The sequence below is a fragment of the Antedon mediterranea genome, chromosome 1 (assembly GCF_964355755.1).
Source record: "Antedon mediterranea chromosome 1, ecAntMedi1.1, whole genome shotgun sequence".
NCBI lineage: Eukaryota > Metazoa > Echinodermata > Crinoidea > Comatulida > Antedonidae > Antedon > Antedon mediterranea.
In genome coordinates this window covers 2,303,632-2,447,810 of record NC_092670.1, presented here as the reverse complement: position 1 = coordinate 2,447,810, position 144,179 = coordinate 2,303,632, and the positions used below count along the sequence as shown (strand labels likewise).

The following is a 144,179-nucleotide window of genomic DNA, read 5'->3' as shown; positions in this document are numbered from 1 at the left end:
GTATAGTGTTTATTGTTTGGTAGGGCCCTTATAGTGTGGATGTGGGGAGGCGGAGTTAATTTGAGGGAGGTGCTTATTTGAGGGATATGTTAAATTTTTAAAGTTTTAATAATATGGTACATTTACAAATGTTCCTCTAGTAGATATGAAAAGTGGTAAAAAAGAATAACAAATGCTTGGTAAATTGTAGATAACAGTCCAATGAAATCTACCAAAAATAGTATAATTGTGTTATTAAAATATAATACAATATTGTGTGTATAAATGTGGATGTTTCGCGGTACACCTGAGATAGATAAGGTAGGTATCCAAGGCGGAGATTTGTCCCGAAGTTTTTCCATTGTGCTCACCTATGTCAGAATCTATATATAAATTTACGTAAGGGCAAAATTCGGTAAATCGCATGTTATTTCTAGAATGTTTACTCGATGGTATATAAAGTTGGTTCGTACTTTCGGTACTGATTTTAACCACCAGATGTAACCCTGTTTACTAATTAAATTGAGTTCGATAATTAGTTATTGACGATTAAAACGAATTTAGGTTAACGATTTGCCCCAAATAGGGGTGTTTTTCGATCGTGGTATACACTGTCTAATGGATGTCCGTCTTGAAAAATACCCGCAGACAATAATACGAGGATGCTTCGCATTTTCCTATCTCCTCCTACGATAATTGTTTATAATGGCTGAAAACCGGTTGAACAGCTCGAGTACAGTATCATAATGTTGAAGACAGGCCGATTTTCTTAAAAAAATACTATTTTGATAGATTTAATATACGTTTATGCAAATGTATTGTTTTGAAATGAATGGAACATTCCAATCTCTGTTCCACAAGTGTCTATTCCCTCAGGCATCGTAAAGGCAAGTACTGTATACTCATAACAGAAATTCGATCCATTTTTTTTCAATCTGTGCTGCAGAGGTTGGATATAGATTTTTTTAAACGGATAATGAGCTAGCGTTTTCATTCGCCGTATATTATGTACAAATCTTTATTATTGCAGTTAAACCACCCACGTGACATCATCACCCTTCCCTCACTGGCATGAGTAGCGTTGTAAAGCCAGTAGAGAATAGGCATACGGTGCATCACATGCCCTAAACGCAGAACAACTTTGGTGGGTAGGGTTAGGAACCAACTTAAGTATGAATTGGCTCTAAGAAACAATTGAAAACCATTAGGCCTACTAATTAAGTTGAGTTAGATAATTTAATATTTATTGACGATTAAATCGAATTTATGATTTGCCACGAATAGGGGTGGTTTTCACAAATTGTTTTACATTATATAAACATATTATACACGTCGTAGTGATGTATCGTTACATGTACTATACTATTTCAATCGACTAGGACGGTGATAGTTTCAACAAAGTGTTACATCGCAATGTTTTACTGTGTTTAGTGGTATATTATATGAAAACAATTAATATTTCGTTACTACATGGATAAAGAATATATTTAAAAATTGTTCCTCTTTGCACCCATCCTCTTTCCCATCCCTCAACCCTAATGTTGCATACAAAACACAAATTAAGTTTGTTTAAATTTGACTTAAACAATTGGTCTCATTTTGTGACAAGTTTCTCTTTCGGAAATAATTCCCAGGGTGCTAATTTTAGTTCAGTACATAAATCACAGTGTCTATTTATTCGTTCCTGTAAACGACATGTATTATTGTCCTGCGGTACGTGCATTTGAAATCGCCAATTTTTTAACGCTGAAATTATTATGTATTCGAGAACCATCTGTGGGCACGACCTAGATGGTACGCGAGCGAAGCGAGCGTACCATCTAGTCTATATAAATTTACGTAAGGGCAAAATTCGGTAAATCGCGCCTTACTTCTAGAATTTTTACTCGATGGTATATAAAGTTGGTTCGTACTTTCGGTACTGATTTTAACCACCTGATGTAACCCTGTTTACTAATTAAATTAAGTTAGATAATTAGTTATTGACGATTAAAACGAATTTAGGTTCAACGATTTGCCCCAAATAGGGGTGTTTTCTGATCGTGGTATACACTCTAATGGATGTCCGTCTTGAAAAATACCCGCCACAAAAATGCGAGGAGGCTTCGCATTTTCCTATCTCCTCCTACGATAATTGTTTTTAATAGCTGAAAACTGGTTGAACAGCTAGAGTACAGCATCATAATGTTGAAGACAGGCGGATTTTCTTTAAAAAAAATACTATTTTGATAGATAACAGGCCCGTATGCAGCATTTATAATGGGGGGGGTGCGAGCGAAGCGAGCAACAATGGCTGGGGGCCAGGGGGCCGCCAAGGGCCCCCGGTCAGGGTCCAGGGGCCGAAGGCCCTGGAAAAATTTGCGTTATTTGACGTTCTAAAGACTGATGTAAGACTCTCTGTTGTGGTTTGGGCTAGTTGAACGATGGACACCAGAACTTAACGCTTTCATGATGAGGCCAACTCAGCAGGGGTGGCGCCAGGATCTTCCCGACGCGGGGGCTACATTCCCCGACGAGGGGGCTATGCGAGCGAAGCGAGCATCACTAGGCTGAGGGCCAGGGGCCGCCAAGGGCCCCCGGTGGGGGTCCAGGGGGCGAAGCCCCCGGAAGCAACGCGTTCTAGCGTCATTTGAGGTCTTTTTAATCAGATTTAGGGTAGCCATTTTTTCCATTTTTTATAATGCATAAATAAAATACTGCGTGCAAAAAAACGATGCGCGATGACGGTTTCAATCCATATTTTTCAATTTAAAAAATAAAAGTTCAAAGAAAATTTTGAAAAATAGAGTTGGAGGTCCCGGAAATTGGACTTATTATACTTCAAAACATGAAAAAAAATATATAAGTCCCTATCATGGGTTGTGACTGAGCTAAGAAATGTTTGAAAAATAGAGATGTTAGGTCCCGGAAAATGTACTTCTTGTTCTTCGAAATATGACCAGCTTTATTGTTGGGGCTGAGCTAAGAAAATGTTTAAAACTAGAGCTGCAGGTCTTCAAAAAATTGCATTTTATACTTTGGAAACATCAGGCCTAGAGGCTTAAAAAACGCAAGCGTAGACCTTTTTCAGTCGGGGAAAAAAGTTTATTCCTCCCAGGTGTATGCATGCGTACCATCTGGACTTCCGAGTGGTGAGAAATTCATGACATACAGGATATTGAAAATGTAATAACTATAGCTATAATGTTGGCTAAGCGAAAATGGCATGTTTTTTTGTTTAGTAATGGATGAAAAATTTATTTTAGGTGCCCCACGGTACAGAAGGTTACTTGTAAATTAAAAAATTGGTGAACAAACGAACAATTAACATAATTCGTTTTTGCTGTAGTGTAGCGTACGTCAACGCAGTACACGACGTAACCGTCGGTAAACTTCGCCTGGAAAATAACACATTACACATTTTGGTCCCTGGATGAAACTTGATATCACGCGTCTCGACCCAACGTTGAACGATTCGTACAAAGGGATACTGCCAGACAAGTGCGTACCTAGCTATTGTTTGGTAGTAAGTTAGATCGCTGGCAATAATGAATGCATATAAAGTGCATAATATCACTCTGACGTACTCTCACGGTCAATGAAACGTCGCGGTTTTCTAGGCGCTGAAGCTAGCTACGAAGTGAACGCGAACGCTTTTACTGTATATTATATTCCCCGACAAAAAGTACACGTGTTCCCTGACGTTAAATTGTCTGTATTTCTCCAGCAAACACTTTACCGCGTACCGCGTACATGAAGCGCTAAGCTATTGCTTGTCGTCACATGATCGACTGCGCATGTTTTACATCGAGTTTGTAGTCAGTTCAGATTCCGTAATTTAATTACCGGTATTTTTTCATTTTATATTAGCATATTTTTGTTTGTATACCATTGATAATGTAAATTTTGTGTATATATAATGATATTGTCTTTAGTTAAACAAGACAAGAAAAAATACCAACCGAGGAAATAGTGGACCTTTTGGGACTTGGGGGGGGGGGGGGTGCGTCTGCACCCAACGCACCCCCCCCCCCCCCCCTGGATACGGGCCTGGATAATATACGATTATACAAATGTATTGATTTGCGATGAATGGAACATCCCAGAGTTTTGTTTAACACAAGTAGGTAAATTTATGAGCCCTTGGTTTAACACATACGGTAGGTAATTATATGGTCCCTTTGAGAATAAACTTGCAATACTTTGACAATACTGTAAATACCTATTAACTATTTTTGGTCCTCATTTGAATCAAACATTTCTTACTGTGAATGTTCGTAATGTTAGATGTAATATAAAAATATATACAAATAAACTTTATTACTGATATTGTGGTTAGGCTCTACTGTTAGATATATAAACACATTATTATATACAAATAAACTTTATACTGACAGTTCCTTCTCAACGTTTGTATTAATTAATAATTACCAATAATATAAACGTCGTAGGGGTGTATCGTGACATGTACTTTAATATTTCAATCGATTATGACCGTGACAGTTTTAACAAAGTATTAAATCGCAAATGTTTTACTGTATTTAGAGGTATATTATTTATAGGCCTATAAAACATGAACAAAATATTTCGTTACAGACTGGATAAAGAATATATTTAAAAATTGTTCCTCTTTGTACCTATCCGCTTTCCCATCCCTCAACCCTAATGTTACATACAAAACACAAATTGGGTTTCTTTAAATGAGTCCAAATCAAAAACTTGGACTCATTTTGTGATAAGTTTCTCCTTCGGAAGTAATTCCCAGTGTGCTAATTTTAGTTGACCACATAAATCATCGTGTCTATTTATTCGTTTCTGTAAACGACAATGTATTATAAGTCCTGCGCCGGGTACGTACATTTGAAATCGCCAGTTTTGTTACGCACCCTGAAATTACTGTGTATTCGAGAACCATCTGTGGGCACGACCTAGATGGTACGCGAGCGAAGCGAGCGTACCATCTAGTTAACCATAATTTATATATAGATACAACAAAGAACTGGACTTATTCTGCAGTAAGTACCATGAATATGTTAATTATTCAAATGAGTGTTTCTTCCTTTTTAGCATTTTTTATTAATGCAGTCTATGTATAATACTATACATAACCATTATATTTTAAGCTGAAGATTCTGAAATGTATGAGAAAACAGTTGCTAGAGAAGTGGTGAAACTAATGAAAAAAAAACAAACTGCAACAGCGGCATTCACAGAAAGTGGTTCTGATGATAAAGATGATGTGAAAGAAGACAAACTTGAAACAGCATCAACAGCTTCTAAGAATAGTATGCTACAAGAGGAAGTTGCAACAACAGCACAACAGGCTTCTGATAATAATGAAAATACTCACCGAGAAACACCGGTGGAACATGTGGAAGAAGAAAAAATAGAAGAACCGTCAACAGAAAATCCAGCTAAAACCAAAAAAAGCAAGATGGACGAGGGTAAGCAAAACTGTTCGTATGTTTTATCTATATATAAATTTACGTAAGGGCAAAATTCGGTAAATCGCGCCTTACTTCTAGAATTTTCACTCGATGGTATGTAAAGTTGGTTCGTACTTTCGGTACTGATTTTAACCGCCTGATGTAACCCTGTTTACTAATTAAATTGAGTTAGATAATTAGTTATTGACGATTAAAACGAATTTAGGTTCAAAGATTTGCCCCAAATAGGGGTGTTTTCCGATCGTGGTATACACTGTCTAATGGATGTCCATCTTGAAAAATACCCGCCAAAAAAATGCGAGGAGGCTTCGCATTTTTCTATCTCCTCCTACGATAATTGTTTTTAATAGCTGAAAACCGGTTGAACAGCTAGAGTACACCATCATAATGTTGAAGACAGGCCGATTTTCTTTAAAAAATACTATTTTGATAGATTTAATATACGATTATACAAATGTATTGATTTGCGATGAATGGAACATCCCAATCTCTCAGTCTGCCAGAGTTTGTTTTAACACAAGTACTGTAGGTAAATTTATGAGCCCTTGGTTTAACACATATGGTAGGTAAATATATGGGCCCTTTGAGAATAAACTTGCAATACTTTGACAATACTGTAAATACCTATTAACTATTTTTCATTTGAATCGAACATTTCTTACTGTGAATGTTCGTACTGTTAGATGTAATATAAAAATATATACAAATAAACTTTATTACTGAGACTGTGGATAGGCTCTACTGTTAGATATACAAATAAACTTTATACTGACAGTTCCTTCTCAACCTTTGTATTAATTAATAATTACCAAAAATATAAACGTCGTAGTGGTGTATCGTGACATGTACTTTAATATTTCAATCGATTATGACAGTGACAGTTTTAACAAAGTATTAAATCGCAAATGTTTTAGGCCTACTGTATTTAGAGGTATATTATTTATAGGCCTATAAAACATGAACAAAATATTTCGTTACTCAGTGGATAAAGAATATATTTAAAAATTGTTCCTCTTTGTACCTATCCGCTTTCCCATCCCTCAACCCTAATGTTACATAGCGAGGAGGCCTCGCATTTTCCTATCTCCTCCTACGATAATTGTTTTTAATAGCTGAAAACCGGTTGAACAGCTAGAGTACACCATCATAATGTTGAAGACAGGCCGATTTTCTTTAAAAAATACTATTTTGATAGATTGCTAGAGTACACCATCATAATGTTGAAGACAGGCCGATTTTCTTTAAAAAATACTATTTTGATAGATTTAATATACGATTATACAAATGTATTGATTTGCGATGAATGGAACATCCAGTTTGGTTTAATACAAGTACTGTAGGTAAATTTATGAGCCCTTGGTTTAACACATACGGTAGGTAAATATATGGGCCCTTTGAGAATAAACTTGCAATAGGTTCGGAAAATGTTAAAAACCAATTTCTATTATTTGAATCGGTAAACAGTTTCCATTTATTATACATTGATAATGAAACATGAAATATTCCTATTTATGTCCCTCGAGGTTCATTACAATTTATATTTAGTAGTCCCACGGACTTCATCTTAGCCACTCCCCCGAGTGCTAAGGCCAAATTTATGATACCCTACTTTCTATGTAAGTTTAGTTACAGTTAGTTCTTGACGATAATACAACGAATTTAGGTTACACCCTTCGGCCGCGAAAACGTTTCTGTACAAATATGATACCGATTGGCTTTATTTCATTCAACAGCGACCATAATCTCGCCAATTACAGGATAGATAAACTATTTTATTATTGATGTGCTTATAAATTAAGACTCATGTAAACAGCTTGATTACATCATTTTACAGACAAACGAAACTTTTTTAAACCTACTGTTTCAATAACTGAGTATGTTATACGTTTTCATAAGTAAGTGCATATACATTTTCGTGTTTTCATTGACGAGATTGTAATAGTAACTTCAGTAACTATTACAGTACTTATTTATTATACGACATAAGACAATTGTATCTGACAGGTACGTACATTATTCTAAAAAATAAGTCTAGATAGATCCCTTAGGCGTCATAAATCACAGGCCAACAAATCAGTACTCATGACAGAAATTCGACCCAGTTTGGTTCACACAAATGTTTACAGGAAGTTCAACACCACAACCGATGATTTGCCCTAAATATTTAGGTAGACTACAGTTTAATTTTTCACTGAATAGGAGCTTGAATTTCCGATTTCCATTTCGCAGAATGTCTAGGTCTATTTATTTAGTTTGGTTCTTATAATATATAAATACAATCAACTTTATTACTGCGGTTCCATCACCACCACAACGTGCCGCCGCCCAATTCCCGTACATACATTTCCATTTCTCCCTAATTTCTTTAATCCACATAAATTAATTGTCCTTTATGGAATCCAGTATTGGTTTTGTTGTCTCTATTTCTGAATACCCCAATTAGGGGGACACTTCCGTTTTTGTTTAGTGTCCCAACAAAGTCCCCGTCCGTGGATTCTACTGTATTCGAGAACCATCTGTGAGCACCCCTAGATGGTACGCGAGCGAAGCGAGCGTGCCATCTAGTTATTACAATTCACATCTAATATGAATTCCATATTCGATTTAAGATGTTAGTGGTGGATAAATTGAACACAAGTTTACTTTAGGACAAGAGGTGTCTTTAAATGTTTGATCCATAATACAAATTTCAAATTTCTCATTAAAACTATGGACCTGCTATTTTTAGGCACCTCTGCTCATAATTTTAACAAAAAAATTTAATTTGTATATTATTATCAAAGAAAAATAAATATTATACAAAGGTCCTCAAAACAAACTCAATGAAAAAGAGGAACGTCTAAAACACCATGTACTAAATTCTCCTCTGACTAATTGATGAGCATTATCACCAATTGTTTTTGTCGTAAGCTATAGAATCATTAGAGAAGCAAATTCGGGACTTTAAGTCATCAGACACTGTGTCCTTTGTACTTTTCACATCTAAAAATTAAATTGCCTAACAAAGTACTTTTCTATAAAACTTAATTAATTTTCCTAAAATAATTAGAATCCTATAATAGATTATCTTAATAAAAGGCCTATATATATTGAATACTTTATTTGTCAACTAATACAATATTTTAACATTTTTAATTTATTTAAATTACAAAGATGGAAGTGATGACCAGGCAAAGATTCCTTTAAAAATTGAAGAATTTATAGAGATTGAGTTTCAGAAACAAGGAAGTGAAGACAATGCGATTAGCGAAAAGTTTGTGATGAACATCTGGGATTTCGGAGGACAACCAATTTATCATGTGATGCAGCGGGTAAGGGTTAACTTTTATTACACAAAGCCCTTTTCTCACAGACGTGGAAGCAAAATGCCAGTGTTGATGCCTGCATCCAGTGGCATAACGGCTATGAGCGCTCACTGGCTAAACCCAGGGGCCCCGGAGCATATGGGGCCCTGTCCAGAGGAAAATACAGGCATTAAAATATGTTGAAAATGGCTAAAAACCTTCAGCGTTGTTGGGCCTAGCGTTCCTAAACCAGGGGCATCAGGCCTCTTCATTATGCCACTACCTGGATCGTTACCAGCATAACCGGGAGCATAACTATCTACAGCAGGGAATATTCAGTATATACCAACTTTCAGCTGGTATATACTGGATATTTTACCTCATGCCGGCATGGTGCCTGCATGACTCAGTATGGTAATATAACTATATTCCCCACAATGAGTTACTGTATGTACAGGTCTTCCTCTAATAAGACAACACTAATATAGTAAAAAAATAAACAAGTAAAATATTATTCTTAATTCTAGCAACAAATATCTATATGGCAAATCTGTAATAAATTTAGTAGTAGTCTAGACTCGGCTTTTTTTCTAATCTAAAAATTAAAACACTATGAAAACCAAAAACTACATTTCCAAATTTAAATTTCATTGATAATCAAGCATTTTTTAAAATATTCACCATTTTTTTAATACACTGTTTAATTGATCTCATAGATCTTCATGGTATCTTTTGCTGTTGTATGTGTAGTATTCAACCTTTGTGATGATCTTGATGCCCCAGCTAAGGTTTTGGATCCAACTACTGTAAGTAGTAACTTGCTTTTTTTTTTAATTGATTTTGTTTTCAATTATACTGTACAAATATAATATTTTCTTTTATAAAATTAATAATCTGTCTATTATCATTCATAAAAACACAGATAATTATTGAAATTAGAGCAGCCATTTTTCATCTAATACAAGACATTCATTATTTTTTTTATAACACAGCTCCTATCCTTTTATTCATGTTAGGCCGGAAAGCTATGCCATTCAAAAAGGAAGTGCTCCAACTACGAACGCTATAAACATGTTGCGTGGCAACAATTCTGAAAATGTCTACAAAAATGAGAACAGTATTTTACACAAACAAAATGAAATATAATCGAGTGTTAACGTGTTACAATATACTCGTATATTTTATTCTGAATATTTTTTTTTAAAATTTAGGGTAAAATGTATGAACATCGTATGACAAATCTGGAGTTCATTCTTCATTGGATTCAGTCCGTATACACAAACAGTAGACCTAACGCAAAGGCAAAAGATGGTCAGCCTTGTCCTCCTGTGTTACTGATAGGTACACACTTAAATGGCCTTAAAGGAAATAAAGAAGAAAAGGTAAAACATTATTAAGAAACTTTTTCATAATACGTCTAAAATAAATTCATAATTCAAAAACAGTTTTCAGGTAAAATTGCAGGTATTTACATGAGAACAGTACTTTATATTTGATTGGATTCATTGGCATACCATGTACACAAAACAGACTGATGCAATAGATGGCTAGCTTCTAATATTTAAAGCTCGGTCTAGACTGTCCAAAGTTATGTTACAACAAAATGTGACGTGCCCATATATGGATAGGATGATGTTATTCACTACCATATTTGGGCACATCACACTTTTTTTGTCGAACTAGTTTGATAGTGTAGACAGAGCTTTAGTGAATGTATTCATTAATGTAATATAATTTAATTAATGTAATTAACCAAGAATATTGCATTTAAACAAACACTCAGATATAAAAATGAAACCTTCATTTCACTTCAGGTTAAAAAAATTGGGGACAAAATTAGGAACGCCCTGGGAGACAAACCATATATGAGTATGGTGTGTTTCAAAATCTTTACCATTGAAAATAATCCAGAATTGGAAAGGAGCAACGTTTCTGATATTATAAAGGAAATAATGAAATTGTCTCAGACAATGATCCGTACTTATCCAATAAAATGGCTGCAAGTCCAGGAGAAAATCCAAAGCTTAAGAAAGAAGCACATCTATCAAACAACTTTAGAGGTAAGCATAACATAATAATAACAATAGATAACGAAACTTTATCCTGCACACAGTATTTTCAGAACGAATAGTGAAACGCAATCCAGAAATCCATTTAAAAATTGATTACAAAAACTGCTTAATTATGAAACTGCATAACATCTTCAGAATTATTTTAGATTGTCATTAAGGTTGTAATTTTTGTTTAGATACACAGTTTACTAAAAGAATGTAAAGTAAAAAAAGATCATAGAGTTCTGCTTGAGTATTTACATGACATCGGCGAGATTCTCTACTACCCAGATGATGAGGCACTAAAAGATATAATAATTATAGATTTGATGCAACTAGTTGACATGTCGAAAACATTCATCACTGCTATAGAGCCTGGAAATATGGTAAGCAAACAAGTTTGTTTAAACAAATGTTGTGCACACCAACTGCACTGGCCCATCTCTGGCTACATATACTTCAGAATTTGTTACTATATTTATACTGGTTATGTCAGACCTATATGGAATATTCTACCCTGTTCTGGTCTCAAAGCCTAAATCTAATATGTTAGAATGTATCCAAAAATAGCTTCTTGAATGCGAGTTAAAGTTATTTAGGCCTAAACGCAGATACATTTTATGCAGTTTACTATCTCATGAATTGAAAGCTGCTTCTAACCATTGTATACTTTCACCCTAAAATTCACATGCTCGGAGATAAGCCGAATAGCTTGTTTTTATCAGCAATCAAATTTACAATACAGTTGAACTACTGTAAGCGGCCACCTTCCTTAACGGCCACACTTACAAAAGCCTTTTGTTCTTCCTATCTGATTAGGGCATTTGGTACCTCCCGTAAGCGGCCACCTCCCGTAAACGGCCACGGCCACTTTTTTTTTACTAACAAGGCCATATATACGGCTGCAGTCGCGTGCTCAAGTTAGTGTTTACCGACCAACCGACCGACATAGTGAACTGTAAAGTCGCGTTGCACGCGACTAAAATTTACATTTTGTGTATGCTAAGCAGCCACCCGAAAAATTTGCATTGACTTTTGACAAAAATACAATTTTTAAACTTTTGTGCTTTATATATTAGCTGTGAAGAAAATTCCTGTGTTTTTTAGAAAACTACACAGATTTTGACCGAACATTTTCATATGATAAAAGCATGTGGTAGATTAACTGTGATCAGAGCTCAAGTCTAACTACACTTTCATATCTAGTGTGTGTTCTCTATTCCTAAAAATTGACAAATTTATTTTGTATTTATTTTGTGAAATAATAGGAGCGCAAATGGAACCTAGCTTGGAAGACACTGAACGATGATAGTATTTTACAAGGGGCATTGTTAAGACATCTGTGGGAGAATTTCTATGATTCTGAAGAAACTTTTAAATTTCTTGCCTCTCTTATGGAAAAGTTTGGTTTAATGTGCAAAAAAAAGAGTACAAATGTATTGCTATTGAAATCAAAGATGCCCAGTTAAAATTCATATTTTTAATTGCTTTCTTCTTTACAAATCTGTTTACATACACTATTTCTTTTTATTTTATAGACAGATGAACAGACAGATGAACAGACGCATGAACAGACGGATTTCTATGTTCTTTCACGTTTAAAACCTGAAGCCTCTCCACCACCTAAATATAAAAGAGAGCGTGCAATTTTCCTCTTTCATGATTTTGATAGCTATCTTCCAGATGATCTCTTTCAACGAGCTGCAACTAAATTCATTGATAAATTCCAAATGGAACATTATCAACCCACCCTAAACTACGAGCATGTAGAATTGAATATTGATGCAGATCATCTAGTCATTCTATATGTGGCTACCATTAAAGATTGTCGTATGTTACAGGTAAATTTTATAATTGGTACTTGATAGACAGTTTTATTGGAAGATTGGACTTTATTTAAAATTTAAAGTGAAGAATTGAAATTGAAAGGCTCAAATACCATTTCATCAATTTATGAGAAAAGTGTTGAATAAAATGGTATCATAAGATTGCAAAACTATAATAATTATGTATTGCAACACAAAACATTTTTGTAAAGATTGTGAAACAATGGATTGAAAATTATTGCAATGTACAATCAATTTTGATTGATTGATAACAAACAAAAATGTTATGGGTTTTCAGGGGCTAAGGCTGGGCCACTTCCTCTAGGCCTAACATTTTCAAAGTATAAGTGCAATTTATGAAGACCTGCAGCTAGTTTTTAAAATGTTCATAGCTCAGCTCCAACCATAGAGATAATCCAAGATACTTATAAATTTTGTTTCATATTTCGAATAATAAGTGCATTTTCAGAGGACCTAACCATGGTAGGGCTGGTTCTGGAGACTTATATATTTTGTTTCATATTTTGAAGTATAAGTGGGGTAGGGAGGTAGTGTTAGTCCCGCATTTACAATTGTCGCATTACACAAACCGCCACCATCATCATAATAAGAGCTTGTACAATGGTTTACTGTATACTTCCCACAAGTTAAATAAATAGCTGTTATATAAAATAAATTTCAAACAAAATATAGTGTGCCAAATTATCATTCAAAAAGGTACTTTTTTTATTGTAGACAATAATAGTCAGAACAGAGAGTGAAAATGTTTCAAAACATTCAGAAGACAATAAGCCACTACCCACTGCGTGTAAGAAGGTAGGCTAGTAGATATGAACGTGATTTACATAACATTACCTATGATACTGATTGGTATTCCATTTTTTATACAATAATTAGAAAATGAAAATAATAGCATAATTAATTGAGGCACTAACAATTTTTTTAAATTTGATTATTTCTCATCAGCTGATTGACTCGAGAATGCTGTATTAATGTGACTGTTACTTTAATACTGTATACTTTTATTTTAGGTGCTTAGTTTCCTTCAAACAGAATTAAAAGTGTTCAGTCAGAGTGGAGCACGGGGTCTTAAAGTAAGGATGTGCATTCCTTGTCAAAATGATCATATGCATCCTATTAGCAAGTTTGACAAAGATTTACCTTGTGGAAGAAAGAAAATGGATGTGACACTTTACCGTAAATTGTTTGGAGAAGATGAACAAACAAAAGGTAAACATATTTGTTGGTTTTGTATTAATCGTTTCTAACAGTAACAAGATGTGAAAAAAATAATATATAATTTAGCTGCAAATGCATTTTGGGTTTGACTTTGGGTTGAAATGTAGACATTCAAATTGAGATTCAAATTGTAATAATGAGGAAGCCCTTCAGATAAAGAAATTGGTAGTACACTTTAAATGTTAAACAATGTACTTTAATCAGCTAATTACTGTTTAACTGCAGTAGCCTACCTGTAGTTATCATATTTATTATCTATTTATTTTTATAGCTGATAATACCTCACAGGCTGAAATTAGTGTTTTATAGGGATTTCATGTTATTTTAAACATCACGGCTCCAGGGAAGCACAATTGTGGATATATAAATTTTAACTTAAACTATTGACTTGAAATAGATACTAATGCATGCTCAGTGGAGGAGGAAGGGAGTTGTTAAAAAGATTTGTGTGAAAACATCAATATTGTTAATAAAAGCGATGGGGATAATTGATAATAAAGATTTGGGGATGTAACAATAATTATACTATGTTTTCTACCAGTTTTATTAGGACTTGCTTTTTGTTTTGAATATCAATAATTATAGTGCTTAAATGTCCTAAGTTTATACTTCAGAACACAATAAATAAAGTATAAAAATAAAATGGCAATCCACTTAAAATTATATAGTTTGAGAAGAAATCACCCTTGAGATAAGTCTGAATGATCTGGGAAAACAATTTTAATGCTATTTATATGATAAACTAACTACTGTATAAACCACTCTCTTTACATGTAGATAATCAAAAATTAAACCTGAACCGTCAATTCTCTATTTTTTAATACCTCACTGTCAAGATAATTTTTATTTGTTTGTTTGTCTTTTTTAAGAGGGTAGCCCAGATCAGTGATCTTGTGACAAAACAAAAAGTCCAACAATGATAATTTAACAAAAGAAACATCCTACATCTACAGCTAAACATAAACAAGTTGAACTTAATTCTGATATAAAGATAAAATCTAATAAAGTTTCCTAGTGGAACCGATTATTCATGAGTTTTTTTGGATTATAATTGTATGTATATAACATTCACAAACAAGCTATCATTAATTATCAAAGTACTTAGCTATGGTAAGACATTATTATAATTATTATTATTTAAATTAATATACTGTAGTTGCTTCTGATACTGACATGGCGCCTGATGTTACTCCAGCTACACCAAATGAACCAACCTCAATACCTGATTTAACCACACCGTTAATTGATACAGTTACTACACATCCTAACAGGTAAGTGTTTATGAGCAACCACACCCACACTGTTAATTGATACAGTTACTACACATCCTAACCATAGAGTTAGGACAACACCAAAACTTTATTTCATTTTACTCAGTGAGTTAATTTTAATGTGATTATCCTTGGCAATTTGCCTATAGAAAAAAAAAATTGATTGCTTCATTTAAAAGTACTACTGTACTAAATTATTACTTTATTAAGTTTAATTTTTGTTTAAACTATTTATATACCAATATGATTGGTCAATACAAAAGATTACTTTTTAATTCTCATAACAACATGTAATAATTGCTAAACATTCTAATTTTGATCAAACTTTATTTGATTCAGTAAATGTGCTAGCAAGAAACTTAATATAAATATTAATAATTGATGCATTAATTATTATATAATTATTATATACTTCTATTTAAATCTTTATTTCTAGCCCAAAAGAATGCAAGCCGATATTTACCAAAGGTATTTAACCTTTTCATTTTGTTTGTCTCATAAACTTGTAGAATATATATATTACACATATATACAGTACTATTTACTATTACATATATTATATTTCAATTTAAAGGCTAAATGTGATTTTTAGGAATTATATTTATTTCTCCTTTTAACTATATGATTGTGACAATTGTTTGCAGTCCTTAAAAATATGAAATTATAGAAATGTTTTTATTTTAAGTTTCAACAACCACCAACAAATCAGACAACAACATTTAAATCTTAAAACATTTTTTTTTTCAGAGAATGTTTGGTTGGCAATTTGTTGTATTTTAGGAGTAGTCTTGATAATCTTGATGATCAAATATGAGGGACTTGTACGATATTTAAGTATCGGAGGAGTGGCCATAGCTCTAGCTAAATTCATCTATGAACTGAGGAAGAAAAAAAAATCTCCTCAGCCACAAAACAGACCATCAGCTGTCTGAGCTGCAGAGAGTGAAAATTGACGTCCCCAAATAATGATAATACATTAATAGGCCTACATTATTTCAAAACAGAATTCATTGATTCATTTCTTTTTATTTTGGATAGTAAATCCATATAACAATAATGAAAACATTTCTTCTGGTTTCGATTCATATAATGATATAAGTAGTTCTTTGATAGTAAACCAATAAAACTTACGTTGGCAAGACAGTTTCGTCTAGCTGTCAGGCAGCTTGACTTCTTCAGTTGCTATGATGCGTTATGACGCCGACTGGTCTCCTTTCCAGCCACTAGATGTTTTGGTTGTGTAGCCCGTGTAGCCTGGGGATCAGTCGTCGTCAGAAGCTGATCGTAAAATGTGAGATAGTTGGTGCGCGCCTTCGTCTCTATTCATCTTTGTATTTTTATTTTGCTTTCTTATGCTCATGCTTTCTTTAATTTTACGTTTAAGCCAAACTTGTTCTTTGTGTAGTACCTCTATCTTATCCCAGTTAGGTAGGCCTATGTGGTTGTGTGTGGTCATATGGTCCTGTCACGATAAATATGGTCCGGGGCCAAAATCGGTCCGGCCGGACCAGTTTTGGCTCTAAAATTGTGGCCAAAAGCAGTCCGCCACTGCCAAAATCGGTCCGGGCTTTTCTTCTGTCGATTTTAATTGAATTACTAGGCCTATGATGCTGTTTTAAATTGTTTATGGCTATAAAAATATCCCATGATATATATTAGTAAGTTATCTTGTCGGATAAATACTATAAATAAATGTATTTTATCTAAAAACATGACTTAGGTGTTCACTCATATTTCGGCCTGCCACACACTCACATGAACGGGTATGAGACGCTGATATTGCCAGCTAGATTTGATTTATGATTGAGGCCTTTTTCCTTTTCCTCAGCCTAATCAATATTGGATAATTTTTTTCTAATAATTGTATTGAATTGATATATTGATTGATTAACCATAAATAATTAATAAATTAAATTGTTTTTAACATCATGGGGAAACGAAGATGTTAAAAAAGAACAAAATGGATTAAAAACAGGCAGAGATACATATTGTATACAAAAAGCCTAACAATTAGTACTTATTATTGATGAGTTACTACTAATAATGATAATAAAAAAACAGGCTTAATTTATAATATTAAAATAACAAATAAAACCCCATAGTTTTCAATATAATGACTAATCATGGCCTTTTTTTTTTAATGATATATACATTATGACTCATATTGCGCACCATATATTTGTAAGACCGGACCATATTTGGCGGCCAAAAACAGTCCTACTGCCCGGACCAATTTTATCCAGGCCGGACCAGTTTTGGCGGCCAAAATTGGTCCGGCCGGACAGGTTTTGGCAGCCATAAATGGTCCCCCGGACTGATTTTGGCAGCCAAAACTGGTCCGCCGGACCGATTTTGGCCCGGACTGATTTTGGCGTGACAGTTCGTGATCGCTGATTTGTGTAAAATGGAGGACGAAACTTTCCGTGATGCACGCGTCTGTATGTTCTGTGTGTTTTCCTCAACATCTTTCTTGTGTTCTTTAATTCTGGTTTTGAGTGCCCTACCCGTTTCCCCAATGTACACCACCTCACAGTTGGTGCAACCCACTTTGTATACAACACCACAGGAATCCTCTTTACATGCTTTATCTTTCGGTCGAACGATTAAGTTTTTTATTTTGTTAGATGGTTTAAAGTATGTTCGTATGTTATATTTTTTTAATGTTCTCTTGATTTTCTCTGACAGGCCTTGAATATATGGGATGGATATCGACCCTCTTATGTCTTCTGTTTCGGGTTGTGTGTCCGTTTTTTGTTTATCTAAGTTACATTGTACCTTTCTAACCGTCCATGTAACTACCCTACATGGACGATTAGAAAGGTACAACGTAACTTAGATAAACAAAAAACGGACACACAACCCGAAACAGAAGACATAAGAGGGTCGATATCCATCCCATATATTCAAGGCCTGTCAGAGAAAATCAAGAGAACATTTAAAAAATATAACATACGAACATACTTTAAACCATCTAACAAAATAAAAAACTTAATCGTTCGACCTAAAGATAAAGCATGCAAAGAGGATTCCTGTGGTGTTGTATACAAAGTGGGTTGCACCAACTGTGAGATGGTGTACATTGGGGAAACGGGTAGGGCACTCAAAATCAGAATTAAAGAACACAACAAGAAAGATGTTGAGGAAAACACACAGAACATACAGTACAGACGCGTGCATCACGGAAAGTTTCGTCCTCCATTTTACACAAATCAGCAATCACGGACCATATGACCACACACAACCACATACCTAACTGGGATAAGATAGAGGTACTACACAAAGAACAAGTTTGGCTTAAACGTAAAATTAAAGAAAGCATCAGCATAAGAAAGCAAAATAAAAATACAAAGATGAATAGAGACGAAGGCGCGCACCAGCTATCTCACATTTACGATCAGCTTCTGACGACGACTGATCCCCTAGGCTACACAACCAAAACATCTAGTGGCTGGAAAGGAGACCAGTCGGCGTCATAACGCATCGTAGCAACTGAAGAAGTCAAGCTGACAGCTAGACGAAACTGTCTTGCCAACGTAAGTTTTATTGGTTTACTATCAAAGAACTACTTATATCATCATATAACAATAACATACAAAACAAAGGAAAAAAATCAACCATAAAATTAATATTAAACTTCAATCATGCAAAGGTATTTTTTTATCAAGGGTATGCAAAGAAATTCATTGGATGTAACAACTAAAGTAATGCGATAACAGTAAGAAAATATTATATAAATGATAAATGATGATATTTAGATTTGAGGCACTTTTAAGGGAGGTTAAAGAAAAAGCTTAGATTATAAGAAATGGGTATACAAACAACTAAATGATAATATGATGTTGCTTTGGAACAAATACAGATATATTACCAGTAGATTCATTTATGAGAGAATAATTGTATATTTGCTGAAGTAGAATTGTTAGTGAATTAGCGCAGGCTTTGCTATCAGTGATTTGTTGAAAATCGATATTTTAGGGTGTTCCCTAAAATAGAAATTAAGAGATACGTTTCAAGCCGTTATTCTAGGCTACAAAAAGACTAACTAGAATAAAAACCGATATGTTCTTAGAATTCCTGAGTTGAACTACTAAGAAGCAAAGATAACAACGCTAAGTGTCGTACTCTATTTATCACTACGTGAATTAGTACAGGCTTTGCTATCAGTGATTCGTTGAAAATCGATATTTTAGGGTATTCCCTAAAATAGAAAATAAAAGATACGTTTTAAACCGTTATTCTAGGGTGTTCCCTAAAATAGAAATTAGTAGATACGTTTCAAGTCGTTATTCTAGGCTAGAAAAAGACTAACTAGAATAGAAACAATACGTTCTTAGAATTCATCAATGGAACTACTAAGAAACAAAGATAACGAAGCTAAGTTTCGTAATCTGTTATCACGCTAGTGAAATATGTGAATTAGTACAGGCTTTGTTATCAGTGATTCGTTGAAAATCGATATTTTAGAGTGTTTCCTAAAATAGAAAATAACATATGTTTCAAGCCGTTATTTTAGGGTGTTCCCTAAAATAGAAAATAAACGTTTCAAGCCGTAGAAAAAGATTAACTAGAATATAAACCGATACGTTGAGATATGTTATCCTCGTGTCACACTAGGATAGAAATATGTGTGTTAGGGTCCGTAGGATGCTATAGTATCATCACCAGTCTGAATGTGTTAAATGTAGGGGTCTGACCTCAGTGACCCAAGTTAGATCTTATCTTATGTTCTAGTACCCACCTAGTCTGAATGTGTTAAATGTAGGGGTCCCACCTCAGTGACCCAAGTTAGATCTTATTTTATGTTCTAGTACCCACCTAGTCTGAATGTGTTAAATGTAGGGGTCTGACCTCATTGACCTAAGTTAGACCTTATCTTATGTTCTAGTACCCACCTAGTCTGAATGTGTTAAATGTAGGGGTCCCACCTCAGTGACCCAAGTTAGATCATATCTTATGTTCTAGTAGCCACCTAGTCTGAATGTGTTAAATGTAGGGGTCCTACCTCAGTGACCAAAGTTAGATCTTATCTTATGTTAGTACCCACCTAGTCTGAATGTGTTAAATGTAGGGGTCCGACCTCAGTGACCCAAGTTAGACCTTATCTTATGTTCTAATCCTTCTGCAAGACATAAGTAATTTATTTTAGACTTTCTTGATTTACAACAATAATAATAGTAGGCATAGCACTCGGAGGATTTTATAGGATTTTGATAAACCATTCACATTGGACATTCCATAATAGGAGCTAAATCTGCTTAACCATTGAAATAGGATAATTTTGGTGGTTTCGTGAATATGCTGGATCAACTTCAGTAATGAATTATCTTATGGCGGGATCTGTCCACTTATTTGTATAAAGTTATTTATAAGGGAAGTTGGCTCTGTTTTTTTTTTATAAAGAGAGTCATGATGAAATATAATGCCCCACCATTTTTGGAGAATTGGTTCAACCATTGGTATGTGATTATTTTGTGAGAAAACATGTATATATATATATATATTTTTGTAAATAAAAGTGAAAAAAATTATGTATTGTGAATACATTTCGCTTACGTTTTATCATGGTATGACATATCATTATATAACAAAAACACAATAATTGTATGGAGAATATGGAAGCCAAGAAATTAATTGATAGTTTTACAGTTATAAAAAATTAATTATTAATTAAATACAGTTGAACCTCCATAAACGGCCACGGCCACTTACTTTTACTAAAAATAAGATTTTTTTTGTATGGTAAATTACCTCCCGTAAGCGGCCATCTGAAAAATTCATATTGACTTTTGACAACCAAAATACAATTTTGATACTGAGGCCCTGTTTCTGCTGCCAACTAAATACCGTATATTATACGGTATTTTTTGAATACCGTATATATACGGTATATTTTTGGCAGCAGAAACTGCGCTCATAAAAAATATACCGTATTTTGTATACCGTATTTTCCCCACAAAATTTGTGGATAAAATACGGTATTTACAAATTTATACCGTATTTTTTGTACCCGTTTCTGTTGCCAATAAAAAATACCGTTTTTTTTTTTTACATGACAAAAGGTCAACATTCGTGTTTTTATTTTCTGTCGCTGTCAGCTCTTTTACACACGTGTATATATATATTCGGCAAAAATGTGGAGCGAAGACGTCACAGTTTTACTAAATAAATTTGTGTGGGGAAGCTAAAATGTCTGGCCAACTAAAAGGTAATAAAAAGGGACAACCACGTTTATAAAGACATTTCTAAAAAAATAAAGCAGGAGTATGGAATAGACTTGTCTCCAAACCAAGTAAACTCAAAGCTGAAGAGCCTGCGAAAGCAGTACAATATTGCAAAATACAATAACTCGGGGAGGGAACGAATTAATTGTCCCCATTACGATGTTTTCTGTGCTCTCACAACATCTCTATCACTAGGGCTAGGCTGTTGAAAGTGAGACGTAAAACTTCCTTTATTGCGACTTTTAATTATCGATCAAATAAATGAATGGCAATTTGGGTAAAGAAGATGAAATTTAACACGACCACCCAAGAAGTATTGTTAGCAGAAACGGGGTACTAAAAAATACGGTATAAAAAATACCGTATTTTATACCGTATTTTTATACCGTATTTTGAGCAGTTGCAGCAGAAACAGGCCCTTACTGTGCTTTATATATTAGCTTTATTACGAAACGGTTGTAAAAACATTTCTGAAGAACATTCCTGTGGTGTTTAGATGAGATGAGAAAACTACACCGATTGTATATATATATTATATCGAGGGTGTCACGAAACCTCAGACCACGAAAGCTCAGACCCCCTAAGACCTAAGATCACGAAAGCTAAGACCCAACACCAAGATTACAAATACTAAGATATACTACAGCTTAAAAACAATACTTGTTTATCCATACATAATTTTAAACACAGTAGGTTTCATTTATTACCATAAATATAATTTAATACTACCGCAAAACATAGATAAACTCACATTATTTTCGCCCGTTGAGTAAATGTATATTTTTTCTTTACAACAAACAAACTTGACGGGTTGTTTGTTGGTATATATTTACTCCATTGTGTTGCTTCAGAGGATGTTTTTCTTACGCACCTGCCTTTCTTGTATTTTGACTCCAAATTTGTTGACTAACTTTATCCTGAACACCACACTTTAAAATTAGGACTTATAAGTACTTTCAGAAGGAGAAACACATAATAACAAATAAATAAATCCTTTAAATTGATGATTTTACAGATGTGTTTCTTTGTATACTGTAATGACAATGTAACTCCTCGAGCTCCCCATGCTCAATGTTTTTGTTTCTATGGAGCGCCAAAAGAGCAACAATAATAGTACAAGTATAAAAACAGAAAGAAAACGAAACAAAAAAACTTATCATGATTTTTAAATTAAAATTTATTTGCCAGTATTTATTTCTTCGTACTTGCATGATTATACTATTATCATTACAATTTTAATTTTACATTGTTCCATCCACACTGTAGATGGACTCCACATAGTTTTCAGCCCTCTATATAATTTTTGCTCTTTTGACGTTCCATAGAAACAAAAACATTGAACATGGCCCATCCATGGGGTAGGCCTACTGTACTGTAGGCTAGTCATTTTGTGTGCGAGAAAAACGTCTGTAAAATCATCAATTTAAAAATGTATTTGTTACTTTTTATGTGATTCTTTTTCATGAAAGTGCCAATTCTAAGGTGTGGTATTCAGAATAAATGTTGGGAGTTAAAATACAAGGCAGGTGCGAAAGATAAATATTTGTAATCTTAGGTGTTGGGTCTTAGCTTTCGTGATCTTACTTAGGTCTTAGGGGGTCTGAGCTTTCGTGGTCTGAGCTTTCGTGACACCCATTATATCGATTGTACATTTACAAGATATATTATTCAAATATTGAGGCCACTTGCTATCACAAGAAAAGTCACACATAATGATGACTTATAACAATATTGATAACGATTGGTCGAAATAATGTGTATTTAACAGTGATGTTTTTACTTCATTAAGTCTTATCTTTACCTCAATATATTTCATAATTTAACAGATGCTTAAATTCTTGTTTTGCTCATCAACTTTATGCCTATTTATGAGATTAATGACATTTATTTATCTATGAATAGAAGGATGTAAAATACAAATAAACAAACATTGAAAGGGAACATAACTAGAAGATACATCACAAAGTTACTATATATTACAAATCATTGGTGGCGCTGTTGAAAATAACTTTACGTAAATACTTGATGAAGGCAGAAGGTGTATAAATAGCATTTGTTGCAATTAATCTACTAATCATTGACACATTCACTCTCCTGACACTAAAGACAAACTGTTACATGCACACTCTTAAACCATTGCACGTACAATGATAATTGTGCACACAGAAGCTAGCTTTACACATACAGAAAATTTGCATATCTAGACGCATTGACCTAATTAACAGCAAAAAAAAAAAGGCAGAACCCTGGTCTATCAGTGCTAAAAAGTGTGTAAATTTGAATAAATAGCTAGATGCCCGGAAATTGCCATCAGACACTAGAACGTTTTGTGTACAATGTTTTTTTTAAAACCTACATCCATCTCAGCCCCAATCACGTTTGGGGCTGGCTGACTGAACACAGATTGATGCCGTTTAAAAGAATTTTCATACAATAATCATTTTTAATCTTGTAAGGGTGACCTCAATTCCTCCCACTATACTTTACCCCTGTGTATTACTAAAGTTTTTTTGACTCTTAGTGGGCTAGAGAACCCCGTCTCGCCTATCAAATCCCACCCCCAAACTCTTTCTGTTAGCTTTTTTATTCTTTTCTTTTTTCACTCTTCAAAATAAAATAGATAGAGGAAGCTGGATATTTCCTTAATCAGCTATTGGTGGTTTATTATGCTCAATTATTTCCTGCCTTTATTTTCTCTCTGTGTAATAACGTCGCATACATCTGATAAAGAAACATAATATTACAAACCATAAAGTAAACATAAAAACCCACAAAATTGATTTAAACAATGATTTGAACAAACAAACACTATATCATTTAAAATAGTTAATAATTAAGTGATTAAATTAAGAATTTAAATTAGCCTATTTTATAAATCTCTTTTATATATTAAACTCTTTTATGTAGATCCTTGAATTGTAGGATACCATGTCAATCTATAATGTCACTCTGCATCTCACATACAAATGGGTTATCATGTCAATCTCAAATGTCACTATTGCATCTCACATACAAATGGGTTATCATGTCAATCTCTAATCTCACTCTGCATCTCTCATACAAATGGGTTATCATGTCAATCTCTAATGTCACTATTGTATCTCACATACAAATGGGTTATCATGTCAATCTCTAATCTCACTCTGCATCTCTCATACAAATGGGTTATCATGTCAATCTCTAATCTCACTCTGCATCTCTCATACAAATGGGTTATCATGTCAATCTCTAATCTCACTCTGCATCTCTCATACAAATGGGATACCATGTCAATCTCTAATGTCACTATTGCATCTCACATACAAATGGGTTATCATGTCAATCTCTAATGTCACTATTGCATCTCACATACAAATGGGTTATCATGTCAATCTCTAATGTCACTATTGCATCTCACATACAAATGGGTTATCATGTCAATCTATAATGTCACTATTGCATCTCACATACAAATGGGTTATCATGTCAATCTCTAATGTCACTATTGAATCTCACATACAAATGGGTTATCATGTCAATCTATAATGTCACTATTGCATCTCACATACAATGGGTTATCATGTCAATCTATAATGTCACTATTGCATCTCACATACAAATGGGTTATCATGTCAATCTATAATGTCACTATTGCATCTCACATACAAATGGGTTATCATGTCAATCTATAATGTCACTATTGCATCTCACATACAAATGGGTTATCATGTCAATCTATAATGTCACTATTGCATCTCACATACAAATGGGTTATCATGTCAATCTATAATGTCACTATTGCATCTCACATACAAATGGGTTATCATGTCAATCTATAATGTCACTATTGCATCTCACATACAAATGGGTTATCATGTCAATCTATAATGCCACTATTGCATCTCACATACAAATGGGTTATCTATTACATTATACTTTCAATTCTATAGTACCAAAACTCAATTGTTTTTTTTTTATCAATGATAAAATAGAGAATAAATTTACTGAAAATAAAAGGTTTCTATTCAAAATAATTAAACAAATATAACTTTATTAAAAAACAGATCTCTATGATATAAAACTGGGTTTTGACTCCACAAAAAAACAATATTTTTAGGATAGTTCTACAATACAGTTCTGTGGCGTTTCATACAAGTTATTTGCTTTCATAGTTGAGTTGAAAGAAAGAAATTAGGAAAACCCACTATAACCATAGTGGATTTCAAGCATAATACGATTTTACACACTTTTGTTAACTGGTTGAAAGAACACAATATCACCAACTATGCATGTCTCCTGTACCACAATACCAATTCTAAACAGTATACTGTAATCAAACAGTATTAAACAAATATATGGTACAACAAAAGGAAAAAAGCTGAGTACAAGCATGGAAGAAATATATATTTCCTCCATGATACAAGAAAGCGTGTTCAAGGAAATTTGATTGGTGCTATTTCTCTACTAATAATTAGGAAAACTAGCCATTGACATAACATTTCAAAGTCCCAAACAAAGGCACCTGTTTTACATTTTACACAAATAAGCCTTATAGAGTTTTTAAAAAACCGAAGAACATTATACAAAAAACATCTCAACACCAAAAAATGCACAAATTGAAAAAATGGCCATTCTTTGAAAAAAAATCCGATTGATTAGTCAAACCTAATTAAGTACAACTCAATAAAATCAGTACATTTTTATTGCACATTTGAGATGTGAGGAAGAATAAATAGAAAAATAAAAAACACGATTAGTGCTGTTTTCAAAACAAGAATTCTGAATAAACTAAACTTGTACTAAAAAAAATAATGTTCTATATCAAACTGTATAGCCTATAATTAAAATTATCATTCAGCTTTTAACAATTCAGATAGTTTGGGAAAATTGTGTATGGATTGGAAGAAAAAATGATTTAACTTTGTTAAACAAGAGCAGCCTGATTAATAAATACTGATCATACCAAGGTTTATAAGAACTAAATCATAAATGAACAAATGAGCAAGCTTTTGGGAACATTTTATTACTCCTCATAAAAACTTGATTTTAGTACACAGTTAAACTGGGTGCTTGTAAATGAATTCTGTTAATATTTTTGCTGTTTCATACTTGTTGTTCATATAACATTGCTAGAATCATTCTATTATTTACAATACAATTAATATCAATAGATAGAACGCATCATTCATATGCATTTGTTGTACCTCGATACCATAACTCTTAATCTCCTAATTTAGAATGATAGCATAAAGCATACTGTTCATACTACTGAGTTTTTATCAAGAGCTAAATCAAAAAATAAACAAATAATAGCAAACTTTTGGGAACCATACTTTTACTCCTCATAAAAAACATACTTTGATTTTTAGTACACAGTTAAACCATGGACATATAATTTATAGGTCCATGGTTTAACAGTGTGTTTGTAATCAATTCTTTTTAATTCTTTGGCATTTCATACTAATTGTTATTTGTTCATATAACCATGGTCCATGATATTGCTTGGATGGTTCTATTTAACAATACAATATCAAATGCTTGTAACCATTGACTACGTTATTTGTACAGTTATAAAGTTTGCATTGTAAAGAACCTCATTCAGGGATACCATAACTTGTTCTTTCCAATTTAGACATGATAGGTTGATAATATAACATAAACTAAGGAAACATTTAAAAACCAAAACTGCTTCTTTTGATGAAATTGGAATTTATTAGTTCAGCAGTAAATTTATTATAAATCAATTCTTCTCTGGCGATTTCATAATTGCAGGGTCCAATAAAAATTGTATAAACAGCAATTGCATTGTTATTATAACTAAGTTCATGGCTGAGTGATTTTAGGCATCATAAAATTGAATAAAATCAATATTCATTGTCTGCAGCCACACCCTTATATCGCCTGTAGGCCTACTGTATACGACTGACCTGTGTTAGTGTAAGATTTACATTAGGATGAAACAAATCGAAACTAATTTCTCTGTAATACCACAAAGAAATTAAGGTTAGTTACTATAATTTTAAAATGATTTTTTAGTAGTTATTTTATGTTAGATGACGTGATGTAACTAGTTCCACTATTTGGTAAAATGTAGGCCTATACAAAGTCTATTTCGTTTTTATTCAAATCACATGATAGGCCTATCACAAGAATGGGATATGACCGGTTGGACCGCCGACAAGTTGAGCCGCCGGTGATTTCTATGAAACGCCCAGTGCATGCGTCTTTTACTACATTTCGCGTAGTGATTAGGATGGTGTCCTAGTACATAAGTTCATGGTCTTGGTTTATTGGTCATGAAAATAAATAATATATAATTACATATTACAATTAACAACACAGCAAAGGAAAGTAGTAATATTTAATAATTTAATTGTTTTTAATCTAGTTCGAGGAAAAAATTCAGTGCACTCTATAATTTTTCTCGCGTGTAGGCCTACCACGTAAAGTCACGTTGTCTCTCAGGACTAATTAATAGAGTATTAACATTCTTCGAATGAGGTTAAATAAATATTATTTTTTATTTACTAATCTTTTAATGTCATATTTTATTGAATTTTACAATGTTAATACACAAAATATTTTACTAAAAACGTGATGTTATGTAATTATTTTACCGAAAAATGGAGCAGGCCTAGGTCTAGTTCATACAACTGCCGACTGAGGGGCAATGTTTACGTCATTTTTGGCTAAAAACGATAACATTCGGTGATGTTTTAGGCCTTATATTTTGGAATCTACAAGCCAGATTTTCATAATTATTTCTTTAATTATAATATTTAATAATATATAAATACTAAAAACCATGATATATAAACTTTTGAATGTACATCGTTATCCCCAATATAAATAGAACGAGCACCGGCGAAAGTTAGCATTTGGCGTTCCATAGAAAATTACGTTTTTCTGGCGGCGGCTCAACTTGGCCTAATCCCTAAGCAGCATTATCTACAACAATATATTTAAATACTTCATTGTATAAGCTATTAGTGGTTGTTATTACAAACCATGGCACACAGTGTTTAAAGATGTCCATGAGTGAGGGGAGTAGTTTGTTTTATATTTTAATCATACACAATGATAGATAGATACAGTATATATCATGTTTTTAAAGGTGGAACTCCAAAAGAAGAAATCTTTCTTACAAAAATGCCGCTAGACTTTTTGACTAACATTTTAAATCATCATTCTTTCTTCAGATATAATGATTTATTATATCAATTATTTTTGTTTAATAATCAGTAGTAAACATTTTGTGTAAATATAGTCTGATCTACTGTACAGAACAAAAATATAATCATAAAGTAAACTACAGTATATCATTGATTAAGCCATGAGTACTGTATGTACAGGTACGTATTCCAGGGTAGGAGCAGTAACTCCCTATCTAATGACCCGGCCCACATAATTACTATGTATACTGTAGGCCTACTACCTAGCTAGGGATAACGATGCAACATTAGAAGTTAATAGCATACATTGCCTGTTATTATTTTGTATCAATATTAAATTAAAGAAAGAATTATTAAAATCTGACCAAAAATCACCAAAAATAATCGCTTTTATAGCCACGAACTAAGTAAATAAATTGCGGTAGCGGAACGATTCGGCCCCGAGACGATTCGGCACACTTAAATTTATCGGTTTTGATATGCAGCATTTTATAAGCATAAAATAAGCTTTTTTCCCCAAACTTTATTTTCAGAGAGACTATGGGGTAGTACTGTACTACTGAAAGATGCAATATAATGCAAACAATTTGAAAACATTGTCGAAAACAAACAAATATTTAACAACCAATTAAAGCATTTATTATTTTGTTTATAAAATCATAAATGCACTACAAAGTTGACAACATCAATTGGCTGAATCTTTGGTACCCAATGAATAACATATAGGAATAAACATTGGTGTGCATAAAGAGAAACGCACATGGACATTATAATTTGTATGGAATATTTAATATCCTGAACCATTGACATATTAACAGCAAAGACAATAGGCAGCTTTTCAAGCGATAATACAGTACATTATCTTAACTGTCCAAAACATCAATATCCTCCAACAATGCACCTTCGTCTATGAACATGTCAACTGTCTACTTCCAACCAAACTTTCTTGCAACTTTATAAAAAATAATAGCATTCATACCCATAAAACTAGATCCTCCTGTAATCTCCACCCTCCCTTTACCAAATTAACATTAATGCAACATAATATCCGTTATAGTGGCACCAAATTATTTAATGATCTCCCCGACGAAATTAAATTGGCACCTTCAAAAAATACATTTTCTTTTAAACTTAAACAAATTCTACTTCATAAATAACTAATAATAATAAAACAACATGTTTATTCTGGGTTTTCTGTGCTTCCATAGTATTTTATTATTATTAATTTGTCGTTGTCTTGCTTTACATGTTTGTTTGTCTTGTTTTGTTTCTGTTTGTTTAAACTCCAATATGATTACAATTTCTTAACTGGCTACCCGTCACAAGTTTTTTTGGAGGGAAACCTCCAAATGTTATTACTTTCTGGGTGTTGCCTCTTAATTATTTATATTTAAATTGTTATTTTGTTTACTTTGAAATGATAAGAAATAAATGTTATTATGAATGAATGAACATTTTTGTTCTTTCTTTCCCACTCTTCACATTACTAATAGTTAAATAAAAAATAAAAGTGACTGATTAACAACAAAACTACTGTATGGAAATGGATGGAAAATATTATAATCTGAATTAATACTTCTCTGGCATTTCATACATAATCACAAAGTTTCTTGGCAATTTCATGGTTGAGCAAGCCTATCATATTGAACTTTGTGTTTTGTGTAAATATGCATTGGAATGGTAGCCACAAAGCACCCTGAAGTAGGTTATTATTACGCTCAGGTACCTGTATACTGTACAATATACAAATAAATTTAGATAAATTGATATTTTGTTTTTTCTTGTAAATTTCTAATAATAATAATATACATTTAGTTTTGCTCAGCTACTGCCCGAGATACTGCAGATAAAACTCATTTTTATTCAAGAATTATGTTATTTCTAGAGCATTCACAAATATAAAAGAAGGCTACCTCTCTGAATTAATTTTATATTTAGATTAATTAAATGATCTATTGAACACTTTAGTTTCTGATTTATTTATTTATTTATATGATTGTTAGTTAAAAAGATATTTTTAATTGATGATTTATCCTGTATTATTGATTGATTTATACTTTAATACAACATTTTTTTTTTAGAAACAAAGACCTAAAAAGTTGACAACATGGCAGGTAAAAAAATAAATTTACTTTTTTAAATAAATTACCTTTTCAAGCAAGTTTTAAAATAAATTTTTGGAGATGAATAGGATTTACTATTCATTATGTACTATTCACACAAACTATCATTCATATTGCACACATTATTGAATTATATTTCTTATAACTTTTATGCTTAATTTATGCCATTACCCATTGGTCTTCTTGTAAAAATTCAGTTCTTGTCATTTGCTATTTATTAAACAGACTCAAAGCCAGTGAAACCAATGACCAGAGAGGGTAAATCAGAAGAAGGTGAGTTTACTTGTAGGTACAGTAATGTTTACCATAATAATGCAATTCAATTTAAATAAGATACAGGATTAATCAACTGAAAAGAACCTAAAAATTTTAAAATATAGTCTTGGCAAATCAGGTCGACTTGAAAAGGAATATAAAGTGTACATCTTTTCATCTTAGAAATAGGAAACTGCTAATAGTTAATACAATTTCCATTTTATAATCCAGTACTTGTTGAATTCACTGATTGTCAAAAATAAACCTGCAACAATAATTATAAAATATATCATTGAATTTCGAAGCCAATCAAGCTGCTACAATAATTGCTTTGTATACAATATAAGGTTTCTTGGTTTGCCATTATGAACTATTTATATCAGTATTGGATGAAAGTGAATGTTACCCTTCACACACAATTTGGAATATATCAATCATGTAGAACACTTTCAATTTATACTGTATATCACTTATAATAACATTAATAAGTACGCTAAAAATAATTGTCTATATAATAAGCCCTAAAGTTTTTATTTTTACTTCAGTTAAGTACGTTTAAATAAAACAATTGGCAAATCATTATGATAATAAGTTGTTGCCTTCCCTTATATCCCGAGAGACAACCTGAAAGAAGTAACTACTGTAACTATATAAGATGTTACATAAAAAATGTGCAGGTTGAATTTATAAACTGATTTTATATTTAGTGATAATTGTACAAGTACAGAAAATTGGATCTTTGTCTACAGCATGTCATTCGACCCAATACCATAGCGAACATATCCGCTCTTTCAAGGCCTACAGTTTGTATGGCTACCAAGCCTGTCATAGGCATTAGGAAAAGAGATATGTTTAACTAAGATAAATACAAATATGTCTTAATGTTATATATTGTTTTTAATTAATAGAATAATTTCACTTTCACACTCATACAAGTTTTAGGTTGATTTTATTTTACTATAAAGTGGAACTAAATGTCTATTGTCATAAAAATCCTTTTTAATATAATTATAATTTTCTGTTTGCTGCCCTCTGTTAAGCATATTTTAATTGAAGTTTCATATTCTGAAAATGATTATATATTATTTTTATAATTATTATATATTATATTGGGTCACACACACTCTATGAAGCTTATTTATGAATGCGTAACAAAAAAAATTAAAATAATAAAGTTAGATAATTTATATTAATAAAACATAAAAATAATTAGAGGAACGCAAAACATTCAACAATTTTAATACTATTTCAACAAATACCGTATAAATAAATGTAATAATATATTAATAAAACATTATTAAATATTATAGTTTAATCAAGCTAAAAATATTTCTTTATTTGTAGAAAAGATAGAGGAATATCTGCTTCAAATACAAAAGTACTTGTTAAGATTCTCTCTACTGCATAACTTTCCTTGTTTTTAGAAAAGATACAAACATATCTGATTCAAATACAAAAGGACAAGTGTATCCAGGCCAGTATATTTACACCGGCAACAATGCGTGAGAAATACAAAGTTGACATTTCACAGATGTTTACCGATATGGAACTGCTCAAACGAGTTTGAAATTTACAAACACGCTTATGACGATTTTAGTTTAGTTACGGAAGTTGAAATTTCATAAACACATTTAACTACGTCAGTCACATTTATGGCGATTTGAGCATCGCTTCTGATTTGGTGTTTCTTTTTCGAGCGGTTTTCTAATTATGTTTTACTTGCATTTTTATTTCAATAGCACACAATAGGTAGGCCTATCACGTTAACAGGCCTACATACAGTATCTATTATGCGTACCCTTACACAAGACTGTACTAAAGATACAATGAAAGTTATATAATTTTGTAACAAATTCTAAACAAATAATTAAAACGATTCAAGAATAAAAGGGTTATCACACTGTTTAAACAGAGAAGATTGAAATTACACTCTTCACTGGTTTAAAACATAAAATAAATATTTTAAATTTAAAAGGGAATTTGTTAATTTTATCTTATATTATTCTCATTACTATCTGCATAATTATTAATTTTCATAGCGTCTCTTCAAGTACGGATATTTAGATTTTAGCGAAATTGTTTAGCTTGAAGACAAAAATAACTTAAATTCACTTCTTTCTAAAAAGTCCCATAATTGTATGTATTCAATTCAACAACTGTATTTCACATCTACATCTAACAGCCAAGGCCAATAATAGGATGTTTTAAAGACACAATATATATATATATTTAAACAAGGCCAACAGCCATTAAGTCGCGTGCTACAATGCATAGTGATACCGGACCGACAGACAGACCGACAGACCGACCGACCGACATAGTGAACTATACTGACCGAAATTACTGAACATGTTTAAAAATGTTGAAATGTTTAAAAACATTTATATTTTTTTAATTTACACGTGCGTAGCCTGTCACTTTTGACGTGCTCGCATAACGTAATTTCGAGTTGAAAAGTAAGTCAAGAAAACAGAAATCGGGCAAAAAGAGTACGCAATAACGTTTAACGCGCAGTGCGCGCGCAAAAATATGCGCACTCCTGGCAATTTTGTAAACGCTTAAAATTGCCTGAAACGTACTCTTATTTCATCGAAAATAAATTTTGAAAATTTTAAGCGCGCGTACGCATGCGTTACATGCGCTACGCACGTAATTGTATTGCCATATGATGATTTATGCCCTGAAATTTATGAGTACCACATTTTATTTAATTGTGATTCATGGTTGTGAAGATATGATTACAAACGTGATTTCGTTAAATCGTGCGTAGACCGCGTAATTTTTTATTGCGCACCGTGAAAACATAACCACATTGATTCCTGGCCATAAGGAATATACTGTGAAAAATTGACCTAGCTAGATTAAACTGATATCAAGATAAGGTCAGAAAGCGATAAAACGCATAGTGATACCGGACCGACAGACCGACAGACTGACCGACATAGTGAACTATAGAATCGCTTCCACGCGACTAAAAACACAGAAACAACCTCAACAAGAAGACGAAAACAACTGGCAGGTTACATAGCATAGGCTTACAGGTTACAACAATTTTTTTTTGTAAAAATAAATAAATAACGGGTAAACGAACGCTTGCTATAAAAAAGAAAGGGTAACTAGCAAAGGACAACTGATTGTTAAGAATTGAATGAATGTTTTAAACAGGTTTTAAAGGCATTAAGACTTAGAAACATATTAAACGCAAGGGCGTTTATTGAAGCGTAAGGTCAAAATATCTCGGTTTCACATAAATTGTTAGATCACCGGTTTCTTGTAGATGACGTTGATTTCACAAATATTCGATCAGAATTGGTTTTCTGTCTAAACCTACTTTCTTACAATAAATCAACGTAATCTGGAACAAAACTGGAATTGTTACGTCGACAGGAAACCATCCTTTAGATAAATGCATGCATATAAAGTGTAACAGCCCTCCGACTTACTCACAGTCAAAATGTCGCGGGTCTCAAGGTCTGAATTGTATATTTAGTGGGTTTCTTAGCTCCAAAAAATGGGTTGATAGGGTTGATACTAATTGCTCAAACCAATCTAGATATCACAATTGTAATTACATTTAAAAAATGCAATGTTGCAGTATACTTTTTGGTAGCTGGTTGGTTAGAAGCATGAAATTTGGTATGGCAACTCGTATAAAAAAAAATGGCAACTTTTAAGATTTGAAGCCATTTAAAATTTGACATTTGACCTTAGATAATGTCTGATTCCACAAAACTCGTAAACCGTACATCCTAGAAACATGAAAATAATGGCAAATGATGCAGAAGTATTACTTTCTTGTAGTTGCATTGTGCAAACTAATTGCTCAAACCAATCTAGATATCACAATTGTAATTACATTTAAAAAATGCAATGTTGCAGTATACTTTTTGGTAGCTGGTCATACAGTACACTATACCCTGGATAAGCAAAATCTGCACAAATTAAATTTTATCTCTGTTTTAGGGACTTAGTGCTGTTTCGCCATACAAGTTTGAACAATACCATGAAAGCCCCAGTCGTCTAATGGTTAGGACATCTGCATATCAAGCAAACGGTTCCGGGTTCGAGTCTCGGTTGGGGGGACTTTTTCCCATTCTCAAATTAACTTTCAGTATATTACCGGGCAGTTTAGAAATAATGTTCTGTGCCTAATGTGTGTATATGGTTAATTTGATTCATATTGATTAAAACAGTAACATTTGGTTTTTAATAATTATATTAAATATTATTATTTATATTATTTATATTTTATAAATGCACCTACTTTTAGTGTTAATTATGTAAACAAACGACCAAACAATCCTAGACCTAGCCAGGCTAAAACGCCTATAGGTCTAGCCTAATAATAACAGCTAGCTAGGCCTATAGGCTAAAAGACAGCAATATGAAACTCAAGCAACTGGAACTCATTGAGGCTAAGTATGTTTTTTCCAACGATTCCACGTCTTCTAGAGATGTTTCCATTATTTAATCAAAATCCTAAAAACAATCTAATTAAAGTTAATTTAAATGCCTTTTTATACTAAATTAGTACATATTATATCTCTCCAAAAATGTACTTTCATCGTGAAACCAGTCATAACAATAACATTTGCAAGGAAAGTACAACATAGGTGGCACTGTTTTTCAAAAGCAATAGTATAAAAAAAATATTTTCCAAACCCGAACAGAATTTTTTTTTCGTACACGAAAAAAGTACTATTATAGTTGTCTCCGACCTTTTTAATATCATGATTGTACTTGCACCCAGATGAAGGAGGTTTAATCCAGTTATTCTTATTACGATATTAATTGTGTTGTATTTTTTATATCTAGGGTGTATTTATTTGATTATACATGTTACCATATTACACCTCCACTGAATAAACACCCCTCCCCCTAAACACCGCTCCCCCTAAACACCCCTCTGAACAATAAATGCCTGGGGTATTTATTCGGATAAATACGGTAAGTTACTTCTAGCATTCTGCAAAAAAACTGTTGAGTTCGACTTCCCTATAATGTTTGATCGTCCTCAAGGGTCAACAATATTTTCTAGCATTACTATAAGCAAAAGTAAAATTACAAACAGTAAAGGATTTGTTGTAATTCCTATAATGAAACCATTTTTAAATGCTTTAAAAAGCATCAGTTATTGCATAACATTTATATAAGAATAAGTTGTGTAGAGGGATGTTTTTTGTTTGAAACATTAGTATTTGATAGTATTTCTGATCATTTTTTCACCAAATTTTCTGTTAGAATGAATGTAAATATGTATATTTCCAACAATTTGATACCAAATTTAAGTTCCTACGACCAGTACTTGCATAGATATAAAGATGCCCTGGTATGTGGGTCAAAGATCAGAAATGGCATTTCTGATAATTTTTTACTAAAATGTCCCATTAGACTGAATATGAATGCATGCCTTCTCAACATTTTGAGACTAAAATTGACTTGCTGCGACCAGTGGTTGCCGAGATACAAGTACCTTATTTGTGTTTGTTCATATAACCCTTGACCTGACCCTTTGACCGTTTGTAACATTTTTCAAAATGTGCAACAAATAATATGTATATTGCAATTTAAGTGTCTACAAACAGTAGTTACGGAGATACATACATGGGGAATGGGTCAAAGGTCATAAATGGCATTTTCGGTCATTTTCACTAAAATGTCCCATTAGACTAAATAATAATTGTATTAGTCCAGTAAAGATAAGTCAAAAATAGGGTGAACCTAGAACAAATTGCAACAGAATTGCAACGGTTGGATTTAGACCACCTCAGTGCATTACGAGTAGATATAAATGTGATATTAAACATTCTAATTAGCATATTTAAATTCCCATATGACGTACCTATGACGTCATATGGTAGTTGTGACGTCATATATTATGTTATAACTGTTTAAATGACATTATACTATGCGAACAATTTAGGAACTGCAAGAAAACATGTTTCTTGACATTCTCCTTGTTGAAATGAACATTATTTCCAAAGTTTACCAAAATCGGACGTCAGAAAGTGGGTTAATTAGCATACATTAAAAATGGCCGCTATTTATTATTATTATTATTATTTTATTGAAGCTCCATATCTCCTTAGAGCTTGGTTTTAGACAACCTAAGTGCATTGCGAGTAATATTAAACTTTCCAATTAGCATATTTAAATTGCCATATAACGTACCTATGACATACGACGTCATATATTTTGTCACAATAATGCTCAATTGGCATTATTCTAAGGGGAAAATATAGAAACCGAAAGGAAAAAATGTTTTTAATCGCATGAAAATAGTAGAACATTTACCACATCCAGGTTAAGATCATGGGTATCAGAAGTTATTCGGCCATCCTTCACAACATGCAATAGAACATTCAAGTTAATTTTCTGCAACTGCAACTTTTTATAACTGCATATTATCTCATATATATCTCATATATATTTAAAGAAACAGGATTCTTAATTCTAATAGTAATGAGTCTGGGATTTAATAATTCGACCCCATCCTAAATATGGAGTTGGATCACAGTAAGTTTCCCATCCAAAGTACATACACAGAAAATGTAATGTTGGCGCCGTCAAAATACTTCCACCATACATGTAGGCACAGCAAATCTACTTCATTGGCTTTTCTGATGTCTTTTTAAATTTTGGACCAAACAGTTCTTGCTTCGAATAGAATGCATCCCCCTGTTTCTTTGCAAGTGCAGAGCATTACAAAGATGTTGCAAATTTGCTCCTTAAGATGTGTTCTTTAAGTACCAATTATTCCATCCACTATTTTTTGCTTCTTCTGTCTAATAAAACGCAATCGCTTTTTTTAATTATGGCAAAGTAAGATATTTAATAGATCCCCATCTGCATTCAAAGTTTCTATTTCATTTTTCTGACATTTTCTGTCAAGGAAGTTGAATACTGTCTTGTCGAAAAATTAAATACTGTAATTAGTAGTGGCAAGTTTGAAAATTGCTTTATTACCTTAACAACCCCTTTTGGATTCCGTTGGTTTGTATCATTAACTGATGATTCTTCATCCTAGTTGATCATCCTAGGATGAAGTGTCCTTGTTATGCTCATTGAATCTTGGAAACAGCATTCAAAAAATAAACATTATATAAAATATCATAAAAGGTTGTTGTCTCATAAAAGATCGACACCAAACAGATGCAATGAAAAAGCAACTTTGAAAGAGCAGAATGGAGATGCTGACTATACCGAAAACTACAGTATGACATTTATCATTTCATGTGTCATCTCAATTTCCAGTTGGGGAATTGAGATGAGTTTGTGGATGAATAGCCTGACCCACAGACAATCGCCTCATTACAATATTTTTTTATTCCTTTACCAATTTAAAGAGATAAAGTTCTAAAAGATGTACCGGTAGTTTTAGGAAACACAAAACAAGATGTGCGCTTGAGTACAAATCCGTTTCGGAAATTTAGTTGATGATCACCTTTCATACGGTTCTGTAGAATAACTATTTTCATAAGATTTTGTAAATGGAAACTTAATGATAAATTTCAACGGTTTTTACATATATACCTATTCGTAATGCACATAGGCTGTCTAAACCCACAGGGCTTCAACATGGTATAGTAAATAGCAGCCATTTGGAATTTATGCTGCGCTAATTGACCCCCTTCTAGAATGTCAAGAAACATGTTTTCTTGCAGTTCATTTAAAACAGTTATAACATAATATATGACGTCACAACTACCATATGACCATAGGTACGTCATATGGGAATTTAAATATGCTAATTAGAATGTTTAATATCACATTTACTGTATATCTACTCGTAATGCACTTAGGTGGTCTAAATCCAACCGTTAAGGAGATATGAGGCTTTAAAATAGCAAATGGCGGCCATTTTGAATTTATGCTAATTAACCCACTTCCGGATATCCGATTTTGGTAAACTTTGGATATGATGTTCTTGTTCACCATATCAACCAGACAAAACAAAACAAAATTCTGTTGCAATTTGTTCTAGGTTCAACCATATTTTTAGTGGACTATTTATACCTTCTGATCAATTTGAGACCAAAATTACCTTGCTGTGACCACAGTGGTTGTCGAGGTTTAAGGACCTATTGGTGTTTGGTATTAAACCTTTCACCCTGACCTTTTGCCACATTTTCAAAATGTGTAACCAAGCCAAAAATGATTGTTTGACCATTCTAAACCAATTTCTGAAGTCAAATTCTCTGGACCTCTAAGTGCATACGAAAGTTGATCTAATGTAGCTACTAGATAAAGGAAACAAATGTTTTAGTTGTCAATTTTTAATCGTTTTCTAATTTAGGCAAATTGGCTACACCACAACAGCATTGCGTTTTATGTACTTGAGTAATCCTTTTATCTCAGCATTTTAGTACTTGCAAAACAAATACCTTTTAAATCAAATAATTTATAGAGACTAAACAAGGTGGAGAGGGATGTAATATCACAGCAATGTGATACTGCCCTCTAGAGAGAAAAGGATAAATAGATATCGAGACGGAATCAGTGTCGATCAGTGTGTCCATTGAGTTTTCAGTGAGTATTCGGCCTAACTTACATATCTAAAAGTGTATACTTACCAACCCCATTTCTCCTAGATGGTTCAATTTGGCGTCCCAAAACCAGGGCATCTCCCCTTCGCGGCTTAACTCACGACAATGATGAGGTACCTGTTGCACGTCGTCATACCGCCCAACAAAAACTCACTATCCTTGAACTCATGCTCGGTCAGATCGCTAATTTTTGCCCTATAATTTCCCGGAATACCATTGTTAAAAGCTCCTCCTCACTTTTTCACAAATTTGGCAAACAATCCAACTTCATTATGGATTCCAGTCAACCGGCGCCCATTTTATTGATTTTGCTGATATACATTTACAAGATAATGAATGGCCGGAAGATCTCTATCAGCGCTTAGTTGCTTTCGTCCATGATAATTTACTACGTCAATACGGGGGCATTTCCCACCATGATGCCTAAATACAGGAGGACGAAGAACTTTCGCCCTCGTTGGAAAATTTAGTAGTTCTTACCTGGCTCTCTCTCATCCACAAAGGCCTTCCTAAGTTAGTTAAGCAAAGGTATGGCACTGAGCTCCGCACTCGAACACCGGTGTCTCTTAGAAGAGTTACGAACTGTGGATGATGCGCATGTTTTTCGGTCATCCACATTTTGCTCTCCTTCAGCTTCCACACCCCGCTCCACTGATTCACGCCGAAATTGCAATCCTCGGCAGTCAGAAATATTTTATTAGATAAAAAAAACATCCAAATATGTAAAACAATTAAAATGGAAAAGTGAGCACCGAAAAAATAAATAAAGATTTCCTACCATTGGTTGAAAACTCAGAAGTTGGTGGTGAATTTCTTTGCTCTTTCAGTCTTAACTTTTGGTAGTAGTTTAGTTGGTTGTCACTTGTTAAAATACTTTTTAATCAATAAGGTCAAATTCCTTAACAGAATATCAGAATAAATATAAAATCAATAAATTATTATTATATGGTACAGTTTTGACTCTTTAACACCTAATGATATTATTATTAATAAATCGTATTCTTTAATTATTAGATTTGAATGATAACGATTACAATTTGAACTTCATAATAAGTCCTTTACTACTTCCAAATCTTCACTTAGGGAAATATATATTATATATACCTAACTTTTTCTTACATTCATCCGCCTTTTTCTTTTTAATTTTTATATTTGTTACTATATGGTGTATTCACTGAACCACTTTGTAAATCAGTAAATTTGAATTGAAAGTATATTTCAGTTTAAAGAAAGAACAAATAAATAAATGTCAAATATTAATCCTTAGCAAAAAAAAAGACATACTATATACATAACAAAAAAGAATATTAGAATATAAAATCAATAAATCCACATATTATATGGTACAGTTTTGACTCTTTAACACATAATGATATTATTATTAAAAAATCATATTATTACTATTATTAGAATTGAATGATGACGATTACAATGAACTGCTCACTGATGTATCAAAGTGGTGGAAGGAACGTGGAAACATTCACATGCTGAGAGTGTTACTTAGCGAGTTCACGTATCGTAATACAACCATCACTTTGACAGAAATACATAATCAGAATACACCCTATGATCTGATTAGTTTACTTGAGCGTTCTGGACATCTCAGACCGGCAGACATTAGTATCCTCGTTGAAGCTACTAATATATGCGGACTTCAGGGAGTTCAAGACGTGATTACGAAAATTGTGAAATTACCAAACTTCAAATCCGTTCCATTCAGACATTTTTCAGAGCATCGAAGAAAATTGATAGCGTTTGGTCAGCAATTGAATACAGAGAACATGGTAACTATTGGCCGCCTTAAAGGCATTAAGGGGGTCAACAAAGACACAGATCCGTTTTGGTTAATCTTGAAACTGGAAATGAAAGGCACACTTGCAAAAGGAGAGAAGATGGACAAATTCATTAGACTGCTTACAGATAGAAAGATGATGAAAGAAGTGGAGGCATTGACAACATTAAAAGGTAAAAAAAGCAGTATAAGCTCATTCATAAATACAGCAAAAATCCAAAAAATAACTTGATATAGGTCTGTAGTAGAATGGTTTTAGGGAAACAAATTATATTATTGATAAAAGGCTTTTTAATTTTATATTCATCAAAACGGATGTTGTAATACTGTACTAAAATTAGAACAATCAAGAAGTGAAGCTGGACCATCAAGCAATACAGAAAGTATGTTTTTTAATTTTTTTTTCAAGTGAATTTTCTGTTATTGCAATATGTAAGTCAACATTGTGTTTCAAATTCACTTTAGCCCCTTTCTCACAGATGTGCCTGCAATATACCGGTATATTATGCTGGCGTCGTACCGGTATCGTTACCGGCATATACCCATTCTCATTGGACTATCGTGCCAGTGTAAGATTTAAATGTGTCCGGTGTTTGAAAGTGTCCACTGGATAATTTTCAGCATTGAATAGTGTAATACCAGCTGTTGAAAATGGCTGCAACCACCCGGGCAGCTTTCATCGATAAAAAAGTAGGACCATCGACATCGACATCATATTAACCCCGTAAAAACTAGGGCACTGGACGTTCACCAACTCCCGTTAGGGTAATTATAATTCCTTAGAATACCAACTTTAATCGCAAAATATCAAGTCGATTGAAATAAATATTACTATTATTATATCTGGAGACATATAGTCTAATCAAATTAAATTGTTTGTTTTTGATTGAGTAACAACCTGTTGTCAATTTGAAGTAAATCGACAACTTGAAAAAATATATAGCCTACCGGTACTGTATTATTATTTCTAGGGAATGAATATCACTAAATCATATAGGCATAGGGCCTACCTATTTTCGTTCTCTCGAAATATTATTTCATTGGAATTCGAATTACTAATTCGCAAGAGAACGAAATAATTTCCCTCGAAATTATTTCGTTCTCTCGATCATTCCTTGTCTCGAAGTAGTAATTCGTTTTTTATATTGTTCAGTTCTTGAAATCTTATTTTGTTCTCCCTAAATATATTTGTTCCCTCAAAATATTTTTCAGTTCTCAAAATATTATTTTGTAATATTCATAATACTGTTACTAATTTAATAATATTAACTGATAACAAAAGTGCTTTAAACAAGTAAGTTCGCTATTGTTAACGTGAGTTCTTTTTCATTATATTTTTTTTCACAGATGCCTGATTTTTGGTTTTATTTAATAAAACATTGAATTGGTTAGTCACAATATTTTTTTTGTTTCTAGAGATTTTACATTATTTATTTATTTATCTAAAATACATTTGAAAAATATTGTTGATGCATATTACCAAAAAATATTTATTTTTTTATATTTTATATGGCAAAATAAACACCTTAATTGCGCATCATAATTATTCGTTCACTCAAGGGTATTTCGGTTTTTTGTTTTTTTCGAATAATCTAAAAAAAAAAACCGTCCACCTCTCCTAAGGGACCACTTCTCATAATTCCGTAACGACCACCTTTCGCAAATTACCACCTCTATTGAGGTGGTCACTTACGGGAGGTGTAGTCGGTAAAAGAAGTGGTCGTCTACGAGCGGTGGTAGTTTATGAAAAGCAGTCCGTTATGAGAGGTGGTTACCCCTTCAGGAGGTTGTCCATTGTGAGAAGCGGTCCTTTAACAGAGGTAGTCCCTTTTAAATATTAAAGGTGGTCGCTAACAAGGGTGGTTGCTTACGATCAGAGTGCTAAGTTTTGAAAGCCGATCACTTACGAGAGGTGGATAGACTGAAGGCAAGTAGAGAAATACATTTGCACACGATTTAGACATTTTAGGTTTGTAAAATATATAATATTTTATTAGCTGGCGATATTAACTACATTAGCTGTGAGGCAATTTTCGTTACTACATTACCTGTTGAGTTGTACATTAGTATAATGTTAATTTTTATTTAATAAATAAGCTGTTGGTGTTTCTACATCATTAGCTAGTTCTAGGTTTTATTATATTGGTGGATTTGACTTTTCTACACTAGCAGTTTTGAACAGGGCCTACTGTATTAGTTTAAAGGGAATGCTACAAGTTGTATTATTTTTTTTTATTTATCGTTTTGTGTACTAAAGTGGCAGCATAATCAGTATTTATTTTTACCAGATGTCCAGCAAGGGTAATGTCCCAATTGGTAATTGCCACAATTGTCAGGTCAACCTCAAAACAGCGGCTCTCGGGACCGGGAGAGTTGTATGATTTGTTTTTATAAATTTTTTTTTTGAATGCGCCTTGAGCACTCTTGAGTGGTATGTGCGCTATAAAAATCCTGTTATTATTATTTGTTATTATTATTTCACCTTTTAGTCGTGTCTGTCTTACAGTAAAGTGATCTTTAATTGGAAGAAGACCAGTACAATTACTTGTTTTTTATCACAGATGATTATAAACTATTTATTCATCTTGTCTGTACTCATACAAAATAATAAAACGGTCGCTAAATGGAAGTGTTTAAATTGAAGTGATCTTTAATTGGAAGAGGACCAGTACAATTACTTTTTTTTATCACATGATTATAAACTATTTCCTCTTCTTGTCTTTATTCATACAAAATAATATAACGGTCGCTAATTGGAAGTGTCTTAAACTGAAGTGATCTTTAATTGGAAGAGGACCAGTACATTTACTTAATTTTGTCACATAATTAAACTATTAATTATTCTTGCCTTTACTCATACCAATTAATAAAAATGGTCACTAATTAGAGGTGTCTTAAAGTAAAGTGATCTTTAATTGGAAGCGGACCAGTACAGTTACTTAATTTTGTCACATAATTAAAACTATTAATTATTATTGTCTTTACTCATACCAATTAATAAAATGGTCACTAATTGGAGGTGTCTATAAGTAAAGTGGTTTTTAATGGAAGAGGACCAGTACAATATTACTTGTTTTTGTCACAAAATTAAAACTATGTATTCTTTTTGTCTTTATTCATACTAAATAATATAATGGTCGCTAATTGGAGGTTTCTTTAAGTAAAGTGATCTATAACTGGAAGAGGACTAGTACAGTTACTTAATTTTGTCACTATCATAATTAAAACTATGTATTCTTCTTGTATTTACTCCTACCAATTAATAAAATGGTCGCTAATTAGAGGTGTCTTAAAGTAAAGTGACCTTTAATTGGAAGCGGACCAGTACATTTACTTAATTTTGTCACATAATTAAACTATTAATTATTCTTGCCTTTACTCATACCAATTAATAAAAATGGTCACTAATTAGAGGTGTCTTAAAGTAAAGTGATCTTTAATTGGAAGCGGACCAGTCAGTACAGTTACTTAATTTTGTCACATAATTAAAACTATTAATTATTATTGTCTTTACTCATACCAATTAATAAAATGGTCGCTAATTGGAGGTGTTTTAAGTAAAGTGGTCCTTTATTGAAAGAGGACCAGTACAATTACTTGTTTTTTGTCACATAATTAATAACTATATATTCTTCTTGCTTTATTAATACTAAATAATATAATGGTCGCTAATTGGAGGTGTTTTAGGTAAAGTGATTTTTAATTGGAAGAGGACCACTTCATTTACTTGTTTTTGTCACATACTTAACAATTATTTATTCTTCTTGTCTTTTCACATACCAAATAATATAATGGTCCCTAATTGGAGGTGTTTAGGCAAAGCGATCTTTAATTAGAAAAAAAAATTAGTTTGGCATCATTAAGTATTATTGGTTATTAAAAGAAGACAAGACAAGTGCAGGCGTGATAAAAACAACCACCTATCATAAAACGTATGATACAGTATTTAATAGTGGACGCATTTCAATCCATGGGTCAGACATTATTAAACGGGCCGGACAGCATTAAATTGTTGAAAAACGCCCACGAACCCGTTGAAACATGCAACTGGACACTATCCAATGCTGAAAAGTGTCCACCCGAACGCGATTTTTTTTTCGTACATAAGTTGGGGTCCCCCTCATGAAACGTCACAAAATAAACATGAATAATTATCAGTTAAATTTGTTGTTCCGTGTGCACCCAAGCGTAGGCCAATAGCAACAAGAAGTGATTACACGAACAACTGCGATACGATTCTTTCTACAGTAGGCCTAGGATTCTAATCTAGGGATTTTTATTGTAGTCTGACTTGTATCCTTCTGCAGATGACACTACAGCAGCATTTGAAGCCTTCTTTGACGATGAAGATGATTCAGTTTCAGTCATGGGCATAGCTTTCTCAAGTAACAATAATTGGCTGGTTTCAAACGTTTGAAGGGTTTGGACAAAACTCATGGCTGGAATGTTGATCTTGTCCTTACTTTCATAGGACTTTAAATTCTCTAGATCCTTCAACAGACTATCAACCACTCTGTCTTTGTCTCCGTAGCGTTCATCTAACACTTCCCAAGCTCTAGCCACATCGATACATCCTTTAACCATGTTTCTTTCTTTGCTGTTAATCATAGATTCAGTTAGCTGGTAGAAACATTCAATCTCAGTTAGATTAGTTGCACAATGTGTAAATAATTCTATAAATCTTTTGTAATCCCGGATGTTGCCATTAAATGTAGGATACTTCATCTTTGCCATGGTAGGCGTTGACCTTGCCATAGCAGGTCGAGGTGTAGGTGAACTGAATGCAGGCGGCGAGGCAACCGTACCAGCAGGCTGCGTTGAGGCTGATGTTTGAAGAGGAGTTGTTGGAGTTGAAAATGGTACATCGACTGTAGATTGTGAGTGGCGCAGGGTAATCTCCCGTTTTGCACATACCAACTTTTGAAGGAAATCCATCTCACATTCTAACATCCATTTCTCTTCCGTTTCAAATTCTCCCTGGTCTTCAATTACATCAATCAGTTCAGAGTGTTTTAACTCAACTTTTCTGAACTGTTCCTCCGCCTTGATAATGTAAGTTTTTAAAACATCTGGTTCGCAATTTTCTTTAAGTAGTGATTCTATCATGGACAGAGTCCTTGTTAACTGAAGTCAATTCACGTGATTGCCTTCGTAGTGGAGTCTGTTAGGGATATTTTGGTTCACTTTTTTCCAAAAGCATCAAATTTGGTATACAGGTTGCCCACCCTATACAAATTAAATTTTTGATGGGCGCCAAGCAAAATGACCCCTTGGGTCACCTAATTTGCATAATTTTAAATGGCGGACACTTTCGTTTAAACAGTCTATATCTCTGAAACTACTGGTCTACTACTACTCGGATTGTGTCATACCTAACACACACACGTCACACACACCCGCACAGCTACTACTAGAATAGACATGGGTTTAGAGACTACTAATTAGGCCTATAGTATTAATAGAAACTATAATTTTAACACGTAATTCTTTAGTAATAAATTATATTAAAAACCGTATCCGGATATTCACCCCCTGGACATTTACCCCCCGGACAACTACCCCCCGGACAACCACCACCTGGACCACTACCCCCTTAGGACAACTACCCCTTTAGGACAACTACCCCCCGGACAAATACCCCCCGGACAACTACCCCCTTAGGACAACAACCCCCTTAGGACAACTACCCCCTGGACAACTACCCCCCGGACAATTACCCCCTAGGAACAATTACCCCCGGACAATTACCCCCCGGACAATTACCCCCCGGACAATTACCACCCAGAAAACTATCCCTTTAGAACACCCTAACCACCCAGACCATTCAACAACCTGACTCTGCAACTATTAATTAATAACTATATTTTAATTCGTTACTTTGACGAATTACTATTCATTATTGTAAAAAAAAGTAAAAGATTGAACATAAATATAGCCTGGTGGTATAAACTGAAGATTGTCACACATGATCATAGGATAGTCGAACGTATTATATAGTACTCCATGTATTTACTGTAAAGACTGGGTTCGCTAATAATAATAATAATTTTTGCGTCAGGACAATGCTTCGATAACCACTGGTCTTAAAAGAATTAATTTTTGTCTCAAATTTGTCATATATGTATTTTTGTACACTTGAAGAATAATATCACTTTTGATATTTGACCTCAATGTTCACTCACCGAATAAACGTCGATCTTTAAATAAATTCCCCTCAAATAAACGGTGACCATGTCACTCCCATGAAACATCATATGGAATAATCGGCGTCTATTTCCATTAGATTATACCCCCTCCCATTGAATAAACAACTTTCTTCCAATAAATGTCCACCTAAAAACCACCTAAACAATAAACAGCCCAGGCCGTTTTTTCAATAAATACGGTACTTTAAATCTAGCACATCTAGGGTCTAGCGTGCTGTTAAACAGAATAATCGGTTAAAAACGGGTGTTTCGAAACTAGAGACCCGAGACCAGAGACCAGAGACCCGAGACCCAATACGAAAAGGGAGACCTAAATATACGAAAAGGGAGACCCACGTACGAAAAGGGAGACCCCACTATACGAAAAGGGAGACCCCACTATACGAAAAGGGAGACCCTAATATACGAAAAGGGAGACCTAAATATACGAAAAGGGAGACCAAATATACAAAAAGGGAGACCCAAATATACGAAATGGGAGACCTAAATATACGAAAAGGGAGACCCACTATAATTAGAAAAGGGAGACCCCACTATACGAAAAGAGAGACCACACTATACGAAAAGGGAGACCCTAATATACGAAAAGGGAGACCCAAATATAGGTCTCCCTTTTCGTATTGGGTCTCGTGTCAGGTCTCTGGTCTCGGGTCTCTAGTTTCGAAACACCCGTTAAAAACAGATGATTTCATTTTTACAGAAACCGGTCCTATATATTTGTCTACTTTTGGATTGGGGGGGGGGGGGGAGGGGTAGTTGACCGGGGGGTAGTTGACCGGGGGGTAGTTGACCGGGGGGTAATTGACCGGGGGGTAGTTATCCTAAGGGGGTAGTTGTCCTAAGGGGGTGGTTGTCCGGGGGGTAGTTGTCCGGGGGGTTGTTATCCTAAGGGGGTAGTTGTCCTAAGGGGGTAGTTGTCCGGGGGGTAGTTGTCCGGGGGGTAGTTGTCCTAAGGGGGTAGTTGTCCGGGTGGTAAACATCCGGGGGGTAACTGTCTAGGGGGTAGGTGTCCTAGAACCATTAAAAACACCATAAACTAAAGGCTGATTATTTCGACAATCCACACAAAACGCCGCTATTCTTCAATGAAATCGCACGCCGCAACAACAGTGGAGATAGGCCTAGAATCGTACCGCACTTGTGTAATCACTTCTTGTTGCTATACGCTTGGGTGCACACGGAACAAGAAAATTTAACTGATGAATTATTCATGTTTATTTTTAGTCCAGTCCCTAAGGGGAGAAAAAGGGGTGGGATGTTACCAGACTGGATACAAATTATTCAATATAGCAGTTTGGTAGAGTATAGTGTGGAGATGCCAAAACAAAGTTACTGGAAATCTGATTTGACCTCTGTGACCTTTGACCTCAATTTTTATATTTTTCTATTATATAACAAAAAATCGCCATATCTTGACAACGCATGGACATTTTACATTTATTTTGTTGTCAAAATGCTTGGAAGATACATATTTATATTCGCTACAATGAAAAAAATTGTAAAAAAATGGCGGCAAAGGCTTTATTTTTCAGTTTGACCTTGATCGCCTAATATCTCAATAATGCGCAATCTCAGAGATTTGAGAATGGGCTCAAAATGTTAAGAAAATAAATCTAATATTTAGTCTAATGCAAACTTTTTTCAAAAAATTACCATAAATTAAGTTTTTTTGACCCTTGACCTCTAATGTTTGAATATGTCGATATCTCGGTAACTATTTTTCCTAAAAAGTTCAGTTTGGTGTCAAATTGTTCAGAATATACACATTTATATTTGCTGTAACAAAATATTTTGGCAGAATTCAATTGGAAATGTCAATTTGAGCTATGACCCATCGTTTTGTATATATTTAGCAACTAATAATCTATAAAAAGAGAACGAGAGAGGGGAGGTGGTTGGGGTGGATGGAGAGACGCATATTTTTTTACATGTTTGTTACACAAATGTTAAACTCTGTCTACACTATCAAACTTTATGTGACAAAAAAATGTGATGTGCCCATATATGGACACGAGGACATCATCACTACCATATTTGGGGACATCAAACCTTTTTTGTTAAACTAGTTTGATAGTGTAGACAAACATGTAACAAAAATGTCTCTCCATCCACCCCAACCACCTCCCCCTCTCTTGCTTTTCCAATGCTACTGTACTGCATGCATCTCTATACACATCAAAATGGCCACCAGAATTGTACTGTTTTAAGCTACATTTGAAAATAAGTCCCAGAGGATGGGTGTATTGTAATGTAAAGAATTATGGCAATTGTTTGTAATGGGAAAGTTTCAAAACTACATTTGAAATATTTGCTAATAATATCACATGCTATAATTATTAATTATTATTATTATTAATTATATATATAATTATTGTCCCGCTGACAAAGTAATTTGTACAAATATTTTTGTTGAATATGCAATTTTGATGTCACATATAGTTATTCACTTTCACCAAAAATTGGATCGGAAAAAAATGATAAAGTGCACACCTAAAAAACTGTAATTTAAAGCAAAACATAGGCAGGAAGTCAATGTGGTTTTGGTTAAATGTTTAAAAGTGATATTTACTATTTTTTAGATTAGCTCTTTGATTAAACACCTCTTCCAATGCAGTGAAGATCTTAAGTGTCTCCTTGTCTTAATAATCTTCCTTAACTTCTCTTTGAGCGATCGTAATCCATATTATTTTGTTGAGGTATAATAATTCCCTCTAATATGGTAATGCCTGTTTTATTGAGTCAAATGCTTTCTGATAATCTCTAAATCAAAGATTTAGTGATATTCATTTCATTTTTATTTTAATTGATTGATAAACTTTATAAGATGGTCCTACTCTATGAAGCCTTATATCTTGGTTTATTTATTTCTAGTCGGTCTCTGATTTTTTTGATTACTTTTTGTACATGTGTTAATTTTCATTTGGTCGGTAATGATTGATGTCAGTTTTGTCATGATTTTGTGGATCATTGCTTCTCTTCATTTTTTCTGGTTTCTAATATTTTGTTGTATATTGTTATGAGCTGGATGTGTCATTGCCTCATGTTCATCATCAGTGTTGGAGCTTTGTTTTCTTGCATTTGCCTTAAAGCCTCTTTCACTTTCTCTACAAGAATAGATGGTAATATTTTTGAATGCTCACTGGTTCGTTTTCCTTTTATATTCCACTACAGTATGTTCTTGGAAAGAAATCAGCTTTGTAATTAATTTGTCTTTGATCCTTTTCAGATTTCTAATATTTTAAGCATATGTTTTTATTTTTCACTTTTTCTTCGCTTTTTTCTCACTGTTTTCAACATTTCATTTTTTCAGCATACTTCAAGCAATGAATTGGTAATTAGGTCATATGTTTTATGAGTATCAAAACGCATTGGTTAATTCTTCTTTTTTTTTCTTTAAGATCTTGATGTTAATCAACTTTAAGTTTATCTACTTCTATGTTGATATTGAGTGTTGCTCTTACGGTGTATGCCTACCATGCGATGGAATTATAATATAATTTCAATATTGAAATTAAATGAAAATTTAAGTTTAAAGAAAATTGTAAAAGGTAAACTAACTAGGATATTGAGTGAAGTTCTGGTCAATTAAATCTATATTTTGGGTATATAAGTATGACACACGCACGCTTAACAGTATATCCTGGTCATACCTCAAACTGCGATAACTGGCATTTTCAGTAAAAATATGATAACATCTTCTATTAGAGTTAATATAAATGTTTACATTCTGAACAATTTGATACCAAACTGAACTTTTTATGACATTTGGTTACAGAGATACAGACATATTCAAACAGTAAAGGTCAAAGGTCAGTAAATGACATTTCCTGTGAATTTGGAAGAACATGTTTAATTAGAGTATATATAAATATGTATGCTCTTAACAATTTAGAACAAATTTCAAGAAATTTTGACCAGTAGTTATTGAGATATAGTAAGCCAAGGTCAAAGGTCAAAACATTCAGAAATTACATTTCGGGTCGTTTAAAAAAAAAAGTTCTATTAGAGCGAATATAAATATGTACCCTCTGATCTATTTGACACCAATATCATTTCAATTGTCCAACCCGTTGCTGAGATATGGCTGTTTAAGATAGAAATATAAAAATTGAGGTCAGAGGTCACAGAGGTCAAATCAGATTTCCAGTAACTTTGTTTTGGTATCTCCATATCATGTTCTATCAACATGCCAAAGGGCACACTTGTATCCACTATGGTAATATCATTTCCCCTTAGGGACCGGACTATTTGTGACGTTTCATGAGGGGGGTCCGCAACTTATGTACGAAAAAAAAAATCGCCACCCGGACACTTTTGAATGCTGGACACAATTCAATCTTACACCGGAAATATAACCGGTATATACCGGCTTTCTGTGAGAAAAGAGTCGGGCATATTCAAATAATTATTGAGGGCGTGCTTTATTGTTATTATTTTTGTCTAGCAATATATGGCGGCGAATTTTAAGTTACAGATTATTATCTTCCTTTATAGCATATCTATGCAATACATGCTATATGTACAGTATATTGTGCATATATTATACAGGTACAGCAATTAAATAGCCGTCATCTCATCGGCAATCTGTAAAACACCTTAGAAGGCTGTAAAATTTACAAGGCGACGAAGGGTCAGGCACCAACAAAGAGCTATGGCCTAATGCTACAAATTTCTTCTTGTCCCCTTATTTTAAGCAGCTCTCTTATCCCTCCAGTTCGACATTATTATTGTTAATTGAATGAATCGGCGCCAAAGTGACACTTGACCGCGCAAGGTGTCAAAGCCTCGACGGGAATTAAATATAACCCCGGAATGTAACGGTGTTACGTTCTCACAGAATGCCCGTCTGGCATTGTGGGGAATATCCCTAGTAATATTACTAGGTCTAAAGCAGGTCATGTTAGGCCATAAGCAGTAAATTCTAACGTTTCATCTCGTTCCGATGTCATGGATCTACAATTTCTTTACATATTTAGAATAATAATTTATAAATAACAACATATCAAAAGTTCTCCATAATCGTGTTAGAAAATTTTGAGAAATTACTGTTTTATTTTGGTACTTTATTTTAATATACACCGCGTGAGTGATTTGGTCGGGCCGAACGTTACACGTTCAAATTATCCGCAACGTCTTAAAAACTGTACCACGTGATCGTATTTCACCAATCATGCTCTGTTTACAGATGAGGGGAATCCCCAAAACTCACACACGGCAACGTCACACGTGGACAAAAATATTCAATCATGATGAATGGAGCTAGACGTGGAGGAAAATTTGTTTGATTCCCCACCGAACAAATGCTACTGTAAACGAAGAAATGATGCATCTTATGATCATCCTATTGTATTGAAATAGTCTCCTGCTCATATAAGAAATGGGATTTTTAGAATGTTACCACTTAAACCAGTGTGCTATATTAATAATATTCGTACAGAAAGGCTAGGCTAGCTAGCTACGTCTTTAGGCTCTAGCCTAAAGGCTTAAGGTAGCACACTGGCCTAGGTCTGGAGGTGTATACTAGGCTACTCTCAAGATAGCATAGGCTAGGTAGGCCCAGCAGCAGCACAGTACAGTTAGGCCTGCTACTAAACTATAACTTAATGGGCTATTTAAGTTAAAACGGCGACAAACGGAATACAAAGACACAGGTGAGGATAGCATAATTTTAGTACATTTTGAGCAAACATAATAAATACACATTAAAATTAATATATTATTATTTATTATTATTAATAATTACAATTGTTTGAAATAATTAATTTGGTCTGGCCTAGAGTAAGCAGGCTTTCCCTATACTGTACCTAGGCTATCCTATTTAGTATTATGCATTCATTTTGATGGCCTGGTCCGAAGACTAGGCCTAGTATTCATACATCAGCCCGGTATTATTTTTATTTATAAATGCTTAATTTTAATTAAAAATAATTTATTTCATTTCAACTGTATCATTTCAATTCAATTTATATTCAATTATTTATGTCTAGGTTGTCTAGTGGAAAGGAGGCACAAAAATGCTGAACACGTTCACTGATTCTGGTAAGTTTTGGATCCTTTTTTAATGTAGAGATGAGAAATGCCAAATGATTTATGTTTTGTTATAATTATATACAATAGTAGTAAAATTAGTAATGAAAGTTTAAAATAGTAATGAATGCAAGAAATAGCTGAAAAACATCCATTACTTTAAAAATGTTTTATATACCAGGTTGCATTGTCAATAAACACTATATAGTAATGGAAAGTGTGTGGTAGAGTAAGTAAAGTTGAAAATGTTTCAACATTTCTGTGTATGGTTTACCACAAATCTGAACTAATTTTTAAATATAAAACCAAAAAGATTCATTGTAATTTAATAATATTCAGTTTAACTAAAATATTAAGTAATCGATATAAATTAGATAATCTATTCTTGATTATTTGTTACAGAAATGATACCAACTTCAAAACAATTGTCATCATCTTGAATTTTTCATAAACTTCAAAACCATCAACTGGCTGAATGTAAAATACTTACTGCAAATGTTGCTGAATCTATGTTTAATTGTACCTACCTACCACGTAGTATGTACATACTGTTTATGAAGGATATTCCACATAGTAATTATTACTTATTAATTAGTTAAAGTATATTTGCTATTTCCATTGTACACTGGCCATGCCGCACCTGAAATTGACAACTTTTCTACTTGACTACTAGTTATGCTGGTACAACGTATCTAGAGAAGAGTAGGATTATATACATTGTATATTGGGCAACATGTAGGGTTGTAAAAAAACACAAATCCAAAAGAAACAAAAAAAAAATAAATGAAAATACATTACAAGGTATTTGTTGTATATTGTGTGTATATTATGTCCATCTCATATCATTATCAATAATAATAGTTCTCTCCACAAGACTTACATTCATGTTATCAATATAAAAACAGTAAAAATGGGCTGGCAGGCCTACTTATCTGGTGTTTCACAGAAAAAAATGGGTTGTTTTTATGGAAGCTCCTGGCCTAAATTGGCACTAAAAACTCCTAAAAAATGCTATATTTAAGTTACAATAAATAAGTTATTGCATAATCATTTATTGTTTGTGTTGAAAATTTACTCAGATGTCACTAACCTACTAGCATACCCATTGCATGAATATAAATATTATTATGGCAAGTCATTTTCTAAGAAATCATGTAGGCTTACGTACTCCTCAAAAACAAATAAAACATCAAAATTATCTATAAAATTAGCAAATTCTCAGCTGGTGCAGTGCATCTTCCTATATAAAAAAAATCATCAAGCTGGTTTGAAAAGGTTGTTTATCAACCCTCTCGGGTAGTTGTACAGAAAAGGCATAGTATTTATTCAGGCGCCTTTTACGGTTTGAGTCGAGTTCACACAAAATTGGCACTAAAAACAAAAAAAATGCAATGTAAGTTACTATCATATTATTGCATAATAATTTCTTTTGCGTTGAAACTTCACTTGTGTGTCACTAACTCACTAGGATACCCATTGCATGAATATAAATACATAGTGAGAGTTGATTATTAAAATATAACTGCTCAAAAAACGACTAAAAGATATTAAAATTATCTATAAAATTGGCCAAATCTCAGTTTTTGCATCTTCATAAATAAAACCTCCCTGAAGCTGACAAGCTGAAACTTTGAATCTTGTTTAACAACCCTCTCAAATAGTTGGGAAAAAAATATAAATATGGTATGTCAATTAGTTACGAAGATTTTGTGTCTTAAACATCTTGAAAAGTGCAATTACAACTAAATAATTGTAATTTTTCAGTTTTCCTCACATACAAAATACTTATTTTTTAAATTTTAAATTTTGGATAAGTGTTCACAATATACTGGAATACTCACAGAGAAAAGACAATTGCATTTGGACAAAGACTTTTAAAGATATTGGCCCATAAAAGTACCTCCAGACCTCAAAAAGTGCCTTTTTTGCAGTAGTGGGGTACCTTTGAGAGGCCATTGCTCAAAAGTGTACAAGTATTTCATGGAGAACTTTTGATATAGTATGTGTAACATATTCATTTCACAATATCAACTTCAAAATGTAGATCCAAGAGGTGGGAACGAAATCCATGTTCTAGGCATCTTTTGAGCTACTGCTTATGGCCTATGTCGATGCCGGCATGATGCCAAGACGACCCGTTCTCACAGAAAACCATACCGGCATGGTAATGGTATATTCCTGGCACACAGCTCTGTGAGAAAGGGGCTTTTGAGTATTGTACTTATTTAATAGCATTCGTATGCATTTTAACGATCTAATAAGGTCACAAACTGCATTATCTATATATAAATTATGGTTAATTCTGACATAGGCGAGCACAATGCAAAAACTTCTCTACAAATCTCCGCCTTGGATACCTACCTTATCTATCCGAGATGTACCGCGAAACGTAGATTTGATAACATTAGTGTGCACGCCGACGCTATTGTTCCATATTTATATCTTAGGAAGATGTTATAAAGAGTTTTTTAACAACATTTATGATTTCAACATTGGATTTTCCTCTCAATTTCAATTCTTCCCGGTCAAAGTAATTTCCGGGTTTAAGATAAGTTCAACTTAGTTTCAAATATTTTCTCTCTTTTATACACAAGGGAGCAGTTAAAATAATAGATTTGACCTTAAAGGTGACTGGAAACAGGCACTTTCCATCAATCAATACAGTGTCCCTTTGGAAGACGAAAAAAAAAATTGGCCATTAATCATAGCCATTTCAGTTTTTTGTTTATTTTAAAACATACCACATGTGAAGGTACAGTAGTTAAATAATAGGAATTATACTGCAAATTAATAAAGATCAAATTAAATATACGACATAAAGAATCAGAATATATTGTGGGGAATAGTATTATAAAATTACATAGGGAGATTTGATAAGACATTTTTCGAGTGAAATCCCGATAGCTGAGTTTTATTGAGTAGCTTGCAGGAATAACTGTAGGCTATCTTCCTGTGTCCCGTTAGGACCGAGATGTCTGCCCATGTTGCAAGCCGTAATGTCTTCTTTCTTGGGCCCACTCTGTCACGGCAGTTAGTTTCAAAAGATGATTAAATTAAATAATGTATTAATAATTATTAGGATGGTATTCATTTGAATAAACGCCTCTCCAATAAAACATCACTTTGAATAATAACCCCCCCCCCCCCCCCCCACAACCCAACTATCTAATAAACGTCCATCCACATATTTATAATAACACAATTATACTATTTGTAGTAGAATTCACCGCACTGTTATCTGCAATTTACCAAGCATTTGTTATTCTTTTTTACCACTTTTCATATCTATGAGAGGATTTCATTTGATTATAAATGTTACCATATTATTAGAACTAAAAAATTTAACATACGGTATATCCCTCGAATAAGTACCTCCCTCAAATGACCTCCGCCTCAGCTCCCCAAAGGGCCCTACCAAACAATAAAAACTATAGGCCTACTTTAAAATGTTATTAATCATCTAAAACACTGTGAAACAAAGTAGTTTAGTTTTACGAATGTCAAGCATTTTCAATAATGGTAACCGACAGAAAATGTATAAGGAGAACATTATCATTCCGAGAACCATCGTCTACACTTCCTAGAGGGGGAGCGAGCGAAGCGAGCTCACCCTCTAGTATGTAAAAATAAATACTAGGGCCTATAATGTTTTCGTCTTTAAACTGGTATAAATAAATAAGTCGATTCTAATAATTTAAAAGGCCTGCCATGCATACCTGCATGCATCACACGCAATTTGATATTTTTTAACCTAATCTATAATTTTAACGCTCTAGTGAATGATTCCAATGCCATTTTGCAACTTGTATTACAGTTTTGTTCTATAAAGTTACCAAAAAGTAACACAAAATGACTATCAACGCTGTGGTCTTAGATTCTAGCCATTACTTCAATAATTGAGGAAAAGTGAGGAAAAACCTAATCAAAATGTCTCAGAATTAACAATTATGCATTTTTAAATGCAAGTATGAAATTAATAAACAATTTTAATAAAATACTTGATTATGAACAATTGGAGCTTACTTTAAAATAAAAAGTAATAGTACAGTATATGTATGGGAAAAAATGTTAACAAGATGCATAAAATAAAATATTTTTAAATAATATTATGTCCCATCCGTAACAAAAATGTCTGTCCCGTTAAGTTCCTACGAAAAATGTCATCAATATATTTTTTTTAATATGATAGTTTCAAAATATTTGTTTATAATGTATTACATATAGTTCTTAAAAGGAGAAAACAAAAATATTAAATTGTGGTATTAATACTTTTAACTGAAATGTAAAAAACACCACAAAACTATGCAAGGACGGGACAATTATGAATTTTTAAATGCATATATGAAATTTAATAAACACAATATGTCTTATAAAATGCTTTACCATGTACAATAGGGACATAGAGTAACTATATCTGGCAAAAATTTTTTTAAAAGATTCATGGTTTGTGAAATAATTAGGATTTAAATGATACTATATGTCTATGTTTTTTAAATATGATATTTTCATCAAAATATAACATTTTCAAAAAATGTGTTAATAATCTAATGATAGTCCTCAGGAGAAAATGAAATATCAAGATTTTTGGCATCATTAAAATAAATGTAAAAAAACTGCCTAAAACGATGAATTTGAAATGCATGTATGAAATTAATAAACAACAACATTTTAATTAAATACTTGAATTATGTATTATTGAACCATAAAGTAACTATATCTGTTGATAAAACGGTAATAAGATGCATAGTTTATGAAATAAATAGAATTTTAAAATGTCCTGTCCGTGAAATATGGTTTTTTCATATTTAATATTCAATAACTTATAAACTATATATCAGAAAAATAAAAAAAATTTTATTTAATAAACTTCTACTTTGAGAAATGGCCAAGAGTTATATCAAAATTAGTAAATACAATTGTTCAACCCACGGACCAAATACTGTGGAATGCCCTATTTGGTAAATTACATTGATTGTGTACTAATTTTAATAAGTTTTATTTTCAAGACTTAACTCCAGTGGAGATACAGGCTCGGGGACCAGAAGCGTACAGAGCATACAATGAAGCCCTGGAAGAAGGAAAAACTGAAGTTAAACAGGGCAGAGTTATTTTTGTAGGTCTTGAAGGAGTAGGAAAAACTTCTACTATCAATGCTTTGCTAAGGAAAGGGTAAGCAAATCTATTAAAACTGTAAAATCAAATTAAAAGATAGCAAACACATACAATTACAATTAAAAGTGATTTTCAAATAAAGTAACAATAAAATACACTTCTCAAAAGAAGTATTTGCACTTTCTTTTAGTTTCATGTTACAATATTGTTTAAAGGTTATTATTATTTACATTATATGTAAGATACACTTTACAAAATTATAAACAACTTAACATCTTCAATAGCTGCCAGAAAAGTAAAGCATGTCACTAAATAAATGTGTGCCTCCATCCAGAATTGTTTCCACTAATGAACTGAATTGTGAACATTACAAACACTGAAAATATAAAAATACCATTTCATTACCATCGCATTTTACAACATTTCCTATTATACAAACTTATTTCTGAAGTGTGAAGTTGATTGACGAAAGGGTGTAAAACACATTAAGTCATCGGACATTGATACCAAGAATTCATAAATACCTATTTAATGTAATTTTGCCTTTTCTACAAAAAAAGCACATTTTGTGGACTTAACTAATATAATATGACGTAGTATAAACAAATACAGTATTCTCTACCAAGAAAGCATTTTTTCTTGTCATTTTTGACATTCGATATTTAATTTAATCAACATTTCTTTTATAGTTTTAATCCAAAGCATGACATAACTGATGCTATAGCAACAACAACGGTGTGCACTCAAGATGATGTCGATGAAACAACATTGAAAGAAGAACTACCAGACACATGTAAGTATCATCTTAAGATGCGTGAAATAATGGTTCCATAGATGTTTAAAAAATTGTTTGTAGCACATATAATTCCAAGTATACTGTCAAAATCAACCAACATTTATTGACACAAGTACGCAAATATTTCTTTTGTGACAAACCCATATTTTTCTGGCTGCAGTAAAATCATTATTTATAAAATATAATAACTGATTTTACAAGATTTAAAAAAATACATTAACCTTCATATATATGTCACAAGTACAGAAAAGGTAAGCCAGGCCGGTGTATTGCATAATCAGTGATTATTCTATTATTTATGCTGTAATGGTAAACAAAAGGAAAATGTTAATAACCATAGATATAAAACAAGTAAAAACTACAAAAATTTTGATGAAACTAAATTTTAAACTAAATCTAATAACTGCTTTTCTGGACACACATTTAAAATTTATAGCTAAGGAACAAAATTACAAGAGTAGAAAAATACGAGAGTGCAGAAGGAGGCCAAAATAAGTTTGGAGACAAACTTAAATAAATAAAAATAAATTAATAAAATAAAACTGGATTACAATCGTAGAAAATAACATAGATAATTGAAAACTTTGAAAATTAGTTCATACAAGTGGCTAATATTCAAATCAATCCACCGTGATTAAATAGTAATTTTTTTTCTCTTTTATTGCTTTAAAAATCCCATGTTAAATCCTGTGTTGTTTTAGAGACAATGTATGATTCTTGTTTAATATTTATTTATTTAATCTGATTATGTAGTTGTATTGTCTTGTTTTATGGATGTTATTTATATAATTTGTTTTACATACAATTTCTTGATTACTACTTCAATTCAAACAAATTTGAAATAAATTGATAACTTGCTTCTTTTTACCTAAATTATTTATTTATAACACAGAACTGGATTTATTCTGTAATATCATGGATATATTCATTATTCAAATGTGTGTGATGTATGTTTTGTTTTGAAAGCTTTGTACTATATTGCATAAATTGTTGGTTTGTTGTACGGAGCCGCACGTCCTTCAGGGGACAGTGGGTTTTCTGCTTTTGCGACTCCTGAGCTGACATGGCAAATGAATCAATTAAATGTGTGTTTCTTCCTTTTTAACATTTTAATAAATAATTAACATATTCATAGTGTACAAGCAAAACAACAATAATATACAAAAACAAATTACACTTTTTTTAAAGCTTCTAAAATGTATGACAAAACAATTGCTAGAGAAGTGGTGAAACAAATGAAAGTAAAACAAAATACAACAGCATCTACAAAACAGGCTTCTGGCAATTATGAAAATGCTCCCATGAAGCATGTGAAAGAAGACAGAATAGAAGAACAGTCAAAGGAAAATTCAGCACAATCAACTAAAACAGAAGAAAGCAAAATGGATGAGGGTAATAAAAAATGTTAATAGGAATTTCAAGTGCAGGGCATATTATTATTACATTTCACACTTAATATCTCACTGTCTGCTCTACCAAAACAAGCACTGAATTTTACATGGGCTGACTTGTGGCCTGAGCTTTGATATTCGATTTATTATTAATATTATTTGATTTTTTTCATTTATTCGATATTTGATTTATTGTCTCTTTTTCTTTATATGCTTACTTAGTTAACTATATTATTTTAGTTTGAAAAGGGTCTTAGAAGTGACAAGAATAATTTATTCTTCTAGTATAGATCCTCAATATGATTCTAGTTGCTTTATTGTCTATCATGTAAATCTTTTCTGTATTCATGTCATATTGAAATAAAAATAACCGTTGACGGATAAAATAAAAAGATGGAAGAGGTGGTTAAATTGAGTAGAAGTTTACTTTAGAACAGTTGGTGTCTTCAAATGTTTGATCCATAATACAAAACAAATATACAAAACTATAATTTTTTGTTTGTTTTGTTAAAACTATGGGCCTCTCTGTCTCGAAATAACTAGACCTACTATTTTCAAGGCACCTCTGCTCATGTTTTAACCAGAAAATATATTTGTTATTATTCTCAAAACAAACTCAATGAATGAGGAACATCTTAAGAGGCATGTGCTAAATTCTCCTCTTACTAATTGACAAGGTTTTTTTTCAAGATATATGGCAATTGAAAAGTCACTATCACAACTCTTCTTGTCAATCAGGAAACGAAAAGCAGCCTAGAATTATTAGGAAAGCAAATCCAGGACCTGAAATCATCGGAAACGTTGATATTCTATCGTTCCTTTACCCTTTTCACTTTCATTTCTAAAAATTAAATTGTCTGACAATGTACTTTTCTACATTAATTATTAATTTTTTTAATTACCATTGATAAAATAATTAGAATCCTATAATAAATTATCCTAATAAAAAGCCTATAAAAAGTACATACAGAAAGTTTGCGGTATATATGTCATCAAATTAATTATATTATATTGATAGAGACGTAGAGAACTGTTGAGTTTCTCGATGTTTCGATCAATATACTTTGATCGTCCTCAAGAGTGAGAATGTCACTCAAAGTATACTGATCGAAATGTAGAGAAACCCAGAACTAAATATACATGGTGTACTGCAAACTTTATATAAACATTTGATCTCGCCATGCAAACCTTCAAATAATATATTACATACAAAAACATAATATTGGATATATTTGTCAACTAATGAATTTATTTTAATGAATTTAGTATAATATTTTTAAATATAGAGCAAGAAAAACTCCAGACAAAGATTCCTTCAAAGACAGAGTTTGAGAAAGAAGAAAGTGATGACCAGACAAAGATTCCTTCAAACATTGGAGATTTAATAGAGTTTGAGTTGAGCGACGACCAGACGACTAGCGACAAATTTGTGATGAAAATCTGGGATTTCGGAGGACAACCAATTTATCACGTGATGCAGCGGGTAAAATGGTTAAATTTTATTCAATGAAGTCCTTTTCTCACAGCCGTGGAAGATAAATGCTGGAATTGATGCCTGCATGGTTACTAGCATATAAATATATAACTATCTATTGTGCTGAGAATATACAGTATATACCAACTTTAAGTTGGATATAGATTATTCTTCATGGTGCCTGCATAACCCATTCTGACAGAAAATCATGTATAGTATATTCCACATATATTCCCAACACACAGTTCTGTGAGAAAAGGGTCAACGTGTTAGTTCTACCTGTACAGGTCTTTCTCTAATAAGACAATCAAAAGTTAGGAAAAGCCAACACTAATATAGTAAAAAAATCAACAAGTAACATGTTATCCTTACGAATTTTAGCAATATGGTCAAATATCTCTATCACAAATCTGTAATAAATTTAGTAGCAGTATAGACAACATTCTTCTGTCCAAAAATTAAAACACTACACTAACAATTCCAAATTTAAATGTCATTGGTATTAAAGAATTTGTTTATATTCACCATTTATTTAATATCACTGTTTTATTAATCTCATAGATCTTCATGGTATCTTTTGCTGTTATTTGTGTAGTATTCAACCTTTGTGATGATCTTGATGCCCCAGCTAAGGTTTTGGATCCAACAACTGTAAGCAGCATCATAATAAGTTTGTTTTAAATTATAATTTGGTCACAATACTATATTTATACTATTAGCTTTATAAGAATTCTCAATGATATAATTCATAAAACAAACTATTTTATTAATTTCATTTCCTAAAAAATGTTTGAATACCTCTCTTGGATACGTCTGGTGAACTTGCTTCTAAGCTTCAAATGTGTGATTGTCTACTACCACAAAGATATGTGGTAAGAGTTTATTTGCAGATTAAACTAAAAAAACTGTATTACTACATTAGAATAATGCAAGAGATTGAGATGTTACTATTGTATTTTTAAATTTAGGGTCAAACATATCCACATCGAATGACAAATCTGGAGTTTATTCTTTCTTGGATTCGTTCCATATACACAAACAGTAGACCTGACGCAAAGATAAATGATCAGCCTTGTCCTCCTGTATTACTGATAGGTACACATTTAAATGGCCTTCAAGGAAATGAAGCAGAAAGGAAGCATAAGGTATAATGAATGTTTAACATTATAGACTCTATTTTACAAAGTCCTAAATAATTTGTTCTGTTGTTGATAATTGTAAACTGGGGAAATCATTTGATATTAATATTTTTCAAAAACAACATAAAGAATATTCACTGTAAATGTTAACTAAACTTTTTACTTTTGAAATTAATAAATGTTAGATAATCATTCTGTTGACAAAATGTACATGATTAATTTTATTACAGCTTGCAGAGATAAAGGAAAGAATATGGCAAGCCCTAAAAGACAAACCATATGCGGCTATGGTGTTTTCAACTATCTTTACCATTGAAAACAGTGTACCATTTGCACAGAGCAATGCTTCTGTCATCATGAAACATATACTGGACTTTTCCAAGAAAATGATCCGTACATTGCCAATAAAATGGCTGCGAGGACAGCAGGAAATCCAAAGCTTCAAAAAAGAGCACATCTATTTACAAGCTTCTAAGGTGAAATACAAGCATGAAAATAATCGTTTTAAAAATATGCTGATGTAATATTATTAAGAAATTGGTACACACTGAAAAGCAATAAACGCTTCTGTAAATTCAAATATTACTATTATATCACTGCCATATGGAAAACAAAGTATTTTATAAACAATTCATATTACTTGCTTTTTTTTAAAATAAATACCATTTTGATCTGTATTTGGATAGAATTGACTGTAATGTTGCATCTTCATTATACTGATGATGTTATACATTTATAAATAATATATATATAATAGATGCAATTCAGAAATTAATTACAAAAATGATGAAAATAAAGTACTAAAATCATTATAGTTATTTCAGATTGTAAATGTTTATTATGAACCTATTTTCTTACAGGTACACAATTTACTAAAAGACTGTGAAGAAAATCAGCGATTCCTGCTCGAGTATTTACATGACATTGGCGTGATTCTCTACTACCCAGATGATGAGGCACTAAGAGATATAATAGTTATAGATTTGATGAAACTAGTTGACATGTCAAAAACATTCATCACTGTTAAAGAGCCTGAAAATATGGTTAGAAAATAAGTATTTTGACACTGCTTTCTCCATCTGTATTTCTATTCTAGTATCTATATATATAAATCCAGTATGCATCATGCTAAAAGGTGAAAAGTAAGATTTTTTTTGTTATAAAAATATAAAAAAAAACATACTTAATTTTATTAGGAAATAATTTTATTTCAGTATCAACAGGTACAGTGTACAATCATTACAATAACAATTTTGTGAAATTTGTTATTTAACTGTACAAATAAATATACAGGTATACAGTAATACAAGAATCAATATTCTCAATATCCTAATTTTATTCAGAGTTATTAAAACATCTTCTTACTAATGTTCTTAATAAATATTCCCAAATAATTTGACTAATTGAAAACTACACTGAATTTTATTTATTTTTTAATAGGAGCCAGTAATGTGGAAAGCTTGGCAAAGACTGGACACTGGCATTTTAGAAGTTGGTTTGTTAAAATATCTGTGGAAAGAGTTTTGTGATTCTGATGAGACTTTTAACTTCTTTGTGTCTCTCATGGAAAAGTTTGGTTTAATGTGTGCTAGTAAAAAGGTATTGATATTGAAACCAGGAATGCATTCAAGTATTAAATTCATCTTCTTAAAAAAAATATCCATCTACTAGATATATTTTTTTTCTCCATTTTATAGAATGACGAAAACATTTTCTACGTTCTCTCACGTCTTAAACCAGAAGCCTCACCACCGCCTCAATTTGAAGACAAGCGGGCAATTTCACTCTTTCATGATTTTGGTAGCTATCTTCCAGATGATCTCTTTCAACGTGCTGCAACCAAATTCATTGAGAAATTCCAAATGGAAGATGTTGAACCTCTTGTATCGTATGAGCATGTAGAATTGAATATTGATGCTGAACATCTAGTCATTCTATATGTCGCTACCATCAAACATTGCCGTATGTTACAGGTAAATTTTTGAAATGCATACTTGATATATAGTAGCAAAAGCTAGAAATAAAAGACCCAGTGCTATGTCATACATTTTTAAATTTTAATCCCTATAATTTAGTATTCTACAGCAAAAATAACCAATAACTTTCATTAAAACAATTTTAATCACATATCTTCTACATTAAAAACACAAATGAAAGGTTTGCCTTGGCTATGTTCACCCCATAAACATTTAAAATATATCTGTACAATATAATATATCAAGATCATGTCTGTTGTATGGATTGCTATAATCTGTTAAATGTATTCACCTCAGACAAATGAAATAACAAGCATCAATCCATTATAAAAAATACAAGACAGTGTGTCAAACTACGATTTACAAGGTTCATTTTTTATATTTCAGACAACAATAGTCAGAACAAAGAGCATCAATGCCGATAGTTCTCTAGAAGATGACATTAAGCCACTACCTGAAGTCTGTAAGAAGGTAGGCTAGTAGATATGAAAGTGATAATACAGGAACAAATTCAGTTGTTGATTGGCAAGGGAGCCATAAACCACAGCCATAAAATCAACAAATTCAAGGCACTCCTTGACTATAGTCCTGGTGGGAGAGTCTTCTTGGAGATCCAGCGTAATAAACACATAAACACATAAATAAACCATGTTGATCTTTCGGAAGAGTGAGTTACCCACCCCAGTGTACAAGTCCATCTCAGACACTGTCATTGCATTGCAACACAAAAGGCCTCTTAGGGTACATACTCACAGTAAAGGAAAATGATGAGTTTTTCATATCAATTTTAATCCTTTAGAGGAGTTGGATAGCCGAGTGGTTAGGACACTCGACTGTCGTACAGATAGACCCGGGTTCAATGCCCGACAACTCCCAGTCCACTCAGCTGTAAAATGAGTACCTGGCCACCCTACCACATAATGCCGAGGCTTAGTACAATGAGCTCCTAACAGCTCATTCCCCTACGTTCAGAGAACACGGGACTCACCTTTACCTTTTAAATAAGCGACATGTGCAAAAATCACCATTTTTCAGTTTTTTTAGTTTTCTCCGCTAATAATCGTCGGATTTAAATGGTTCAAACGGTAAAATAAGTAGAAATGGAAGCTTCATATTATTTCATAAATTACTTAAATATGTGTTAAATCCAGTTTTACAGTGTAGCCACCCGTACTTTGTGGTCCATGCACTTAAACCCATTGTAGTTTGAAAACTACTGTTAGGATTTCACTGGTTCAAGCGGAATTAGATTTCTAAATGAATATTCATGAAAATTATATAAAACTTATTTCTATTGGTTGAAAAATGACGTCGGAAAAATTTTTTTTGTTTTTTGTATAAATGATTATGAACATGATTTTAGAAGCCTGTAGAAAGGATAGGAAAATTATATTCCGTGTCCGTCGTCCGTCTTGCAACCAGATTGTAAATTAGCTATACAACTATCACATATAAATATACATTTAAAATTACATATCATATAAGTCCAAATATTGAAGAAACTATAATGTGACTACCCTATCAATAATGGAAGCGTCCAAACAACTGAAAGTCTGCAGTGAAATTTCTGGAGCGTGAAAGCTGCGCGCACTGAAGTTTGCACTGAATTAAATTTTACTGAACTTAATATGATAAAATTGAAATGTCTAAATAAATCTATGACAGTGATAGGTATTTTTGTTTAGAATTTTAAAAATATCAAAAATACATTTATAGGTCATCAGTACCAAAATAATTAGCATATAAAATTGTGTTATTTTATTATGGACTTCCTAATATTCTTTAGGTTCTTCATTTCCTTAAAGAAGAGTTGAAAGTATTCAGTCAGAAGGATGCTCGAGGTCTTGAAGAAAGGATGTACATCCCTTGTGCATTTAGTACAAACATTGAAAATGCTCATATGCATCTTATTCGCAAGTTTGACAAAGATGAGTTACCTTGTGGAAGCAATAAAATGGAAGTTAAACTTTACCGTAAATTGTTTGGTGAAGATGTATTACCAAAAGGTAAATGGAATTCTTGTTTATTTATCAATTGTTTTTACTTGCAGTAATCAATTACTTTGTTGATACATTAAACTTCATTTATTTTGATAGCTACATTATAATCTCAAAATGAGGATAAGAATATTTTAATAGGATTTTCTAAATTAAAATCTCATTGTTGGGTCATCCTGGCATCTGCATGTTCTGGATCCTTTAACAGATCACCTACTTTAATTTCTATAACCATAGAAGTATGCTATCAAAAATTTGTTATTAATTTGAAGACAATCTACAATTATATACTATGTTTTCCTTAACTACATAGTTTTTTTTAATAATTTAAGCTCACAAACTGCATTTTATGTCAAGTTAAATACCATGGGCCTAATGTAATAATTGTTTTCGTCTTTAAACGGTAAAAATGTGAAATATAAGTCGATTCTAATCATTTAATCGTTTTAAATAGCTCCTCGATCCCGTCACAGGCCAATTGTCACAATACCATCATTCGGACTGATAATAAAAGCAACGTTTCACAGCCTAACAAGTTTAGTACAGTTGACTAGATTTATTAATGTTATTAGTATTATGTTAACACTTTGACTGCCAGAGATTTTTCCCGTTAGAAACTGCCACTGCCAGCATTTTTAGTCAATTTCAATGTTTTAATACTAAGCTGATTGAAACTATGTATGTTTAGTATATATGGTACCAAGAACATTTTTCAAATTACAATATGTAAATCGTAACAGTACAATAAAAGTAACCCAATTATGAGTTTTTCATAGTTTCGCGCACAACAAAAAAATTAAATGTTACTCAAGTCTTGTCTACACTATCAAATTTTAAAAAGTATGATGCGCCCATATAGTAGTATATGGTCAAATATGGTAGTGATATGACATCATCAAGTCTCTATATGGGCATCAAATCACATCACATCTTTTTGTCACATCACATTTTTTTGTCACATAAAGTTTGACAGTGTGGCTTTACACAGCATATACCTATATAAACAAGTTGTCACTATCTATACTAAACATTTTTACATTTTATAAATCTAAAAATCGTACTGAGTGATACGAGGGCCATTAGCGTGCACTGCACTGCACCAGAAGCCGGAAGTGTGCTGTATATCCGAGTGCCCTTTCCATCCAATTTCGGAGGCATCGGTCGTAATTCGTATGTCTGACGTGAACCTCAGGAATGAACGGCCGGCAGTGTTTTTGTGTGTCGCAACGAATGGGGACATTGGCAACACTTTGTCTGAAGTGGGGCGATATAACGCCAGAAGATGAAGTTGCAACGGTCTTATTCTAAACCGGCAGAACGGAAGTAGGTCGACGAAGCTGCTGAGGAAGCCCAGAGTCCTGCTCGATCCAGTTGAATACCGTTGGGGCTAAACTCGCGAGCAGGCCGGTCAGAGCTGCCTGCGCCGAGGCTACTCGCACTTCGGTCAGGCGAGTCATGCATATGTTCAGGTCGATCCGGGCTCCAAGGTATTACAGGTACTGAGTCGGCACATAGATTAAAGAATAGAAGGATATGCATCGACAGTGACATCAAACGATTTTCCAACACGCTTGCCTATACTAAAGCACTGCTACCAATCAAACAAACACGCTCATTGAACTCTGTGTCTCTAACCGCGGCCCTCTATAGAACGCTGAGATCAAAACGTAGCCATGTAGAAATCGTATGCGCAGTCTGATTGTTCTATTGACATGTCTGCGTCGATGATTAATTGACAACAACAATATATTGCTGAACAACGAAAAGTTCACTTTCTTACGACCGGTAATTTTAAGTAGTTGGTAATATTAATAAAATATGCAATTTTTATATTTGAATTATCATATTGGCCTTCCACCTCCTGCCATTAAAAAGTGCGTTAATCTATAGAATATTAAATTATGCATTTGACCATGTATGTTGTTAGCGTGGCCGGTGTTCACACATAAAACAATCGTGTTTTTAATATATGGCTAAGCAGTGGTTTCTTCATAAATCTCTTTAATTATCGATGTGATTATATTTAAATTGTAGTGCCTGGTGATTGACTAGTGGTTATGTCACCCACATCACATCCAATCACTGGGCCTAATTGAGTGAAAACTGCGATCCCTGATCCGGGATTGGCTGTCTATGTATAGTAGCGATACGTCACCACTAACTCTACTACTCTCTAGCGCTCGTTTCGTTTTGAAAAGTGGACGCAAGGCAAACTTAACCATGAACAAACGAAGCATAAAAGTAGGCCTACCTTGTCTTTTATTACTGTATTATTATTCCCACACGAAGTAGACAACGATGAGTATATAGATCATGATTACACGTTGTAGCTACTACACTTACGATTAGCCTACCAATAGGCCTACCTAGGCCTATATCAATGTCCCGCAAATCATAGGGTTTACTAGTAAACCTAGAAGGCCTGGGCCTAGTATCCTTGCTGATTTTGTAATTTTACATGTAGGCTGAGAAAACAACTAGTTGTTGTCTCAGATTTAGGGCTATACTACAGGTCATAAAATGCTACTTTAAGGTCATAAAAACATTAGCGTAGATCAATCGCGGCAGATTTCGAACATGGCAAAATAATTTTTTTTTAAACCCAAAGGGTACTACAATTTACAAACAATTTGTATTTAATCTTGTAATTACATTTATTAAATACTCTTATAATATTTCTGGGAGACCTTTTAATTCGGATTCAGAAAAGTTATATAAAATTCGTCGCCATAGCAGCTAGCGCTAAATATATAAAATATTAATCACGCTACCAAAATAAGAGCGCGCGAAAGCATAGCCAACAAGGTTAAAGGTTGTTGAGCATGTGCAGTAAACAATACATTAGGCACGTTTCGTTGTTAACGACGGCTAATTAAACTGTGTTTATTTTGTAACATTGTGGGCGGTCCACGCTCTGTTGGCTAGAGTCATGAAAGCTTTGATCTCAAACTGATGCATATCCTTCTATTCCTTATTCCATGGTCGGCAGCAGGCACGACTTGTCCCGATTTATTAAGAAACCTACTGTTGCGTCAAGGACGAAATTTAAGTAGCTGGACTGGGCTACAACCCACCAATCGTCGAGGTACATGTGTACTCGGATGCCGTGTCGATGCAGAAATGCTGCCAGCGCCCGAATTTCACCCTGTCGATCAGCCTCGTAGATGTGTACGTGGAAGTACGCATCCTTGAGATCTATTGAGGCTGCCCAGTCTCCTCTTCGTAGGCCAAGCAGAATTGTGGAGAGCACCTCCATTCTGGAACATTGTAGATTCGTGTCAGTGCTTGGACCGTGACTATTGTGCCCTTCTGTATATAAGGTTTGAAATGTTGTCTCGGGATCCGTGTTGTGTCATTTCGTCCCAGGCACCGGGGTGGTGGTAAACTTGATACGGTAGCTCGTTTCGTTTTGAAAAGTGGACGCAATAAGGCAAACGACATAACAAAAGAAATACCCTGGCAGTATCAGATTCACACATTGAAAGGTGCGGCCAAAAAATGTCTATCATGCATTTCTATATTCGATTTTTAATTTCATGCATATCAAAAATGAATCCATCCTATAGGCATACCTACGTCATGTTTTTTTCGGTGTTATTTCTGCTGCATGTTTTTAATTTATCTATCAGTATTATTTAACCAAATTTTATATCTGAAATTCATGCCTTTCTCTTATATTTAATACTCATAGTATAACAATATGCAATTAAATCTATTATTATTATTATTTTTATAGCTAACCAACAGTCTCAGGAAGAAGGTATGTGTAATATAAATATGAAAACAACAAAATTGTATACATATTGTTGTATATATTATGTTACATACAATTGTACAGTATATATATGTTAGCATTTAAGTAAAATGTAAAATTTATATTAATCAGATGAATTTCATTGTTTTTCTGATAAGTGAAATTTTAGGCAATGTTTTGCATAAATATGTATTGTAACACAAGCTATGTTTACATGTGACCAATAACATAAATAAATAATAAACAAATAAATAAATATGTGCACATTTGGTTGATACATTTGTTTATTTACCTTTTAGCCCTGTCATCAAAGTCTCACAATGAAGGTAAACTGTTTTAAATTTAACATTTCTAGGGTATAAAATCCAAAAATGGTGAATTTGAGTAGTTTAACAATTTTTTAAATTATAAATATATCTTTATTTTATATAAAATAAATTTGTCTATTTTCAAGTTATGCATATTTGATACAAATCATTATGTAGGTTATGTGGATGATCAAACTATTAAAGAAGTGTCAGAGAAAATCCTTGGCTGGAAACAATTTGGTGTTCGTTTGGGGCTTGGTTGGTGTGAAGTGAAAAATAGGTTTGGTAGTGAAATGACAACAAATAAATCTGCAGAAGAAATGATGATGTATTGGAGGACCAACAACAGAAACCTGATTCAACTTGAAGAATTTTGTAGAGCCTTAGTGCAACATGGACGAGATGATCTTGCTAATAGTAATAGAAAACATTTGCAGTTAAGGGAAATGGAGGACAAAAGAGATGAGGAAAAAAAACAAGCAGGTACAATACAAATTATTATTCCCACCATAAACTAATTCCACATCTCTTCTTATTCTTCTTCTTAACCTATTTCTTTCCACTGCAGGACGAAATCATATTTGGCTTTCTCAACACCTTTCTTACTTTACACAAACTGTTCATACATGAATTTTAACCCTTTTAAATCCCTTTCTCTTTCTGTTATGTTTATACTATACACCAACCGATGTTAAATTAGGTTGTTGTATAGAACAGACCCTAATACTAATTTTACAGGGTTATCATAGTGGTAGTTTGATGGCACGTCAGAAAACTTGTTAAAACAACTAAAAAAGATGGTTGGACAAACAAGGACAGACAGTGACAATGACTGTAACAGTTTAATTGGATTCTAATGAACATTTATATATAATAATAATATCCTGGATTTATATAGCGCCTAATGTTGTGAAACCTCTAAGCGCTGAACATTATTACTTCAGTCATTTTTTTGGATCAAACACGTATGGAAACATACTACCATAATGCAGCTAGTAATCAGCGCAAAGTTGTCTCTTGATCTAACCGGGTACCCATTTATACACCTGGAGAGAGGCAAACGTAAGTAAATTATCTTGCCTACGGATACAAGCAACATCTTAGTTAAGTCGAAGATACTCTCCAGATGGAATGCCATCCTGAGATGAGTAGTAGTAATTTTGTTTATTTCATTATTTATTTATTTCATTTATATGTAATTTACTTTCTATGGACCAGAGTTTCCGAAATAAAAGATTGAATGAATGAATGAATGAATGAATGAATGAATATTATGAAGGGGAAATGACATTTTATAGCACCCACCCACAATCATTTGTGTACCTATTATGGGATATTATCAGCACCATGCTTATGAAGTTTTTGAGCTGTATCATTATTAAAAGGGTTCAAGTCCTGTCATATGTCAGGATTTTTTCTCATGACAATTTGTAACTCCACTCCCAAAGACTTGTAATAATAAGTCTTTGTCAATGTCTATGTAGAGCATCTTGTGTATATGTTTGTCTTGTGAATGGGATTTCCACCTTTGAGAAGGATAGTGAGTGAATGAATTCACTTGTGGTTATCCTTGGCAATTTGCCTAAAAAATGAAAATAGCCTCATTATTACTTGCCCAATTCTATATTCACTATCTAGATTCCTTTGATGATCAAGACATGTTATTTATCTGCGATAAGTTAGACTCAAGATGGACAAGGCTAACAGTGCGACTTGGAATTCAATGGTTTGATCTTAACAATATCAGAGATAATAACAAGGACATTAAAGATAGCATGATGGATGCACTGGTTGGCTGGAGAGATAGAAATAGTGAAAACCAGATAACTAAAATGGTCGATGCATTAAGACAACAAAAACTTGTCAAACTCAGCAATGACCTGTGTACAAGACATGTCTATCAACATAAAGAAGGAAAAGTCATTGTATTTACAGAACAATTAAAAGAAGGTTGGTTACTGCTGCATCTGTTTGTTTAGCCTAGGGGTAACGTTGTCAGCTTTTTATAGTATCAACCTTAATGTTTATGTTTTCAAACAAAATTCTAGTTTTAACTAGTTCGATTGACTGCCTTTTTTTACTTTTTAGGCTATCGCTCTCTGTAGAGCGATAGCCTATTGTTATTGTCACAAATTTCATTTTTTCTGCTCAATTTTTGTGTCACGCAGATCTCAAAAACGGCGGTAGCAGTTATGTTGTAACTTGGCCAGCAGATGCACGTATATATGTAGTTGTGCAACAAACTTTGGTTTAATGAAAATATGGTCGCGTAGCGTAACTACGCACGATTTTCTAAAATTCTTAGATTGACTATAACTTGAAAACCAATAGCTATTTTTAAATACCACTTAACACACGTATGCTTCATGTCAAGGGTCATCTTCCTGTATCATCAGCAAAATTTTGAACATTGGTCAAATCGCGCGTACGCGCGCTTTGAAAGTTAAAAATGCTCAAAATCAATTTCTAATCAACTTTCTACACGTTTCAGGACATTTTAAGCATTTCACATTTTTCAAAAAAATTTGCGTTGCGCGCGCGCTATTGCGCACTTCGCTCGTACGCAGCCTAGAAAGCCCGTTTTTGCGCTTGATTATTGTTTTTCATAGTTTTATGATATATTTCTTTAAAGATGTATTGTCCCCCTGAAAACATTTTTTTTTTAAATATTTTTGTTGAATAGGCCATTTTAATTGCACATAAAAGTTATTCACTTTGAACTGAAATTGGATCGAAAAAAAAAATGTTTTACTCGAGAAAATCGTAATTTAAAGCAAAAATTAACCAACCGGAAGCTATTTGTCTGGAAGACAAACGTGTTCCGGTTTAATTTAACCCTTGACCTGAGTTAGCTCATAAATATTCATATTGTATGGATACATCTTGTGGATGATGGTTCTCTCAACAAACAGCCAACAACGCGACGATAGCAATGCATAGAGAGAGTCGAGTAGTGACGCGAGACGATCTTGAAGAAAACACGAAAACTATAGCTAGCAGAATACTAAGTAGAACTGCAGTTGGTAACTTTGATGTTGAATCTTATTCATTTAGGTGAGTTTTTGTTTCGCTAGCAGGAGAGGCCTAGCTAGGCCTAGGCCCTAGGCCCGAGTTTTCTGCTACTGTATACTAGTCTACTACATACTAGTAGGCCTAGTACTAACTAGCACAACCACATGGCAGGCAGTCTCGAGTAGCCTTACTGCTGCCTCCTGTTTCTATAAGTAGAGGTAGTAGGCCTAGGCTAGGCAGTACACTACTAGCTAGGGCTAGACCACCACCAGGAGGGATGTATTTTTTTTTTATAATTTTGTTTGGCATCCTGATAAATTGGTTTAATTTGTTAGGATTTCAACTATCTATTCTGCAGAGAAAATTACCAAATAAATCTAAATATTGTTTTGAATGTTTACTGTACAGTATTTTAAAAATATTTTCTGCATCAAATGCAATAGGTTCAAATCAACATTTGCACAATTAACCATTTTATGCAGATATTTGACACAATTTTCTTCTTTTTTTTCAGGTATTAACATTGATTGAACAATAAGAGCAAGTGAAGTAGTGAGAAACACAAAATGTATCGGCAACATTCACAATTTATTGAAACATTTCTTACTATTAAAATGACACTTTGTAATGGATATGAGCGATCTTAGAAGACTATAGCTGCCGTAATTACTGCCACAATCAACACATTGATATTAGTAGACAAATTGACACAAAAAACAATACAGGAATTCAATAAGATATACTGTAACTGTATATAGGCCTAGGCCTATATATATTTTTTATTAACTCCTTTTGCAATGTAATATTTACAGTAACATTATGAAGTGTAAGTAAAATTGAAGAATTTATTCTGTGTACTGTTGTAGTAGTATTTTTTATTTATTGAATGTTATGTTTACAAAATAATATACTGTACAAATATTATTGCTTTATAAAAAAAATTATACTGTACAACATTTTACAAGCTGAACAGGAACATATTGGCCGAATGCAGCATCACAAATATTTTTCTTGCAATATCCAATCATATACAGAGTCTATCATCAGTTGTCTTTATGAAGTACAAATGTGACCTCTGTTCCAGTCTTCATCAGCTCAACGTCTTTAAATAAAAATGTTTAAATAATGATGTATAAATAAGTTAAATATTTCACAAAATCTAAAGTTTTTAATTTCGGCAAAGTACGAAAACCTGGAATTTGGTATTTATAAATAGGTCTAGATCATGCACATTTAGTGCAAAATGTGGGCTAGTGAAATTGCTTGCTTTGACAAATAAGTACACTAACTTTCTATGGTAAAACACATTACAACTAAGACTTAATAAAGAGAAAACAAATATTTGACTTACTACAGTACAGAGTTACATGGTAAAGAACAGTAGTTTGTGTGGTAAAATGGCTAAGCTGGCTTTTCCCCTCTGTCTACTTGTACAGTGCTGCTGGAGGAAGGTTCTCAACTTCAGGCTTGTAAGTTGTATTGTAACCATTTTCCCTGAAAAAATGTTTGTTTTATTTTTATCATAAAAACTAGTTAAACAAGATTCAACTGTAAATTATGTATATGGTACAGCAGGCTGGCTGTATTTTCGGATTGATGGCCTAGCCTAGGCCAGTCTATGAAGAGTACAATGTATAGGGCCTAGCTGGGCATTTTCTGCAGAGACCCGATTGTCCCAGCAGCCTGCCTCCTCTACTACTACTACTACTAGCCTAGGCCTATGCATGTATTATTCTAGGCCTAGCCCTGAAAAAATCCCAGGCTAAGTTAATTAATTAATTACCTTCCTGTTATTACAAACGTCTGTCTAGTTTGCGTTATATATATAATTATTATATTTAAAATAACCGTCTAGGCCTACTTACCGACAAATTAACAGCTTAGCTTTACATACGATCAGGGGAAACCCCCAGTCGAGTCGCGTCGATCTGTGGGTGTTGTGTACACAACGTGCATCATCCATGTTTGTTAGATCAGATCCCAGCTGTGTCGATGCTCATTAACATATCATGCATATTTATGAGTTAGCTCTATCGGCCTACATTTTGAGCTGACAAGTTGGGAAAATTGATTAACTTATTTTGCTTTTTTCTTAGCGAAATTAATAATTTTTTTCGGATTTTTTTTCGGCGAAAGTGAACAACTTTATTATAGCTACAATATGGTCTATTCAAAATTTGATTTAATTGATCTTCATTTTTCATGTTTTGGGGGACAATACAACTTTAATATTTGATGAATTATGAATGCAAAATAATGACACACGTGCACGTCAAACTTTAAAAATCGTGCGCTTGAAAATTGGTAATTTTATGCAAATTTGTGTAAAAATATGCCTATTTTGAATCGATTATAGCTCTCCGGGATGTCTGGTGACCCCCAATTTTTTTAACCTAATATGTAAGCAGATATATTGTAGATATGAATTCATGCAAAATGTTTACCTCTGGGCTGTTGTGACGTCATCGTATGGCCACACAAATGTAAAATATAGGGATTTTGTCTCTTTCGACACAGTTCGTCACATTCAATAGAGCGCATACCGCGTAAACGTTATCAATTTTCTTCCAATTTTCAATATTTTATTACTAAAATAATTCCTTTTTAGACTTATGAACTTTTTTTTTTAATTTGAAAAGGTCATCATTTTCAAAAAATTGAATAAACGTGAGTGGTGTAAAATAAAAAATAACCGTCAACTAAACCGTTTACAATGCTAATACCGTCAACTGTTGACACTTATTAAACGATTTTGATGTATTCCAGCTGTTCTTTACAATCGTTGTAGTGCAGCCTATTGTAGACTAAGCATAATAAATAACATGTGCGTGTTACGATGCGTTGGGCGATAGTCTAACTCGTCAACGTGACGAGTTCAAATCTAGTTAAAATTTTAAATTGTAGACTGTAATATTATGACATAAATATTTAATTCCACAGGAAGGATAACAGACTTAGGATGCTTAATGATTTCTGAAAAAATGGACGAGCGCTGGAAAGATTTTTGTTGCAGGCTTTCTATTGACAATGCAGAATTACACCAGATTGAAGCAAAGTTTCCAAAAGAAATTGTAGAATCAACAATTGAAGCACTGGTACAATGGCGAGAAAACCAGGAAAGCAGTTTAGACCAGTGGGAGAAAATAAGAGAAATCTTGAAAGAAATGGAAAAAATGCATATTGTTGATGAACTAGAAGGTAAAAAAACCCCTTAAACAAGTCTTACTTTTTTCTCAGTGATGCCAATTTCAGGGTTATTTTAGGGAGCAGATACTAAGTATTTGCGAAGCGAATTTAGGTAAAAATGACACCCCTAGATGGTCGGAAATGGTACTCTTGCACATAAATTTAATGATAAATGGCACTTCTAGTTGGCCCGGAAATAACACTTCCATGTATCGCACAGAAATCAGCAAAACTATCTGGTAAACACAGGTGACATAACATTTTTTGCATATATTAGATGCGCATGTTCTGTGTGGGAACCGCCGATTGTTTGATCGTTCTTCACACAGAGTGGCGCATTTTTGTTTTGACTTGCGTTCAATGCATACTATATATAGCCTATACATGCACTGTCAAACAAATGGTAATAATTAAAACATGAAATTCAACGCAATGTTGAATACAGTATTCAGTCGATAATATACGAAGATGTGGGGAACCCTCTGTACAACCCCCTTCCTTTAAAAATTAAGAATAACATTTTTTCATTTTATAAAAATAACAGAACTTTAGCATAGGTACGAATCTCCAAAAGCGGCACACACAATAATATTAAGCCGTGCAACTCGCTATACTAATTATTGATCATTTAAATAGCCCTATATAAAATTGATTAGTCCTGTATTGTCATTCATTGATTATTTTACGAAGAATACCTATTTTTTCTCCCTTTTAAATACAAATACGTGTTCTCATTTAAGTTATTAAATTATCTGGATGTAGAAAGCGTTATTAAGCCACAATGGTATTTACCAACATTCAAAGATGTTCCAATTACGAACTTTTCAGATCATTGTAGAAAACTGTTACAATTTCCTTCTCCGGGATAATGGTATAGTCTGTTCAACGTACCTAAAACCTAAAATCGTCATTACTCCTTTTCGTAACACTGTTTATGTGTGTAATGAATTGAAAAAATTGAAGAATTCCTGGAATTCCTGAATGGAACTACTTAAAAAAAACAAAGATAACTAAGTGTCGTACTCAGTTATCACACTAGTGAAATATGTGAATTGTACAGGCTTTGCTATCAGTGATTCGTTGAAAATCGATATTTGAGAGTGTTTCCTAAAATAGAAATTAAGAGATACGTAATTTTCAAGCCGTTATTCTAGGCTAGAAAAAGACTAACTCGAATAGAAACCGATACGTTCTTAGAATTCCTCAGTTGAACTACTAAGAAAACAAAGAAAGTGTCGTACTCAGGGTTTTCCCCAATTTCCAAAAGGATTCTTCCAAAAAAAGAAAGACAATTAATTCAGCAAGGAGACAAGGCCAGCATAGGCCTATAGCTAGCGTACAATGTTCATATATTACCGCTGTTTACCAGCTAGGCCTACAAAACCATGCCTAAATAGACTAGGCCCAAGTGAGGGCACTTGACGCTAGCTACAGTTATCAGACGATTGGGACCACAGACGATTGGGCCCAGACGATCAGGCCCACTTCAAGACGATTGGGCCCAAATCGTGAAACGATCGGCCCCATCAAGGGTGAAAGACGATCGGGCCCATCAAGGGTGAAAGACGATCGGGACCAGAGACGATCGGGCCCAGACGATCGGCCCCATCAAGGGTGAAAGACGATCGGGCCCATCAAGGGTGAAAGACGATCGGGACCAGAGACGATCGGGCCCAATGAATAAAACGATCAGACCCAAAACATTCTCAAAAATTAGAAAAAAATAATTATTTGATTTAAAAGTCAGAAAAATATGAAAATATGTACATTACCGAATTAGGTTTCACACATGTCCTATTAATTTTGTCGCGAGAGAGAAGTCAAGTTATATCACACTGTATAGAGCAAAAATTAAATACGGGAATAGGCCTAGCCTAGGCCTACATACAACACAATAATATTATCACAATCAATCACATTTATCATAAATATTTGGTAAGAAATTCTTAAAACCAGTAGTGTTAATTAGGGGAAAATTATGATAAAATCAGAAAAATCTAATTAACCTTTTTAATTAAAATCTAATTTACGCAAGAAAAGCACGTTGACACTAAGCACTAGGAATGAAATGTGGCACATTATTTTATATAACACAAAAGACTATCGGGCCCAACGCTAAGACGATCGGGACCAACTTGTAAGACGATCGGGCCCAACGTGGTTCTGAAAATACTGGACGATCGGGACCAACTAGTAAGACGATCGGGCCCAACACATAAGACGTTCGGGACCGCAAAATGTGGGCACGATTGTCTTGGGCCCAATCGTCCGTGGTCCCGATCGTCTGTTCCCCCTAGCTACTTAGCTTAAGTGCATTGTTTTTTCTCTTTTCATCATAATTAACCAAATAACATACATTTAAGACAGGAAATGATCTAGTTTAATATTTTTGAAGTAATACATTAATACGCAATATTCTAACAAAACGTCCAAAATTAAAGGAAAAATGTCTTTAATATTTTATAACATTTCTTCTAATACTGATCAATAATTATAGTGCACAAACATCTTTGGGATCATGTACATCAGAAAAATAAATATAGTATTCCTATTACTCTAGTAGCTAGATCAACTTTCGTATGCACTTTGAGGTCCAGAGAATTTGACTTCAGAAATTAGTTTAGGGTGGTCAAACAATCATTTTTGGCTTGGTTACACATTTTGAAAATGTGGCGAAAGGTCAAAAGGTCAGGGTGAAAGGTCATAAGACCAAACACCAATATGTCCTTAAATCTCAACAACTACTGGTCACAGCGAAGTAATTTTGGTCTCAAATTGATCAGAAGGTATACATTTATATTCAGTCTAATGGGACATTTTAGTCAAAAATGACCGGAAATGCCATTTCTGACCTTTGGCCCACACCTCAGGGCATGTATGTATCTCCGTAACTACTGATCGTAGACACTTAAATTTGGTCTTAAATTGTTTGAAATAAATATTTATTATTTGTAGCACATTTTTAAAAATGTTACAAAAGGTCAAAGGGTCAAGGTCAGAGGTTATATGAACAAATAAAAATAGATACTTGTATCTCGGCAACCACTCGTCGCAGCAAGTCAATTTTAGTCTCAAAATGTTCAGAAGGCATGCTTTCATATTCAATCTAATGGGACATTTCAGTCAAAAATTATCAGAAATGCCATTTCTGACCTTTGACCCACATATCATGGCATCTTCATATCTCTGTAAGTACTGGTCGTAGAAACTTAAATTTGGTATCAAATTGTTCGAAATATACATATTTACATTCATTTTAATAGAAAATGTGGTTAAAAAATGAACAGAAATACTATTACTAATGTTTCAAACAAAAAACATATCTCTACATAACTTATCCTTAGACAGTAATGTTATGCAATAACTGATACTTAAATTGTTTCAATTTCAAGTACTAGTTATTGCTGACCCCAAGAACATTGATAGAAACGTCAAGCTCAACAGTTCTTTTCAGAATGCTAGAAGTAACTTGCCATGTGTATCCGATTAAACTCCCCGGGCATTTATTGTTCAAAGGGGTTTTTAGGGGCAGGGGAGGCATCTTTATTTGTGGTATAATATGGTAATATGTATAATCAAATAAATACCACCTAGATGTAAAAAAAAAATACAGCACAATTAATATCAAAAAGTGAAAAAAATGCTTGGTAAATTGTAGATTATGGTAGTTAATGTAATGTGTTGTGATACAATTATTGTGTAAATGCATGTGGCGGGCGTATTCCACATGGTGTTCTATTAGAGGGAATGGTGGCGTTTATTTGAGAGAGGCTTTTATTCAAAGCGGGTGCAGTGTTAATTCGAATAAATACTCTAATTTTAATAATTATAATTCGTTTCTCAACTGATAAAAGGTACTTTACATGATTCGTTGTTTTCTTTATGCTTTTTAACGAAATGTTTCTGTCTTTTAGAATAAAAGTGACACTGTCATAGATAACATTAAATGGATCTTCTCTTCCAGGTGCCAGTATAATGATATAAAACAATGACACATCATTATCCTGACACAATTGCACTCATAATGGATCTTCATTCTATCATCTGTTTGTTTGTGACTACAATTTGACAACAATCTTTTGCATATTTTTAAATGCCAATACATAGCTTCATTACTATTGTACAATATGTCCAGCTTTCCTGAAAACACCCTTGTGTACTGTAGTACAGTGTTGTAGTATGATTTTATCATGATAACTTCTGATGCTTTTATTATCAATGAATTCAGTACCTAAAACATGTCAAAGTTTCTAGTGGTATTGATAATAAATCTCCAGAAACATATATTGTTTTATTATCTACACTGGGAACAGACGTGTATAATATACACCGACAAAACTTATACATATTATAAGTTTTGTCGGTAACATTCAAAAATATTATGCAACAGTGTTACGGAATAATGACAATGAATTGGTCTATTATAGTTGTCTGTGATACCTTTTATTACATGATTGTACTTGCAACAGGATAGAATGAGGTTTAATCCAGTTATTATTCTTATTATATTAATTTTTTTTTTTTTTTATCTGGGGTGTATTTATTTGATTATACATGTTACCATTATTACACCCAAACAAAATAAACGCCTTCCCTGAATAACTAAATACCCGGACCTTTTATTCGGGTAACTATAGTAAGTTACTTCTAGCATTCTTAACTGTTGAGCTCGAGTATTTATTCGAATTAACACCCGCTTTGAATAAAAGCCTCCATTCCCTCCAATAGAACATCATGTGGAATAAACGCTCCGCCACATGCATTTACAAAATAATTGTATCACAACACATTTCATTAATTACCATAATCTACAATTTACCAAGCATTTTGACATAATGTTATCATTTTTTTATATTAATTGTGCTGTATTTTTTTACATCTAGGTGGTATTTATTTGATTATACATGTTACCATATTATACCCCAAATAAAGATGCCTCTCCTCCCCCTAAAAACCCTTTTGAACAATAAATGCCCGGGGCGTTTAATCGGATACACATGGCAAGTTACTTCTAGCATTCTGAAAAGAACTGTTGAGCTTGACGTTTATATCAAAATGTTCTCGTGGACAGCAATAACTAGTAGGCCTACTTGAAATTGAAACAATTTAAAGTATCATATTGTGAAAAGTTGTGTAGAGATATGTTTTTTGTTTGAAACATTAGTAATAGTATTTTCTGTTCATCTTTTAACCACATTTTCTATTACAATGAATGTAAATATGTATATTTCAAACAATTTGATACCAAATTTAAGTTTCTACGACCAGTACTTACAGAGATATGAAGATGCCCTGGTATGTGGGTCAAAGGTCAGAAATGGCATTTCTGATCATTTTTTACTAAAATGCCCCATTAGACGGAATATGAATGCATGCATTCTGAACATTTTGAGACCAAAATTGACTTGCTGCGACCAGTGGTTGCCGAGATACAAGTACCTTTATTTATTTGTTTATATAACCCTTGACCCTGACCCTTTGACGTTTTGTAACATTTTTCAAAATGTTTTTCATATAACAAAATATATATTTCGAACAATTTAAAACCAAATTCAAGTGTCTACGACCAGTAGTTACGGAGATAAATATATGCCCTGGGTTGTGGGTCAAAGGTCAGAAATGGCATTTCCGGTCATTTTAAACTAAAATGTCCCATTAGACTGAATATAAATGTATACCTTCTGATCAATTTGAGACCAAAATTACTTCGCTGTGACCAGTGGTTGTTCAGATTTAAGGACATATTGGTGTTTGGTCTTATGACCTTTCACCCTGACCTTTTGACCTTTCACCACATTTTCAAAATGTGTAACCAAGCCAAAAATGATTGTTTGACCACCCTAAACCAATTTCTGAAGTCAAATTCTCTGGACCTCAAAGTGCATACGAAAGTTGATCTGGCTACTAGAGTATATGGATTAGAAAGAAGAAAAAAAAAGTTTTACAGTATATCACACTTGAGATAGGTCTATAGGAAAAAACAAAACTGTTTAAACCACTTTTTTTACAGGTAAACGATCAAAAAGAAAAGCTGAACCATCAAGTCCTCCAAAAAGTATGTCTTTTTTTTCTTTTCTTTAGTGCCATGATGATTCTATTTGAACAAATTTTCGGTCATTGTTATTTTTTATTTTAAAGCATGAATACCCAAATGAGTATTACTGTATAGTAGTCAAATTTAACTTATTAAACTGCTATATAACTAAAGTTTAATCAGGTGCAGTTTGACTTATGTTCTGACGTGGTACTTTAGCGAATGATTTCAATGTCATTTTGCAACTTGTATTGTAGTTTGGTTGTATAAAGTTACCAAAAAGTAACACAAAATAACAAGTTAAATCTTAATATTTTATGTTGTTGATTAATTCAAAATGTCTCTTGGAAGTTTAAATAAAATGTTATATAGTAATAGTATTCATCAACATGGATATTGTAATTACTGTCCTAAAATTCTTTCTTTTTAGGTAAACGATCAAGAAGTGAAGCTGGACCATAAAGCAATGCAGAAAGTATGTTTTATTTCAATAGAGTTGGGGGTTCTATTATTGCAGAATTGTAATTCCTAGTTCACATTAATATTTATTAATTGTGAGTTACAGTTCTTATTTGATTGTATTGAGGAATTTTCTATTTACAGTATGGTATATATACATCTAACTCATGGGTGAAAATACGAGGGGCAGATTATAATAAAGGTCGTAAGCCTAGACTTAAGCCCAAGATGAAACCACTGGCTTAATAAAAATTCAAATTCAAATTATCTTTCACTAATCCTTTCGGAAATTCATTGCTCGTTTTACAGATATATAAAAATATGTAACAATACAAAAGGTAAAAAATTACAAAACAGGAAGAGAACGCCATAAAACATGATTAAAAATTTAACAATAAACTTATTGCAAATCAGACTATCAACGCTGTGGTCTTACATTCTACGCCTCCTCCAGGCAGGCTTACGCTATAAACCGCACGATGCGAGCGCACAAGTGAAAGTACCTAGGCCAGCAATAAAAATCATGGCGAAATTAAATTATTGAAATAAAAAATTGAATTACTGAATTAAAAAATTGAATTATTGTTATGGTATTTTAATAAAAACTTTTTTCTATTTCTTATATTTTTCAAATTTATATAAATTTATATATATAAAACCAAAAACATAGCAATTTGTATTTACTTTCTTGTAGAATTATCAACATGGATTGTTAACAGTACCTGAATGGTGTAACGAACATGCCCAAGGAAATCTAAACAAAATGGCAATCAGCGAGCTCAAGTTCAAGAGTAGGAGACAAGATGAATGAATTCAAGAATTCAGAATTTAAGAAACTTGATGAAAAGAAAATGATTAATGAAGTTAATGCATTGACGAGTTTAGATAATTTATTTCCATTCCCTCAATGACCCAAGTTAGACTACACAAATCAACTGTGGTGTTGGTAGTCTATGAGTGCAACTTACCTGCAGTGGCGTAATGGCTGTGAGTGCTCACTGGGTAAACCCAGGGTCCCTGGAGCTTATATGGGCCCATAGGAAAAATGGGCATTAAAATATGCCAAAAAGGCTTAAAACGTCCAAGGCCTCCAGCTTTGGAACTTGGCCGAGGACCACTTAGGTTTCCTAAACCAGGGGCCTCAGCCCTCTGCATTATGCCACTGCTTACCTGGATAGCCCCTCTCTCCCCGAAGAGTGGAAAATATTACAAGAATTTTAACATAAATAACCATAGCAACCCCTATTAGGGTATAGTTCATTCAGCATTGCACTCTAATGAGACACACCTACCTCAGATTGTCATTTCTTTTAACACTGTTGTGTGTGTACGTCAACAAGAAACGAACTGAAGAATTCCTGAGTGGAAAAAAAATAAGATAATGAAGCGAAGTGTCAAACTCTGTATCACGCTAGTAAAAATATGTGATAAGTACAGGCTTTGCTATCAGTGATTCGTTGAAAATCAATATTTTATGGTGTTCCCTAAAATAAAAATTAAGAGATATGTTTCAAGCCGTTATTCTAGGCTAGAAGAAGACTAACTAGAATAGAAACCGATACGTTCCTAGAATTCATGAATGGAACTACTAAAAAAACAAAGATAACAAAGCTAAGTGTCGTACTCTGTTATCACGCTAGTGAAATACGTGAATTAGTACAGGCTTTGCTATCAGTGATTCGTTGAAAATCGATATTTGAGGGTGTTCCCTAAAATAGAAATTAAGAGATACGTTTCAAGCCGTTATTCTGGGCTAGAAAAAGACTGACTAGAATAGAAACCGATACTTTCCTAGAATTCCCCATCGGAACTACTAAGAAACAAAGATAACAAAGCTAAGTGGCGTACTCTGTTATCACGCTAGTGAAATATGCGAATTAGTACAGGCTTTGCTATCAAGGATTCGTTGAAAATCGATATTTTAGGGTGTTCCCTATAATAGAAATTAAGAGATACGTTTCAAACCGTTATTCTAGGCTAGAAAAAGACTAGAATAGAAAGCAATGTTCCTGGAATTCCTCAGTTGGACTACTAAGAAAACAAAGATAACAAAGCTAAGTGTCGTACTCTGTTATCACGCTAGTGAAATACTTGAATTAGTACAGGCTTTGCTATCAAGGATTCGTTGAAAATCGATATTTTAGGGTGTTCTCTAAAATAGAAATTAAGAGATACGTTTCAAGCCGTTATTCTAGGCTAGAAAAAGACTGACTAGAATAGAAACCGATACGTTGAGATAAATAAGGATAACAAAGTTATAACAAAGTTATATTTTTGTAAAAAAAAGTGAAAAAATGAATACATTTTGCTTATGTTTTATCACGGTTTTGTATGACATATCATTATATAACTAAAAAATACAGTAAATTGTATGCAACAATGGAAGCTAAGAAATTAATTGATAGTTGAGTTATAAAAAATTAATTATTAAATATTAATTAAATACAGTTGAACCTCTAGTAAACGGCCACGGCCACTTATTTTTACTAAAAATTAGATTTTTTGTATGGTAAATTACCTCCACAAAGCGGTCACCCAAAAAATTTGTATTGAATTTTGACAACCAAAATACAATTTTTATACTTATTGTGCTTTATTTCGAAGCGGTTTTAAAAACATTTCTGTGAAGAACATTCCTGTGGTTTTTAGATGAGATGAGAAAACTACACAGATTATATATATAAATTTATATTTATAAATTTATAAATAAATTTTTCTCATTCTCACAGATTTCCTCATCTATATCGTTTAAAATTAATTAATTCAATTTCAGTATATCACCGGGCGGTTTAGAATTACTGTTCTTTGCCTAATGTGTTTATATATATACGTGAACAAAAATACTGATTAGATGAGGGCGTATCAATTTGATCTCTGGTGCGCGTGCGTACAACTGAGGACTAGTGCTGTTCCGCCATACCACGCCGAGAATGTTATAGAGTCGCTATCCAATCGAGTTTGAACAATACCATGAAAGCCCCAGTGGTTTAATGGTTAGGACAACTGCATATCAAGCAGGCGGTCCGAGTTCGAGTCTCAGTTGGGGCAACTTTTTCTCATTCTCACAGATTTCCTCATCTATATCGTTTCAAATTAATTAATTAAATTTCAGTATATCACCGGGCGGTTTAGAATTATTGTTCTTTGTCTAATGTGTAAATTTATATATAGATATATCAATTGTATAATTTATTTACAAGATATAATATTCAAATATTGAGACCACTTGCTATCATATGAAAAGTTACACAAAATCACCTCTGATAACTTATGACAACATTGACAATGATTAGTTGAAATAATGTATATTTACAGTTTTTTTTTGTCATTAATTCTTCTTTTATATCTAATATATTTCATCATAATATTTATGACAATTAGTTATCAAGCATAGAAGGATGTAAAATACAAATAAACAAACATTGAAAGGGAACACAACTAGAAGATACAACACAAAGTTACTGTATATTACAAATCATTGGTGGCGCTGTTGAAAATAACTTTATAAAAGACTTGATGGCAGTATAGGTATATAATATAGCATTTGTTGCAAATATTTTAATAATCATTTTTCGCCTGATACTAAAGACAAACTGTTACATGTACACTCTTAAACCATTGCACATACTATGATAATGATGCACACAGACACACATACAGACAACTTGCATATCTAGACACATTGACCTAATTAACAGCAAAAAAAAAGGCAGAACTTTCACACCCTGGTCTAAATCAGTCTAAAAAGTGTGTAAAATTGTAGGAATAGCTAGATGCATGAATATGAAGATGAATTTTCATTACAATAATCATTTTTAATTTTGTAAGGCTGACCTCAATTCCTCCCACTATACTTTACCCCTCTGTATTACTAAAGTGTTTTTTTTAACTCTTAGTGGGATCAAGAACCCCATCTCGCCCTCTATCAAAACCCCACCCCCCACCCCCAAAATCTTTCTGTTAGCTTTTTTATTCTTTTCTTTTTTTCATCCTTTAAAAAATAGGTAGAGGAAGCTGGACATTTCCTTAATCAGCTATTGGTGGTTTATTATGCTCAATTATTTCCTACCTTTATTTTCTCTCTGTAGAATAATGTCGTATACATCTCTTATGAAGAAACATAATATTACAAACAATAAAGTAAACATAAAAACCCCTAAAATTGATTTAAACAATGATTTGAACAATGATTTGAACAATTATTTGAACAATAAACATTATATCATTAAAAATAGTTAATAATTAAGTGATTAAATTAAGAAATTAAATTAGGCCTATTGTATATAATAAAAAACTCCTTGAATTGTAGGATACCATATCAATCTCTAATGTCACTATTGCATCTCACATACAAATGGGATATTCTACTTTCAATTCTACAGTACCAAAACTCAATTGTTTTTTTTTTATCAATGATAATTAGAGAATAAATTTAATGAAAATAAAAGGTTTCTATTCAAAATAATTATACAAATATAACTTTATTAAAAAACAGATCTCTCTGATATAAAACTGAGTTTTGCCTCCACACAATATTTTTAGGATAGTTCTACAATACAGTTCGGTGGCGTTTCATACAAGTTAGTTGTTTTCATAGTTGAGTTGAAAGGAAGAAAGGAAAATTCATTATAACCATAATGGATTTCAAGCATCGTACGATTTTACACACTTTTGTTAACTGGTTGAAAGAACACAATATCACCAACTATGAATGTCTCCTGTACCACAATACCAATTCTAAATAGTATACTGTAATCAAACAGGTATTACACAAATATATGGTACAACAAAAGGAAAAAAGCTGAGTACAATTCAGCATGGAAGAAATATATATTTCCTCCATGGTACAAGAAAGCGTGTGCAAGGAATTTTGATTGGGGCTATTTCTAATACTAATAATTAGGAAAACCAGTCATTGACGTACATTTTAAAGTCCCAAACAAAAGCACCTGTTTTACACAAATAAGCTGTATAGAGTTTTAAAAAAACCGAAGAACATTATACAAAAAACACCTCAACACCAAAAAATGCAAAAATTGAAAAAATGGCCATTGTTTGAAGAAAAAAAATGGCCATTGTTTGAAAAAAAATCTCAAATTGATTAGTCAAACCTAGTACCACTTAACAAAATCAGTATATTTTTATTGCACATTTGAGATGTGAGGAAGAATGAATACAAAAATAAAAAACACGATTAGTGCTATTTTGAAAACAACAATTCTGAATACTGCAGCCTAAACTTGTACTAAAAAAAATAATGTTCTATTTCAAACTGTATAGCCTATAATTAAAATTATCATTCAACTTTCAATAATTCAGCTAGTTTGGGAAAACTTTGTATTATATGGAATGGTAGAAAAAATGAATTCACTTTGTTAAACAGGAGCGGCCTGATTAATAAAGCATATTGATCATACCAAGGTTTAACTATCAAGAACTAACAATAAATGAACTGATACCAAACTTTTGGGGCTTGTTTTTTATTACTCCTCAAAAAAAACATACTTGATTTTTAGTACACAGTTAACAGTGTGCTTGTAAATAAATTCTTTTTAATTCTTTGGTGTTTCATGCTTGTTCTTTGTTCATAAAACATTGCTAGAATCATTCTATTATTAACAATACAATTGATATCAATAGATAGAATGCATCATTCATATGCATTGGTTGTACCCCGATACCGTAACTGTTAATCTCTTAATTTAGAATGATAGCATAAAGCATACTGTTCATACTACCAAGTTTTTATGATCAAGAACTAAATCATAAATAAACAATATAGCAAACTTTTGAGTAACATTACTTTTACTCCTTATAAAAAACATATACTTTTTAGATTTTTAGCACACAGTTAAACCATGGACCTATAATGTATACATCCATGGTTTAACAGTGTGCTTCTTGTAATCAATTCTGTTTAATTCTTTGGCGTTTCATACTTGTTTTTTGTTCATATAACCAGGTCCATGATATCGCTTGGATGGTTCTATTATTAACAATACAATATCAAATGCTTGTAACCATTGACTACGTTATTTGTACAGTTATAAAGTTTGCATTGGAAAGAACCTCATTCATGGATACCATAACTTGTTCTTTCTAATTTAGACATAATAGGCTGAGATAATATAGCATAAACTGAGGAAACATTTAAAAAACAAAACAGCTTCTTTTGATGAAATTGGAATTTATTAGTTCAGCAGTAAATTTCTTATAAATTAATACTTCTCTGGCAGTTCATATTTGCAGGGTCCAATAGAAATTGTATATAAACAGCATTGTATTGTTATTATAACTAAGTTCATGGCTGAGTGATTTTAGGCATCAAAAAATTGAATAAAATCAATATGCATAGTCTGCAGCCACACCTTATATCACCTTACAGTATATGACTGACTGACCCTTCCATTAGGAGGAAACAGGTACTAATTTCTCTGTAATACCACAAAGAAATTAAGGTTAGTTACTAAAATGTTAAAATGATTTTTTAGTAGTTATTTTATGATACACTGTTTTTGATGATGTGATGTAACTAGTTGCACTATTTGATATAGGCCTACAAAAGGAAGTCTATTTTCGTTTTTATTCAAATCAATCTTTGATCATAAGAATAGCATTATCTACAACAATATATTTAAATACTTAATTGAATAAGCTATTAGTGGTTTTTATTACAAACCATGGCACACAGTGTTTAAAGATGATGAGGGGAGTAGGTAAATTCAAGTTTGGTTTATATTTTAATCATACATTATGATTATTATTATTATTATACACGTAATTATATGCAATTATTATTTTGAAAATATTTGTAATTTATGCATTCACCAACAGAGGTTGTATTTTTGTTGACATTTGTTCACATGGCAAAAAAATGATAATTTTCGGCAATGTTTAGGCCCTTTTTAAAAAAGTATTTTCATAGTTTTTTATTTTATTTGCATCGTTATTTCTCTCTGAAATGAAACAAAAAACAAACATTAAACAATCAACGCATTTATTATTTTGGTTTTAAAATCATATAATGCACTACAAAGTCAATCAATTGACTGAATCTTTGGTACCCAATGAATAACATATAGGAAATGCACATGGACATTATAATTTGTATGCAATATTTAATATCCTGAACCATTGACCTATTAAAGATGTATTATGAAAAATAACTCTTAACAAATTTTTTATTGAATATGCCATTTTAATGTAACATAAAAGTTATTCACTTTGACCAAAAACTGGATCGAAAAAAAATATATTTACCTGAAAAAACTGTAATTTAAAGCCAAAATATGTTAAAATTGGCTGCAGTTTTTGGTTGAATTTAACCATTTATTTTTGTCATTTTATAAGTGAAAACATTATTTTTTTCCGTTTTTTTTCCTACGGAAGTGAATTTTATTAAAACTACAAAATAACATCATTCAAAGTCTGATTTAATTAATCTTCATTTTTCATGTTTTTGGGGGACAATACGTACATCTTTACCAGCGAGGACAATAGACAGATTTTCAAGCGATAATACATTTTTGTTTGATTTTTTTGTTCTTTCTTTTCCACTATTCAAAGGTGGGACGTGGGAGAAAGGAGTCGCATCCACATCACTAATAATTAAATAATAAATAAATGTGACTGATTAACAAAAACTACTGTCTTTTAATAATTCCAATGGATTTGACTTTAGTTTCATACATAATCACTAATGTAGTTTGGCAATTTTATGTTTGAACATCATATTGACTTTGTGTTTTGTGTAAATATGCATTTGAATGGTAGCCATAAAGCACCCTGAAGTAGGTTATTATTACGCTCTGGTAGTAGCCTATACAAAGAAATTAAGGGTAGTTACACAATTTTTATTTGTTTTTTTATTTTAAATTTCTAATATACTTTTAGTTTTTGCTCAGCTACTCTAGATAAAATTCATTTTTATTCAAAAATTATGTTATTTCTTGAGCATGATTATAAAAGAAGGCATACCTGTCTGCATTAATTTTTATATTTCAATTAATTAAATGAGCTTTTTTGAGATCTATTTATCTATATAATTGTTTGTTAAAAAGATATTTTTAATTGCATGATTTATCCTGTACTATTGATATAATGAAATTTGAATGAACAATTCAGTATTGCAATCCCGTAGGTGGAGGTGTTTGAGGTTTTGATGTGAAAGCTGGCCTTTTAAAACTAGAGATCAACAGTATAAATAGACCTAACTATAGCTTACCTCAAAACCATTTTGGCTTATTTTGTGGAAAAAAGAATCCCCTGTAAAAATCCTGGCTATCCGGGCTTGTATTAAAATAGTTGGTGATGTGTGTTCTTCATTTAATATATTAGTATTGATATATAAATCCAAAGGCAAATTACTGAAAAAAATGACAATGCTGTGGGTATCAGTGGCTGGATCTCAATGGAGATACAAAAATAAAAAGCGAAAAGCTAAATCAAAACGATAAAGTAAACAGCCAGAAAAGTTAGCAGAGCTTTCGGGCAACACTAGCACTTCATCAGTGCAAGTATTGATATATATATATATTATATTGACATATTTACAAATAATTCAACTATCAATTTAAAAACTTGTCCTGGCTATTTTTCAATATTATTAATTATGTTCAAGTTCACACCCCTTTCATCTTTTTAATTAATTTTGGGAATGCAAAATATGTGACTTTATAATTAAGTTGTTTTTTTTTTAATCCTCTAATACTTGTTTTTAGAAACAAAGACCTAAAAAGTTGACAACATGGCAGGTAAGAGAAAATAAATTTACTATTTCAAGTTTTAAAATAAATTTTTGGAGATGAATAAGATTTACTATTCATTATGTACTATTCACACAAACTATCATTTATATTGCACATACATTATTGAATTATATTTCTTAACTTTTATGCTTAATTTATGCCTTTATAAGCATTGGTTTTCTTGAGGTACTGTAGAATTGTAAAAATTCAGTTCTTGTCATTTGCTTATTAAACAGACTCAAAGCCAGTGATACCAATGAACAAAGAGGTTAAATCAGAAACAGGTGAGTTTACTTGTAATGTTTACCATAATAATGCAAATCAGATCCATTTTATAATTCAGTTATTGAATCCCCTGATTGTCAAAAATAAATCAACTGCAACAATAATTATACAATATAATCATTGAATTTCTAAGCCGGCCAATCAAGCTGCTACAATAATTGCTTTGTACACAATTATAAGGTTTCTGAACTATTTTATCAGTATTGGATGTTATTTTATTTTTTTACTTTAAAACTAAGTGCAACTTAATTTCTATTGTCATAAAAATCCTTTGTGATAATTATATTTTTCTGTTTGCTGCCCTCTGTTGAGCATATTTTTCAAATTAAAGTTTCATATTCTGAAAATTATTACCATAATCTATCATAAATTATATTGGGTCACACTCACTATATGAAGCTTAATTATGATTGCGTGACAAAAACCATTATAACAATAAAGTTAGATAATTTTAATTAATACAAAAATAAAACATAAAAATAATTAGAGGAATGCAAAACATTCAACAATTTTATGAAATACCACATAATAAATAAATGTAATAATATATTAATAAAACTTTATATAGTTTAATCAAGCTAAAAATCTTTATATTTAGAAAAGATAGAAGAATATCTGCTTCAAAGACAAAAGAGACTGTGCAGTCAGGCCAGTAGATTTACACCAGCAATAATGCGTGAGAGATACAATGTTGACATTTCACAGATGTTTACCGATATGGAACTACGTAAAGAAGCTAAAAAGAATAAAGGAAGCAAACCAACAACATTAACAGAAGTGGTAGATGTAATCAGCTCCACACCTGGATGTAGAGCTCTTATAGATGGAGAGGGTGGGATAGGTAAAACTACCATATTAAGGCATTTATCATACACCTGGGCTACGGCTACTCAATCAATTAAATTATTTGAAGGTAAAATTGTATTTCTTTTAAGTGTAAGGGATTTAGAAAAGGATGACAACATTTTCGATCAAATTGTAAAGCAAATTGATATGGAAGATTTTAATTTAGATACAGATCTCCCAGAGGACCCACGGTTAATTCAAGATTTTCTAATAACCCATGATGATAAAGTGGTGTTGCTACTAGATGGGTTAGACGAATTGAGATTTAATAATCCAAGCGTAATTAGTCTGTTCAAAAAGAAAAACCTAGAAGAAAGTACCGTGATACTTACTTCACGATCAGAAAACATAGATGAATTTGTAAAAGAGAGTAACGTACATGTAAGAGTTAAGGGATTTAACAACGAGAGCATAGGAAAGTATATTGACAAACACTTCGAATATTTTGAAGAACCACAATTGGGAAAATCCTTAAAAAAGGAATTGGATATTTTCATAGGCGATACTCAGCATAGGTATAGGCGAGAACGTAAACATGAAGACGTATATTCAATGTGCAAAAATCCAATGCTGCTTTGTTCAATCTGTTTGCTATGGCAAGACAGCCAAAACCTTCCTACAGATAAAGCTGAACTTTTTAAAGAAATATTTCGTAACATTTTAAATCAGTTCAACAAACATGAACAATTCGCAAAGCTTTCTAAATTTGAAAACCCACCAGCAAAGTATGTAAATGCTATGATATTGCTAGGAAAATGTATGTATGATCGCTTGAAAGTGAATCAACTTTCAATAAACATGAGAGATTTGAATGATAAACATACGAAAAAAGATTTGGTTGATATGTCCGTGAAACTCGGATTTGTTTATGAAGAAGCACCAATTTCAAAATCTAACTTTGAAAATATTTTCATGCCTCCTCACAAGTTGATAGTAGAGTCATTGGTGGGATTTTACTTGTGCAAATTATGTGAAAGTGAAGGTAAGGAGAATACAGAAGATGTAAGACGATTACTAACACCATTGGATGATGATGAGTGGGAGGTGATACGAGAGAGTGATCATTTACACAGAGCAAGAGAATTTGCAATTGGTTTCCTTGGTGATAAAGCTGGTGGTTTCCTGAAGCACTGGGTTACAAATCGTTTGTCAACATATTGCTATCTGCCAAGTTATTTAAACGTTGTTAAAAAACAACATAAAGATGCTGTTATGAATGAATTAATAAATTACATGACAAGTAAAGATTTAGAAATAAATAATCATTTGGATGATATATCTACCTCCATAAGAATGTTCATTGATTACATTAGTCCAGGTGTACAATGTGACGGGCATTTCATACGTCTAATTATGCAATTGTATTGTATGCAATATGATGATTTTGGTATCAGTTACTTTTGTAGTAAGATGGCATTTGAGCGAAAGGGAAGAGTTATTGCACACATTTTAGGCATTCAAGATAGATGTGACGGTGTTTGGATTCATAATCTATCACGTGATGTATTTTATGACTTTGTCTCAGAATGTTCCCTCAAACAAGTTCAATTACAATTATATCATCTCGATATCTCTGGTAGTAACCTTCACAACCTTGATGTTACTTCACTGAGTTCATTACTCAATATGTCTCCTAAGCTGAGGACGCTTACGATGGATTGCAATCTATCAGCTGACAGCATCCGCCATGTTTCCGAAAAGTGTTCAATTAGAAACATATCGTTTTTCCACGATGGAGGAGGATTACAATTACCAGGGCAAAGCAATATTGATAGTAAGTTATTGTGATTATTTATGTTATATTTATTATTTTCAGACTGTTGATACTTGACATACTAAATTTAAATCTAACAGGCAATGTATTGTAATAAAAATATTATTATATTGAAAAGCACAGTTCCGAGGAGCAGTGGCATGAGCAAGGGATGTATTTCATTTCAAGTCAACATTTATTTTGACCAAAATCACACATTAACATATGCACATAGACTAAACAAATAAAAAAAAAACATTTGGTCATAGAGACCAAAACAAGTAGTCACTGTCCTTATATACAATCCAATATTTGAAAGAATTTCAATATTTTAAAGAAATGTGTCCCTCTGTGGTGGATCTATGAGTGTTGTACTTGGAGCATGCTTTCTTCTATTTGACAGCTAAAATGAAATTATGTAAAGCATTTTTATTTTGTTAAGTTTTTGACCAATTTAATTGTTTACATTCATTACCAAAAAGGAAAGAATAATACTGTGATATAATGATATACTGTTATATTTAAGAAATTGACCTTTGTATCGGAATTTAAATAGGTTCACAAACTTGACCCAGAAAGTCCGAAGGAGAGTTTGTCCAGATGTTTTAATGACCATTTAGTTTATAATAGAGTCCCTAAAGAAAACACTTAGCTTAATTTTGTGACTTTCCCATCGAGTGATCGACACTATTTAAGTACAGATTTGACAGTGTCATCCATCACAGAAATACCTTATTATACCGTTAATCACTCCCACTTAAACACCCCTGGACCAACTTAGGACCAATCGTTACCCTCTAATATTACGTAGTGACATATGCAAATGAACTGAGCCAATATACTCCCAAGTTTCAGAAGGGCCCAGACACATCTTACAACCACGCCACGGAACACACATCTTACAACCACGCCACGGAACACACACCTTACAGCCACCTCACGGAGCACACACCTCACAGCAGACCTACACACTTCACACCTCACTGACAGCATCAATCATTGACGTCCGTTCCTTATCTATACTTATAGTTGTATATTGTACTGAAGTATTATACTGAATAAATAATATATGTGTTACGACAGTCAAGCGAGTCAGAGTCCTTCATTAGTACCTCAACAACCCAACATTATATTACATGGTGGAAGACCCGGGCGGAGTAGAGTCAATTACGAGCTATATATATAAACAACCGGATGGGCAGACTATAAATAAGTCGCACGAGCGTATCAAATATACAGTATTTACTGTCGAATTATAAGTTAATTTACTTTTGTGAGATTGTTATAATAGTTGAACTTGAAATTTTATTGTTTGAGTTTTATATCGTTTATTTAGTTTAATATTGTTTATTTTAAATACATTTTAATTTTATTTATCTTAATTTTAGTCAATTCCAAATTTCCCCCTAAAATGGAATCCGAAAAGCTTGACGTTACACAGTTATGCTTAAAACACAAAATTCAAATGACGCCCCTGTCCACAGAATGTGCCCTTATAAAGAAGATAATCCTTTACCAAAGCGAACAAAACGTAATTCTCCATATTACCAAAATGATGCCATTTACTTTAGATTCCTTGAAAAGAGTTTTATTATTCCTTTGCGACATCCGTCCAGTAGACCAACTGACTAACCTCAAATTAAATACCCTTTTACACATTGACAGTTATTTATGTTGTTTCGACAAAATGTCCTCCCCCATTATAGACTACATTTGGAAGCATAAGAGTGAACCAGCCCTACTTGACTTTTCCACAATCGACCTTTCCATTAATCTAGACGGCATCGCCACTTGTATACCAAACACACATGAATTTCACAGACAACATATTTATTCTATGACCCTCCTGCTCTTAGCAATTACAAAAGACATCAAAGCCCCACAATGCACAGCATTTTTTTCAAGAGTCCGACAACAAACAGGCATCATACCCCAAGACGAATTAAAACCTAGCGAACACTCACCATTTGGATATGTTGTAACTAAATATAAGAAAAAACTATATTCGCACATTCGTAACATGCAGTACCTGGAAAATAAATACCAAGATACCCCCTGCCAAATTTGTCAATGTAACCCCGAAATTAAAAACTTTCATACTGACTGTACAATCAACAAATGCTGCGGAACATTTTTTCACAAAAATTGCCAACAAATATCCCTCAACAAGAAATACCAATGCTTGAATTGCGGTATGGTATATTTGAATGAGATCCCTTACACCACTACCTACATGTTGGACATACCGTGGAGTGCATTCCGTTTTTATCGATTATTATATAAACCCACCGATTGATTTCAATTTATCCTTTATAAATTTTTTTCTATTTAAAATAATTAACGAGAGTCGACTTCTTGACCGATGTTTTTTAGGGAAACCCAACCGTTGTGATGTTTATATTTCGGTAATCCGAGTGTAGCATGCCTCCAAAGCAACGGACCCACAATTATGTCGATCTTGAAGAACACTTTTGTTTTTTTTATATACATTTTTTGTTTCAAATTTTATATAAATTCCGGAATTTTTATACTAAATTCATTTTTAATTTCATTTTTTTAAGAGAGAGAAGAGAGAGAGTGAAAGTGATAAGGTTACACTTCAGAGTCAATGGTTTTGGCTAACTCAATTTTTGCATATATGTATAATGTTTTTTTTCTTTTATATAACTTTAATTTTGCATGCCACTATTATAACCATTTTTATATGTTAAATAGATTAGAAAAAAAAAAAGGGAAACAGAGGGATGTGATATAATGATATACTGTTATATTTAAGAAATTGACCTTTGTATCGGAATTTAAATAGGTTCACAAACTTGACCCAGAAAGTCCGAAGGAGAGTTTGTCCAGATGTTTTAATGACCATTTAGTTTATAATAGAGTCCCTAAAGAAAACACTTAGCTTAATTTTGTGACTTTCCCATCGAGTGATCGACACTATTTAAGTACAGATTTGACAGTGTCATCCATCACAGAAATACCTTATTATACCGTTAATCACTCCCACTTAAACACCCCTGGACCAACTTAGGACCAATCGTTACCCTCTAATATTACGTAGTGACATATGCAAATGAACTGAGCCAATATACTCCCAAGTTTCAGAAGGGCCCAGACACATCTTACAACCACGCCACGGAACACACATCTTACAACCACGCCACGGAACACACACCTTACAGCCACCTCACGGAGCACACACCTCACAGCAGACCTACACACTTCACACCTCACTGACAGCATCAATCATTGACGTCCGTTCCTTATCTATACTTATAGTTGTATATTGTACTGAAGTATTATACTGAATAAATAATATATGTGTTACGACAGTCAAGCGAGTCAGAGTCCTTCATTAGTACCTCAACAACCCAACATTATATTACAATACAATACAGTGAACACAATGCATTTATTACACATATATATTTTTGCCATATTTTGCACCACCAAAAACAAACATATAGAGCATGTAGACATGTATAATTTATTCAGTGCAGCCAAAATCTGAGTTATAATTTGTTTGTTGTTTTAATTTGTTCAATGGAGAATATTATTTTCATTGTAAAAACACTAAATGTCCAATCCTAAATGTGTTGTTAAATATAACAAGGCCATATAGATGGCTGCAGTCACATGCTCAAGTTATTGTTTATCGATCGACCTACAACCAACCGACCAACCGACCGACATAGTGAGCTGTAGTATCCTTTTATATTGGCCTAGATGAAGTTGAAGTTGATGATGATGATCACAAAATTAAAGTTCATATACTGTAACAATTTACTTTATAACAATAAAATAAAACAAATAATTAATTATTAAGTATTCATTCATTAAATGAGGAGAAAAGCCTGACTGTCCTAATTTTCTTTGAATTTAATGAATCTGTCAATCGGTCATTATATGAAATTATTCTCTCCCTTCAACGAAATAAAATATTCATTTTTATACTAATTAATTTGTATATAGACTTACCTGTGGAGATATGGGCTCGAGGACCAGAAGCAGTTAATGCATTTAATGAAGCTCTGAAAGAAGGAAAAACTGAAGTTAAACAGGGCAGAGTTATTTTTGTAGGTCTAGAGGGAGTAGGAAAAACTTCTACTATTAACTCTTTACTAAGGAAACGGTAAGAAAACCTTGACATTTATTTATTTAAATGTGATTTATATATTTTGTTTGTTTTTGTCTGTTTTGTATTGGCAGCCCTGACACAAGCATTTGCTTTATTGGTGATGCCACTATTTTGGAAATAAATGTTATTTTTTATTTGATTTGAATGTTGTTTAAAACAATCTACAGAAAATGAGATGAAAAGTATAATGAGATTGTTTTGAGTTGAAACTCTATCTTCAATCCCGGGGTATATATCTGTGTAAATTTTAGATTCAATATGCATTTTTAAATGCATATTTAAAAACATAATTTCCTCTCAGTTTAGCCATTTTTATTATTACGGATTTAAGGGAATTTACTAATGACATAAATGCCATTGCAACCAATTGGTTGCATTGGGGCACTACATTTAATCGTTAAAATATAGGCAGACAATGATAATAAAACAATAAAACAAAAAATACTGTATGGCCATTATTTAGTTTATTAATTTTTTCTGTAGTTTTAATCCAAACCATGAAGTAACTGATGGTATAGCAGAAACAAGAACAGTGTACACTCAAGGTGATAATGAAACAATTTTGAAAGAACAATCACCAGAAACTTGTAAGTAACATGAGAATAAAAAAGAATGCAAAATACAAAATTGGTAACCAAATTAGCACCAAAGAGAGAGAGGCACAGGATTGGTTGTTTTTGTTTTTGCTTTAGCTATTCATGCTAGCCAATCCTGCGTTTGAGTGCAAAGACCTTGTCCCAGACTTTTCCATTCTTATCCTATTTAAAAAAGATAGTAACATTCTTAAAATAATACTGTGTATATATACAAGCATGACAATAATATACAAAAGCAAATTACACTTCTTTTATGCTGAAGCTTCTGAAATGTATGAGGAAGCAGTTGCCAGAGAAGTGGTGAAACAAGTGAAAGAAAAACAAAATACAACAGCAGCATCAACAGAAAATGCTTCTGATAACAAGAATAGTATGATACAAGAAGAAGGTGCAACAGCATCAGTAAAAAAGGCTTTTGGCAATGAAAATGCTCCCACGAAATATGTGGAAGAAAACAAAATAGAAGAACAGTCAAAGGAAAATCCAGCACAATCAACTAAAACAAAAGAAAGCAAAATGGATGAGGGTAATCAAAAATGTTGCTTTGCGCTCAAAACAAACTCAATGAAATAGGAAAATCTTAAGAGGCATGTGCCAAATTCTCCTCTTACTAATTGATAAGGTTTTCTTTCAAGATATATGGCAATTGAAAAGTCACTATCACAACTCTTCTTGTCAATCAAGAAAGGAAAAGCCGCGTAGAATCATTAGGGAAGCAAATTCAGGACCTGAAATCATCGGAAACGTTGATATTCTGTAGATCCTTTTCCACTTTCATTTCTAAAAATTAAATTGTCTGACAATGTACTTTTCTTAATTAATTTTAATTACCATTGATAAAATAATTAGAATCCTATAATAAATTATCTTAATAAAAGGCCTATAAAAATTACATACAGAAAGTTTGCAGTACACCACATATATATAGTTCTGAAAAGAACTGTTGGGTTTCTCAATGTTTCGATCAATATACTTTTATCGTCCTCAGAAGTGAATGTCACTCAAAGTATACTGATCGAAATGTACAGAAACCCAACAGTTCTTTCAGAACTAAATATACATGGTGTACTGCAAACTTTATAACAACATTTGATTTTGCCATGCAAACCTTCAAATAATATATTACATACAGAAACATAATATTGGATATTTTATTTGTCAATTAATGAATTTATTTTAATGAATTTAGTACAATTTTTTAACATTTTTAAATATAGAGCAAGAAAACCTTCAGCCAAAGATTCCCTCAAAGATAGAGATTGAAAAAGAAGAAAGTAATGACCAGACAAAGATTCCTTCAAAAATTGAAGAATTAATACAGATTGAGTTTCAGAAAGAAGGAAGTGAAGACCAGACAAAGATTGAGAAAGAAGAAAGTGATGACCAGACAAAGATTCCTTCAAAAATTGAAGAATTAATAGAAATTGAGTTTCAGAAAGAAGGAAATGATGACAAGACGACAAGCAACAAGTTTGTGATGAACATCTCAGATTTTGGAGGACAACCAATTTATCATGTGATGCAGCGGGTAAAGTGGTTACATTTTATTACCTAAAGTGGAGACAAAATGCTGGAATTGATGCTGGCATTGTTACCAGCATATAGCTATCAATCAGCCAGGAATATTAAGTATGGTATATACCAACTATTCTACCCAATGCCTGCATGACATATTCTGACAGAAAGTCATACCAGCATGGAGTTAGTTTATCCACATATATTCCCAACACATATTTCTGTGAGAAACAGGTTAGCTCTACTTGCACAGGTCTTCCTCCTGTAATATAAGACAAACAAAGTTAGGAAAGGCCAACACTAAAAAAATAATAAGTAATAATTTTTATATTGGTCAAATATCTCTATCACAAATCTGTAATAAATTTAGTAGTAGTATAGACGCAACATTCTTAAATCTAAAAATTAAAACTACTGAAACAAAAAAACTACATTAACAATTCAAAATTTAAATTTCATTGATAATAAAGATATTTTTTTATATTACATAGCCTATGTAAATACGTGAACATGATTGGTTGAAACTGCATCACATGACTACCGCTGCGAGGATCATAAATCGTATATATCCTCGAGCACGATGATATTGACTGAGTAATTTTCGCATAATTATCGTGTCTCTGTCATTAAACATATAAAATCCAGCAAATTCTCGAGTACGATGATATTGACTGTGTAATTTTCGTGTGGCAACACTCGCGTTTGGCGATAAATAAACAAAAGTCATCTTGGGACTTGAACTCACCATGATTTGTCACATCATCAAAAGACAACGTTTTTTCCGTTGCGCCACACAACTTGCTTGAAGAAATTAATCAACTAAACTATTTAAACTATGCATACATTAGCGCCCTCATTTGTTATTAGTCCTCCCTAGATGTGATGAAAGACCGTTTGTGATTGGTTAATACTCACGGTAGTAACCTGGTACGCGCGGCGCGCTGAACATCCGGTGATTTGGCTCCTCGAACAACACGAATTATAATTTATTCTGCCTACCTGATAATAATATTATTATTATTAATGTAGGCTTTTTGATGGAAATTCTTCTGTTAATTTAAACGACCTAGGCCTAATGAATATATTATTGCCAAGGAACATTAATTAGTAATTATCTGTATATTATTCTTTGCAAGGTAAGGTGAATGCAACGCCTAATTAGGCAGGCTTATTACAAAGGAGGCCTAGCTACACCCGACCCAGCAGTAGATATTCAACTTGTTGTTGGCTATGTAATAACAAATATCGCCTTTTATATCGGTAAAATATAAGATTTGACAACCCCGAGGGAATGATTATTATGAATGATATATTTCTCTCAGCTAGCGCTTCGGGAATTATAAATATTCCCTCGAACAAAATATCATTCCCTCGGGGATGTCAAATCTTATATTTAACCTCTAAGCAGTCAAAATCTGTATAATATTCACCATTCATTGAATGCCACTGTTTTATTGATCTCCCAGATCTTTATGGTATCTTTTGCTGTTATTTGTGTAGTATTCAACCTTTGTGATGATCTTGATGCCCCAGCTAAGGTTTTGGATCCAACATCTGTAAGCAGCATCATAATAAGTTTGTTTTAAATTATAATTTGGTCACAATACTGTATTTATACTATTAGCTTTTAAGAAGAATTCTCAATGATATAATTCATAAAACAAACTATTTTATTAATTTCATTTCTTGAAAAATGTTTGAATACCTCTCTTGGACACGTCTGGTGAACTTGCTTCTAAGCTTCAAATGTGTGATTGTCAAAGATATGTGGTAAAAGTTTATTCGCAGATTAAACTAAAAAAACTGTATTACTACATTAGAATAGTTGACCAATGAATAACTTGAGTCTTTGGCAAGAGATTGAGATGCTATTGTATTTTTTAGGGTCAAACATATCCACATCGAATGACAAATCTGGAGTTTATTCTTTCTTGGATTCGTTCCATATACACAAACAGCAGACCTGATGCAAAGATAAATGGTCAGCCTTGTCCTCCTGTATTACTGATAGGTACACATTTAAATGGCCTTATAGGAACTGAAGAAGAAAAGAAATGCAAGGTAAAATGAATCTATATTACAAAGTCCTAAAGAATTGGTTCTGGTGATAAAAAGAATGTTCACCGTAAATGTTTTACTAAACTTTTTACAGCCTTATTTTTATATTTTGAAATAGTAAATGTTAGATAATCAATCTGTTAAGGTTTATCATACACTCTGATATATATAATTCACTTTATTACAGCTTGCAAAGATAAAGGAAAGAATATGGCAAGCCCTAAAAGACAAACCATATGCGGCTATGGTGTGTTCAACTATCTTTACCATTGAAAACAGTGTACCATTTGCACAGAGCAATGCTTCTGTCATAATGAAACATATACTGGAATTTTCCAAGAAAATGATCCGCACTTTGCCAATAAAATGGCTGCGAGGACAGCAGGAAATCCAAAGCTTGAAAAAAGAGCACATCTATTTACAAGTTTCTAAGGTGAAATACAAGCAGGAAAATAATCGTTTTAAAAATATGCTGATGTAATAATAATATAGAAATTGGTACACACTGAAAAGCAAAAAAGCAATAAATGCATCTGTAAATTCAAATATTATTATTTTTATAAATGATCACTGCCATATGGAAAACAAAGTATTTTATAAACAATTCATATTACTTGGCTTTAAAAAAAAATTAACTGCCATTTTGATCTGTATTTGGATAGACTTGACTGTAATGTTGCATCGTCATATACTGATGATATTATACATTTAATAAGTGCTTATACTGTATAATAGATGAATCATGACAATTCCATGAACATTTAGTGAAATGCAATCCAGAAATTAATTACAAAAATGATGAAAATAAGGTATTAAAATCATTAGAGTTATTTCAGATTGTAAATGTTTATTATGAAACTATTTTCTTACAGGTACACATTTTACTAAAAGACTGTGAAGATACAGAAAATCAGCGATTCCTGCTTGAGTATTTACATGACATTGGCGAGATTCTCTACTACCCAGATGATGAGGCACTAAGAGATATAATAGTTATAGATTTGATGAAACTAGTTGACATGTCAAAAACATTCATTACTGTTAAAGAGCCTGAAAATATGGTTAGCAAATAAATATTTTGACACTGCTCTCTCCAATATGTATTCTTATTCTAGTATCTATATATATAAATTCAGTATGCATCATGCTAAAAAGCGAAAAGTAAGATTTTTATTTTTAAACAATTTTTATGAAAATATAAAAAAAAATATACTTATTAGGAAATAGGTACAGTGTACAATCATTACAATAACAATTTTGTGAAATTTTTTATACTGTATATTCTAACTGTAAAATGAAATATACAGGTATACAGTAATACAAGAATCAATATTCTCAATATCCTAATTATATTCAGAGTTACTAAAACATCTTCTTACTTATGTCCTTATTAAATATTCCTAAATAATTTGACTAACTGAAAACTACACTGATATTTATTTATTTTTTAATAGGAGCCAGTAATGTGGAAAGCTTGGCAAAGACTGGACACTGGCATTTTAGAAGTTGGTTTGTTGAGATATCTGTGGAAAGAGTTTTGTGATTCTGATGAGACTTTTAACTTCTTTGTGTCTCTCATGGAAAAGTTTGGTTTAATGTGTGCTAGTAAAAAGGTATTGATATTGAAACCAGGAATGCATTCAAGTATTAAATTCATCTTCTTTACAAAACTATCAATCTATAAGATATATTCTTTTTCATTTTATAGAAGGATGAACACATTTTCTACGTTCTCTCGCGTCTTAAACCAGAACCCCCACCACAGCCTCAATTTGAAGACAAGCGTGCAATTTCACTTTTTCATGATTTTGGTAGCTATCTTCCAGATGATCTCTTTCAACGTGCTGCAACCAAATTCATTGAGAAATTTCAAATGGAAGATGTTGAACCTCGCCTATCGTATGAGCATGTAGAATTGAATATTGATGCTGAACATCTGGTCATTCTATATGTAGCTACCATCAAACATTGCCGTATGTTACAGGTAAATTTTTAAAATTTATACTTGATATATAGTAGCAAAAGCTGAATTAAAGGGCCCAGTGCCATGTCATCAGTGTTTAAATTTTAATCCCTATAATTTAGTATTCTACAGCAAAAATAACCAATAACTTTCATTAAAACAATTTTAATCACATATTTTCTACATTAAAAACAAAAATGAAAGGTTTGCCTTGGCTATGTTCACCCCATAAACATTTTAAATATATCTGTACAATATAATATATCAAGACCATGTCTGTTGTATGGATTGCTATAATCTGTTAAATTTATTTACCTCCGACAAATGAAATAACAAGCATCAATCCATTAAAAAAAATACAAGACAGACTACCATTTACAATGTGTCAAACTACAAGGTTCATTATTTTATATTGCAGACAACAATAGTCAGAACAAAGAGCATCAAGGCTGATAGTTCTCTAGAAGACGACATTAAGCCACTACCTGAAGTCTGTAAGAAGGTAGGCTAGTAGATATGAAAGTGATAATACAGGAACAATTAAACCACAGCCATAAAATCAACAAATTCAATGCACTCCTCAACTATAGTGCTGGTGGGAGAACAAGTCTTTGTGGATAAGGACTTATAACTGGAGATCCAAGTAATATAAATAACCCTGTTCATCTTTCAGAAGAGTAGGGGGTTACCCCACCCTGGTGTACAAGTCAGACACTGTCATTGTGGACAGACAAACGAGTACCGTTTGGCACAACACAAAGGGACTCTTAGGGTACATACTCACAGTAAAGGAAAATTATTATGATTGTACGAAAGCCCATTAATGCCATTTTAAGTATATGTTTTTCGAACGTAATCCGTTCTAACGAATTAGTAATTCGTTTGAACGGATTAATAATCTGTTCAAACGAATTAGTAATCCGTTCAAACGAATTGCAACATATACAACAAGTGCCATTTAAAGTATAAGTTGTAATTCGTTTAAACGGATTACTAATCCGTTCAAACGAATTACTAATTTGTTTAAACGGATTACTAATTTGTTCAAACGAGTTACTAATTCGTTCAAACGAATTACTAATTTGTTTAAACGGATTACTAATTTGTTTAAACGAATTAATAATTTGTTTAAACTGATTAGTAATCCGTTCTAACGAATTAGTAATTCGTTTGAACGGATTAATAATCTGTTCAAACGAATTAGTAATCCGTTCAAACGAATTGCAACATATACAACAAGTGCCATTTAAAGTATAAGTTGTAATTCGTTTAAACGGATTACTAATCCGTTCAAACGAATTACTAATTTGTTTAAACGGATTACTAATTTGTTCAAACGAGTTACTAATTCGTTCAAACGAATTACTAATTTGTTTAAACGGATTACTAATTTGTTTAAACGAATTAATAATTTGTTTAAACTGATTAGTAATCCGTTCTAACGAATTAGTAATTCGTTTGAACGAATTAGTAATCTGTTTAAACAAATTAGTAATTTGTTTAAACAAATTAATAATTTGTTTAAACGGATTACTAATTTGTTTAAACGGATTACTAATTTGTTTAAACGAATTAATAATTTGTTTAAACGGATTAATAATCTGTTTGAACGAATTAGTAATTCGTTTGAACGAATTAGTAATCCGTTTGAACGAATTAGTAATCTGTTTAAACAAATTATTAATTTGTTTAAACAAATTAATAATTTGTTTAAACGGATTACTAATTCGTTTAAACAGATTAGTAATCCGTTTAAACAAATTACTAATCCGTTTGGACGGATTCCTAATTCGTTTGAACAGATTAATACTCTGTTTAAACAAATTAGTAATTCGTTTGAAGGGATTAGTAATCTGTTCAAACGAATTAGTAATCTGTTCAAACCAATTGCAACATATACAACAAGTGCCATTTAAAGAATATGTTGTAATTCGTTTGAACGGATTACTAATCTGTTCAAACGAATTACTAATTTGTTTAAACAGATTAATAATCTGTTAAAACGAATTAGGAATCCGTTTAAACGGATTAGTAATTTGTTTAAACAAATTAATAATTTGTTTAAACGGATTACTAATTCGTTCAAACGAATTACTAATTTGTTCAAACAGATTAGTAATCCGTTTAAACAAATTATTAATTTGTTTAAACGAATTAGTAATTCGTTAAACGAATTAGTAATTCGTTAGAACGGATTACTAATCCGTTTAAACAAATTAGTAATTCGTTTGAACGAATTAGTAATCCGTTTGAACAAATTAGTAATTTGTTTGAACGGATTAGTAATCCGTTCAAACGAATTACAACATATACTTTAAATGGCACTTGTTGTATATGTTGCAATTCGTTTGAACGGATTACTAATTCGTTTGAACAGATTATTAATCCGTTCAAACGAATTACTAATTCGTTAAAACGGATTACGTTCGAAAAACATATACTTAAAATGGCATTAATGGGCTTTCGTATGATTGTTATAAATAAAGTTAAATATATGACAGTGATAAGTACTTCTGTTCAGAATTTTAAAAAAAATTGCCAAAATAATTAGCATAACAAATTTTATTTTTTTAATGTGTTATTTCTACATACTGCAGTAATATACATGGATTTTTTTAGGTTCTTCATTTCCTTCAAAAAGAGTTAAAAGTATTCAGTCAGAAGGATGCCCGAGGTCTTGAAGTAAGGATGTACATCCCGTGTGCATCTAGTCCAAACATTCAAAATGCTCATATGCATCTTATTCGCAAGTTTGACCAGGATGTGTTGCCTTGTGGAAGCAATCAAATGGAAGTTAAACTTTACCGTAAATTGTTTGGGGAAGCTGTGCTACCAAAAGGCAAGGCATTTAAAGTTATACACATATATTTTGATATTTTGCAGTATCCCATAGTACAATGTGTTGACATTATCAGTGGTGGATCTGAGTTGTTTCAGACAAACCCCACTCGAAATGGGGAAAAAAAGGCTGTCTAACTGGCCTGCAAGTCAAATAAAAAACGGTTCTACAGTAGGTCTATTCTACGCAGAAAAGTTGGTGTTCCATTCTATGCAATGGTGACCGATCTCTCACAAGCCAACTTTTACAGGAATCAGACCACATTACACCCTCTAGTACCAGTATCCTTTACGTTACTGGATTCACCCTGCATTATTGATTAATTTACATATATTTACTGTTACAGAAACTTTAAAATCTCAAGATGAAAGTAAGTAGTTTTAGTTTGGTATGGTCCAATAGTGTTGAATTTAAAAAAAATTTGGAATACAGTTTTTGAGATTGTTTTTAGTAATATTATAAAGATGTATACTGATTGACAAATTTATATCTATTTATTTATTTTTATAGCTATACCATCACGATCTCATAACGAAGGTAAGATTTAGTAGGTTTTTTATGGCATTAAAAATCTAAGGATTGCAAATTTTAAAAGTTAATTTACTTAGGAATAGCCAATAATTCAAAGTCAAAGCTAATTTTTCTATCATAGGGTACGTGGATGATCAAATTATTAGAAAAGTATCTGAAGAAATTCATAACTGGAAATTGTTTGGTGTTCATCTGGGTCTTAGCTCATTAACGGTGACAAAGTTTGGAAGTGAGCTAATTACATCTACCAAAGAAATGATGAATTTTTGGAGAACCAATATTGATATCCAATGGAATCAACTTGAAGTATTTTGCATTGCACTAATTCAACATGGCAGTAACAATCTTGCTGATATGTTTCAGAAAGATATTGTTGAAAAAAGATATGAAATACAACTAGCAGGTATACCTTACTTATAGAATAACGCATGATTCCTATAATTGAAATAACATTATTTTAAAGTTTTTTAAAGTTAATAATTGTTTTACATATTTTTTGTTGATTTGTTAAAAATGAAGGTGAAAGCATCTTTTAAAAAATATTGTGAGAAACTATCCCAATTTTGATATGTGCATACTCCTTTTTTTAGTTTTACAAACATATCAAATTGATAATTTATGAAACTGAAATTAGAAGAAGGACCTTCATAGACAGCTTTCCAAAATGTAGTATATTAAGGATAATAAAATTTGTTTAGTATTATAGTTCATATTTTATTTTTTAATAGGTTCTTCCCATAAATCAACTGAAAAACAACGAAAACCGTTTACATTTTTTTGCATCAGAGCCAGGTATTGTAAGCTATTCTTTTAGAGTGCATATTAATATGGACTTTTCAATGCCAAAATATTTTAGCGATACTATGAGTTAAACACAAACATTTTTAATTATATACCAGGTGATGAGGAAAAAGAAAAATAATTATAATTATATAACAAAAGTGTAATTACCATGTTTGTGTATTTGCTTAACAATTATTCCGTAATGTACTGTGCTAATTTTAAAGCTTCACCTTTAAGAGATTTTAACATCTAAATCATAGAACAGAAGACAGCACACAAAAAAAAATACATGGCAATTATTATTATTATTATTATTATTATTATTGTTAGTGTTAGTGTTATTATTATATTAATAAACCACATATAATTACAACATATATTAAATTTATAAAGCATTTTGATTCCACAGACCAAATTGTGGAGTTAATTGTGGACTCCAAAGGCGAAACTCTCTATCTTAAGGATAAAGACACAAAGTTGGTGATAAATCCTGGAGCAATTGAAGAAGGAAAGAATGTTAAAGTCTCACTAGAAAATACCTCATTCCCTAGTGATTTGTTATCAGATTCTCTTGAAACAATACTTTCACCTGTTGTTAGATGTGGACCACCAGGCACAGTCTTTAGAAACCACTGCTTGCTGTCATTTCCACATAATGCTGTAGATGAAGAGTGTTGGGAATTCACTTTACTTGTTACAACGTGTCAAGGTGAATGGAGAAGAATAAAACTGGACAGTAATGAAGATGATGACATAACCTTTTCTTTAAACAATGGACAGTGTTGTGTACATTCAAAACATTTTTCTAAATATGGTCTTACTGGTAGGCCTACAATAACAAATAGAGGTGCTTGTAAAAAAACAGCAAGGCTAGGTGTGTTTGGAAAGGTATTGATTAACAAGTATCAACTTCGAGTAAGAACTTGGGACACTGATAGAGAAAAGGTAATTTATTGTTTGTTTATTGTAAAAGTCATACTGTATATTATTTTGATTGTAATTCAATACATAATACAATTGAAAATTTGTATAATATGTCACCACCCAATGAATAGAGTATTTGCTTCAGTCATGAAAATCAATGTCAAACCTACTATACTTTAAAAAAAATGTATCTACTTTTAAATGTAAGTTGACTGTCCTACAATAAAAGCCTATAGCCAGCATTGTTACAGACTCTCTCTTCTTCCAGAAGGGCACAAATTGAAAAAAAATACTGCAAGTGGCATCCAAAAAAATTAGATGATGTAGATGAAATCTGCCTACAGCCTGGCATGGTCTCTATAGCTTGGAAAAGTGATTTCCACCCTTCAAACTCCCTTGGGTTGCAGAATATTAGCTTTTTTACATCATTTTATTTTTAACAAAATAGTAAAAGTAATACAATGAAACATCTACTAAAGTCTCACTTGTCTTCCAGACTATATCTAGATTTCCTTCTATACATTACTTTCAGGAGGTATTCAGAGAGAGTCACTTATTTGGGGAAATACCTATACAAATTCCCAAATATATAGATTTGTTGCACACTGATATGGACATTGAAGTAGAAAACAAAGAAGATTGGGATGTGAAGCCTCCAACACAGGTATGATTATACAAATAAGTGCAAAGTCATAGATTAATAAATAAAATATTAAAATCGATGAATGAAACAATTTGATTAATTCAATAAATCTTAAATTATTAGGATAAAATATAGAGTATAAAAATAATAGGAAGAGGAAGGAGGTACCAAGGAGGAAATACTCTTAACCAGTGAAAAAAATACCTATAGCCTATGGCCTAGAGTTTAATCTTAGGCTATCATAATTGAACGGTTCGAGGAATCTTCGTTCATCAATTCCGACACTAACAAATTCCCTGAAAACCCCAAATACTCTAGTAGCTAGATCAACTTTCGTATGCACTTTGAGGTCCAGAGAATTTGACTTCAGAAATTGGTTTAGGGTGGTCAAACAATCATTTTTGGCTTGGTTACACATTTTGAAAATGTGGCGAAAGGTCAAAAGGTCAGGGTGAAAGGTCATAAGACCAAACACCAATATGTCCTTAAATCTGAACAACCACTGGTCACAGCGAAGTAATTTTGGTCTCAAATTGATTAGAAGGTATACATTTATATTCAGTCTAATGGGACATGTTAGTTTAAAATGACCGGAAATGCCATTTCTGACCTTTGACCCACAACCCAGGGCATGTATTTATCTCCGTAACTACTGGTCGTAGACACTTGAATTTGGTTTTAAATTGTTCGAAATATATATTTTGTTATATGAAAAACATTTTGAAAAATGTTACAAAACGTCAAAGGGTCAGGGTCAAGGGTTATATAAACAAATAAATAAAGGTACTTGTATCTCGGCAACCACTGGTCGCAGCAAGTCAATTTTGGTCTCAAAATGTTCAGAAGGCATGCATTTATATTCCGTCTAATGGGACATTTTAGTAAAAAATTATCAGAAATGCCATTTCTGACCTTTGACCCACATACCAGGGCATCTTCATATCTCTGTAAGTACTGGTCGTAGAAACTTAAATTTGGTATCAAATTGTTCGAAATATACATATTTACATTCATTGTAATAGAAAATGTGGTTAAAAGATGAACAGAAAATACTATTACTAATGTTTCAAACAAAAAACATATCTCTACACAACTTATCCTTAGACAGTAATGTTATGCAAATATGATACTTTAAATTGTTTCAATTTCAAGTAGGCCTACTAGTTATTGCTGTCCACGAGAACATTTTGATATAAACGTCAAGCTCAACAGTTCTTTTCAGAATGCTAGAAGTAACTTGCCATGTGTATCCGATTAAACGCCCCGGGCATTTATTGTTCAAAAGGGTTTTTAGGGGGAGGGGAGGCATCTTTATTTGGGGTATAATATGGTAACATGTATAATCAAATAAATACCACCTAAATGTAAAAAAATACAGCACAATTAATATAAAAAAATGATAACATTATGTCAAAATGCTTGGTAAATTGTAGATTATGGTAATTAATGAAATGTTTTGTGATACAATTATTTGGTAAATGCATGTGGCGGAGCGTTTATTCCACATGATGTTCTATTGGAGGGAATGGAGGCTTTTATTCAAAACGGGTGTTAATTCGAATAAATACTCGAGCTCAACAGTTAAGAATGCTAGAAGTAACTTACTATAGTTACCCGAATAAAAGGTCCGGGCATTTAGTTATTCAGGGAAGGCGTTTATTTTGTTTGGGTGTAATAATGGTAACATGTATAATCAAATAAATACACCCCAGATAAAAAAAAAAAAAAATTAATATAAGAATAATAACTGGATTAAACCTCATTCTATCCTGTTGCAAGTACAATCATGTAATAAAAGGTATCACAGACAACTATAATAGACCAATTCATTATAATTATTCCGTAACACTGTTGCATAATATTTTTGAATGTTACCGAAAAAACTTATACATAATATGTATAAGTTTTGTCGGTGTATATTATACACGTCTGGTCCCAGTGTAGATAATAAAACAAAATATGTTTCTGGAGATTTATTACCAATACCACTAGAAACTTTGACATGTTTTAGGTACTGAATTCATTGACAATAAAAGCATCAGAAGTTATCATGATAAAATCATACTACAACACTGTACTACAGTACACAAGGGTGTTTTCAGGAAAGCTGGACATATTGTACAATAGTAATGAAGCTATGTATTGGCATTTAAAAATATGCAAAAGATTGTTGTCAAATTGTAGTCACAAACAAACAGATGATAGAATGAAGATCCATTATGAGTGCAATTGTGTCATGATAATGATGTGTCATTGTTTTATATCATTATACTGGCACCTGGAAGAGAAGATCCATTTAATGTTATCTATGACAGTGTCACTTTTATTCTAAAAGACAGAAACATTTCGTTAAAAAGCATAAAGAAGAAAACGAATCATGTAAAGTACCTTTTATCAGTTGAGAAACGAATTATAATTATTAAAATTAGAGTATTTATTCGAATTAACACCCGCTTTGAATAAAAGCCTCTCTCAAATAAACGCCACCATTCCCTCTAATAGAACACCATGTGGAATACGCCCGCCACATGGGTGGGGAGAGGGGATGCAAAATTGATAGAGAGTTATTCCTTATCTTACGTCGTTGCGTTGTTTCTAGTGAGAACCAAGCTTAAGGTATATACATTTTTTATACATTTTATTATTTTGTAATAATGAACTGAGTAGAATTACATCATATTGTAGATAAGTATCCGTTTACATTATTTTGAAGATTGTTTTAGTTTCTTCTAGTTATGAATAAAGAAAATGAAACAAAAGTTGTCTTTTAATTGTATTTATTTCAAAGATTGGTACACTGACTAAATTGATTATGTATTTGTGTTTTGGTATTTCATTAAATATAGTGACTTTTAATGAGAATGGTAATGTCTTCGATCTGGCGACTCCTAATGAAACAGCGTTATACCTCTTGAGTTATTTTTATTATCTTATCTAATAATTCAATTTTAAACATCTGAAATCTTTCCTCGTAATATGCAAATAAATTAAACTGTTTGAGACGCGGCTCGTAAAATCTGTAACAGACCGAAATTTTATATAATTATATCCATGTCATGTTTGGTTTACTTTATAAGCTGGCGTTCGCATTTTAATGCACGTGCGATCCGATATGTAGAAATAAGATGTACTGGTTCAGAGATGACGTTGTATAATAAATACTGATGAGTTGATCACAATAATATCTATAAAATAAATCATCGATACTTTGTTATAACTATGGTAAGTCAAACCATTTAGCGAGGCTGTGGCCTATGTTTTTTGCTCGGTGCACAGTGATGTTCCATCATACCTTGGTCATACAGTACTACCAGGACACAACGCCGTTGACCAATAACAATTGGGGACGGTTATGATATGATACAAAAAAATTTATTTTACATTTAAAAAAACATTTTCTCTACACAACTAGCCTAATAAATAAATAACGCCCTTATCTTGCCACATCTTCAAAATGGAAACGTTGTATGTGGAAATGAATATCCAACATATATTGAAAAGACGCACAACTTACATACACTAATGGTTAGACAAATAAAAAGAGACATGTTCCATATGAACAATTTAACTTACGATTTTTAATAAATAAGTTAAACATGCAATAGTTTCATGACCCTTATGTAAAAATCTTTGAAATAAAAAATGTGTAGGCCTACACCTTTATCCAAACGTTGAGTCATGTCTATATTCACGGACCAAATATAGGCCTACAATGAATGTTCTCTAAAACATTATAAAATTAAAATTAAAGAAATGATATTGAGTACATACTAAGAATCGCCAAACATACATACCTAAGAATCTTAAAATATATATTAATTCAAAAGAGTCGCTCGTGATTGGCATTTTATACCAATCACGACCTCCGGTGGACTAAAGGCCCATTTACACTAGGACGATAAATATTGACGATAAATATAATATGCATGCATTTTTATTACATAAAACAAAAGAAATTCGAAAGGTTTTCGTTCTAGAACTATAGGATAAGCTGTATTTGATAATAATATTTTTAAAATTACAATCAAATGAGGTCATGATTCATAAAAACAATAAAATTGTTGTATTTTCACGATATAATTGCTCTTAATAATCATGATGTCATTTGATTGGACGTTTGAAAATATCATTTTCATCAAAGGAAGCATATTATTATGGTATTCTATAGTTCTAGAATGAAAAGTTTTTATATTTCTTATGTTTCATGTGTATGCAAAATGCATATTTGTCTATTTATCGTCGACCGTTATCGTCCTAGTGTAAATGGGCCTTAACGGGGTTTCTCCTGTGTTTTTAATTACCTTTCCTGTGGTGAACACTTTATTGTGCCCTTGACGAAACATTGTTTACAACCGTCGTCAAGGGGTCAGGATAGTAAATGGGACTTCCCCCTTTTCCAACAGGGGACGTGTCTCACTGGAGGTGCCGACGGTTTGTGGGCGACTCAGTATTGCTATTTTATTTGTGCAGTTTTTTCATTATTGCATGATTATATTCTCCTAGTGAAGAAGCCGATTTTCCACTAGGCGGATTTGCGGGAATTAAAAGGTCAGCTTATACGCATGCGTAGAGAGGGATTTGGAAGATGAAAACATAAATACGCAGGTGAAAATAATGTTTTACAACAAAGTAATAATATAAAGTATAACAAGTTTACTTAATACTCGATTAATGATAACCACTGCTGATATGTTATATCCTACATAGAAAATGTCACAGGCGTTTTTATTAATGCAATCTAACAGGGTGCTGAGATCCAGAGATCAAAAGTTTTATATGTGGCTTCGACACGGCCGGTTCCACACTACGAATACGATAACGGGTACGTCACGTACACGTATTCGTTTTCGTAAGCCAGTAAAAATCTGTTTCGCATGAACGTTGCCGTATACGTCATTGCATTGCGTCTCTAGAACCAAGCATTAAGCAATTTCAGTCGATACGTTGCGTCTACGTCTTTGCCTTGCGTCCTGTGGGAACCAAGCTGAACTAACAATGGCGTAACGCAAGTTGTGGGAGAGGCGGGTGGGGGGGGGGGGGAGCGGTTCGTTGTTTAGTACTCCTAAGGTGCTTTCCAACTGGGTAGTTGCATTGGGCTGCTCGCGAAATTTTCTTTACTCGTCAGATAAGGGAGAAATCATGAATAATTCATTAGAATAATTATGACATAATATGCCACATTAAAGAGGGCGCTATATAAGCATGCAGAGATATTAAATAATTTGTGTAAACAGTGTTTGCCAACCGAAATGTTTGGTCTAGTGGTAAAGGCTTTAACCTATTACGCTGGAGCCCTCGGTTCGAGGTCTTTCAAGAACATGTTCTTTTTAAATAGTCGAGAGAGATTATTTAGAGGGTTAGGTTTAGTATATTTAGGAAGTAGATCAGCTATCTTGCAATTCTTTATACAGTAATAGAAAATAATTAAGGTAATGAATTATTCATGATTTCTGCCTTATCTGACGAGTAAAGAAAATTTCGTGGGCTGCTCATGCCCTTGGCCCCTTACGTTTAACCGGTTAGCGCGGTCTATGTTGTGACGTGGAACATACTGGTACAGATAGGTTACTGTCCCTTTGGCAATATATTATTTATTAATATTTATATTGTTTTTGCTATCACGATATGTGTCAATTATAGTCAATCATTGTGTAATGTAAATCGTTCATTATGTCAACTGTACACAGTGACTCCCGATAACATGATTTGTTGTTGGTGACAGTGACTAGATAACCATGCGAACTGACCTCCTACCTCCTCCTCCTACTGCCCTCTCGACGACGACGTCTATAACCCCTTGCTACCCCTTAATAATTAATCAAGCAACTAATGTCCACGAACGCAAGGGGAAGTCCTTATACCCCACCCCCTAAAATATTGGGGAATTAAATTAAACATGTATGGCAGTTTGATAGGACGAAATGCGTTTTTCATTGTCACATGTGTGCGTAACCTATAGGAATGATTGCTCTTCTTAAAGACAAAATTATTCAATTTTTACAGTTTTAAAGTGGACCATGGAGATTTCTCAATGAGTGGATTCGTTAAAAGAAATATGTATTTAAATTACTACTACTCAAGTTACTACTTTTATTCACAGTCGAACATGCAAAAATAACGAAAATATATATACTGAAACTGTAATTTATTTTCTATTTCGTTGATACTAAACACATGGTGACAAAAACGATTTTCTTTTAAATGTGTATTTGTTATCAAGCAAACGAAACAACGACAGTTTGCAAAATAGTTTGTTTAATTGTGAATTCTAATAAAATTGTACTTAAATTAAAAGTTTATTATATTAACAAGGTTTCATTGTTGTTTTAAGTGAAATGCACTTAACTTTTTTATCTGTAACCTTACGCCTTCTCTGTATACAATTATTTACAAAATGAAATAAATAAAATATAGTTGTATTATTACGTTATTTTATAGTACCACTGCTATTATTTTTTTTAAACATCTGAGTAGATTCTTGTCATTTGATTGAAGGATTGGATCATATGATATTCATGTCATGTTCTTTATGCAGGGTTTCCACTAGAGAGACAACACAATGACGTAAGCGCAAATTATAGATCTATAATTTGCGCTTACGTCATTTTTAAAACATCTGAGTAGATTCTTGTCATTTGATTGAAAAACTGTAATCTAAAGCAAAAGAAGTTGTAAAAATTCCAATTATGCCAGCCAAATTTGAGGGTGGGTCGCGTAGGCCTACTTTCACCTACACCGCATATTTGAATACATTACAGCTCTTCAAAATTATAGTGATTTCCATGTTTATAACTTATTGCATTCTGCATTGTTGATATGAATTCGTTTAAAAATTGTGCCTTACGGATGTTTTGACGTTATGTTATGGCCAGCAGAATTAAACAAGTAGTTAACTCCATATCTTTCGTCAAAGTTATACACATTTAAAAGAGCGCGCAGCGCGCTTCTATGGTGTCCAGATTTTTCTTCCAAATTTGTTCAGACAATTATCTTCTGAAAGTGTGATCTATTGTAATATTTGGTTGTCACGCTATATGTCGATTTGAGTCAATCAATGTGTTTATTGAGTGAACAATCGTATTGTTATCTGTTAAATATCTTTGGTGTGGATACACATTGAACTCTTGATGACATAATTTTGTGAGGTAATTTCCCGATTGATCGTAATCAAAACGGTACTGGGTATGGTCTACTAGTTTTTCTGCTCCCAACCAGTACATCCATTCATAGAAGCTTTAATGAAGTAAGCCTACCTGGTGGTGGCCATAGAACGGTCCCGAGATAACGACTATACTTCGGCTTTAGTCGATAGAAGATTGAATAAATTGTTAGAGATAGAGCATACGATGTTATGATTATGTGTAGATATGTGATTTGTTCTTTTTATTCAAATGATGTTATGTATTTAATAAATTTGTTATATCAATTAATTCAATTATCGTAGATTGCATATTATGCGAAAAATATTATTTAATAAATGTTTGATATATTGTTATTATTATTATTATTATTATTATATTAATAAAAAGATATTTGTTAGTATAAATTAAAAATATAGATATAAGGAAGAAAAGCAAAGAGATTATGGAGCGGCTGTACCAGAACATACAACACTAAGTATTGTAAAGTTAATATATTACAAATTTAGGCGATCTTGTCAAAGGTCAAACGCCTTCAGCCTACCACGTTTCGATATTCAATATTGAACTTGACCTGACGTGGTTCCACAATATCTTTATATGAATATGGTAGAGTGGATAGAACAAAAAATTAATTTAAATTTAAAAAGTTTACCTTAATAACTGGTTTTGAACTGAATCGGTTGGTGTCTTATCGTTGTATGATGTATGATTAGGTTTGGTTTAAAATTATGTTCGATAAAGTGCGTATGCGTATAGAATGAAATGCTCGCGTTACGATTGTGAGGTAATTTCCCGATTGATCGTAATCAAAACGGTACTGGGTATGGTCTACTAGTTTTTCTGCTCCCAACCAGTACATCCATTCATAGAAGCTTTAATGAAGTAAGCCTACCTGGTGGTGGCCATAGAACGGTCCCGAGATAACGACTATACTTCGGCTTTAGTCGATAGAAGATTGAATAAATTGTTAGAGATAGAGCATACGATGTTATGATTATGTGTAGATATGTGATTTGTTCTTTTTATTCAAATGATGTTATGTATTTAATAAATTTGTTATATCAATTAATTCAATTATCGTAGATTGCATATTATGCGAAAAATATTATTTAATAAATGTTTGATATATTGTTATTATTATTATTATTATTATATTAATAAAAAGATATTTGTTAGTATAAATTAAAAATATAGATATAACGTTGTGAGGTAAATTCCCGATTGATCGTAATCAAAACGGTACTGGGTATGGTCTACTAGATTTTCTGCTCCCAACCAGTACATCCATTCATAGAAGCCTTGATGAAGCAAGCCTACCTGGTGGTAACCATAGGACGGTTCCGAGATAACGACTATACTTCAGCTTTAGTCGATAGAAGATTGAAATATTGTTAGAGATAGAGTATACGATGCTTGATTATGTGTAGATGTATGATTTGTTCTATTATCCAAATGATGTTCCGCATATAGGAGATGAAGATAGTAGGCGTGGTTGGGTGTAATGATTTTGTATATTAAATAATTATCCTACACTGCATATTATGCGATAAATAATATTGTATATATTTTTAAAATATTTATTGTTATGATTATAATATTAATAAAAATATATTTGTTAGTATAAATTTAAAAAAAAAAAAAAAAAAAAAAAAAAAAAATAAATAAATAAATAAAAAAAAAATAAAATATAGATATAAAGAAGAAAAGCAAAGAGATTATGGAGCGGCTATTCCTGAATATACAATAATAAGTATCGTAAGTTTAATTTAAAAATTTTAGGCGATCTTGTCAAAGGTCAAGCGCCTATAGCCTGCCCTCAAATATGGACAAAATTGTGTAAAAATGTAAATGAAATTATGTCAAAGGTCAAAAATATCATTTCCGATCATTTTCGGACAAACTTTTGCATTACCATGAATATAAATGTTGGTATTCTGCATAATTTGAGACTAAAATAAAGTTTCTATGACAACCGGTTTTTTAGATATGGACACCATTTAAAAGCAAGGTCATAGGTAAAAAATCATACTTCCCGTAATTGTATACAAAAAACTTTCATTACAGCATATACAAACATACATATACTGAGTACTTTGGTACCAAAATTATATTTCTACGACCTTTGGTTCCTGAGAAATGCGAAAAAATGTTAATTTGTTAAAACCAACATGGCCGACTAAATGGGTCAAAAACAACCCCATGGGACACGATTTGAAAATGTTAACAACCTGATCTGGTTACTAGACATACTTGAGATTATAAAAAATCACATTAAAAAAATATACCTCAGGGGTGCATGGGAACCCCCATTTCCTACTCTACTAATAGGCTTATATAAACTGACCTGATATATACATACTGCCCTCAAATTTGGCCACAGCAATGGTTGTACTATACAGGAAGACTCTTGACCTTGAAAGTTACTCCCCTTCCTTCAATAACTGATAGGTCAAGCCACTATAGGCCCTAAGGAAACCTGAAATGTTTGAAAACAATTCAAATCAAGCGTTTATGGCATGCAGTGTTATTATGCATTACCCCCCCCCCCCCATCCTATGGATTTTATCACTGGTTGCGCCCGAACTACCATTACCACGCAACAACTATTACTCGTACCATTCTCCCCGCTTTGACATAATAATTACAAAATGAATAAATTAATATACAAATAATAATAATAATACTCTGACGTAAGAGTTCAATAGTACGACTATTGGATATCAACCCACAAGCCTCTTCAATAAAATGACCTGAGTCTATGCAGGTGTGCTTTAAGAATATAAAGAGGGAAGCGTATGACAATTACGTTTATATAATAATAATATTGTTTGTTAATTTCAATAAGACAAAAAACAGCCATTTTTGGGTCCTAGGCATATATTTTACAAATCTATAAATAAGCAAATTCTTATAGACAACCACTGGACTTTGCCACGTAGGTTGTTTATTTGCTACGCTAAGTATTTGTCAATATTGTAGCATACCCGGTACGGAAACAAATGTTAAAATGCGATCACTGATAATTTGTGATTTCAAACCTGACCTCTGCTTATAAAATGTTTGATTGCTTTCTATCTCTTAAATATAATCCCGACATGGCTACTAGACAGGTTCCATTTCTCAAAAAACGGCCTAGAAAACGAATCAAGAAGCATTTTTGGGTAGAAGCTGGGATCCACTTGATTTAGGATATTTCGACCTCGCTGATTACGAATATGGCGGATCCCAAGCGAAATTCGGCCATCTAAGCCCTTAATTTGCATAATTAAAAATGGCGGCCATTTTTTATAATTACCCTATATCTCGAGAACCACTAGTCACAGATAATTAATTTTGGTCTCAAATTGTTTTAAATGTATGTTTTTATATTCACTTTAATGACACATTTTCTCAAAAAATGGATGCAAGTCTTATTTCTGACATTTTGACCTTTGACCTTGATTTATCGTATCTCAGTAACCAATAATCTGAGAGACATGAAATAGGGCTCAAATTGTTCAGAAACTATACATTCATATTTATTATAATGAAACGTTTTTACAAAAAATGGCCGATTCTACAACTATTGACCTTTGAACTATTAGTCAAATATAATAATATAATAATAATAAAACTTTGAAAATTGTGGTCTTATGATTTTTTTTTTCTTTTTAAATTGTTTAAAACATGTGTGTTTCTATCCAGTCTAATGGCACATTTTGTACAAGAATGGCCGATAGTATGATTATTGACCTTTAAAATACAGCATAGGCCTACTGTATACTAAATACAGTATAATATAATTGCATAACTATGAAATTATTTATACACAATAATAATTAGTAAAATTATAAAATTCACTGCCATCAAATATGATGTATTATGATTTATATAGATTTAAAAAAAAATTTGAGCACGCAAGTTACATTTGTTGAAATTCGAAATTTGAAATTACCTGCCATCAATATGATGGAGTATGATTATAGATTTTTTTTAATTTGAACATGTCAGCTACATTTGGAAATTACCTGCCATCAATATGATGGATTATGATTATAGATTTAAAAAAGAATTTGAACACGTAAGCTACATTTGAAAATTACCTGCCATCAATATGATGGATTATGATTATAGATTTAAAAAAGAATTGTAACACGTCAGCTACATTTGGAAATTTGGAAATTACCTGCCATCAATATGATGGATTATGATTGTATAGATTTAAAAGAAAATGTGAACACGTAAGCTACATATGAAAATTACCTGCCATCAATATGATGGATTATGATTATAGATTTTAAAAAGAATTTGAACACGTCAGCTACATTTGGAAATTTGGAAATTACCTGCCATCAATATGATGGATTATGATTGTATAGATTTTTAAAGATGTGAACACGTAAGCTACATTTGAAAATTACCTGCCATCAATATGATGGATTATGATTATAGATTTAAAAAAGAATTTGAACACGTCAGCTACATTTGGAAATTTGGAAATTACCTGTCATCAATATGATGGATTATGATTGTATAGGTTTGAAAGAAAATGTGAACACGTAAGCTACATTTGGAATGAACATGTTAAGGGCATCAGTTTTGATCATTCATCATGCAAAGGTTTCCGTCATCTTTAGCGTTGTTACAGCGGCATAAAGCTGTACATGGTAGTTTTGACTTCTTGCACCTACATCTATATGGTTATGCATCGTGTCTTGCATCCACAATAAATCATCTCTAACGAAGGAGTAGGAATAGCTTAATTTTTCAGAAGCACTGGTTGAAGTTTACCATTAGATAGCTCCCAACCAAAATCTGTTGGTGATGGCAATTAATGCTGGATTGGCGATACAGCTTTTTTCCGTACGAGTGCTTGGAAGTGTGCTCTTTTTATATGTTGGTGCACTGCATCGCTTGTTGGAGGTAATGCCTCTGGTTTTTGTTTTTTTTAAACATGGCATGCCTAACTTCATTGGTACTTTTAACTTGACCAACACCGTAAACGTAGCAAATGAATCTTTCCGATTTCATAATAACTTGGTCACTGATAGGTTTTCTCCCAGGTCTTTAATTAGTTCATAATTTTTTTGTAATACTTCCCATGCCGATGCCTTTGAGTGACCACTTAGATATGAGCAGGGAAGAGTTAAATTACTGTATGTATGTATTAATGTAATTTAACTCTTCCCTGGATATGAATGTTGTATTTTCTCTTGTTTGTTATGTGCAATTTGGACCCCATTGGAAATGGGCTGGTTTTTCCGGCCTAATGGGTGTTCCTGATGCTCGTTATTTTGTCTTTTGTCTGTTTGTTATTTTAATGTTGAGCATCAAATAAATTCAATCAATCAATCAATCAGGTAGTATCGCATCCACTAATAGTGTGGAATGGAATCAGTGCTTTTGCAGAACCATCCGGCAAGTCTTGAAAAATGTCTTTATAGATACTTTCTTTTTTTTGATGTACCTGTCATCATCCATTTGGATACCATGCTTTGGTAGTGAGACACTAGAATCACTAGTACGCCTGTATCCCTAGAAGCAACTACAACTGTGTCGTATCGGACATTGGCAGCATGACAAGTCGCGTGTCCGCTTCTTCATGATATCCTACCAGAGACAACGTATTCGTGTAGACTTTTGATGATTTAACAACTGATTCTTCCATAAATCCACCAGCTGTGACAATTTCTTTGTCTATAGGAGCTTGACGAATCAACTCCTCTGATAGAAATCGTGCCAGATCTGCTTTATTTTCTTGTAATGCCAAAAAGTTCGACCAGCAATTTGGCTGGCTTTGTTTTGGTTCATCTTTGCCTGGTGGTGTCCTTTATCGACAGTTTTAAGTTAGGCATGCCATGTTTAAAAAAAAAAAAACCAGAGGCATACCTCCAACAAGCGATGCAGTGCACCAGCATATAAAAAGAGCACACTTCCAATCACTCTCGTATGGAAAAAAGCTGTATCGCCAATCCAGCACTTGCCATTACCAACAGATTTTGGTTGGGAGCTATCTAATGGTAAACTTCAACCAGTGCTTCTGAAAAATGAAGCTATTCCTACTGCTTCGTTAGAGATGATTTATTGTGGATGCAAGACACGATGCATAACCATATAGATGTAGGTGCAAGAAGTCAAAACTATCATGTACAGCTTTATGCTGCTGTAACAACGCTAACGATGACGGAAACCTTTGCATGAATGATCAAAACTGATGCCCTTAACATGTTCATTCCAAATGTAGCTTACGTGTTCACATTTTCTTTCAAACCTATACAATCATAATCCATCATATTAATGGCAGGAAATTTCCAAATGTAGCTGACGTGTTCAAATTCTTTTTTAAATCTATAATCATAATCCATCATATTGATGGCAGGTCATTTTTAAATGTAGGTTACGTGTTCACATCTTTAAAAATCTATAATCATAATCCATCATATTGATGGCAGGTAATTTTCAAATGTACCTAACGTGTTCACATTTTCTTTCAAACCTATAGGCCTACAATCATAATCCATTATATTGATAGCAGGTAATTTCCAAATTTCCAAATGTAGCTGACGTGTTCAAATTCTTTTTTAAATCTATAATCATAATCCATCATATTGATGGCAGGTAATTTCCAAATGTTGCTGACATGTTCACATCTTTAAAAATCTATAATCATACTCCGTCATACTGATGGCAGGTAATTTCCAAATGTAACTTGCATGTTCATTTTTTTATTAAATCTATATAAATCATAATACATCATATTTGATGGCAGTGAATTTTATAATTTTACTAATTATTATTGTGTATAAATAATTTCATAGTTATGCAATTATATTATATTTATTATACAGTAGGCCTATGCTGTAGTTCAAAGGTCAATAACCATACTATCGGCCATTCTTGTACAAAATGTGCCATTAGACTGGATAGAAACACACATGTTTTAAACAATTTAAAAAGAAAAAAAATGTCATAAGACCAACATTTTCAGAGTTATATTATTATATTTGACTAATAGTTCAAAGGTCAATAGTTGTAGAATCGGCCATTTTTTGTAAAAACATTTCATTATAATAAATATGAATGTATAGTTTCTGAACAATTTGAGCCCTATTTCGTGTCTCTCCGATTATTGGTTACTGAGATACGATAAATCAAGGTCAAAGGTCAAAATGTCAGAAATAAGACTTGCATCCATTTTTTTAGAAAATGTGTCACTAAAGTGAATATAAAAACATATATTTAAAACATGTTGACACCAAAATTAATTATCTGTGACTAGTGGTTCTCGTGATATAGGGTAATTATAAAAAATGGCCGCCATTTTTAATTATGCAAATTAAGGGCTTAGATGGCCGAATTTCGCTTGGGATCCGCCATATTCGTAATCAGCGAGGTCGAAATATCCTAAATCAAGTGGATCCCAGCTTCTACCCAAAAATGCTTCTTACATCATATTTCAGAGGAAATAGAACTTGTCTATACAGGGTTGGGTAGGTTTGGCCAGTATGCGTACCTTTTTATGGCCAGCGGCCGTCCCGGATATTGCGCAATATGGCCAGCGGGCGGCGATTTTTTTTTTCGTACATAAGTTGGGGACCCCCTCATGAAACGTCACAAAATAAACATGAATAATTCATCAGTTACATTTTCTTGTTCCGTGTGCACCCAAGCGTATAGCAACAAGAAACGATTACACAAGTGCGGTACGATTCTAGGCCTATCTCCGCTGTTGTTGCGGCGTGCAATTTCATAGAAGAATAGCGGCGTTTTGTGTGGATTGTCGAAATAATCAGCCTTTAGTTTATTTACTCCATGGTTTATGGTGTTTTTAATATAATTTATTACTAAAGAATTACGGGTTAAAATTATAGTTTCTATTAATACTATTAGGCCTAATTAGTCTCTAAACCCATGTCTATTCTAGTATTAGCTGTGTGGGTGTGTGTGACGTGTGTGTGTTAGGTATGACACAATCCGAGTAACAAGTCAGCAAAATTAAACAATAAACATTACACAAAAATACATTTTTTTTTCTCGTGCGTCTAAACTTCCCATCTCATGTGTTCATATACGCGCATTTTTAAAGTTCCTTTGAGTACATGCATATTGTTTGATAATAAAATAGCAGAATTAAAAAAATACAGTACACAAGTTATACACATTCTTTATTCTTGTGGGTCTAAGCTTTCTTTGGGCTATGACCAATGAATTACTACTTAGTTTAATGTCTTGCCTAGTTGTCGATTAGCCTCGACTCGACACATTTTGTGTGAAGAAGAGTGCGCGAAGGCAATCACGTGAATCCTAGGCCTAAGTGTAGAAAGTATCGTATCGCAGTTGTGTAAATCACTTCTTGTTGCTATATACGCTTTGGTGCACACGGAACAACAAATTTAACTGATGAATTATTCATGTTTATTTTGTGACGTTTCATGAGGGGTCCCCAACTTATGTACGAAAAAAAAAAATCGCCGCCGGGCCATCATGCACTAACGTGCTGCAGCCTAATCAGCAGGTCGGAGTAGGCCTGAACTATGAGGCTAGGGTTGAAAACCTTGAGCGGTTGGTTGAGCAGCAGGTTAAAGAGACGAAGGCTGCTCAACAAATAAATGAGTCAACGCACGACCTTTTATCTCAGTTGATGACACAAATGTCATCACAATGTCACAACAATGAATATGATGACAGTAGCTCGGTGGTTAGCCTCACGAGTAACATTTACGATAGGCATCATCAGTACGAACGTGATGTGTCTGACCTGGAGGAGGGGGAAGTAACAGGTAGTACACAACTATCCAAGAAGGATGAAAATCCTGAGCGGCCAGCCACTAATAGTAATAGTAAGGTCAAAGGCCCCCTTCCTCCGGGTTTTGCAGCAAGATTTGCTGTTTCTAACGAATTGGCACCAGCAGTCAGCCAAGAGTTGGCTGTACACGCTAACATACTTATTGCACTCGCATATGAGTGAGAGTGTAATGACCGAGCTGATCAAAAGCTATCCTATACCGGAAAATCTAGAGGCCCTAATGGTGCCAAAGGTCAATCCAACTATTTGGGATTCCATTACACCAAGGGCACGGTCTAACGATCTAAAATTTCAAAAGGTACAAAAACCTTTGATAAAGGGAATTACCGCCCTTGCTAAATTAGTTGATGGAAATGAGTCATCGGAGATAGCACAGGACACAATCGGCCTACTTGCCAATGCGAACTTCGAGTTACTTGCACTTCGTAAGGAGATGTTGAAACCGGAAATAAATGCCAAATATACTCATTTATGTAAACCCAGCATTAAGCCTGCAGAGTATTTATTTGGTGACCTGAGTACTACAGTTAAAAAACTGGATGAGGAAAGGAAGGCTACGGCAGGCTTATTTAATTTTAAGTCGTACCAACCAAAGACCAGGTCCAACAACTACAGATACCAGCCATACAATAGAAATGGCAAACCTTTTTTAGGTCAAACCCGGCGACACAAATGGTCAACAAACAACTACAACCAGACCAAATTTTATCAGGGGAAAAAGGACCTAAAACAACAGCCGAAGAGGTATGAGTCGATTGATAATAGAAGTATTTCTCCTAACAATAAGGTCAACAAACATGATAACCTTGATGACATAGTAGGAGGTCGACTCAGGTCATATATACATAGGTGGAAAAAATATACTTCGGATCCATACATCCTAAATGCGGTTTCAGGATATAAAATATAGTTTAATAAAGCCTTACCCTACCACCTAAAAGGAAAAATACCTCATCCATACAAACTCAGCAACATGGATATGGAGGCTATTGATGATCAAATAGTTAAATTGATATCAAAAGGGGTGGTCCAGTTTGTATCAAATATTTTTACAAGGCCAAAGAATGATGGAGGGTTCAGAATGATATTAGACCTCTCTACATTAAATGAATATGTGACATACAAACATTTCAAAATGGAAATGTTTGGAAATGCATTGACACTAATTTCACCAGGTGTATATATGACGTCAGTCGACCTCAAAGATGCATATTTTACTGTACCCATAGCAGAGTCGGACACTAAATATTTAAAATTTGTTTGGAAAGACAACCTGTATAAGTTTGTCGCATTGCCTAATGGGCTTAGCTCAGGGCCTAGACTTTTCACGAAATTATTGAAGCCCCCAATTGCGTTTTTGCGCAGCAGAGGGCATATTCTGTTGGTTTACATTGATGACATTTTGTGTATAAACCAGTCAGAAGACTTGGCCGGCGGTACCGCCAGGGAAACTAGTGAACTTCTAGCCTCATTGGGTTTTATCATTAACTAGCAATTATACCCGCCCCAGGGCGGGTTTCAAAATTAGTTTACAGCCTTCTCAGTACATAACACCCGACGCCATGAGTATCTGTCTGTACTCGCCAACCTCCACCCCTCTTCAATAACACCCCATACTCTTTCTTAAAAATAAATTCTTCCCAGTGATGGACAAATTCAATTCAACCTAAGCTTCGAATTGAGAGGAGTATGCATAGCTACGATGGGTCTAATAATGGTTAAATGGTACGTTGTAAATTGTGTAAATGAATAGGTGTCATATTGGCTGATAATTAAAATATGTAATTTAGATACTGCGGCCCCCCAGCCTTCTTTCTCCTTTCACCACCCCAGCCACCAACAAACCTTGACTCCTCCCCTGGACAGTTCAAATTTAGTAACTTTCCTTAGTACAATCCAATCATATAGGCTACTTCATTACGCTAGTATTTTCGCTCCTCCTCCCCCTACTACACTACACCCCAGTACAAATTATGTTATTATCACTCCCAACCCATAATCCCTCAGTGGCAGTTTTCAAATACAGTTTCGGTCATGGTGATAGGCCTACATCCCCACCCCAACCTCCCATCCGCTTCCCAGGGATGATTAAATACTTTAACATTTTCCAACCACAATTCTGGTGTAAGCAAAATCCCCCACTATCCCCTGAACCCAAACCCTATCTCCCAACCCCACGTTTTTCCCTTGGAGGATTGGTGGTGTAGTTGAACACAGTAAACAACGTTTGTATGTTCACACAGGAATGGATGTTTGTACTGAGACAATCCAAGAGACGATACATAGCTGGATATGGTTAAAGTACTTTGCTAAATGTGTAAATGAATAGGTGTCATATTGGTTAATGAATAAAATATGTATATCTATATACGCCTTGCTGAGGATAATTAAAATACTGTAAAACTTTTGTAGTATAATTTTACAATTCAATAGCCTACAACCCCGAGCCCTAGCAAAAAATGACATCACAAAGCACCACACCACCCCCGCCCACTCCTCCCACCCCTCCCACAAAAACCCCAGGAGTCAGGGGAATTTTTTTAAATGTAGTTTAAAACCTTCCGGGTACAATTGCCATCATTTTAATACCCCATACGTATGGTTACGTGCAGAAACAGAAATTTTTATAACGAACAAACATCGAAAGTGGGGGGTTTGACCACATTTTGGTCCCTAACTTGGATCCTAGGTGGCGGATGATGTAGAAATATAGCTTAGAACATTCCCGGTACAATTACGGTCATTTTGATACCCCATATGTAAGATTATGTGCAGTAACAAAATTTTGTATAACGAACAAACAAACAAACAGACAGACAAACTCTCTCACTTATAATATAGATAGAGAAAAATCAGTAATGAATCCTACGCAGATCATAACCTTCTTGGGATTTGAAATAAATTCTATAAGTATGACGGTTTCCCTTCCATATCACAAGAAGGAGGAAATTAGAGTTCAAAGTAAACACATACTTACATTAAGTCATACTACCATTAGGAAAGTTGCGCAATTTTTAGGCAAAATTATAGCAACACTACCTGCTGTAGAGTATGGAAAGCTTCATTATAGGGCACTAGAGAAGGAGAAAATACTAGCTCTAAAACTAAATAAAGGCCATTACGATAGGCCTATTAGTATTTCCGTCAATGGACGGGACGATATTCTTTGGTGGCAAAATAATGTCAAAGACGCATATAAATTGATATATCATGGGTACCCCGACCTAACAATTGAGACAGACGCTAGTGGTCTAGGCTGGGGTGCCACTGATGGACATACCCACACTGGGGGAAGGTGGATAAACAAAGACCTAGACATTGCATATGCTACAGGGGCACTAAATATTAATTACTTAGAATTGCTGGCTGCTTTTTTTCGGCCTTAAAGCATTGTCCCGTGAGAGAAAAGCTAAGCACATAAGGTTGAAGGGTGATAATACCACGGCAGTAGCTTACATAAACAACATGGGCGGTGCAAAATCAATTGCGTGCAATAAAATTTCAAAAGCCATCTGGTCTTGGTGCATTGTATTGAGAACAATTTTTGGATAAGTGCAGAATACATCCCAGGTAGAGATAATATAATAGCTGATGCAAAGTCTCGTCAGTTTAAAGATGAGACAGAATGGATGCTTAACAAAGAATTGTTTATAAAAATCACTAAAACATTCGGCGAACTGGATATAGACCTATTCGCTTCTAGGCACAATGCACAGCTTCCGAAATATATATCATGGAAACCGGACCCAGATTCAATTGGTATCGATGCATTTCTACAAAATTGGTCCTCTGCCAAGCTCTATGCTTTTCCGCCGTTCTGCCCTATAGGTAGATGTTTGCAAAAAATATTGACAGATAATGCCATAGTTATCATGGTGGTCCCAAACTGGCCAACACAGTATTGGTATCCCAAATTACTATCAATGATGGTTGGGGAACCACTGAGGTTTAAGAATACCAAACATGCCTTAACATTGTGGTTCAGATGATTGTCATCCCCTTTATAACAGACTTAACCTTTTTGCCTGCAGGCTATCAGGGCGGAACTCTACAACAAAGGAATAAGCAATACTGCAGCAGACGTCATTCTGCAATCTTGGAGACGGTCAACGTGGAAGCAATATAACTCACAGCTAACAAAATTTATAGACTTTTGTGAAATCAGAGGAATCACATGGCAACAGCTAAACACCGGTCACGTCCTCGATTTCTTGATAAAGCTGAAGGACGAGGGCTTAGGCTATAGTACTATCAGTACGGCGAAAAGCGCAATTGTAAATTTTCTCGAAATCTTAAATATAAACATGGAGGAGTCTATTGAACTGAAACGATTTATGAAAGGGTTATTCAATTTTAACCCACCGACTCCAAAATATGCACAAATTTGGGATGTTCGCTTAGTTACAGACTATCTGAGGCGAACAATTAACGATGATACATTATCGCTTAAAGAATTTACCATAAAAGTAGCATTGTTATTAGCATTATTGTCCTCAAGTAGGCTTCAAACCTTATATAATTTCAAATTTTCAAATATGAATATCGAGAATGAAGCAATCACCTTTTACATTTGTACATTACTAAAAACTAGCAGACCAAACAACACAGGTCAACTGGTGGTTTTCCACAAAAGTGAAGACCCTGCCCTATGTCCGGTCAGAACAATTCTAAAGTACAGGGAAAAAACTAGTAATTTAAGGGAAAATAAGGACAGATTTTTTATATGTCATAAGAAACCGTATGCCGAGGCATCAAAAGACACAATTGCTCGATGGATAAGGACAGGTCTATCAGAAGCAGGAGTAGATACAACAAAATTTAAAGCCCATTCGGTCCGAGCGGCTGCATCTTCATCAGCAAAATTAAGGAATGTCCCGGTTGACTTAATAATGAAAACAGCTGGGTGGAGAAACGAACATACACTAAACAGATATTATAATAAGCCTATAAAATTTGTAGAAAATCCGTCATTTCAACAGGCACTGTTGAGAAAAATTGATTCATCAACTCATTAATATTGGTTGTGTTTGTTGTTGGCTACAACAAATAGCCCCTGTTTGCATTTTGAACCAGTTTAATATTGTTGTTTAGTTTTCTAATTGATGTTTTTAGGGTGAGAATCCTAAAACGTTGGACTATTGATTATAAGCAAAATAAATGCTTTATTATTAATACAACACGATAGTTGTCATATTTAAGTTGCCCGTTAGGGCAAACATCCTTATGAATGAATGTAGACTTTTGGAAATAAAGTTGTTTTATTGAAACTAACATTTCCGTCATTTATTTGGTTTACAGTTCAAACATGTTTCCAGAGTTGGCTTTAAACATCTCAGTTTACAGCGAACGTATATGAAATAAAATAGGAAGATTAAACGAGACTTACCTGTAAGTTGAAGTTTGATCACTATTTTATGAATATGTGAGTGAGGTGTAAACTGCCCGCCTCAACCCACCCCAAGTAAAACAATTATTATTATAGAACAATGCAGGTTATCATATATATACTTATCGCTGCAAATTATTACTCTGGACATGTTTGATTTAAAGTATGAGGGTGCGCGTGCGCGTCGGGATCTCAGTTTACACCTCACTCACATATTCATAAAATAGTGATCAAACTTCAACTTACAGGTAAGTCTCGTTTAATCTTCCTAATTTGCCGTGGATGTTTCATTTTTAAGTTGCCGTGGTATTTTTGTTAAATTACCGCGATGTTTTTTTTTCATTTGCCGTGATGTTTTATTTTTAATTTGCCGTGGCTTTTTTCAAATTGCCGTGGCTTTTTTCAAATTGCCGTGGCTTTTTTCAAATTGCCGTGGCTTTTTTGGAAAAAATTGCCGTGATATTTTTTAAAGTTGCCGTGACACTTATAGGCCACCATAATTTTTGGCAACATAAATATAATTATTATACTCTATTTACACTCTGACAATACTTTTATTTCATTTACTATTCATAAAAGTGACATAAATGGTAAATAAATGAGGGTATATTTTTACAAATTGTTATCGAAGAAATAAATTATGCCTCATTAAATATTCATAAGGCAATAACTTGACTTCTACAAGGCGTATGATAATAAATTTAGTATCAAAATGTAGATCTTTTTTAGGAGAAAATATCTATCTAAAGTTTTTAAAGAGCTTTTCTTATTGGTTTATCATTGTACTAGAGAATATAAAATTCTGATTTATAGACCAATCAGAGGTTACCTTAGAAAGCGGGTGTCACGAAACCTCAGACCACGAAAGCTCAGACCCCCTAAGACCTAAGATCACGAAAGCTAAGACCCAACACCTAAGATTACAAATACTAAGATATACTACAGCTTAAAAACAATACTTGTTTATCCATACATAATTTTAAACACAGTAGGTTTCATTTATTACCATAAATATAATTTAATACTACCGCAAAACATAGATAAACTCACATTATTTTCGCCCGTTGAGTAAATGTATATTTTTTCTTTACAACAAACAAACTTGACGGGTTGTTTGTTGGTATATATTTACTCCATTGTGTTGGTTCAGATGATGTTTTTCTTACGCACCTGCCTTTCTTGTATTTTGACTCCAAATTTGTTGACTAACTTTATCCTGAACACCACACTTTAAAATTAGGACTTATAAGTACTTTCAGAAGGAGAAACACATAATAACAAATAAATAAATCCTTTAAATTGATGATTTTACAGATGTGTTTCTTTGTATAAGTTGTAATGTAACTCCTCGAGCTCCCCATGCTCAATGTTTTTGTTTCTATGGAGCGCCAAAAGAGCAACAATAATAGTAAACTATAAAAACAGAAAGAAAACGAAACAAAAAAACTTATCATGATTTTTAAATTAAAATTTATTTGCCAGTATTTATTTTTTCGTACTTGCATGATTATACTATTATAATTACAATTTTAATTTTACATTGTTCCATCCACACTGTAGATGGACTCCACAGAGTTTTCAGCCCTCTATATAATTTTTGCTCTTTTGACGTTCCATAGAAACAAAAACATTGAACATGGCCCATGGGGTAGGCCTGCTGTACTGTAGGCTAGTCATTTTGTGTGCGAGAAAAACGTCTGTAAAATCAGCGCCGTGAAGTTGGTTACTTATTCCTTATTCGACATTCGTCAATGGAAGTTGGTTCCTTATTCGACGTTCGACATTCGCTAGGCTAGGCCAAAATTTCGAAAATGATAATTTCCCAGCGGTAAATATGCCGTGCGCCACCAACCAATCTCCTGCTGTTACTTATTCCCTATTCGACATTCATTCTTGAAGTTGGTTCCTTATTCGACGTTCGCTAGGCCGCGGCCGACCGGCTGGCCCAAATTCGTACCAAAGTAGACCTAGTGTAGATGTACCTATTTTATCACAGATTTACATTTTTTAGTTCCGATATTACGACCATACCAACGCCTCGGGCCGGGTTCACAATAGTATAGATTGACGTAGTATGGTCCTGGAATTCCAGAAATGTGCCACTTGCCCCGACCCAGATCGGGCAAGTACGGATTTTAAAGCAATTTAAAATGCGTATTTTTAGCATTAATTTAGTAAACACCACTTTTAAAGTGGCCATATGACCACACACCGACGCCTCGCGTCGGGTACACAATAGTATACATTGACGTAGTATGGTCCTGGCATTCCAGAAATGTGCCACCTGCCCCGGCCCAGTGCGGGCAAGTACGTGTTTTAAAGCAATTTCAAATGCGTATTTTTAGCAAAAATTTACTAAGAATTAATAGCACCACTTTTAAAGTGGCCATATGACCACACCTCGACGCCTCAGGTCGGGTTCACAATAGTATAGATTGATGTAGAATGGTCCTGGCATTCCATAAATGTGCCACTTGCCCCGGCCCAGTGCGGGCAAGTAAGTGTTTAAAAGCAATTTCAAATGCGTATTTTTAGCATTAATTTACTAAGAATTAATAGCACCACTTTTAAAGTGGCCATGACCACACCCCAACGCCTCGGGCCGGGAACACAATAGTATAGATTGACGTAGTATGGTCCTGGCATTCCAGAAATATGCCACTTGCCCAGGCCCAGTGCGGGCAAGTACGGATTTTAAAGCAATTTAAAATGCGTATTTTTAGCATTAATTTAGTAAACACCACTTTTAAAGTGGCCATATGACCACACCCCGACGCCTCGGGCCGGGTACACAATAGTATAGATTGACGTAGTATGGTCCTGACTTTCCAGAAATGTGCCACTTTCCCCGGCCCAGTGCGGGCAAGTACGGGTTTTAAAGCAATTTCAAATGCGTATTTTTAGCATTAATTTACTAAGAATTAATAGCACCACTTTTAAAGTGGCCATATGACCACACCCCAACGCCTCGGGCCGGGAACACAATAGTATAGATTGACGTAGAATGGTCCTGGCATTCCAGAAATGTGCCACTTGCCCCGGCCCAGTGCGGACAAGTACGGATTTTAAAGCAATTTAAAATGCGTATTTTTAGCATTAATTTAGTAAACACCACTTTTAAAGTGGCCATATGACCACACCCCGACGCCTCGGGCCGGGTACACAATAGTATAGATTGACGTAGTATGGTCCTGACTTTCCAGAAATGTGCCACTTGCCCCGGCCCAGTGCGGGCAAGTACGTGTTTAAAAGCAATTTCAAATGCGTATTTTTAGCATTAATTTACTAAGAATTAATAGCACCACTTTTAAAGTGGCCATATGACCACACCCCAACGCCTCGGGCCGGGAACAAAATAGTATAGATTGACGTAGAATGGTCCTGGCATTCCAGAAATATGCCACTTGCCCCGGCCCAGTGCGGGCAAGTACGGATTTTAAAGCAATTTAAAATGCGTATTTTTAGCATTAATTTAGTAAACACCACTTTTAAAGTGGCCATTATGACCACACACCGACGCCTCGGGTCGGGTTCACGATAGTATAGATTGACGTAGTTATGGTCCTGGCATTGATCCAGAAATGTACCACTTGCCCCGGCCTGGTGCGGGCAAGTACGTGTTTTAAAGCAATTTAAAATGCGTATTTTTAGTGTTATTTTACTAAGTATTAATAGCACCACTTTTAAAGTGGCCATATGACCACACCCCGACGCCTCGGACCGGGTACATAATAGTATAGCTTGACGTAGTATGGTCCTGGCTTTCCAGAAATGTGCCACTTGCCCCGGCCCAGTGCGGGCAAGTACGGGTTTTAAAGCAATTTAAAATGCGTATTTTTAGTGTTATTTTACTAAGTATTAATAGCACCACTTTTAAAGTGGCCATATGACCACACCCCGACGCCTCGGGCCGGGTACACAATAATATAGATTGACGTAGTATGGTCCTGGCATTCCAGAAATGTGCCACTTGCCCCAGCCCAGTGCGGGCAAGTACGGGTTTTAAAGCAATTTAAAATGCGTATTTTTAGTGTTATTTTACTAAGTATTAAAAGCACCACTTTTAAAGTGGCAATATGACCACACCCCGACGCCTCGGGCCGGGTACACAATAGTATAGATTGACGTAGTATGGTCCTGACTTTCCAGAAATGTGCCACTTGCCCCGGTCCAGTGCGGGCAAGTACGTGTTTAAAAGCAATTTCAAATGCGTATTTTTAGCATTAATTTACTAAGAATTAATAGCACCACTTTTAAAGTGGCCATATGACCACACCCCGTCGCTTCGGGCCGGGTACACAATAATATAGATTGACGTAGTATGGTCCTGGCATTCCAGAAATGTTCCACTTGCCCCGGCCCAGTGCGGGCAAGTACGGATTTTATAGCAATTTAAAATGCGTATTTTTAGCATTAATTTAGTAAACACCACTTTTAAACTGGCCATTATGACCACACACCGACGCCTCGGGTCGGGTTCACGATAGTATAGATTGACGTAGTATGGTCCTGGCATTCCAGAAATGTACCACTTGCCCCGGCCTGGTGCGGGCGAGTACGTGTTTTAAAGCAATTTAAAATGCGTATTTTTAGTGTTTTTTACTAAGTATTAATAGCACCACTTTTAAAGTGGCAATATGACCACACCCCGACGCCTCGGGCCGGGTTCACAATAGTATAGATTGACGTAGTATGGTCCTGGCATTCCATAAATGTGCCACTTGCCCCGGCCCAGTGCGGGCAAGTACGTGTTTTAAAGCACTTTAAAGTGTTTCTGGAAAGTCAGGACCATACTACGTCAATCTATACTATTGTGTACCCGGCCCGAGGCGTGCGTCGGGGTGTGGTCATATGGCCACTTTAAAAGTGGCGTTTACTAAATTAATGCTAAAAATACGCATTTTAAATACTTTAAAACACGTACTTGCCCGCACTGGTCCGGGGCAAGTGGCACATTTCTGGAATTTCAGGACCATTCTACGTCAATCCATACTATTGTGAACCCGGCGCGAGGCGTCGGGGTGTGGTCATATTGCCACTTTAAAAGTAGTGCTGTTAATACTTAGTAAAAAAAACACTAAATATACGCATTTTAAATTGCTTTTAAACACGTACTTGCCCGCACTGGGCCGGGGCAAGTGGCACGTTTATGGAATGCCAGGACCATTCTACATCAACAATCTATACTATTGTGAACCCGACCCAAGGCGTCGGGGTGTGGTCATATGGCCACTTTAAAAGTGGTGTTTACTAAATTAATGCTAAAAATACGCATTTTAAATTGCTTTAAAATCCGTACTTGCCCGCACTGGGCCGGGGCAAGTGGCACATTTCTGGAAAGCCAGGACCATACTGCGTCAATCTATACTATTGTGTACCCGGCCCGAGGCGTCGGGGTGTGGTCATATGGCCACTTTAAATGTGGTGCTATTAATTCTTAGTAAATTAATGCTAAAAATACGCATTTGAAATTGCTTTTAAACACGTACTTGCCCGCACTGGGCCGGGGCAAGTGGCACATTTCTGGAAAGCCAGGACCATACTAAGTCAATCTATACTATTGTGTACCCGGCCCGACGCGTCGGGGTGTGGTCATATGGCCACTTTAAAAGTGGTGTTTACTAAATTAATGCTAAAAATACGCATTTTAAATTGCTTTAAAATCCGTACATGCCCGCACTGGGCCGGGGCAAGTGGCACATTTCTGGAATGCCAGGACCATTCTACGTCAATCTATAGTATTGTGTTCCCGGCCCGAGGCGTTGGGGTGTGGTCATATGGCCACTTTAAAAGTCGTGCTATTAATTCTTAGTAAATTAATGCTAAAAATACGCATTTGAAATTGCTTTTAAACACGTACTTGCCCGCACTGGGCCGGGGCAAGTGGCACATTTCTGGAAAGTCAGGACCATACTACGTCAATCTATACTATTGTGTACCCGGCCCGAGGCGTCGGGGTGTGGTCATATGGCCACTTTAAAAGTGGTGTTTACTAAATTAATGCTAAAAATACGCATTTTAAATTGCTTTAAAATCCGTACTTGCCGGCACTGGGCCGGGGCAAGTGGCATATTTCTGGAATGCCAGGACCATACTACGTCAATCTATACTATTGTGTTCCCGGCCCGAGGCGTCGGGGTGTGGTCATATGGCCACTTTAAATGTGGTGCTATTAATTCTTAGTAAATTAATGCTAAAAATACGCATTTGAAATTGCTTTTAAACACTTACTTGCCCGCACTGGGCCGGGGCAAGTGGCACATTTATGGAATGCCAGGACCATTCTACACATCAATCTATACTATTGTGAACCCGACCTGAGGCGTCGGGGTGTGGTTATATGGCCACTTTAAAAGTGGTGCTATTAATTCTTAGTAAATTTTTGCTAAAAATACGCATTTGAATATTGCTTTAAAACACGTACTTTTGCGCTTGCACGCACTGGGCCGAGGCAGGTGGCACATTTCTGGAATGCCAGGACCATACTACGTCAATCTATACTATTGAGTACCCGGCCCGATGCGTCGGGGTGTGGTCATATGGCCACTTTAAAAGTGGTGTTTACTAAATTAATGCAAAAAATACGCATTTTAAATTGCTTTAAAATCCGTACTTGCCCGCACTGGGCCGGGGCAAGTGGCACATTTCTGGAAAGCCAGGACCATACTACGTCAATCTATACTATTGTGTACCCGGCCCGAGGCGTCGGGGTGTGGTCATATTGCCACTTTAAAAGTGGTGCTATTAATACTTAGTAAAATAACACTAAATACGCATTTTAAATTGCTTTAAAACCCGTACTTGCCCGCACTGGGCCGGGGCAAGTGGCACATTTCTGGAATGCCAGGACCATAGGCCTACTACGTCAATCTATATTATTGTGTACCCGGCCCGAGGCGTCGTGGTGTGGTCATATGGCCACTTTAAAAGTGGTGCTATTAATTCTTAGTAAATTATTGCTAAAAATACGCATTTGAAATTGCTTTAAAACACGTACTTGCCCGCACTGGGCCGGGGCAGGTGGCACATTTCTGGAATGCCAGGACCATACTACGTCAATCTATACTATTGTGTACCCGACGCGAGGCGTCGGTGTGTGGTCATATGGCCACTTTAAAAGTGGTGTTTACTAAATTAATGCTAAAAATACGCATTTTAAATTGCTTTAAAATCCGTACTTGCCCGATCTGGGTCGGGGCAAGTGGCACATTTCTGGAATTCCAGGACCATACTACGTCAATCTATACTATTGTGAACCCGGCCCGAGGCGTTGGTATGGTCGTAATATCGGAACTAAAAAATGTAAATCTGTGATAAAATAGGTACATCTACACTAGGTCTACTTTGGTACGAATTTGGGCCAGCCGGTCGGCCGCGGCCTAGCGAACGTCGAATAAGGAACCAACTTCACGAATGAGTGTTGACAAAGTGCGAGGCAGCGAGGCACGCGAGGCAAGCGAGGCATGCCAAATATTTGTGCGAGGCATCATTTTATCATTTCCAAAAGTGCGAGGCATGCGAGGCATATAGTTTACAATTTCAAAAAGGTGCGAGGCATATCTTAACGTGCTATTATGCTATATTATAGGCCTAATAATCAATCGATACAAGCGTATCTAAATAGATTCGTGTATACACTCATCATGTTGTTTATTTTATTTTACTCACATGTCTCTCGAACATAGCAGAGTGAAAATAATATTTTGTCACACCCCTGCGCCTAGATCCGGTAGACCCGAGAGATGGAAAATCCCTCTTTACTATTTAGCAGGTAGCGGAATGATTCAGCCCTCAGCTCAGAGGATTGTGGTGCATTCCCCTCCTATAGCACGTGGTTTCAGCAGCAACGCACAGACTTCTCTCTGAGCGGCGTGCCAAAGACATTTTTGACATTCCATTCTCTAGGAACAACACGTGTACCTCTCTCGCAAATAAGGTGAACAGTGATTGCCAGGACAAGTTCAATAACTGGCGGTGAATAAAAGGTAACTGATGATATGCCGATCCAATAACATGCCGCAAAGAAAAAAATTGCGACAGAATTCTGGAGCGCGTGTGAAAAAAGACTTGTAATACTAGGCCTAAAATTAAACTTTAGCTAATATGCTTAGCCCTAACCTAGATAAGAGGCCTATGTAGAAAATAATTTAATCAATTTTGATAAAATAATAATTGGTGTAATATTTAATAATGATACACTATTCCTGTTTTAGTAAGCTAGGTATATTACGAACGATTTTTATTTATTGTTGTCCATGTACGTACTAATAAACCTGGCGCTATAGTTTCCTTCGCTTGTATTTTTACTCCAAATTTGATAATCATAACTAACTTTATCGTGTGAATACCACACCTTAGAAGTATACCTCATGAGTACTTTAATGAAAGAATCACATAAAAAGTAACAAATAAATCCTTAAATTAATGATTTTACAGGCGTGTTTCTCGCACACTGTTCGCGAATTTCACTTGTTCAATGTTCAATATTTTTTGTTTCTATGGAGCGCCAAAAGAGCAACGATAATAGAGGACTAAAACTCAGTGGAATGCGTCAATTTCTCATGCATTTATTGGTGAAAAACACGTTTTATTTCAATATATTTGTTAATTTGTCAATAAAAATGTTGTAATATGTTACTGCTGATACTGTTCTGTTTTCAAAGAATAATAATCGATCCTAAATCAACATCACTACCTAGTCTAGACCTAGGACATCCTACTAAGGATATTATGATGAATTTTTCTATTTTATTCTTTAAAAGGTTAACGAAACCATGTACATTATCAACAGTAACATTTTTCCTTACTGACAGTGACAAAATCTATTGAAATTGTACTTGATTTTCACCAAATAATGCGTTAAATATAAATGGATTCTACAGAGTTTTTAGCCCTCTAATTAATTTTGCTCTTTTGGCGTTCCATAGAAACCAAAATATTGAACATTGAGTGTGCGAAATGCGAGAAAAACAACGTCTGTAAAATCACCAATTTAATGGATTTATTGTTACTTTTATGTGATTTTTCTTCATTAAAATAGGCCTACTAATTCTAAGCTGTGGTATTCAGGATAAAGTTGGTTAAAATACAAGGCAGGTGCAAAAGGAAACTAGCCTAGCGGGCCTAGGCCTAGGCTACTTCAATTTCGGTGATTTCCTGCCTTGCAATTTTGAGAAATGATAAAATGATGCCTCGCATTTTTTGATGATGGTAAAACGATGCCTCGCATAAATTTCTGACTTGCCTCGCATGCCTTCCCTGCCTCGCGTGCCTCGCTGCCTCGCACTTTGTTACTACCCTTCACGAGTGAATGTCGAATAGGGAATAAGTAACAGCAGGAGATTGGTTGGTGGCGCACGGCATATTTACCGCTGGGAAATTATCATTTTCGAAATTTTGGCCTAGCCTAGCGAATGTCGAACGTCGAATAAGGAACCAACTTCCATTGACGAATGTCGAATAAGGAATAAGTAACCAACTTCACGGCGCTTGTAAAATCATCAATTTAAAAATGTATTTGTTACTTTTTATGTGATTCTTTTTCATGAAAGTGCCAATTCTAAGGTGTGGTATTCAGAATAAATGTTAGGAGTTAAAATACAAGGCAGGTGCGAAAGATAAATATTTTGTAATCTTAGGTGTTGGGTCTTAGCTTTCGTGATCTTAGGTCTTAGGGGGTCTGAGCTTTCGTGGTCTGAGGTTTCGTGACACCCCTTAGAAAGCCGTTAGGAAGCTTTGTTTCTCACAAGAAGCAACCATTGTGTATAACTTGATTTGTTGACATCGTGACAAATCAAACTTTCACTGCATTTTTTTTACTGCTAAATACAGACTAAATATGAAAGAATCTTTTATTTGGTAAGTTGTATGAAATACATATACAATATAACTAATAGTATGTAGTAATCAGTGAAGGCTAGTAGGCCTAAAAAACAAGACGATTTAAACCTAGGCTAGGCCTATCATTCATACTACCTATCGGGTACATGCAAACCCACACATGTACCCATTTACATGTGCTTGAAGCCCTGTGTGGATTACTCTAATTGCTGGGCCTAGGCCTAGAATATTGCTCTGCATAAAATATCTAATTTCCAATATTTTTCATGTAATTTAATTGATGAAATAGGCCTAGGGGCCTAGGCCTATTTCTAAGTTAAGCATAGAATAAATATAATTTTTAAATTTATTTGTTATTTGATTTTAATTTTATTAAAGAACTTTTTGTGTGTAGTAGGCCCTAAATATTTAGGCCTAGCCTAGGCTATATGTCATATCTTTGTTTTTACATATTTCTATGATTTTCCCAACTTTGTTTGGCACTTGCGAGAGAAAAAAAAAGGAATTGAAGTATGGACACCGGTTAATTAAAGTAACTTGACAGGTGGAGAAAGAATATGGTGTCAAAAAAGACCCATCTCGAACTCGAAAATGCATCTGGTCGCTGTTGTATAACATCTTTTTGCGGAGAAGACAGCTGATAGGGACCAGGTAGAACCAGAATTTGAAGCCGGAAGATATTAAATAATTTATTATTTAAATACTAATGTATTACAATAACATAAACAGTTCTTTTATATGATATGATTGCAGTTTTTGGCTTATTAGTTATAATAATACTATACTATCATTTTTAAACGCGATTTTCTCAAAATGTCAATTTCCACAATTTTCTTACTCTATTATCGAAACAACTTTTTTATTTGTAATCCATTTGAACTGAAATTTTGCCAGAATGTACAGTAGGTATCATGTATAGCAACAAAGTGAAAAAGTATTGGTGTGCAAGCTTTACTCATACCAAATTATATATTAACTGCAATTCATGGAAAACCAATTCGGGATTTACTGTAATAAATAAATGAATAAAAACTATACATGTATATAACCAAATGCAACAATATTTGTCCAACTTGTTCATCTAAGTGCATAGACCATGCATAGAAAGTTGTATATGATTCTACTAACTAGTGACAGAGTTGTTTTGAAAATACTGATTACCTATTAAAATTCAATGGCGGCCATTTTGTATGACGTCATCAATATAATTAGTTTTGTGTCATATTTTTTTTCAAGTTTCATTAATATCAACATACTGTATAAGTTTCAAGAAAATATGTTGAACATTAAAGATTTTTTTCCTGAATGTAGGAGCTCCCCCAGCTTAAGCCATTAATGTCTAGGGAAACAAGGAAGGAGTTCGTTTTTTG

The 144,179-nt window shown here is 33.4% G+C and overlaps 5 protein-coding genes and 5 long non-coding RNA genes across 11 annotated transcripts; 8 read left to right on the top strand and 2 right to left on the bottom strand.

Moving 5' to 3' along the window:
* Window positions 1-12,470: 12,470 nt before the first annotated feature.
* LOC140051125 (uncharacterized) lies at window positions 12,471-16,008 on the top strand. Its single transcript, XM_072096248.1, has 6 exons — window positions 12,471-12,581; window positions 13,302-13,382; window positions 13,598-13,796; window positions 14,962-15,076; window positions 15,513-15,544; window positions 15,824-16,008. Exons 1-6 carry the CDS (start codon window positions 12,471-12,473, stop codon window positions 16,006-16,008), a joined length of 723 nt encoding a protein of 240 aa, XP_071952349.1.
* Window positions 16,009-27,160: 11,152 nt separating this feature from the next.
* On the top strand, window positions 27,161-32,301 carry LOC140045550 (uncharacterized). The gene is made up of 4 exons (XR_011844591.1): window positions 27,161-27,279; window positions 30,530-30,562; window positions 30,797-30,844; window positions 32,251-32,301. It is a non-coding gene; the product is annotated as an uncharacterized lncRNA (long non-coding RNA).
* A 5,339-nt stretch (window positions 32,302-37,640) lies between these two features.
* LOC140051115 (uncharacterized) lies at window positions 37,641-60,714 on the top strand. The gene is made up of 6 exons (XM_072096237.1): window positions 37,641-37,648; window positions 37,964-38,097; window positions 40,783-41,337; window positions 58,404-58,566; window positions 59,199-59,302; window positions 60,494-60,714. Exons 1-6 carry the CDS (start codon window positions 37,641-37,643, stop codon window positions 60,712-60,714), a joined length of 1,185 nt encoding a protein of 394 aa, XP_071952338.1.
* On the top strand, window positions 52,437-54,393 carry LOC140053163 (uncharacterized). Its single transcript, XR_011846029.1, has 3 exons — window positions 52,437-53,021; window positions 53,358-53,409; window positions 53,800-54,393. It is a non-coding gene; the product is annotated as an uncharacterized lncRNA (long non-coding RNA).
* Window positions 60,715-62,148: 1,434 nt separating the features above from the next.
* On the top strand, window positions 62,149-63,226 carry LOC140053196 (uncharacterized). Its single transcript, XR_011846062.1, has 3 exons — window positions 62,149-62,179; window positions 62,732-62,821; window positions 63,139-63,226. It is a non-coding gene; the product is annotated as an uncharacterized lncRNA (long non-coding RNA).
* Window positions 63,227-65,232: 2,006 nt separating this feature from the next.
* LOC140053147 (uncharacterized) lies at window positions 65,233-86,317 on the top strand. The gene is made up of 11 exons (XM_072098476.1): window positions 65,233-65,282; window positions 65,673-65,756; window positions 67,072-67,291; window positions 71,019-71,042; window positions 71,336-71,362; window positions 71,522-71,827; window positions 72,983-73,294; window positions 77,297-77,554; window positions 83,553-83,597; window positions 84,007-84,051; window positions 84,730-86,317. The coding sequence occupies exons 1-10, from the start codon at window positions 65,274-65,276 to the stop codon at window positions 84,036-84,038; spliced, it is 1,317 nt and encodes a 438-aa protein (XP_071954577.1). The 5' UTR covers window positions 65,233-65,273; the 3' UTR covers window positions 84,039-84,051; window positions 84,730-86,317.
* On the bottom strand, window positions 75,192-76,350 carry LOC140045545 (uncharacterized). The gene is made up of 3 exons (XR_011844590.1): window positions 76,222-76,350; window positions 75,708-75,850; window positions 75,192-75,458 (listed from the first exon to the last, which is right to left on the bottom strand). It is a non-coding gene; the product is annotated as an uncharacterized lncRNA (long non-coding RNA).
* A 6,721-nt stretch (window positions 86,318-93,038) lies between the features above and the next one.
* On the top strand, window positions 93,039-95,264 carry LOC140051110 (NLR family CARD domain-containing protein 4-like). The gene is made up of 3 exons (XM_072096223.1): window positions 93,039-93,066; window positions 93,666-95,057; window positions 95,227-95,264. The coding sequence occupies exons 1-3, from the start codon at window positions 93,039-93,041 to the stop codon at window positions 95,262-95,264; spliced, it is 1,458 nt and encodes a 485-aa protein (XP_071952324.1).
* A 108-nt stretch (window positions 95,265-95,372) lies between these two features.
* Window positions 95,373-110,655, top strand: LOC140053121 (uncharacterized). Of its 2 annotated transcripts, XM_072098473.1 has the most exons (18): window positions 95,373-95,687; window positions 99,639-99,798; window positions 100,288-100,391; window positions 100,663-100,926; window positions 101,618-101,928; window positions 103,382-103,471; window positions 103,800-103,976; window positions 104,161-104,406; window positions 104,846-105,034; window positions 105,428-105,586; window positions 105,682-105,957; window positions 106,355-106,438; window positions 108,556-108,775; window positions 109,122-109,145; window positions 109,286-109,312; window positions 109,428-109,709; window positions 110,035-110,098; window positions 110,499-110,655. In XM_072098473.1, the coding sequence occupies exons 1-18, from the start codon at window positions 95,540-95,542 to the stop codon at window positions 110,548-110,550; spliced, it is 2,877 nt and encodes a 958-aa protein (XP_071954574.1). In that variant the 5' UTR covers window positions 95,373-95,539; the 3' UTR covers window positions 110,551-110,655. The 2 variants fall into 2 exon arrangements, with proteins under 2 accessions (XP_071954574.1, XP_071954575.1); XM_072098474.1 differs by lacking the exons at window positions 109,122-109,145; window positions 109,286-109,312; window positions 109,428-109,709; window positions 110,035-110,098; window positions 110,499-110,655 and adding an exon at window positions 106,610-106,743 and having other exon boundaries at window positions 108,556-108,610.
* LOC140053185 (uncharacterized) lies at window positions 99,667-103,921 on the bottom strand. The gene is made up of 3 exons (XR_011846051.1): window positions 103,621-103,921; window positions 103,346-103,469; window positions 99,667-99,697 (listed from the first exon to the last, which is right to left on the bottom strand). It is a non-coding gene; the product is annotated as an uncharacterized lncRNA (long non-coding RNA).
* Window positions 110,656-144,179: the final 33,524 nt, after the last annotated feature.

Bases quoted from the DNA above. Each gene is read 5' to 3' on its own strand.
- LOC140051125 (XM_072096248.1), top strand. From the start codon at position 12,471: ATGGAACATTATCAACCCACCCTAAACTACGAGCATGTAGAATTGAAT. The intron at 13,797-14,961 runs GTAAACATATTT...AATATACTGTAG, and splicing joins AGAAGATGAACAAACAAAAG to TTGCTTCTGATACTGACATG. The intron at 15,545-15,823 runs GTATTTAACCTT...TTTTTTTTTCAG, and splicing joins CAAGCCGATATTTACCAAAG to AGAATGTTTGGTTGGCAATT.
- LOC140051110 (XM_072096223.1), top strand. From the start codon at position 93,039: ATGAACAAAGAGGTTAAATCAGAAACAG. The intron at 93,067-93,665 runs GTGAGTTTACTT...CTTTATATTTAG, and splicing joins AGAGGTTAAATCAGAAACAG to AAAAGATAGAAGAATATCTG. The intron at 95,058-95,226 runs GTTTGTCAACAT...TGATTACATTAG, and splicing joins GAAGCACTGGGTTACAAATC to TCCAGGTGTACAATGTGACG.
- LOC140051115 (XM_072096237.1), top strand. The intron at 41,338-58,403 runs GTAAAAAAAGCA...TTTATTTTCAAG, and splicing joins GGCATTGACAACATTAAAAG to ACTTAACTCCAGTGGAGATA. The intron at 59,303-60,493 runs GTAAGTATCATC...CTTTTTTTAAAG, and splicing joins AGAAGAACTACCAGACACAT to CTTCTAAAATGTATGACAAA.
- LOC140053147 (XM_072098476.1), top strand. The intron at 71,363-71,521 runs GTAAACTGTTTT...ATCATTATGTAG, and splicing joins ATCAAAGTCTCACAATGAAG to GTTATGTGGATGATCAAACT. The intron at 83,598-84,006 runs GTATGTCTTTTT...CTTTCTTTTTAG, and splicing joins ACCATCAAGTCCTCCAAAAA to GTAAACGATCAAGAAGTGAA.
- LOC140053121 (XM_072098473.1), top strand. From the start codon at position 95,540: ATGTCTCCTAAGCTGAGGACGCTTACGATGGATTGCAATCTATCAGCT. The intron at 101,929-103,381 runs GTAAAGTGGTTA...TTGATCTCCCAG, and splicing joins TTTATCATGTGATGCAGCGG to ATCTTTATGGTATCTTTTGC. The intron at 110,099-110,498 runs GTATTGTAAGCT...TTGATTCCACAG, and splicing joins TTTTTTTGCATCAGAGCCAG to ACCAAATTGTGGAGTTAATT.